Source organism: Zootoca vivipara, chromosome 2 (assembly GCF_965207765.1).
Source record: "Zootoca vivipara chromosome 2, rZooViv2.hap1.1, whole genome shotgun sequence".
Classification (NCBI taxonomy): domain Eukaryota; kingdom Metazoa; phylum Chordata; class Lepidosauria; order Squamata; family Lacertidae; genus Zootoca; species Zootoca vivipara.
In genome coordinates, this window is record NC_142584.1 from 37,195,145 (window position 1) to 37,332,480 (window position 137,336).

Sequence of the window (137,336 nt, forward strand, 5' to 3'; positions counted from 1 at the left end):
CCAGAAATCCCCCGGATTTCTTACCTGCCAGGGAGCCTCCATTTTGGGTGCCGCACTTCCCATGTGTGGGCACCAGAAATCGGGCAGAGCGGCACCAGAAGTCGCTTCTATGCGTGCCCGGTGGCCATCTTGGCCACCATGCGGCCACCACCAAGATGGCCGCCGGGCATGAGTAGAAGCGACTTCTGGTGTCGCTCTGCCCTATTTCTGGTGCCCGCACATGGTCAGAGCGGCCCCGGAAGTTGCTTCTACACAACTTCCGGTTCCGCACCGCTGCTGTTCCCGCATTTTTTAGCGGGAGACTTGGCAGGTATGGTGATAGCAGGGTACACAATGTAAGGAGTGAGCTGCAGCCCAAGACAGGAAAAGAGGTAGTAAGGGAACACCTAGCTACTTTAAATGAATTCAAATATTCAGGGCCTGACGAGCTGCACCCAAGGATACCAAAGGAGCTTGCGGGTGTTATTTCCATGACATCTGAAGGGAGGGCGTTCCACAGGGCAGGCGCCACTACCGAGAAGGCCCTCTGCCTGGTTCTCTGTAACCTTGCAATAAGGGAACTGCCAGAAGGCCCTCAGCACTGGACCTCAGTGTCCGGGATGAACGATGGGGGTTGAGACGCTCCTTCAGGTATACTGGGCTGAAGCCATTTAGAGCTTTAAAGGTCAGCACCAACACTTGAATTGTGCTCAGAAATATACTGGGAGCCAATGAAGATCTTTCAGGACCGGTGTTATATGGTCTCGCCGGCCACTCCGTCACTAGTCTGGCTGCCACATTCTGGATTAGTTGTAGTTTCTGGGTCACCTTCAAAGGTAGCCCCACATAGAGCGCATTGCAGTAGTCCAAGCGGGAGATAACCAGAGCATGCAACACTCGGCAAGACAGTCCGCTCTGGCAAAAGTCAAGTAGGGCCTCAGCCTGCATACCAGATGGAGCTGGTAGACAGCTGCCCTGGACACAGAATTCACCTGCACCTCCATGGACAGCTGTGAGTCCATAATGACTCCCTGGCTGAGCACCTGGTCCTTCAGGGGCACAGTTACCCTATTCAGGACCAGGGAGTCCTCCACACTCGCCTGCCCCCTGTCCCCCCAAAGCAGTACTTCTGTCTTGTCAGGATTCAACCTCAATCTATTAGCTGCCATCCATCCTCCAACCACCTCCAGGCACTCACACAGAACCTTCACATGGTATGCATGATCATAATTCAAGGACAGATTCCAGCCAGGCCAAAGTATACAAGGAGGGTGCAGAGAAGGGCTACTGAGGGGTATAGCCTGGGGAGGGTACTGAACATCACATACCGTAGAGAGTCCTGGTTGGGTGGGGTCTCATTCGGCTTCTGGACCTGAGATTCCCTAAGATCTGTCCAAGAACTAGAAGGAAAATGTCAGATCTTGAAACAATAATAGCTACAAATCCTACAATAAACCTTCAGTCCTTGGTTAGAGGCTAGCACCTCACTTTGAGTATATTTCCTATAAACTGCATCTCCGTGTCTTACTGTTCTTCCTGTACTTAAGGGAATATGTTATCTCTTTGGCTCAAACAATGCAAAAAACACATTTGTTCTTTAGTGCTGACTATAGTGCAGAGCAAACAGTTTTTTTAAAAAAAAGTCCAGGCGAAGTAAACATTAAAAGGCCAACAGCCAGTAAGGCTCATTAAGGATTCAGGAACCAAGTTCTTATTTATTTTAAATGAAAAACAAACAAAAACTTTTTGTAGTCTCTGCACCATAATAATAATAATAACAATGACCTCAACGTAGCAATGCCTCTGAGTGCACATCAAAATAGAGAATGGAGAGTGGCGTTAACATCATTTTGGACTTTCGAGCTGCCATTTTCTATAAAGCTAGAGGGATTGTGTGTGAGTGGTAAGAGTCTCACCGATATATTTTTTGGGTCAGTTCTTTGAAATATATAAGATTAGCTTATATAATTGAGTTCTCGAACAACAGAATTGTGCTGCAGCAGAGATGTGCCACCCTGTTGAGGCCCATGCCCCTATGTAAGGGTTTTGGAAACAGTGGAGGCAACCACTCAGAGTGGAGACATCCATGCAGCTATGCCATTTGGCATGGGCACCAACTCCTAGGGGCTGAGGTGACTTCAGCAGCCTCCCTCAAATGTATTTGATGGGGCTAAGCACCTCACAAAGTTGATAGGCAGCAGCTGCTGCTACTGCTATTGCTGCTGCAAGGTGTGGCAGTCCATGAGGCTTGCCAGGCTGCTGGTAGGTCTGCTAGGCCGCCATTGCTGTAGTTCTGGAAGCTGGCGCCGGAAGTGTGCTTCCGGAAGTATGTCAGCAGCTTCCAGAAGTGCGGCCACAGCACCTCGTGGCAGTCACATGAGCCAGGCACACGGTGGCTCCTCCTCCTTCTGTCACAGAGGGGATGTAGCCTATGGTCCAGGCATCCCCAAACTGCAGCCCTCCAGATGCTTTGGCCTACAACTCCCATGATCCCTAGCTAACAGGACCAGTGGTCGGGGAAGATGGGAATTGTGGTCCAAAACATCTGAAGGGCCGAAGTTTGGGGATGCCTGCTATGGTCCATGGTGGCAGCAGCAGCAGGAGGAGCCAACCATGGAAGTCGAGCTGCCGCACGATGCCCAGACATCGCGTGTGTGGCATCATGGCCGATGGTCGGGCACTGCACATGATGCTGTGATGTCACACACAACACCCAGACACCACATCGTGACATTGTGCACAATGTCAGCCCCTCAATCTTTTCCCCAGGTCGGCACACCTGCCATTAGGCAAACTGATGCAGAAGTGGCACTGGTATCAGCTGAAACCGTGTCACAAGTTGCATAAGATGTTGCAAGCGTACAAGGTCTCTTGTGTTTTCAGCAGGATCTTGCCCAAATCAAATTGACCCCAATGTTAGCACCAGGGGCGTAGCGAGGCGCCGCGACACCCGGGGCGGCAAATTGCCATGCACCCGGGTGGGCGTGGCGTCGCTACGTAACAACGCATGCAAGTTACGTAATGACGCATGCACCCGCCACACTGAGCAGGCTTTTTCCTGGAGTTTGTAGCTTGAGCGAGGCGTGCAGCTTTAGAGGCACTGATCGCAGGGCGGGGCCCCGAGTGACACCCCCTCCAGGGCACCATTTCTTCACCAGTGTACAGGCAGCAGGATGGGTGGAGAAGCAGCACCCGTGGCAACAGGTATGGCGGTGGCAGCAGAAGAAGTGGCAGGGCAGGTCACATGCACACCAGCCATCTAAACCACTCATACCACTTAAAAAGTTAGGGCTCCCCCCCCCCCCCGCCCTGGATTTTGGGAACTGTAGTTTGTTGAGGTTGCTAAGAATGTTGGGCAACTCCTCAGAGAGCTACAGTTCCCAGCACTGTTAACAAACTATATGCTGTGGATGTGACCAACCAAGTGACCAACCTCTTCCTTGGCCCGAATGAGGAACGTACGGTATCTTCTCAAGCATATGTATCACTGGCAGTGAATTTGTGTTCTGCTAGGGAATATGTTTTCTGATTCCAGATGTATAGTGTACCTCTAGCTTTGGTTCCACAAGCCCAGACTGGGACAAATTAATTTCATACATCCATAGATGGCAGTTTCATGGATGGCTGAACAAGGACACGAAGCATAGCTTGCAAAAAAGCTCCTCTTCATTGGGCTCTTGTATGTTAAAAATGACACTGGTCTTATTTTATTTTTATGAAAAATATGGAAATCTCCCTCCTCTATCAAGCAATGGACAAACCTCCTGAGCATTTTCTGGAAAAATGGGCTGAAATTTGTAATCCTTCAGTTTAAAAAATGCATTTTGCCAGTGGGAAAAATAAAATTTCATGCTGAATCAAAGCCCACGCAGCCCATTTGATTTTGGGAATTAAATTCCCCTGAAGCATAGAATAGTGGTTTCACATCGCCCAGCTCCCCTTGACAGTTTGCAATAATTTAGGATATGTTCCATTTACTTGTTAGCAGGCAAAATGCCATGGAACATTTGTGGTTTTAAATGCATTTTGAAAATCCCTGCTCGGTATGTTTATTCTCCTTTATTAATGATATTTTCTCCAGACTTCTGCTTCTCCATTCTACAGTTTATGTTCTTCTCCCCCCTTCCACCCCACCATCATTATTATGATTTCTGCACAGAAAGAAGAAAAAAGCTTTTCTGGTGTTAATGGATGCTGGAATTGCATTAGAAGGAGACGGCGTAACCTCAGTTTCCGCTCGCTCATGTCAGCTCGTGTATGAGAACCAGGTGCTCAAAGTGAAAAAATAATATCTAAATAAATAAATCAGAGGACTAGAGGGACCTTTGAAAACCACATGAAGGGAAACATAGTTCAAATTCTTGAGGAGGAGAAAGGTGTGTTAGGGCTTCCAGTCATCCTGAATTTGGAGTTTACAGAATCACCTGTGCTGCTTAAAGGCCCTTCTCTGCAGCTAGCAGGTTTGTAAGGACAGGGTCATTTTGCCACCTGAGGCAAAGGACAAGTTATCCCCATCCCCAACCCCAAACGCATGCAAAACTGACTCTTACTTGGACATGGCCAGTGTCCTCCAGCACAACAAAGGTTAGCAAGTTGATCTAAGGAGCACCATTCCCTACCCACCAGCACCTGCTGCCTTAAATAGGCACCTCACTGTCCTGAATTGTAAGAGTGGTGTGAGCAAGAATGGTGCTGAAAGAAAACTGAACGGGGTGGCATTCATGCAGTTAGCAACTTCAAATGCATGGCATTCAAAAAGTAAATACAAAATTCAGGAGCCATAAGTAGGGCATAGCTGCCAAGTTATCCCTTTTTTAAAGGGATTTTCCCTTATGCTAAATAGGCTTCCTCGCGAGAAAAGGGAAAACTTGGCAGCTATGAAGTAGGGTTGCCAGACTCAATAGAGGACAGGACTTCTGTGCCTTTAATTGCCCTGCTCTCTTTTGAGTTTGGAAACCTTAAAGAGAAACCAGCAGACCCTTTGTTTAATTTCCAAGCAAAGGGTCTGCTGGTTTCTCTTTAAGGTTTCCAGACTCAAAAGAGAGCAGGGCAATTAAAGGCACAGAAGTCCTGTCCTCTGTTGAGTCTGGCAACCCTAGCCATATGGCATGAGACCTGGAAGGAGACAGTGGTTTTTTGTCTGCTGCTGAGAACCTAATCCATGCCCACTGTTTGCATTGGCGATAAAGCTCTTGTTTGTACCAATGGACGCTTTTCTTCCAATACAAGCTGCAAGTGTAAGAGCCTGAACTGGATTAGGACCACAGTGAGGGGCAAAGTATTAAAGCCGTGTCAGGTCTAAATTAATTCCCCACACTCACTATTCCCCCTTTAAAAACTGACAATTATGAGAATGATGATGCCAAGGCTTCAAGAGAATCCTATCCCTCCCAGGTGGGATGCCAAGAAGCAGAATAAACAAGAAGAGTTCTTACCAAGGAGTTTATTAAATATTCACAGAGAGAGAGAGAGAGAGAGAGAGAGAGAGAGAGAGAGAGAGAGAGAGAGAGAGAGAGAGATATGCAGGCTTGCGGTCTTAGATAATGGCGTTGCTCCAAGTATAGTTCGACCCCCTCAGTCTCTCCTAATCTACATCACCCCAGCGCCGGCTGGTCAGTGCTTTCTGCCTCTGAGATTTCTGCTCTACTACTCTCATGGCACACCTGGTTCCGGGAGAGGGGGGATCAGGAATGCTTTCAAGAGACACTGAGTCTGTTAATTGTCTCTCCCCTGATGCTTCTCCTTCCTGCTGCTCCCCCCAATATTTCCTAGCTTTTTCCCTCGGCAGTCTTCTGCAAACCACTGTTCTACATCTATACTGTCCTCCTCTTCTTGGGAAGGTGCAGAGAGGCGAGGGGGCTCCCACCATTCCTCCTCAGTCACTGTAAAAGCACCTTCAGGGCCCACAATTAGTTTAAAAACAAGTCCACACAGTTCAAGAGATGCATGCTACACATTGCAGAGTCAACAACAGGGCTTTCTCTGCCATGGTGTAGTTAGATAATTTTGGCCTCCAGACTTGATGACCTTAGATGCTCATCAGTTCAAAATGTGCGAAGCCTGCCCTGCTGCTCATTCAGATGGACATCTGCCCCAAAATCTAGCCCTGGTGTCACCGTGGTTTTTCATAATATTCCTCAAAATAAATAAACCAATTAAACCCAAAGGCAGGAGCATCACTAGGCTGGTGCAAGCCGTCCTCTTGCCCTGGGGCACAGCTGAAAGTGAAGAGCAGTCTCATGCAGATGTCCTATTTTCCTCTGGTTGTATTGGAGAAATGGGAGCAGAGGATGAGGTTTAGTGATATCCTCAAGCCCTTAATGTGTTGCACTGCAGAGCTTGGAATGGGTGCTGTGGAGGCTATTGCAGACAGGCATCACACATGCTCCTCTTAGTTCAGACCCAGAATCCATCAGAAGTGGATGGACCCCAGGCCTGCCAACCAGAACTGATGTGGAATTTACTTTTGTGTGTGTGTTCCGGAATATTGCAAAGAGATTCTTCCTTTGACTTCAGCGGGATTAAAGAGTTGCCAAGAAAACTCACCACACTGAATGACAGTGGAAGTCACTTCCTCGCGTATTTCGATACACTTGTCCTCGGGAGAAGCTCATCTAATACAGCGGCAGCTCTTTAGAAAAGAGTTGGGGTTAAGAAAAAGAGATTTCTTTGCATAAATCAAGGTACATAGCTCAAAGCCTCCCTCTAGTGGGGAAAAGGGGGGACATGATGCCTACAGACTCCCCCACGCCACTGCCTTGCTTGGTTTACACCTTATGCTAGCTACTAGACCAAAGAGTACCACTGCAAGAATAAATCTGGTCAGATTTCAACCCTGTTCATTTATATGCTTGAAACTACAAAGTGCTTAAGTAGTGCATCTGCATAAAATACAAGGCTCCTCCACATGACCTGTTCATTGAGCATTCATCCTGTTTGAAGCTAGATTATACCCTTTCTTATTTGTTTGCGGGGCAGCTATACAAGCAAGGCACTTTCCCTGATTTGGTCGTGGGGTATTTACATATCTTCCCATTCATACGCCCCATGCTGTTCAATGCATTTCCCCGCCACTTTCCAAACCGCAAAAAAGTCCAATACAGTCGTACCTTGGAAGTCAAACAGAATCCGTTCCAGAAGTCCGTTCGACTTCCAAGGCTCCTGCAGCCAATCGGAAGCCTCGGAAGCCCCGTCTGACATTTGGTTCTGAAAAAACGTTAGGAAACCGGAACACGCACTTCCGGTTTTTGATCGTTCAGGAGCCAGAACATTCAACTCCAAGGCGTTCGGCAGCCGAAGTACGACTGTACTTTTTCAAAGTGGATTTGTTCCACTAGGACGGCAGAACCCTTTGATCTGCATTAATTAAGTTCCAGAATATTCTGGAATCCCTCCTGTGCAGTACTGACAGTCTGGAGGTGCCCAGAAGAGGACTGAAATGCAAGGGAAAGGGAAAGGGAAAGAGCTTTGCCTCCACCTCAGCAGTCTTCCTGAATGGAGCCTTATAAAGTTTTTTCCCTAGCGAGGTACATGGGAATAGGGAGCAGTGCCTGGGGCACATCTGAATTGTTCTCTGTGCCAGAACTGACCCTATAATCAGAAGAGGGAATAATAAGTTCACCACCACCACCTCAGAAGTCTTCCCAGTTGCAACAGAGGAACATAGGAAGCTGCCTTATATGTGTCCATTTAGCTCAGTATTGCCTAAACTGTCCTGGCAGTGGCTGTCCTGGATTTCTGGCAGGGGTCTCTCGCCGCCCACCCTGGAGATGTCAAGGATTGAACCTCTCTGCATGCCACCCCATTGCTCTACCACTGAGCTACAGCTCCTTCCTAAACCTCATTCACAGAAGTCAACAGCCCAGTTAGTTGGCAAAGCAATAGCATGCTCTAATAATTCTTTATAATAGCAAGATTTTATTTCCTACTGAAGTTAAGCAGCCTAGGTCTGGCTGGGGTGTGCATGGATATATCTCCTGGAGCTCTCTGCAGAAGAGGCAAGCTAACATTATAATAAAATCAATGAAGCATACTATTAAAATCTCAAAAATAAAAAAATAAAAATGATTTACTCAGTTTTCCACACACACAAATATGCAAGAGTGTGTACCAAGGGTAGCAGAGCTGTGGCCTTCCAAATGTTGTCGGACTACAACTCCCAAGATCCCTTGCCATTGGCCACACTAGCTGGTGCTGATGGGAGTTGGAGTCCAACAACATCGAGAGGACCACAGGTTCCCCATGACTGACAAAGACCTTCAGGCTTCAGCTTCATCTGTCATTTAGCAACTTTCCCAAAAATTCAGCATTTTTCTGGGTTGTTTTGACTATTTCTCTCCATAACACGCCCTCAGTTAGAAAATCCACAATGGTGAGCTTAGATCATATATTACTAATTAACTTCTCCATTTCAACAAACAGGTCATCATTTTAAAAGTGATTGCTGATGCTCACTTTTTAAATGACCCCCCCCGCTGAATCCGGCCCTATATCAATCAATTAACACATTAATAATTAAAATAACATTTCAGCATAAAATGTTCTGTCCATACACGGCCCCAGATATGTGAATTATGGGGTATTAATTCATAACTGGTTTTCTTAATGGGCCTTGGCCTTTGGCCTCACTCTTAGCAACAGTGAGGCATGAATTGATTCCCCACCCCCGTCCATTTCACGCACGGTCACTCCTTCTCATTTAAATATTGTGCAGCTTTGGAAAGGTCATAAAGAGATGCAAGGGGGGGGATGAAGGGGACAGTCTGGGTGCAAAGATAGCAGCTTATTCCATTACTCCATTCCTTGCCTCTTCCTCCAAAACATCTGGTCCTGGCCAGTGTCACAGATCGGTCACGAAGGATTTGCTGGCTTTCGTTTCATTGCGGCAGGCGCCCGCTAGACTCGGCGACTACAATTGCTCCCTTGCCAAACCTTCACTGCAAAGTCCTGCCGCGGACATCTCAGCTGTGCACACCATGGACAAATGCAGCATCGCTCTCAGTGAGAGCCTGTGGAAGAGACGATCAGTGGCAGAGACGAGATGCGCACCAACAGTTTGCCATGCCAGGGCTGCCTCGACCACTAAACAGAAGGGGGTGACTGCCCCCTCCCAGCAAGAGGATGATGGGGGGGGCTACCCTCAGCCATTCCCATCCACTGGTGCCCCAGTGGTGGGGATGCTTGCTTGGGCGGGCTGAGTTGTCTTATCGCCTTCTCTCGTTGCATCATAAGGGATGTCACTGGGGAAACTCCCTGACTGAGTGAGGAAGCAGAGAGGCAGGCAACGCAGGCCACACACTCCAGCAGGCATCATGTGTTGACATGTGTTGATCTGCCCAGATTGCACTGTTTGTCAGAGAGGGGAGCGAGCTGGTGCTTGGCTGAACCACGAGTGAGCAGCAGCTAAAGACTAAGGAGCAAGGCTCCCTAAACCAGCCTGCTGTCCTCAAGTGTCCTGTTTTAAGCGGGAAATCCCAGATCACAGAAGCCAGTTCTGGCTTCTGTTTGGATTCCAGAATGTTCCTATTTTTTTTACTCCAGTGCTCTGGCATGAGTCCTCATGCCAGAGTCTTGGGCCAGAAGGCATTCTGGGGCAACCCTGTGGACGATCGCCGGACCGTCAGACCAGCAGGCACACCCCTCCTGATACCCCAATTTGGGGGTTGAAAATGTTGGAGGGTATGCTAGTGTTGAAGTAAACTTCAACTGCCCGTCCAGTCGGCTTCCGTGTGTAGAAGGGGAAGCATCTTGTTTTTCACAAAATGTGTTGACCTGTTCCAGAGCCATTGTCTTTTAACAAACGATAGCAAAGCTTCATTCACAAGCTAAAGATGGATGGTGCAAGAATCCCCCATTTCCCTGACAAAAACAATAATCAGGCAAAAAGATGCCAAAGAGACGCCTTCCTGTTTTGCATTAGCCCAGTCGTATATCAGGGAGTGCCCTTCTGATGTCTATTATATTTCCTCTGGCCTGTTTCCCCAGTCTTTCAAAGGTTAACCTTCCTTGATTCTTGATTATAAGCTAGCACCCACATGCACATGCAGATTTGGAAATCTAAGTACCCATTTCATAGAAGAGAAACTGATGATGCTCAAAACCTGCCACTGTAGAGCCAGTGTGGTGTAATGGTTAAGAGCGGTAGACTCGTAATCTGGGGAACCGGGTTCGTGTCTCCACTCCTCCACATGCAGTTGCTGGGTGACCTTGGGCTAGCCACACTTCTCTGAAGTCTCTCAGCCCCACCCACCTCACAGGGTGTCTGTTGTGGGGGAGGAGGGGAAAGGAGATTGTTAGCCGCTTTGAGACTTCTTTGGGTAGTGATAAAGCGGGATATCAAATCCAAACTCTTCTTCTTCTCTTCTTCTTACATACATACAAGCAAACAGACAAATCACCTACACACACCCCAAAACAGAAGACAGGCCAAAAAAGCAGGCAACCCCCACCAAACAAACAAACAAAGACCAAACCTCTCAATTAAAGCTACAAATCGAGATGGACAGGGAGCCTTGGGGAGTGCCACAGTCACCGCATCCAAGATCTCAGGTATAAGCAATGAGCTCACTGCATTGCCATTGGTGCACATGCTCTGAGGGCTCACAGATGAAAGGAGAAGAGGGGCAGTGCCTGCAATACTTGAACTCACATCAAGCTCCCCTACCACAATCTTCTTTATAATTAGATTCATTCATAATAACCTGTTCTGCACAGGTGTGAAGGGACCCCAGGAGTTTCCCCTTCAAAGCAATTTATGGATGTTTTGGTGAATGTTCTTTCTTTATTCTTATTGGTTGGAATCTCATAAGTTAATCTCATAAGTCTTCCCTAAGTTAAAGAATAGCTGTAGCTTTATTCTTATTGGTTGGAATCTCATAAGTTAATCTCATAAGTCTTCCCTAAGTTAAAGAATAGCTGTAGCTCAAAGACATCCAGCCACGTTTGCTTTCTGCACAAGGCAAGGGGAGGGATGATGGGGAAGCAACACAGTCACGTTTTGTTTAAGAAGATAAGAACATAAGAAGAGCTTGCTGGATCAGGCCAATGGCCCATTTAGTCCAGCATCCTGCTCTCATAGTGGCCAAGCAGGTGCCTGAGTGGGAATCCAAGGAGCAGAATGTGACGCACAAGAGTACTCTCCCTTTCCTTGGTTTCCAGCCATTGGTATTTGGAAACATTACTGCCTCCAACAGTGGAGGGAGAGCCCAGCTATCATTCCAGGTGAGATTCAATTGCATACCAGAAAATTCAAGGGGAACACATTTTAGAGAGTGGGGTACAACCTTGGCTTGATGCAACATCATCTACCCACCCTGCAAACAAAGAAGAGAAAATGTTTGATAAATAGCTGGGTTTCCTAATCTCCCTGCAAAGTATTCAGGATGACTACTCAATAAACAGGTCATCTGGAAGCAACCGGGGTCCCCTTCCAAGAGAGGCTGGGGGACCTGGAAGTGGTCCACTCATTGCCCTCAGTAATGTTACCTAATGGAGTCCAGTGTTTGTTATTCAAGCATCAAGGATGGTCTCATTTAAATCCAGCCTGGGCAAGGCCCACTAGCCTGTGTTCACTCTATGCTGCAAACCAAGCTTTAATTAAGAGGTAAAATTATTAAAGCCACAAATTATTATAGCCTCGGGATGCTCCAGGCCTGGTGATACCAAGCAGATGGTCCGGGGCAAGCAGGAGCCCTTTATAAAGAAGTCTTTGCAATTCATGAGCATTAATTATGTCCACTCCTCTCATTTTCAAGTGTTATGGTTGTCAGGCCTGGCATTGTGTGGCAAGGAAGCATGATGAATGAGGCAAACCCCTTCTGGTTCAGGACATAGCCTTTGTGTAGCAAAAATTAAAAGTATTATCTCCCAGAAGAAATAGAGACTGGAATGCTTAGGCCTTTGGCTTTTCCTTCTTCTCTCCCTTATTTTTTTTTAAATCCGATTCTCTACCTGGCTTATGGTAGTTTCTTTTAGCCTGTGTATTTTCATTTTACTTTCATTTATTTTTCCTGCATCCAAATAGTTATTACAATCTCTACTTCTTTATACTGCAGGGTTTCTTTGGGTTTGTGAAATAGCAACACTTAAAAAAATTTAAATGAAGTACCAGACAAAAACATCACATCCCCAGTTGACCCCACATAGTCCTCACTCATTGATTCGGGATGGTGATGGCTGGTCGGCCATGGGAACAGCAGAAGAACCCGGCTGGGTCAGGCCAGAGCCCAGCACCCACAATGCTCAACCAGATGCATATGGGGAGCTCATAGGCAGGAGCATTCTCCCCATTTAAGATTTCTGGCTACTGGTATTAATGTGGGATGGAACACTGGGGCAGACAAGTCACAACAGTTCCTAGAGTGTCCACTAACAGGAACTCACCTGGAGGGACACCTGACTACAGGTCAGTTCCTGTTCCTCCAGATATGCTGAAGAGATTAGGTGGGACAAAAGCCCTAGCCTGCAATCACTCGCTCTCTTAGCTACTTCCTCCTTCGATGAGGACACATCTCCAGAGAATCTCTAGTTAGCATGGTTCTCACTCTAGGCCTGCAGCCAAGAGTGAGACCAAATGGAGTCTTACTTTACTAAGTAGTCTCTAGATATATATATATACTTGTAACTTTTCTAAGCAAGCCTGCCTTTCTGAGATTATGCTGTAACTCAGGATGAAACTGTAAGTAAACTCTATCTTATTTTATAAACACTGTGTTGTGTATTTCTTTTAAGAGGGACAAAGGGGACCTTTGCCAGGAAGTGTAATATTGAACTATAAAGTGTAATATTGTTATAGAGATTCTAGCGAATCTAACGCACATGCTTTGCTGCGCACAAAAGGGGAATGTCACTCTGCTGATATTGGAAGCTTGCTAACACAAGCTTGGATAGGATCTATCTAATAATATATCCTAATCCACATCCCTAACATTCCCATAATTAAGAGGTATGCTGCTTCCAGCAGTGGAGGTAGCACATAGTCTAGTTAGGAGAGGATTTCATGCTTTTAGAATGTAAGGGTTTTCTATCCAACTGAATGCTACACAGCATACTCATTCCAATTCCTGACCCTAAATAAGGCAAGGCCATTAATTGCACTGGATCCAGGCATGTGCATCCCCCCTGCCGTTCCCTTGCAAATAGATGGCACCAATGGCAGTGGCATATTTTGGGACATTCCACTTTGGAGGGGGGGAAATCAAGTTCCTTAAGGGTATGGTCCTAAATTCCCTTACACCTCTTGGGTGTTGTTCCTGTGAGATCTGCAGCTGGCTCAGAGCACCGTAGCCAGAAGTCTTATGAAAGGGTTAACAAACAACCAAACACAACAAGCAAACCCTCCTCTCCCCGATTGTAAATATGAGTTAAGCTGCTTGCTAACCCCCTAAAAGAAACGGGGTTTGCCAACCTGTTCCCCTACAGCCGTATTAGGAAACATGCTGCCCCAGACCCCCAAATTGACTTTTATTTCCTATTCACGCTCCCTCCCTTAAGCTCCCAGGTGGCTTTGTTGCACACAAAAGCCCATCGAGTAGCCTGCCCATTGGGGAAATGTAACCTACGGAGCATTAATGATCATCTGCTGATCTGATCTGTATGAAATCCCCACCTGCTTCTGTGTGGCTGAAGGGTCAGGTGCTGCTCCAGGCCTGCCCTGTGCAGTCTGAGGCACCAGCGCTTGAGGCGTGGGTCATGGCAGGACTCAGGGGGTCTCTCATTAAAGGAGGGGAAAGGCAAGCGCACACATGCAAAAAAAGAAAAAAAAGATTAGACACAGCTTAGCAAACGGAAAGTAATTCATTATCCCGGCTCATTCTCTGGCCCATTAAATGCTCCCCTCTCCTTGGCAGGGGAATAGGTGTTATGCCAGGGCAGATGGGATCACCTCCAAATCACCCCCCAGGTGCTTCGCGGTGCATTAGTAGCAATGGCGAAAGGGAGCAAGGTTGTGGATTCCTCAAAGGGCCTGGCTAGGCCACAGCAGGAGGCCCTGAAGTTCATCTGTATCACAGGCACTAATTTAGTTTAATTTACTTCAAAGGCCTCCCTGAATGCTGAGGGGGAACGGATCGCCTCTTTTCTCTTTGGATGAAGGGGGCCAGAGGGGCAGCGGGGAGAGAAAGAAGACCTGTCTCCGAAACTGGAGAAGGATACCATTCTCTGAACAAAAACCACTAGGAAAATAACCAGGATTGTAAGGATAATTCCAATGTCGTGAGGTTAGCGGTTTCCACAGTATGTGTTTCGAGAAAAGACAGTGTGAGATCAGGACAGAGATTCCAAGAGGTCTTGAACAGGACAACAGAGAATTATTTTTTTTCCCTTCACCTGATAGTGAATGGCAAATGTTGTCTACCTATAACCAGAGCTTTTCAACTTTTTTGAGACCACATCTCCCTTGACCAACTGCATTCTTTCTGCAGCACCCCTGTGGGGTTCAGGAGCCCAGTTACGCCACCCCTTTCCCCACAGAGCTGGCACCCTCTCACCCCTTTTCAGACACCCTCCCTTGTAAAGTGTTCCCACAGCCTTCTCTCCCATCTCCTTCTAATCCCTCCGGGCAGCTGCCGCCGGCACCCCTGGTTTCTGAGCCACCCCCACCCCACCCCATCCTCACACTGCCCCCCCAGGGGCCTGGGAAGAGGATACCCCCCGACAGAGCACAAGAAAATTCTGCTGAAAATTTTAGGTTTCTTTGAACTGTCCAGCACTTTATCCAAAAACTTAGTAATTAAACTTTTCTCACGCCCTGAAACTTTTCCCAAGCCACTGTGTAAGGGTTTATACATGCAGGGGAAAGGATAAGAAAGGGTTAGTTTCAGTGTGCTGCTTAATTTGGGTGTGTTTTGTCCTGCACCTGTAGCTACCGTGTTTCCCACATTATAAGACACCGTCTTATGTTTATTTCACTCAAGAAAATAAGCCTATGGCTTATTTTCGGGGGGTGTCTTTTTTATTGTTACTATAAGTACGGTACCTCCTTACTGGGTCCTGCTGGCTCAGGGCTCGGGACGCGCAGCAAGCCGCCTCCTGCTGCTGCCAGATCCCGGAGGCGGCCTACTGGGTCTGGTTGGCCTGCATGGCCTGAAGCTGAGCGGCGGCAGGAGGTCCGCGGGTCCTTCCCTGCCACCAGGGCGCCGGCGGAAGCGCTGCTGGTCCCTTCCGTGCCGCCGGAACGTCGTGGGCTGCATGGCCCGAAGCTGAGTGGCGGCGGGAGGTCCGCGGGTCCTTCCGCACCGCCGGGATGACGGATGGCAGTGGGAGCACTGCTGGCCCCTTCAGCCGGATGAAGGAAGCGGCCTGCCGGGTCGGTGCCCAGCAGCGCTGCGCGGAGCACCAGATCGAGTCAGTGCCCAGCAGCCCCGAGCTGGATTGAGGAGGCGGTGCTCCGTGCAGCGCTGCTGGGCGCTGACTCTGCAGGCCGCTTACTCGATCTGCTGCTCCGCGCGGCGCTGCTGGGCACCGACCCGGCAGGCCGCTTCCTTGATCCGGCGGAAGGGGCCAGCAGTGCTCTCGCCGCCCGTCACCCCGGTGGCGCGAAAGGACCTGCGGACCTCCCACCACTGCTCAGCTTTGGGCCATGCAGCCCACGACACTCCATCGGCACGGAAGGAGCCAGCAGCGCTCTCGCCGGCGTCCGGCGCCCCTGCGGCGCGGAAGGACCTGCGGGCCTCCCGCCGCCGCTCAGCTTTGGGCCATGCAGCCCACGACACTCCGTCGGCACGGAAGGAGCCAGCAGCGCTCTCGCCGGCGTCCGTCGCCCCTGCGGCGCGGAAGGACCTGCGGGCCTCCCGCCGCCGCTCAGCTTTGGGCCATGCAGCCCACGACACTCCGTCGGCGCAGAAGGAGCCAGCAGCGCTCTCGCCGGCGTCCGTCGCCCCGGCGGCGCGGAAGGACCCGCGGGCCTCCCGCCGCCGCTCAGCCTCAGGACATGGAAACTGGCAGGGATGGGGGATGGGGGAGCGCTTTCCCTCCTCCGCATCCCTCCGTGTAACTCTACCCTGCCAGGCGAGCGCTTGCGCTCTAAAGGAACGCAACAAGGTATGGCTTATTTTCAGGGGGTGTCTTAGATTTCACAACTGCTTAAAAATCCTGCCCTGGCTTACTTTATGACTACGTATTAAAAAGGGGGAAACACGGTAGTTAGGCATGTGAGAATGAGTCAGCAAGTATGTGAGAATGACTCAGCACAAACCTGCTGTGTTTAAGGCAAGTTTGTCCCTGGCTCCTGCCCTTGCCCAGAGTGTGGTCTGTATTCTGTAAGGAGACTGTGCTGCTGGAAAGAATGTATCTACAACTGTATGTAACTGAAACAGCATGATACTGTCAGTAAAGCGACTGACTCCCCCTAGAACTGTTTGGTGTTTCTGTGTTAGAATCATAGAATCATAGAGTTGGAAGAGACCACAAGGGCCATCCATCCAACCCCCTGCCAAGCAGGAAACACCATCAAAGCATTCTTGGCATATGCCTGTCAAGCCTCTGCTTAAAGACCTCCAAAGAAGGAGACTCCACCACACTCCTTGGTAGCAAATTCCACTGCCGAACAGCTCTTACTGTCAGGAAGTCCTTCCTAATGTTTAGGTGGAATCTTCTTTCTTGTAGTTTGAATCCATTGCTCTGTGTCCGCTTCTCTGGAGCAGAAGAAAACAACCTTTCTCCCTCTTCTATATGACATCCTTTTATATATTTGAACATGGCTATCATATCACCCCTTAACCTCCTCTTCTCCAGGCTAAACATACCCAGCTCCCTAAGCCGTTCCTCATAAGGCATTGTTTCCAGGCCTTTGACCATTTTGGTTGCCCTCTTCTGGACATGTTCCAGCTTGACAGTATCCTTCTTGAACTGTGGTGCCCAGAACTGGACAGAGTACTCCAGGTGAGGTCTGACCAGAGCAGAATACAGTGGTACTATTACTTCCCTTGATCTAGATGCTATACTCCTATTGATGCAGCCCAGAATGGCATTGGCTTTTTTAGCTGCTGCATCACACTGCTGACTCATGTCAAGTTTGTGGTCTACCAAGACTCCTAGATCCTTTTCACATGTACTGCTCTCAAGCCAGGTGTCTCCCATCCTGTATTTGTAGCTTTCAATTTTTTTTGCCCAAGTGTAGTACTTTACATTTCTCCTTATTAAAATACATCTTGTTTGCTTTGGCCCAGTTGTCTAATCTGTTAAGGTCATTTTGAAGTGTGATCCTGTCCTCTGGGGTATTAGCCACCACCCCTCCCAATTTGGTGTCATCTGCAAACTTGCTCAGGATGTCCTCAAGTGTGTTCTTTTGGCACACTCTGCTGGCATGAGGAATGGGCACTCTGCACAAGCCCCAAGTGTTTTGTGTGGCTGGAAGATGCCCTTGAACTCTGGTCATGCCTCTTGTTTGTCTGGATGGAGGCTAGAGATGAGTATGTGTGTCGAAAACAGCCTGCAATACAAAAGGCGAAACCTGCATTTATTGCTTCACCCACTTTTGACTCTTAGCATGTGGTGCTTGGAGGGTTGCCCAGAAGAGAATGTGGCCCTTGAGTTGGAAAGGGATCCCCACTGCTGTCTTAGGAGCTGTTGTATCGTGATCCATGTAGCTCATGTAACTGTCAACACTGACTCGCCAGCTCCAAGCAGGTGTCTTTCCCAGCGCTTTTGGCTTGGAATATCCATCAAAACTGATACCCTTGCAGGGTGTTGTTTCCAATAAAGAACAAAAGAGGTTCACCCCCCCCCCGAAATGCCTCTTTTGAGATTTCTGATGAAAAATGGGAACATGCATGCAAACAGAGAGCGATAAACTTAATTAGCGTGAACCTCCAAGGAGACGTTTATAAAATAATATATAGCAGGTATTACCGTATACTCCAGATAAATTAAAGTGTATGGAACAGTATCAGATATTTGCTGCAGATGTAGGAAGGTTAGTTAAAGGTACTTTCCTCCCCCCCCCATATATGATGGGACGGTTGCTTAATTAAATTTTTGGCGGGGGTGGATTAAAGAAACAACTGGCTGCCGACTGCAGCTGAATCCGGTGACGATGTTTTGGGATATCAAAAACTTCAAGGACAGCGTAACGTCTTTTGATTAGTCACATAACAGTGGTGCATATTGATTACATGGGAAATGGATAGGACACCTTCAATAAAGCAACGGGAGAAGAAAATCTGGAAACAAAAAACTACAGATGGATGCTGTGTTACTGTCCTGGTCCTTCCTCGTAGGAGACAGTCTGCTAATTTGTAAGAAGCAGGCTGAAGACCTTTTATCCATTTTCTCCAAACATTATGCATTTCTCTATGACATTGCAAAACATTCTGGGGTGGACCTTCTAAATCAGGCATCCCCAAACTTCAGCCCTCCAGATGTTTTAGACTACAATTCCCATCATCCCTGCCCACTGGTCCTCTTAGCTAGGGATCATGGGAGTTGTAGGCCAAAACATCTGGAGGGCCACAGTTTGGGGATGCCTGTTCTAAATCATGTGCTTCTTCATTGGTACCATGGGCATAGCCAGGATTTTTGTCAAGGGGGGCAGGCTTTTGTTGGGGGGGGCAGAACACCAGATTTGTATTGATTTTGATTGATTGGGGGGGCAGCTGCCCTCCCTTGGCTCCTCCCATGATTGGCACCCCTAAGCAACATTGTTGCTCTTCGCCACCACCCACCACCCCAAAAGACTGCTTTAGTTTTTTGTTCACCTGGGCCAGACTTGGGTAACTTTCCCTGGATTCTCTGCAGTGCAAATATTTTAAAAACAATGTCAATGGACATCCCTTTGCAATTTTGAGAATCAAGACAGAGGCCTGGATTAAGGTGATCCATTAAAAAGGTAAAGGGGCCCCTGACCATCAGGTCCAATTGTGTCCGACTCTGGGGTTGCGGCGCTCATCTCGCTCTATAGGCCGAGGGAGCCAGCGTTTGTCCGCAGACAGCTTCTGGGTCATGTGGCCAGCATGACAAAGCTGCTTCTGGCGAACCAGAGCAGCGCACGGAAACACCGCTTACCTTCCCGCCGGAGCGGTCCCTATTTATCTACTTGCATTTTGACGTGCTTTCAAACTGCTAGGTGGGCAGGAGCTGGGACCGAGCAACGGGAGCTCACCCCGTTGCAGGGATTCGAACCGCCGACCTTCTGATCAGCAAGCCCTAGACTCTGTGGTTTAACCCACAGCGCCACCTGGGTCCCATTACACTCCTAGAAAAGCAACCCCAATTCAGCTCCTAGAATAGATTCTGCCAGAAGCAGCTGAGCTATTTCTGATTATTATTATTTTTAAAAAAGGTTTCCTAAACACAGCAGTTTTTGATGGGAGCGTTAAAGAAGCAAACAGCACACCGGCAGCAGCAACTGGGGGAGGGGTTGTGTTTTGGGGTGGTCCGAAATCCTATTAAGCTCCCTGAGTCTCTCTCTTTCTCTCTCTTTCTCTCTCTCTCTCTCTCTCTCTCTCTCTCTCTCTCTCTCTCTCTCTCTCTCTCTCTCTCTCTCTCCCTCTCCACTGTTTCCAAAGATGAAAAGTGTTCTTTGATGGATGAAGCTGTGAAAATGAGTGAATTTCAAAGAGAGGCCATTGGAGGGATGGGAGGGGGAGTGGCAGGCAGGGCCTATATGCAACCGTGTTTTCTTCAGATATTATATACCCATGGGATGCTGTAATTAAGCCATCTTTAGGGGCAGGGGTTGTCTCCTTTCTTCCACCTGGCCTCCACTCAGCCACTTCTCTGAAATACTGGAATCAGGTCTCTATAGATAAGGTGGGGGGAATGGGAAAGGGAAAGGGCAAAGGCAGTTATAGATAGCAAGTGACATTGATGGATGCAAAATGGGAAGCAGAGATCAAAGCCAAGAGGGCTGTATGACCTCCTGCTGGTGGGATGCAACAGCTAAAGCAGTGTGGCCTGAGCTCCCTCCCTCCCTCCCTCCCTCCCTCCATCCCTCCCTCCCTAAGAAATGGCATCCAATCAAATCTCTCTTCATCAACACTGCAAGCAGTGCTTGTATGGGTTCTCTGAGCTCCAGCACTTTGAGCAAGACTCAGGGTAGGACACACAACCCCTTTCTTTTCCCCACAGTGCATATAGGATAATGTCAGGCACCCCCAAACTTGGCCCTCCAGATGTTTTGGGACTACAAATCCCATCATCCCTAGCTAACAGGACCGGTGGTCAGGGATGACGGGAATTGTAGTCCCAAAACATCTGGAGGGCCAAGTTTGGGGGTGCCTAGGATATGTGCTCCTCAAAATTTGTTTCCCCCATGATTACAGCAAGAATGGCTTATCCCAAGTCCCCTGCTATAATAATTAATATTAGTGCAGGTCACACAGCACCATGGCCAACCATCTACTAACTAACCTTGCTGTCTGCATGTATTGGGCGTCTGGGCTGGGATTGATGGGTTTCATCTTGCCATCAGCTTTGAAGTGCTGCAATTCCCATGCAGATCAGTGACCAAGAAAATTGTAGAAAAGCAAAGGAGGATGAGCACTGAAGGCAGAAGAGTTAAGGAAATCAGGGTGGGAAATTTCTGACTTGCTGATAACTGCATTTTTCTGGCAGCAAGCCACATGATACATGGCTTTTATATCCCAACATTACTACTACCTTAGTTCTCAAACAGCTTGGCTCCCGAACAACTCGGCTCCTGAACACCGCAAACCCGAAAGTATGTGTTCCGGTTTGCAAACATTTTTTGGAAGCTGAACATCTGGCGTGGCTTCCGCATAAGTGCAGGAAGCTCCTGCAGCCAATCAGAGGCTGTGCCTTGGTTTTTAAACGGTTTCGGGAGTCGAATGGACTCCTGGAATGGATTAAGTTCAAGAACCAAGGTTCCACTGTATTGTCTTTTTCACCTGCTGTCATTGCTCTCAGTTTCAGAACTACAGTTCCCATGATTATCTAATGAGAGGGAATGATGGTGAAGTCTTAAGGCTGCTGTGATTTTACTTTAGGCATCCTAGGCTTGCCGATCAGAAGGTCGGTTGTTCGAATCCCCATGACGGGGTGACCTCCCATTGCTCGGTCCCTGTTCCTGCCCTAGCAGTTCAAAAGCACGTCATCAAAGTGCAAGTACCTTCCAGCAGGAAGGTAAACGGTGTTTCCGTGCGCTGCTCTGGTTCACCAGAACTGGCCTAGTCCTGCTGGCCACAAAGCTCTGTTGCTTTGGAGAGCACTTTAACAGGCACCTACCTCTGGTGCCCTGGGGTGTGATATTGCAAAACAAGGCTGCTTGGGGAACTTTTTGTGAAAACTGAAAGCATCCAGCCACTCCATTCCCCAATTTCCCTTTAATTGTCTTTCCTTTATTGATCCTTCATGTAGCTGTTTATATTTATTATTTATTATTTATTATTTTATTATTTTGAGAAGCCACTTAGATCAAGCCATTGGCCAGAGAAGCAAAATGTTTTCTTAACGAAGGAACTATGCTTCCTGCATCGTGGTTGATTTTCAGTTGCAATAAACCCTATTGGTGAAAGTGCCGCCATAAAATTTTATGCCACATGAAACAACAAGGGTGAGAAAAACATCCTGCTAAAAGATAGCGATAAAAGCGTGTGTTGTTGTTGTAAGCTCATTTTATTTGCCTAATAAAAACTTGAGTAAGCTTTAACCAACGGAGTCAAGAAAATGCACTGAGTGGAATGCAAGGTGCCAGGGGGGGAGGTTGGGGCACTTTGTCTCTCCTGATTTTGTTTGGCTGATTAATTACGTGTGGCTAACAAACTTTGTTGCTTTGCTAATTGAATGCAATAAATCTTGCGCAGTGACTCATTGGCAGCATAAGCTGTGGCAAGGTGTATGCAGAGGACTTTGGATGGTGTACAGAGCAGCCATTGCTGGGTGTGTTTGTCAGGAGTAATGGGGAAACGGCAGCAAGGGCTCCGGAGTGGGCAAGTCAAGCTGAATATGATCAAGGGTCTGGAAACCAAGCCTTATGAGAAATGGTTGGATGGAGTGGGGTATGTTTAGCCTGGGGAAGATAAGACCGAGAGGTCATATGGTCGCCATCTTTAAATATCCCAAAGGATGTCATGATCACATGGAAGATGGAGCAAGCTTGTTTTCTGCTGCTCCAGAGGATAGGACTCGAACCAATGGCTTCCAGGTACAAGAAAGGAGATTCTGGCTAAACATTAGCATGAATTTTCTGGTGGTAAAAGCTGTTTGTCAGTGGAATGGACTACCTCGAATGGTGGTGGACTCTGCTCTGAAAACAGAGACAATGTACCATATATACTCGACTATAAGCCTACTTTTTCAGCACCAAAAGTGCAGCCAGTGATTACTAGAACTGAATGATATGTTAAATAAGCCACATATTAGTATCTTACAACCGTGGATCAGTGATCATTTCTGAGATGATTGTATTAATACAGGCATAGGCAAACTCCGGCCCTCCAGATGTTTGGGACTACAATTCCCATCATCCCTAGCTAACAGGACCAGTGGTCAGGGATGATGGGAACTGTAGTCCCAAACATCTGGAGAGCCAGAGTTTGCCTATGCCTGTATTAATACCTGGGAGCATCCAGCATGGTGCGATGGAGTAGGAGCAGACTTTGGTCATCTTTGGTAATATGGTGCCCTGAGCGAGGCCAACATTTGGCACCCCCAAATGGATCATCTCAATTTTGTGCCCCTTCTGCTGGGTGACCTGTGCAGGGGAACCTCCTGCGGCACCAACCTTAAACCTGGCACTGCATGGAACTGCCCTCCTACTATTGGTGTCACTGCCACCTACCAGAGGGACAGACTGATAATTAAGATAGGATTGTGTGGGTTCCACTGGCAGAGCCAATACAGGTTTCCTGTCAGGGTGCCTGCGTAACCCCAGCCTCATTACTACCCTGCTCCACTCTCGCACCATCCTCGTAAGCAATGTTATTGTCGGCATGGCAGTTCCACAGCAGGACCCCACTGCTCCTGTTTACACCTGTAGTGGAGCAGGGAATTAGTCAAAAGAAACAGAGTTGGACTCATGGAGTTGGAAGGGACCTCAAGTATCCATGGCAGATAGCCATCCAACCTCTGCTTGAAAACATCCAATGAAGGAGAGTCCACAACCTCCTGAAGGAGTCTCTTCCACTGTCAAACGGCTCCTACTGTCAGAAAGTTCTCCCTGATATTTAGTCAGAATCTCCTTTCTTGTAACCTGAAGCTGTTGGTTCGGGTCCTACACTCCAGGGCAGGGGAAAACAAGCTCTTCCATGTGACAGCCCTTGAGATATTTGAAGATGGCTATCATTTCTCTTGAGAGTCCCATGGACTGCAAGAAGATCAAACCTATCCATCCTGAAGGAAATCAGCCCTGAGAGCTCATTGGAAGGACAGATCCTGAAGCTGAGGCTCCAATACTTTGGCCACCTCCTGAGAAGAGAAGACTCCCTGGAAAAGACCCTGATGTTGGGAAAGATGGAGGGCACAAGGAGAAGGGGACGGCAGAGGGTGAGATGGATGGACAGTTTTCTCGAAGCTACGAACATGAGTTTGACCAAACTGCGGGAGGCAGTGGAAGACAGGAGTGCCTGGCGTGCTCTGGTCCATGGGGTCACGAAGAGTCGGACACGACTGAACGACTAAACAACAACATCATATCTCCTTTCAGTCTCCTCTTTTTCAGGCTAAACATACCCACTGAGTTAGATTGGCCAATGGTTCTACTCTATATAAGGCTTTTCCCATGTTAAGAACATACGAAGAACAAAGCCTGATAGTGGGGAACATCTTATAATCCGAGAACTATTCCTAAACACATTCGCTTCTGGATACACTGCTGACAGAAACAGGCCTTCTGTTGCCCCATTCAGGCTTTTGCTCACCTTATTTCTTTGTGACAGCAAAACAAGAACAACAACAACACACACACACACACACACACACACACACACACACACACGGCAGGCTGGCAGGCAGGCAGGCTACAGAGCATTTGCTGCTGCCACTCCTTTCACATCCACTGGGAAGTCTTCAGAGTCAAACAAGTAATTCAATTACAGTGCCTTCGATATGTGTCTACACCCAGCTAAATCTTGCCACCATGTGGCCAAGCAAGGAAGTACTGTTTTGGGGGGTACACATGCAACCAAAATGAAATTAGACAAACACAGAGAGAGCATTACAATTATATGTTGGCATTCACAAGGCGGTAAGTGCAAGGCAAAGGTATTTGCTCAACACGTTTTGCAAAAGGGTTTATTGTTGAGTGCAGGAAGGAGTTGTTAAACTAATCACTTTTAGGACGCAGCATGCATTAAATATTTTCTCTCAATAGGTGCTCTTTCTTCCTCTGTGGATTGTTTCTCAGCATATTGATGCTGTTTTCCTATCCAGCTGCTTTCCTAGGCAGTTTTGCTATAATTTAGCCATCATGGAAGTGCACTGAGATTCTAGAGCAGGCATCCCCAAACTTCGGGCCTCCAGATGTTTTGGACTACAATTCCCATCATCCCTGACCACTGGTCCTCTTAGCTAGGGATCATGGGAGTTGTAGGCCAAAACATCTGGAGGGCCGCAGTTTGGGGGTGCCTGTTCTAGAGGTTCCTTGGGTTCCAAATGTAGTTGCGTCAGATCTGCCTACGCGTGGCAAGATCTATTCAAGTGTCTGGTGGCCTCACCAGGAAATTAGGGGAATAAAATGCAGGGAAAGTGCAATGTATGTGAAGGTATGTGTGCATATATACATATAATTACCCTTACTTTCAGTCCAGCTCTGTAGTCAAAACGAAGAGTTCAGTTCATCTGCACCTGGTATACATAGAGCAACTGTTAATATCTGCACAATCAACTCAATATTCAAAAACCTGGCCACCCTACTTCTTGCTTTCCCAATATTGTTCCATATTCAGATTTCCTTATTCAGATTAATTCTAGGTTAGTACCAATCAATAGCACCAAATACAATCAAGTACATTAAAATGATAGCATAAATATAATAAAGTGTAATGTAGGCCAAGTTTCTAAATGCAATTATTAATCATCATCATAACTCAACACCATTCCAAGTTAGTTGGAATGTATTATCGCTGTTGATATCTAATCCATATCTATTTCCCATAAGGTTTATAAACAATGCCCAATTATCATAAAAATTGAGGGTTTTTCCTGCAACTAATGTACTCTGCAACCTTTCTACATTATTCCACATTTTAACCAACCACATTTTCACTGTTGGTGTTTCATAGACACTCCACTTCGTAGCAATCTTTTTTCCCCCAGTCAAAAATAGGAGCGGCACACTTTTTTAAAGTGGTGAGGTGAATACGGGATGTGTGTGGAAATGTGGCCACAAAGACTGAGTACAGTTAAGTGGACAGGTATGTCCCAGCCCTAATGGGGCTTTTCAGTTTGGAGAAAAGGTGATTAAAGAGGGGAGCAGGATATCATAGATGTGCATGCATGATGTGGATAAAGCAGACAGTATCCCGTGAACCCCAATCTCCAAGGCGTGAGAGATTTAATGGGTGTGAGCACATACCTTGGATTTGGCTTCTTCAGAATGAAGCCCATTGGAGACTGTGGTGTCTTTTGGATATATAGCTTTATCTACACAGGCTGAGCATAAGACGGAAGTGTCTGCAGCACAAAAAGCGAGTTGGGCCTCTCTGTGTCTTCCCAGCTCCAGAGGAGATCAGAGTTTGAATCCTGCTCTCAGTTTGACGGTGCATCCCTGTTCCTTGCTGGGAACAGGTGCACACACAGCCAACACAGGGTTTAACCCCAATCTGCTTCCCAGCAGATGATGACATGAGAGATACATATCAATGTATATGTGAAGTTAAGGTTGTTACATCTGACATCATGAAGACAGGTGCAAAAATAGTTCATAAAACTTCTCTACAATCTCATCCTTCTATAGCATGCCTTTAACTTTCTTGTCCAATCACCTCCCCAGCTGGTTTCCTTTCTCATATGTTTAAATATATATTTTTATGGTTGATCTAAATGTTTACAGAGTTACACTGCTCGTATTATTTTCACGTTCCTCGGCATCCACTTGCTTCTCTTGTGCCAACATTGTGTTCCTTGTTGTTCCCATTTGGGCAAGAGCTCCATTTTCTGAATGAAGCTTACTTGCCTCTAATAGCTTCCTTGACTCTACTCATTAATCATGCTGCTGTTTTCTTGGACTTCCTAGTAGTGCTCTTGCTCTGCTTCTCTTATTTGAATAGCTTGTGAGCTTCCCATGGGCATCTGTTGGCAGAAGCAGATTTAGGGCAGTGCAACTGGTTGTGCCACACTGGGTGCCAAGCCTAGGGAACACTGCAGGGCATCGCAACTATGACACATAGTGAAGTGAGCAGAACAGAAGGCAAGAGGCAGGGGCCCTGAATATTGGTGTTGTGCAGGGCACTGCTGAAATTTGAAAGACCGAAGTCTGTAAAGGAGTGGATTCATATTTCCAGAAAGCTTAGGCCATTTCCCTGTGGTCTTACAGCTCCCCCCCCCAAAAAAAAATGCATTAAAAACATAACTATTGTAACCTTTAAAAGCTCAAAAGCAGTACCATAACTTTTCTTCCCATTTCAAATTACATCTGGAAGAGCAATTGCTGGTAGTGCCTTACACCACGAGATGGCAGAGTTTCACCATCTTTCCCATTGATAAAGACTTAAAGAGCTGCTAAACTGCTACAGCCAAGCATAAAGGGGTTTGTTTGTTTTTTGCTCAAGCATAAACATGCTTTCTCTATGAGACACCAAACACAATTTTCTTCAGTATAGCAGCAATGTCTGTAATCCAGTCTAGTGCCTGCAAAAAGTGTATTGAATATCAGCCAAGCTTTTCCTCTGTGGAGATTCACAGACCAACCATTTCTGAATGAAAAGGGAGCATTTGAAAAGCTTCCCTCAAAAGCATGAGGCTCTATGATTTCCAGGACTGTGCATGTAGGGCAGAGATTATGCGGAAGAAAGATAGAGTTTCAGGAATTCCAAGTTCAGCCAAGATTTAAAGAGCAATTTGAGTGCATTGTGGGAAAATCATTCTTTGCCGAATCCATTATCAGATGTTTCAAAACCCGATGACATATTGAATCTCCAGTATTTGATTCCTCAATACAATGGTATGGTGCTGGCCAAACCTGCCAGGGGCTGACAGGAGTTATAGTCCAGTAATATCTGGAAGGCCAAATGTTCCTCAAACACCCTGTAGGACCTTATTTCTGCCCATGTGATGTTGAGTACACACTTGCTTTTTCTGACTGCCAGTGTGGTGTAATGGTTAAGAGCAGTAGACTCGTAATCTGGGGAACCGGGTTCGTGTCTCCGCTCCTCCACATGCAGCTGCTGGGTGACCTTGGGCTAGTCACACTTCTCTGAAGTCTCTCAGCCCCACCCACCTCACAGGGTGTCTGTTGTGGGGGAGGAGAGGAAAGGAGATTGTTAGCCGCTTTGCTACTCCTTTGGGTAGTGATAAAGCGGGATATCAAATCCAAACTCTTCTTCTTCCTCTTCTTGTAATATTGTAATGCCAACCAGCCACTTGGAACGTCAAAGTTGAAATCCAGCTTTTCCCAACCAATTATCTCCAGATATGTTGAGCTCCCATCAGCCCTAGCCAGGAATGCCAATGTTAAAGGCTGATGGGTGCTGTAGTCCAACATATCGGGAGGGAATTCGGTTTCAGCAAGGCTTATCAAATCCATTAGTGTTAACCACTGTAAGGGCAACAGAAAGGCCAAATGGAGGAGACGCAGCCAGATCTAGGATGCATAAAAAAAATCCATCTTAAAGTGTTCCATGCCACCTGTACCACAGCAGATTGTAGGAGAGCCTGAGTGGGGAAAATGCTGGCGTTCTGGTGGGGCAATGTTCTTTCTATTTTGGCCTCTTAAATCAGCTGTCCCAAATTAAGCACCAAAACAGTGAGTGGAGGATCACCAGTTTTATTGACCAAGCTCCACCCAGGCAGCCTGGTCACAAAGATGTAGGAGGAGCCCAACCAACCCCATGTGGGATTTAAGTCATGACCTCTTGGCCCCCAACACCCCCCAGGGAGGCAGCCTGCTTCAGCGGCCATATCAATTTCCCATTAAGATCCAGCACCACAAAGCAAAAAGACTTACAGCCTCTGATGAAGGCTATGACTCAGAATACAAAGAGTTGGAGGTTTTCCTACAGAATGATTCATTGCAAGCAGCTAGTAGATATGCTAGCCCCAAATGGGTACAACCAACAGGTACCCTTCAGATTTTGCTGGGTGCCCATTTTCATCATTCCTGATGACTGACCAAGGGATTTCTAGGCCATCAATTTGGAGGGTGCCATATTGCTTACCCCTGCCTTAAATAAATACATACAGCATCTTATTGTTCTAACCACATCTACATGCGCCCTCCCCAAAGATATACAACCAAAGGCCAAAGCACGTGAGTTATTCTGACTTTTATTTCGTTGCTTCTTAGTCCACACAAGTTGGTATAAAATCAGAAAAGCAAAGCAAAATAATCATATACCGGTAATAATGTCTGGAGTCTTAGCATCAAAAGGCACCGCTTACACATCTACACACGGCTGCCAATACAGTTCATTGCCAGACACACTTTTGGGGACGGGGACACAGAAAAGGGTTACAGAGGAGTTGGAAGGAGAGGGGGATCCTCAAGGTGGCTAGAAGGTTCACTTACGTCCCTCCCGACCACGAAGAAAAAGGAGTGGGGGAGAGAAATACCTTGGTTATAAATGATTTATTAAAAAAAATAGTAATAATAATGATGATAGCAACTTTCCTAAGTACAAAAGCAGTTACAGGCTGTATATATTACACAAGAATTATTTATCATTCCTATTCCTTGGTTTATCTCAAAATCGTTATCTGACTTTCCAGTGAGTAAGGTTAAATGGCTTAGCGATATAAGGAATGGAAAATAGATAGCACCATTTCACAGATTTGGTATTCAATTTTGTAAAAGGGGTTATGGAGAGGGGTGGGGGTCTGGAACTTAGAAGGGTTCCTTGCTTTCCCATACCTTAGCTTATTCTTTCTGCCTATTGTCCCACAACGGGCAAGGTTGTGGGGGGCGACCCACCCTTGACTATGGTAGTTACAAACAAACATGACGGACTTCTTTTTCGTCCCGTGTCTCCCTCAAATGTTTCTTCTTCTTAGCATCAGTGCTCATCTTGGCCATCTCAAAGTACGGAGAAATGGACCTGATTTAACACATGGAAAGGAGCTCTAGCTCTAGGTACCTCCTTTTTCAATAGGGCTGACAACATATCTGTGCTCCCAAGAGCTCCAGTTGTCATACGAAGAGGGGGGTGGGGAGGAGGTGATATTATGCAGCTTCCGGCTGCATCGGTGGGACTATACTTCACATACAACACCTCATCTTGACTACCATCCCAGGGGGTTCTAAAGGTGGGCTCGCCCAGCCATGCCTTCCGCATCATTGACATTCCCCTCCCCTCCCTGCCCTCTTCGTGGCCATTGCAACCCATCTTTTAGTTGACGTGAGCATATGAGGGGCATAAGCAAACATCAGTGCACTGGGTGGCATATCGCACCTATCTGAGGGCCCAGTTTATGGCTCTCGACTTGGCATGTGGCTTGGGGATTGGAAGTGGAGAGCTATGGAGGAGGGATCCATTTGCTTCCACAGCAGGGGAGGGGGGCGGAACGGCACTCTGAATATGCTGTTAGGAGTTAAAGAGTCCTTAGGCACTTTCTTTAGGCTTTAAACATGGCGGCAGGTCAACAAACAAAAGCAAACAGTACTATGTACATATATGTAAAAAGTGTTATAAATAGGTTTTTTTTAAACCATAGATACTATATACATCTTCAATGAACACAGTAACCCTTCTTTCAGTTTGGTTTTTTTTTCCTTTGTTGATATTGTTTTGGTTAACTTCCTTTTTATTTGTTTGTTTCCATTTCCTAACTCGTCAAGGCCCCCTTGTCCTGAGTGCTGTAGTCTCAGCGGCCACCCTCGCTCGACACATCATTCGCGCTTCCTCAGGATGACGTAGATCACCCCACTGATGACAGCCAACGGGAAGGCCACCCAGGCCAGGATGTACGTGAAGCCAAAGGAGAGGTTGTCTGTGTGGAGATGCCAATCTGTATGTCTCGCTGTGAAGATGGTGGCCCCAGACATCACGCATAGACCTGCAAAAGAGAAGCCAACAAAGAATGTAAGCAAGCCCATCCAGGTCCACTATGGAAGATCAAGCTGGGATGTGTCCGTTATAATGAACACCTCTCCTTCTCCACCTAACTCCTTCTGGACTTCCCTACCACAATATTTAACAAGAGCCATCAGCTTGGGGGCCTTTAAACAAACTCATGGAGGACAAGGCTCACCACAGACCTTGACAAGATACGCCTCCAAATGCCAGCGGCTGGGGAGAGAGAGCTGTTGTGCTCATATCCTGCTTAGGAGCACCTCAAGACACCTGGTTTGCTACTGTGACAATAGGATACCAGACAAGGCAGGCCTTTGGCCCAATCCAGCAAGGTTCCTCTTATGTCAAGAAATTTCAGGCTGCAAGCAGGTGTGAGCAGCCTTTTTGCCCCCAAGGGCCAACTGGGCGAGTGCTTGAGCATGTGCGCCTGTGCACACATGCTCTTCTGGCTTTCAACGTATCTCCCTGTTGAGGAAAAGAAACCCAATAGGGAAAGAGACTTTGAAAGCAGGATCACGCAGGTGCCTGCCAAGAAGAGCCTCACTTCAAAAGTTCTGCAAACTCCAAGGCATCACTATCTTTTGCAATTTTATATTCCTCAGTATAAGGACTTTAGTTTTTTTTAATCAGCTTTGAGAAGAGAATTAAATTCATGCAGGATCAGCCTATCCGCCCATCTCCAGAAACACCACATCTTGGATTTATTGTGGTATACAGAACCTAAGTTTTCCTATTACACACACTGAGCTACTGTAGTAACTGCCACCTTAAAAGTTCCTCTTAACTGGAACAAAAAAATGGCCACCAATCCTCTTGTTTGAGCTGGGAGGAGTCTGCAATGCCCAATCAGATCCCAACTGGATCAGCCCTCTCTTCCTACGAAGGACTGCTCCATTGCATTTCAACAGGTACTCTGGTCTGGCTGAGGCCCTACTCTATAATGTACTAGGGAATGACTAATCCTGCCATGCTGCTAATAATTAAAGCAGAGGTTTGTCGTCTTCTTTTCCACTCTGCTGCCTCCAGTACCCTAAGCCCCTGTGATCAAAGCGTGAGCAGGTCAAACCAGGCCCCCTTCCGGCACTAATGCCACTAAGTCCAACATCTTTGTATTGCCACCTCAGCAATACCAGCTCTAGAACTATTTCCTCCCTCCTCCTGAAAAGCTCAGCACCAGCGACTGCCAGGATTACACAATGGCTCTTCTATTCAGTGCCCAGAACAAGGCCTTTCCATTGATCCCAGCAATTCCGCAACCTGCTCAATGTGCCACCAGAGTAGTCTCTGTTCCAAAGCCCTGTGACCTCAGGACCACCTACACCTAACCACAGTGATATTTGAGCTGTTCTCTCCCTCCACACTGCCCCCTTTGTTTGCAGAAAAGTGCAGGAGTGGGAATGTGTTGGATTCAGAAGCTGCTGATGCAGCTCCCATTCTCTGGGCCATCGAGAGGACACCCACAGCCACAGCATCCAGCCCATGGACTGGGAGCATAAGCAATTGTCTCTCACTTTGGGTGGGGTGGGGGTGGGGAGAGCAGGGCAGTCATGCCACAAATCACCTACTGGCACTAGACAAGGGAGTGTGGATTGTTTTATGGGAAGAGCTGGGGAGGAGGGGGAGGAGATAGATGGTGGTGATTTTGTTTCTGCTTGAAGTAACCATTTTTTTTCACTGGACCCCCAAGAAGTGTGGAGGTTGGAGAGAGAAGGCACTTGAAGGGGTAGGGAATTAATACAAACGTCTTCTGTTCCCATCTTGCAAAAGAAAATGGAAAGCTAGTTCCTAGAGACAGTATCTGATGCAATCTCCATGGGAGAACACCCACCGGTGGAGCCAAGGCCACCGGGTTCATCTCTGAACCCGGAATAGAGTTGAAATTCCAGTGCTCAATTGCATCTCTAGCAAAAGGAGGGCACAAACAGAAGAAGTTGGAAGGACTATCCTATATGACAGATGGCACCAGTCAATTGATTTGGGCCCAACATAAAATTTAGCCATCCCATTTCATCCCCCCGCCCTCCAACTTTGAGCATTGGAAGAAACTTCAAAGCAACATATTTGAGCCACTGGAAACACCAGGATAAATTTTGTGTGACTGAAACCTGGTGCTATGGAACATTTGCATTCAAAGTCTAGAACTGGGAACCAAAACACTAGTGTTATTTTAAAAGTCAGTATCTGCCATGCACACAAATTGATCTTGTAATCTGATCCACTTCTGCACACCTCTGCAGGGGGAAAAAACCCTTCAGATTTGATACAGATTCGTAACATGCTGTATTCAGATGCTGATGGCATCAATCAGTTATTGTAAAAAAAAAAAATCTGCATGAAAGTTATTGAATTTGGCATGATAAATCTATTATGAAAGCATATGCTCAAAATTCAGATTTTGTTTTCTAGTTGTTGTTTTTACAAAAAAAAAATGAAACATTTATATAATATCCCTATCCAGGCACACACTAGACATACGTAAGCTACAACACTGTGTAACCATCATGTACTCTCAGACTATTAGACTGAGTTCAGTTTTAATTGCATTTCCTGGATAGTTCACTTGGTTAGAGCATGGTGTTTATAATGCCAATGTTGCAAGTTTGATCCCCTTATGGGACAGCTGCATATTCCTGCATTGCAGGCGGTTAGACTAGATGAACCTCAGGGTCCCTCTCGCTGAAAGACCCACACAAAAAGCAGAAGCACACCTCATATTACCCAGATCCCTGTGACCAGCACCCTGCTCCTTCCAAAGATGCTGGAAAGTTACACATTAAAACCAGCCATATTTAAACTGCAGTTTACAAGCAGCACAGGGCTGAGTCACAGGAAGGAAGGTTGCCTTGGGGGCAAGATCATCTGCAAAGAAAGTGATTGACGGCTTGGAAAATGCTTTCTCATGGACTGGAGAGCAGGGCTGGCTTCCAAATGCTCCACCCAACAGAAACAGAGGTTCCAATTGCTCACACTGCTTTGGCAGGAGAGAATCGGGAAAAACACGAACAGGAGCTATCTTTATGCTGGCTGCTGAGGCTCCTAAACCTTCACAGCTACCAGCAACGGTATATACAAGGTATGGATTAATGTCCATAAAGCCCCAGGAATGTTATGAGGAAATGCAACCCTGACTTTGAAAAAGCAAACCTTTTTGGAGGAATGCAAATTTATCTGAGCACAAGCCAAAACAGCTCCCACTTGGGAGGCTCTTAAACAGACTCTTTCTCTCTCTCTCTAGGAGCCAGGGTGTGGAATGCTCACCCAATGCTAGGCTAAAGTGCAGTGAGATGAGGGACAGGAGAAGAAGCTGCTTGACACAAGAACTATTCAGAAGCACACAGCAGCTCCCTTTCAAGCCTGGTGCTACAGCAGTCAGAACTGTGGACTGAGTGGGTGAATGGCGGTTGATGGTACTTCAGCCCTGGGATAGTGGTTGGCAAGCATGCCACAAGACAAGTCCAAGAGATGGTGCCATTGCAGAAGGCATGGCAGTACAGGTACGCAAGGCAGTCCTGATTAGGACAGTGATGGCCAAACGTGGCCCTCCAGCTGTTTGGGGACTACAATTCCCACCCTCCATGACCACTGGTCCTGTTAGCTAGGGATGATGGGAGTTGTAGTCCCCAAACAGCTGGCAGGTCAAGTTTGGCCATCACTGTCTTAGGAGAGGTCTACTGATCTGGGGGTGGGGGGGACCTGGAAAGTGAAAGTGAAACAGCAGTATGGTGCAGGAGGAACAGGCAAGAGCAGCACAACCCATGCTGGCATGCTCAGTATGTTGCTGGACTCCAGCCGTCCACCATCAACTAGAACAAGCACAAGGGATAATGGATGTTCAAAACCTCTGGAGAGCACCAGGCTGGGGCAAGATTGTAGGCCTTACTGTCAAACCCAGAAATGCTGCCACAGATGAAAGAAGTATGATTCACCCAATATTTATTCCCAAGCCTAGGCTTTTGGCTCACTACACAACAACCTGGTTTACCTCGCAGACATGGAAACCTCTGGGCCCCAAAGCAGCATATAAATAAATGATACCATACCTAACTATACCAGATTGACACCTGCCATTTGTTCATTATGGATGCAAGAAGCCAAGGCTAATGGCAAAAAAAGCACTTGCCAGCCAAGCAGCCTCAAAGGCAGTGCCAATGTAATGTCTTCATGGATCACCGGGACATTTTGCAAAGCTGCTTTCTTCTGAGACCAATGCTTAATTCAAGGTCTACAGCAGGACTGGCCGAATGTTGACCCCCCCCCAGATGTCATTGGCTTCCAACTCCCACCAGCACCCGTCAGCATGGCCAGTGGTCATGGAATATGGGCCACAGGTTCCCTACCCCTGCATTTAAAAAAGCCTCTGGTGTGCTCCATCAGCTGTGGGGGGTGTCCTGTCCATCTAATCTGGAGCGCAGTTCTTATCCCCCATAGAGCTGTGGTGTTGGTTGATTCCCAATTAGGGATGGGGGAACTTCTGGACTTTCAGATGCTGTTGGACTACAACTCCCATCCTCCATGACTACTGGCTGTGCTGGATGAGGCTGATGGAAATTGGAGTCCCGCTACATCTGGAGATGTGCATGTCCAATCTCCAAATAAAAATGGTAAACTCACTAACTTCCCTTTGGGGGAAGGAAATGCCGCTTCAGGGGAGTTCTGCTATTGTTGATGCCCAACCTCCTTTTTAAACTATCTCACTTCTGTGACTTTTAACAGGAGCTTGGAACACAAAACTTTAGTCAACTATGCTTTTCCTGGAAAGTAGACAAGTGTTGAAAAAACCCCTTTGTCTGCTTGAACTGCTGCAGATCAAAAGCAGCAATTTGGCAGATCAAGGTGAACTGAACACAGGAGCACAGCCAGTTGTTGTTCTTTTAAAACGGCAATCTTAAATCAAGCATGCACAATGTTGTTCAATACAACCAGAGAATTCTCGTTGCTTACAATAGTAACATGCCTTTTTCAATAGGAAACATAATTATTAAATTATTAACAATTTAAATTATTAAAATTCACTTGCTAAATGTGCTGTGCTGTCACCTATTTTTTAAAATATATATTTTTAAATATTGAATATCCTATATTCTTTTAAGATGTCTTGCCCCCCCCCTTTTTAGAATGTTGTGTAAGAAATTTAAGAATAAACCTACATTGGTGCCTCGCTAGACGAATTTAATTCGTTCCACGGGTCTTTTCTTATAACAAAAATTCGTCTAGCGAATCCCATAGGAATGCATTGAATTTTTTTGATTTTTTTTTTTTTGCCCATAGGAACGCATTAATTGAATTTCAATGCATTCCTATGGGAAACCGCGATTCGCTAGATGAATTTTTCATAAAACGAATTCGTCTAGCGAGGCAACCTCCGCTTGAAAAATCCTTTCGTTAAGCGGAAATTTTGTTAAGCAAGGCATTCGTTAAGCGAGGCACCACTGTACATACATGGCAGAGCACGTTCTGAATCTTAACCTACAGTAGACTCTTGGCTATTCTGGAGTCTCCTTGCTTTCCATCATTAACCAATGCTCCATCTTGGACAATTTCCCTCGGCAATGTTGCAGGATATGCAGTTCCACTCCCCTTTACTTACCAGCAAGGATCTGGAAAATGCCAGTAAGGTAGAACCGTCCACCCTTAGTGAGAGTGAAGAGCTGGCAGAAGAACAGGAACAAAGACAATACGCTGAAGATGATGGAAAGGCTCATCAGAGCTTGGACAGCCTGCAGCCATTCTGTAAAAAAGAAAAAATGAAGAAGAAAAAACCATTAGGGCAATGCAGACCCAAAGTAGCAGTTCTACAAATTCATCTGCGCAAGGGCAGAAAATTCCCTTCTCTGACTGCTGAACATGAGATAGCAAAGCAGTAAAAAAAAAAAAAAAAGATCCAGTGATTCTCTTTGTATGAAAGCTACAGTACAAATATATTGACTATCATAAACATCTATATCAATTGCAGCCAACATGGTGCCTCCAGAGACTATTGGACTACAGCTCCTCAAATCTCTTACCATTGGCAATGTTGGATAGGAATAATAGGAGTCCAACGAACATTTGGAGGGCATCAGGATAGCTACCCCTGCTATGTGTTAATAGAAGTCAAGTTAATAGAACCTAGCAGTTCGAAAGCACAGAGTGCAAGTAGACGTTTCCGTGCGCTGCTCTGGTTCACCAGAAGTGGCTTAGTCATACTGGCCACATGACCCTCAGCCAGTAAAGCGAGATGAGCGCCACAACCCCAGAGTCGCCCGCGACTGGACCTAACGGGCAGGGATCCCTTTACCTTTACCTTACTTTCAGACTCAGCTGTTGGAGCACATGTTTCTTCCTAGGAAGGTAACCAAGCAGTTTCAGAATTAAGGCACCAAGAGGATCTCTTGCAAATATCATCTCAAGCATACAAGGAGGAAATTCAAGGATGTTTTATAAGTGCTGCTTCTGGGGTGAGCAGGACATGAGCAATTTTCTCTGGCCATTTGTGCCATCTCCAACCAAATCTTCAGTGCTTTTGATCCAATTTTCAGAGGATAAACACGGAAAGTACAACAAGGAGACCACAACTTACTCACTGGCTCACAACTCTCCCAGAACCTAATATAATGAAGCAGCTGTGCATAGCCCCCTTTCTATCATTTCCAGAGCTTGCCTGCAGCTCTTGATATTTTACCTATTTGGCGAGGTTGGAAGTTCCTGGCTGAGTCAAACAAAACTAATTGGCACGATTGCCCTTTTGGGATGCAAAGCAGGGCCAGCTAGAGAGACCTAGAGGATTCAGCCAGCAGTCTGGAGGTTCCCACACCCCAATTTTGTCATGTTCCACAGTCATTTGCTAGACATTATGCCCATGACCCAGATCACTAACCACAGCACTTCATCTGAATGACCTGCAGTTGCTGGGAGAAGAATTGCAGTTTCCAAACCACTGATCTTATCAGTGGCTTGGGGAACTGAACACTTGCAATTTCTCCATAGTAGCAGTGCTTGCAGCAATAGCTAGCAAGAGGGTTTAGAGAAGCAGTTGTGAAATCTCCAGCGGGGGTAGAACAGCAGCTATTTAGAAAGGCCCCAACATTCGACTGGGGTGCTAAGAAAGCTGCAAAAGTCTGAAATAACCAAGCATCGTTAAGTGACAGTCCCGTCCCCATTTGGAACCTTAGGCGAGGCACTTGCAGCACAGCTGTCAAAAGTCAGGCGACTTATAACATGAGCTCAGTCAAAAGGCCATCCTTGATGTGTGAGTCAGAGCTGAACTATTTGCATGCCTTGTGGGCGGGTAAGTGTCCTTGCAAAACAAACACTACAATGAGCACTCCAAATACCACAACAGCTCACTGCTTCACCCCAGGAACCTTTAAATTTCTAATATATAATACAGTTTATTCCAGCAAGCATAAAAGGGAGACGGCAGGGTTGGCTTAAACCAGTGGAACAGCTCCACCTATTTATAGCTCCCCGAAAGTTACCAGACCAAGCAAAGGGATTACTCGACTTGCACATTCAACAGACGGCCTTTCAATGACTAGGCCTCTTACTACTGCTGCTATGTCTAGGAGGCAGAAATCTGCAAACTGGTGGTCTGGCTATTCTAAGGTAGGCTCTGAGAATTTCATCAGAGTCCTCGCAGCTGTTCCACTGGAAGCAAGAGGGGCCTTGCCTCAATAGAGCATCCTTTGGATGAGAGGCTTGTGTGTTGTCAAGTCTGTACCATCTGCTGTCTCTGTCTATGGTGCCCAGGTTCTCTCTGCCTTAGAAGAGTTCCATCCTGACCCACAATGTATCCCATCTTCCTTAGCAAAATATTAAAGATTTGGGCATTGGGAATCTGGGTACGTATTTTATCTAATATTGCCCTAGTTCTTTTGAAGTCACAGTTTTCAAAAGAGATTTTGGCCGTAGCACTTGGTTTCTTAAGCAGAAAATTAAGAAATCCTGATTATTCCCATGTGAACATCTTATTATCTTTAGTTTTAATTTACTGTTACCATCTCTCTCTCCCGGCCCCATTTCAGCTACAACATAAGCTTCTGCAAACAGAAGCCCCGGATATCCCCAAAGCTGAGGTTTTTTAAAAAAATCTTTTCAATAAATGCATTTTTTTATTAAGAAGAAACATAGTAATATTTACTCAGTATATTTAGGCCATAATCCCAAGAGCATTTACTTGGAGGCAAATTTCAGTGTTTCACCATTGAAACTTTTGGATGTTTTCAAGAAGGGCTGTAATTTTTTCTTGATTTTACTGGTTTATGATTTGTGAACTGCTTTGAGGATTTTTGTTTTTGTTTTACAATCAAGCAGTGCATAAATTTTATGAAATAAATCCATAAATATTTCCATTTCACCACTAGAGATACTGCTGTGGAAAGAAGTTAGCCAGCAGCTCAGAAGACAGACTTCAATTATGGCAAGCAGTGGGAAAAGTAGGGCTTGCACTACTAGATAAATCCATTAATAGGGTCGGATAAAAATGGTGAATATTGGACATTCACTGTTCTTGGTGAGTCACAACATTCCCATCCTATGCACACTTATTTGATTTCAGTGAGTCTTATTTCCAACCTAAGTGTGCTTAGGATTTTGCCCCAATCATGTTTGATATTTTACAAAAGCTTGGCAGAGGGTTGGACTGGATGGCCCTTGTGGTCTCTTCCAACTCTATGATTCTATGATTCTAAGGGCTAGCTGTCATTCCAGTATCCCAAATAAATCTCAACTGCCACACGTACATCCTGCTCCCTTAGAACTTCATCTGCAGTCATTCATCCAAGCAGACTGTCTATCACGGGAGAATGGCCCACACCAAAATTAATGGAAGCCAATTCAAACACCACCGAGGACAAATATAATTCACTCTTCCAACAATACCCACTTTTCCAAAAATGTGTAAAAACCACAGGGATATTCCTATGAAATTTCACATATGATAGTATACCTGAGGCTTCTGAAACTCTTGAAGCTATTTCACCATACAATAGAGGATAGAAATATATGAAGTAGTTTCATGCTGAGCAAGCACATTGATCCATTAAGCTCAGCTTTGTCTAGACTTAGTGTCAGTGGCTTCCAAGGACTGAACCAGGGACCTTCAGCATGCAAGGCATGTGATCTACCACTGAGCTACATCCCTTCTCCCAAAAGCTTTTCCCAGATGGAATCCCAAGTCTTCCCACGGGTTCCCTTTTTATTGAACAGGAGCAGTCACTCTGCTGTAGCTATTGCACAGCCAAATGCTGGCGGGTGGGTGCCTCTAAGAAGTTTTGGAAGGATTGCAAAGTGTTGAAATGCAGTGTTTCCAGAAGGGATTGTGACTCGCTTCATGCACACCTGCCTAGAAGCCACTTTTCCATGATGTGATGGGGCAGGGGGAGTGTGAGAGAATGACACAACAGTGTGGGTGGAGAGGATTGCGTGGGGCTTTCCTTCGCCGATGCCTGAAGGCGGGATGCCCATTTTGTGAAAAAGTCCTACATGATCTGCCCCACCCGCAAGTTGCAACTGAACCCCACAATAGTCAGTGGAAGAGGTTTCACTCTTCACACACAGACACACACACCCTTTGAATAAAACTATCCGAGTGGAAGATAACGTTTTTGAGAACATTTAGGTGGTCTAATGAGAAACCCACACGAAGGGTTTCGAATGCTTATTATTTCTTTTAGACTAAAAAAAGAAAAAGGATGAGGAATAAGAACGATATGCACTGTGCAGGTTCTTTCAAGCCCTTTATCACTGTAGGAGCTTTCAAGAATGTAGCCCCAGGCAGAGAAGAGCTATTACAAGTGTCACTAGTGTAAGCAACTAATAAATAAAAGCAACCTGTCTCCAGAATGCAGGCACTCAGAGGAAGAGAGCTGCAGTTAGAAGACTTTACAAGTGCCCCAGTTCTTTAATGACATGGTGTGCTTATTCCCCCCCCACACACACCATGCACCAAGGGTCAAGCACAGAGCAGGGCAGCAGCAATAGGCTAGTGGGAGCCAGTGGGGTGTAGTGGTTACAGTGTGACCTTGGTACAGTCACTGCCTCTCAGCCTAACTTCCTTTGCAGGGGTATTGTGAGGAATAACTGCAGGGGGGGGGAAATGTGTATGCCACCTTGAGCTCCTTGAAGAAAAAGGTAGGATGTAAATGCAAGAACCGAACTAAATGGTTTGAAAGCATGAATGCACATAAAATCATAGAGTTGGAAGAGACCACAAGGGCCATCCAGTCCAACCCCCTGCCAAGCAGGAAACGCCACCAAAGTATTCTTGACATATGCCTGTCAAGCCTCTGCTTAAAGACCTCCAAAGAAGGAGACTCCACCACACTCCATGGCAACAAATTCCACTGCTGAACAGCTCTTACTGTCAGGAAGTTCTTCCTAATGTTTAGGTGGAATCTTCTTTCTTGCAGTTTGAATCCATTGCTCTGTGTCCGCTTCTCTGGAGCAGCAGAAAACAACCTTTCTCCCTCCTCTATATGACATACTTTTATATATTTGAACATGGCTATCATATCACCCCTTAACCTTCTCTTCTCCAGGCTAAACATACCGCTATACTCCTATTGATGCAGCCCAGAATTGCATTGGCTTTTTTAGCTGCTGCATCACACTGTTGACTCATGTCTAGTTTGTGGTCTACCAAGACTCCTAGATCCTTTTCACATGTACTGCTCTCAAGCCAGGTGTCTCCCATCCTGTATTTGTGCCTTTCTTTCTTTCTTTTTTGCCCAAGTGTAGTACTTTACATTTCTCCTTGTTAAAATTCATCTTGTTTGCTTTGGCCCAGTTGTCTAATCTGTTAAGGTCATTTTGAAGTGTGATCCTGTCCTCTGGGGTATTAGCCACCCCTCCCAATTTGGTGTCATCTGCAAACTTGCTCAGGATGCCCTCAAGCCCATCATCCAAGTCATAAAAGACAAACTCGTCCCTTATATGCCCAATTGACTACTGAACTCTGCAAGTGATGGTGGGGTGCTCCTGCAGGCATCATCTTATCAGGAGGCCCATTCCTGATTCCTCAGTGTAGGAATCTGGCCTTTAGCATGGCCACACCTACCCTATGTAATCCCCCCCCCTTTGAACAGTAGACAGTTGCTAACTGTGTTGCTTTTTCACAGCCCCTGCTGAAGACCTTCCTCTTCCAACAAGCCTCTTAAATCAAGATATTCCTCAGTCTGGATCTGTATGGAATTGTTTTTTCTAAAAGATGTTTTTTCTTTCTTTCTGCTTTTATCGCTTGCTGCTTGCTACCCTGAGCTCCCTTTTAGAGGAAGGGCAGAATGCAAGTCAAATAAATGAAGTATAATGGTCTTGATTTCATTCCCTAGCAAATGTGATCAAAGCAGGACCTGAAGTGGGAGTAGGTCTGGGGGGAAACCTCGGCCGGAGATCTCAGAAAGCCTCAACTAACTAAAGCCAACAATACTAAAATGGTAAAGGGCAGCTAATTCAGAGCATGACCTGCAGAGCGAGCAGCTTCAGTTGATGTACACCAGTGGTGCCAGCTGACTTCAGCACATGACAGTGGAAGAAAAACTCCTCTAAATCTTGAGAGGCAGAATAATAAGACTGTCAGAGCAAAAGAACTGGCCTCGGAAGATATAAGAGGCACGTTGATAAGATAAACACAGTACAGCAGTGAGGCAACAGTAGGTGGAAAGAATGTGGCATGCTTGGTCCACTAACAATGGATAGAATGTTGCATATGAATGGAAAATACATAGTAAAAATGGGTATAAACTATATCTGGTAGCCTAAACAGGCTTGGGGGGAGATAACATTAAAACAAATGCAGAAAAGAAGTAAACACCATTCCGCAGCTAAGCTATTCAGAGTAAGTAAGGACGCAGTGAATTCTCTCTAGGGATGGATGCTGTGAGAGGGTTTGGGACATTGTCCTCTCTGAGCATCTAAGCCAGGCATCCCCAAACTTCGGCCCTCCAGGTGTTTTGGACTACAATTCCCATCATCCCTGACCACTGGTCCTCTTAGCTAGGGATCATGGGATCTGGAGGGCCGTAGTTTGGGGATGCCTGATCTAAGCCATCACAAGAGGGCTTCAAGAGGAGTTATGAAAGGAGACCATTTTGATGTTGTATGGTCTCCATTTACAGGCTTTATAAATAAAAATTGTGCACTGCACAAGCCCCCAACAACACGCGCCTCTGTGCGGTGTGGTTACCTTCTTGATTTGTAGCTCTGACTTCCAAAATGTCACTTTGTGGAATCCATTTTATTATTATGCCTGCAAAACTACAGTATACAGCAGGCATCCCCAAACTGCGGCCCTCCAGATGTTATGGCCTACAACTCCCATGATCCCTAGCTAACAGGACCAGTGGTCGGGGAAGGTGGGAATTGTAGTCCAAAACATCTGGAGGGCCGAAGTTTGGGGGTGCCTGGTATACAGTATACATTCGGTTTGTCTTATTTTAACTGCAATATCCACACCATCGTTGGGTCTTTGTTTCTTTAGTGTTTGTATGTCGTTTTTGAAAACACAATGAATATATTTAAAAAGAAAAAACAGAGAAAGTTTGCACTGAATATTTTTCTCACCAAACCTAGCCTTTGCATTAAGAGGACTGCTTTTTCACCGCTGTTTTAACCACACACTGTTAGGGTTGCTAGGTCTGTACACCTTTCCCCCATTCGTGGAACATTGAGACAAGAGCCGCACCTCAACAGCATGTTTTGCATGCAAAGTACCAGGTTCAATCCCCAGCATCTCCAATTAAGACTAGCCAGAAAACCTCGGAGAGCTACTACCAGGCAGTGTCAACCATACTGGGATAGAGGGAGCATTGGTTTGGCAGCCTTGCAGGTTCTTGACTGAACTTGCCGCCTTGCGGAAGCAAATGAAAATACACTGTATAATGAGTGGGCTCATACATGTGATTTGCCCCCCAGCTATCCAACTTTTGAGATTAGCACTTTCAAGATTGTCAAGCAAAAAGATCACACACACAAATCCTTTATACAGCCCATATTTCACAATGTAACATGCACTGTAATGACACTAATTACATGTGCTCACTGAAATAATTATTTTCCTGTTTTCTAGGGGTGTGTGGCAGCTTCAAATGAATTCCAAGCCACACCCAAAGTCTTGGGTGGAGTTCTGGGCTTGACAAACATAAAGATAAGGTGCCCCAAGTTGAAGTGGGAACCCCTAAAGCACCTTGTGGATGAGCCAGTAACTTGGGCGCCACCACCACCCAAAAAATAGAGCAAGCCACATTAAGGAAATGGCAGGGGGGGGGAGGGAGGTCTGTTGTCAATCATGTAATCCAAGGAAATGATTTTACCCAGACCCTCCAATCCCAGTATTTTGGGGGAAGAAAACACAATCTATTTTAGTTTTCCTCAAATCAATTTTAAAGATGGAGCACAAAAACAAGTGGGCCAATTTGGCAGCTTTCTTATTTAAAGGCACCCTCTCTCCTGTCTGCTCTTTTCAGACCAACTGTCCACAAAACACTAGAGAAGCAATTTAGACCAAGGCAGGTTGTTTTTCCAAAGCAGCACATTAGTGCTCCAGTTCCCTCGCTTGTCTCCCCCTGCATTATAAGCCCTCTAGACAAAACCTGGCTCTCTTGCACTTGCAAAACAAAAGAAAATGGCAAGTTGCAGGAATCAGTCATAACTAACTGGTGTGTGGCCTAACCTCGTGGATTTGTGTAACCCAATCTTACAATGGTGCTACTGAGCTAATCTTGTACAGGGCAGCATCTGACTCTAGTTGGGCGGCTGGATGGAGGTAAGATGCAATGTGTGGAGGCTGCAACAATAACAGCTGGGAGGTCTTTTGCCATGGAGGGACCAAGTCACTGACAGGGGTCCCATTTTTCTGGGACTGTGCCATTTTGACAGCAGGTAGGACATCACATATTTGAGGGATGAGGAAGCTTTGGCCCTCCAGATGTTGCTGAACGACAATTCCCATCAGTGCCAGCAAGCATGGCCAATGGCCAGAAATGATGGGATTTGCATCCTGTGTTCTTTTATATTCTGTTGGAAGCTGCCCAGAGTGACTGGGGCAACCCAGTCAGATGGGCAGGGTACAAGTAATAAATTGTTATTGTCGTTCAGCAACATCTGGGGAACCAAAACTTTCCCACACCTGAATATTTGAATGCCTCCACCTGCATAAATCCCACCCAAAGAGTTTCGGCATGCTGAGGAAGAGGACCCACGGTGGGAGCTTTAACTTAAAGCACTACATTACCAGGATCATATCATGCCCCCACAATGCATCACTGTGTCCGCTGCAGTCTCCCAGCGATGCCGTCATGCCCCTAAATACCATCAGCAAGAGGCTGGCCTCTAGCTCAGACTCCCATCTAGGTATATTCCAAGAATGATGTAAGACTTTCGCTATCTAAGCAGGCGGAGAGAATTAGATGTGGGAGGCCTTTCAGTTGCCTGTTTTGACCTGTAATTTTAGCAGCGTTTTCTTTTTCCTAGATGTATTTATATATTACGGTCATGAGGTCCAAGCCAAAAGGGCAACCGTGCCATTTAAGAAAGAAAGAAAAATAAGGGCGATATCTTTTTGTTCTGTTTGCTATCTTGCAGTACCAGGCTCTCAGGCAGATTTCACAGAGACCTGAAATTAACAGACTTGAATTCTTTACTAGTGAGGAGGGGGCAGAGAAGCCATAAATTGAGATTCTTCTAACGAAAGAATGACAAGAATGCACTTGGGCCCTCTCAGGCTCTTTATGCAGAGGCTGCTTGCATTTGCAAATACACAAGATTTCTAGTCGATTGCAAAGCTTTTTGCTTTTTTTTTTTTAGGGCAGGGGGGAGAGGTGTCTTCGCCTGCATGTCCTAATAATAATAATAATAATAATAATAATAATAATAATAATAATTTATTATTTATACCCTGCCCATCTGCCCGGGTTCCCCCAGCCACTCTGGGCGGCTTCCAACAAAATATTAAAATACAGAAACCCATCAAACATTAAAAGCTTCCCTAAACAGGGCTGCCTTAAGATACCTTCTAATGGTTTGGAAATTGTTATTCTCTTTGACCTCTGGTGGGAGGGCATTCCACAGGGTGGGTGCCACTACCAAGAAGGCCCTCTGCCTGGTTCCCTATAACTTGGCTTCTCGTAGCGAGGGAACAGCCAGAAGTTCCTCGGCGCTGGACCTCAATGTCCGGGCAGAACGATGGAGGTGGAGACGCTCCTTCAGGGATACTGGACCGAGGCCGTTTAGGGCTTTAAAGGTCAGCACCAACACTTTGAATTGTGCTCGGAAACGTACTGGGAGCCAATGTAGGTCTTTCAGGACCTGTGTTATGTGGTCTCGGCGGCCGCTCCCAGTCAGCAGTCTAGCTGCCGCATTCACTTACGTGCTCCCTGCCTGGTGGCTTCTCCAACAAGCAAGGTAAGCATTTCCAAAGAGGAGAACATCCCAAGGAGATGTTTGGCATGCCTTGCATTTTTCTCCTGCCTAATTCTAATGCCTCTTAGGCTCCGTTGCAATGCTTCAGGGCATTTGCAGAATACTTCATGGTACTCCTAGGAGACATAATAATCCTTGGCTGAGAAAGCATCCCACCCGGAAAATCACACACACACACACACCAATTTATAGTGCTGCCCCTGACTTTTCCTTATCGGGCTGGACATGCAGCCAGCGCTTTGCCTGGAACAGGGATATTGTGATGGGAGAATCTGCAAACAAAGCAGGGCTGCTAAAACCCCATTTCTTGAGGTCACGGGTGTGATATTCCTAAACCACAACTCGCATCAGTCCTAGAAAGCATAGCCAATGGCCAGGAATTGTGCGAGCCGTAGTTCAGCAACACCTGGTGGGCCAAAGGTTCCTCAACTCTGGTTCAAGAGCTCCAGGGAACTAGGAAGCATAAGAGGAACCCATCAAAGGGCACTGATAGGTCAAGCAGAAGAATCCTGCTTCCCACAGCGGCCAACCAATGCTTCTGGAGAAACCGCAAACAGGACATGAAGGCAATAACCAGCACTGAGATGTTGAATACATCCCTCATGCAACTAAAAGTCATTGACAAGGCTTTTCCTCCATGCATTTGCCTGGTCTTCCTTGAAGGTGACCTAAGCTAGTGACTGGCACCCAATCTTGGGGCATCAAAGTCCATGAATTCATCATGCAAAGAGGTGTCTCCACCTGCCTGTTTGTATTAAGCACTGAAGCAGTCAGCTGTTTCCTTATATTCCACTCTCAATTCCGTGATGTGTGGGAATCCAGTTCTGCACAGAAGCAGAGCGACCTGATTACCAGGGCAGTATGCTCGCCAAATTTGTGGCAGTGCTCCTCTGCCTTTAAAAAGCTGCAGGACAAACAGAGATTCAACAGATGCTGTTTCACCATCTCCGCATTGGGGGGACGGGACAAGAACCCTGTCAGGAAAAATATGGTCATCCTATGCACTGGCAGAAGCTAGCCTAATCCTGTCCTGAGTACAAACTAAAGCAGATTCAGGGGCAGAGATATTTCTATTTAGGGCTATGCATCATCATCAAAACAAATTCCAATCTAAACAGGTTCTGTATTCGCGGCAGCAGCCTGCCATGAAGAAATTCAAATAGATGCAATGACCTGCAATGAAATTGCACCTGATGGATTTCCGCTTGTTATGCAAACTAATAAAGGCATAGCATGTTTATCAGGGGGGAAATATGGCAAACAAGCATCATTCAGTCCTGTGCTCACAGTGCAGAAACAGGGTTGATGAGAAGAGGTAGCACACCTAGCTCCTACCGGTAGGTCTTGTCAAGGCTTTCAGCAATCCCAAGACTCTGGATTCTGCAGCCATGTTGAGAATGCAAGAACACTAAGAAGAGAAGAGGTGTGTGTGTGTGTGTGTGTGTGTGTGTGTGTGTGTGTGTGTCCCTAGAAATGTAATTTGAAAAATGCTATATGGGCTTGATCAAGAGGCTGCAGTGGCATCACTTCAACAGAGAATCTGACAGATATTGATTTTGGTACGAGTGGGATTCAGTCCTGAATTCCTTAGATAAGTCTGCACGAGGAATGTCTGGCAGGACAAACTAAACTATGACCAGAACATTTGAACATGCAATGACCACATTGATCAGGTAATTGAGGAGTTGTCCTTACTGGGGAAAATGTGCTCAGATCAAACAAGCTGGTCCCAGACATGAAAGGCTAGGGGAGGAGGGCATCCTGCTATCATGGTGCCATGTTCTGATGCCACTCTCCAGCTATCATCACCAGATGTTCTCAGCCTTAGCAAGCAGGGGTGTTGCCACTCAAAGGACCTTCCAGTGGACAGAATTTAACCTCCACTAAGAACATAGGGAGCTGCCCTATATCAAGTCAGACCATTGGTCCATCTAGTTTAGTACTGTCTGCACAGACTGGCAGCAGCTTTCCACAGTTTTGGTCAGGGGACATTCCCAGCCCTAGCTGGAGATGCTGGGGTCTGAAACTGTGACCTTCTGCACGCAAGACAGATAGATGCTCAACCACTCAACCAAAGAGCTACATTCCTTCTCCTGTGAACTAGTCCTGTATTGAAGAGATAAGTCAGGAAAGGTGTGTAGGAAAGGTGTGTTCAATCCACAATATCTGAAATGTGCACTCAATCCGACCACATTGCTTAATTCTGTAACTCCCCCTCTCCCAGTGTAGAATTCAGTCTTCTGAAAATGTTCTGCTAGAAGCAAGGATACCAATTGTGTTAGGTGAGGAAAGGCAGGTGTAGACTTTTGAAAGACCACAGTCAGCAACTCTTTCTTGACCTGGGACTTTTGCATTGCTGCGGCAGCCCTGCTGGGTGTTGGCAACTGCCTCAGTTTCCCCCTTGTATAGAATAAGTACAGTGCTGCCACTGATGATGTTTTGTGGGGAAGGGTGGTTTTTTTAAAAAAAAAAGGTATGTGAATGAAAAGCACACCTGGTAAAATCCATTACCCATAGTGCTCAATAGCAAAAATAAAATAAAAAAACCTACAGGCCACAGATCCGGAGACAAGAAGGTGATACTATTATTAATGCACACTCACAAACTTCTCATGGCACATTTGTGGTTGACAAGGGAAACCAAGGCGGCTTCCCCATAGCACATCTGCAGATAAATCACTTGAAACAGTTCCAGATTCACAGCAGCTTCTTGAAAAGGGGTGCTCTGGATTACCAGAATGTATATGGATACCACAATTGCCCCTGGGAATTCTGCCAGCTTTGCATTGGGGAATGGGCTGTGGTGTCGTCAGTACCAGATCTATATCAGCTTACACCACGTATGAGCTGGCAAAGGGTATAGGTACTCCTCACAGAATGAACTACAATTCTGTCCGCTTTGTGTTGGCCATGAACTGAGGATAGTAAAACACACCTAGCCATTCCTCGCGGCCTTTCTGCACCTCACCTATAAGCATCTAGTGGCTTGTTCTTCTCCAAGCCTCCAAATGAGAGGCTATGCTTAGTAAGCATGGAACCACATCCCAGGACGTGAGGACTGACTGGTCACTTATACCCATTAAGTGAAGTAGGGGTGATCACCTCCCTCTGTGGTCCATGCAATATGTACACACACACACACACACACACACACACACACACACACACACTGGGTGGATGCACTGCCATGTGCCTTGCATGCATCGGGAAGGAGATGCAATATGTCTCGGCAGCAACCAGCTCTCAGGGTGCTGGAGGAGTTTGGGTTTATTACAGGGTGGAACAGAAAACACTCAGTGTTCCGAGAGACTTGTGGTATTCTAGCCTCCAATACAATGGCAGCCTTAGGCACCAGTGCAAGATTGTGAGCCTCATTGTTGCAGCTGAGAGCATAACAGTGTCAAAGTGAAGATGATGACAAAGTAACAGAAATAAGGAGGCAGAGAAAAGTAATCCAAGTTTTGTTATGGGCCACCCTCCTGTTTTCACGATTTACTTATCCAAAACAAAAGCCAAGAGATAGCTCAATCAGTAGGGCATGGGACTCTTAATCTCAGAGTTGTGGGTTTGAACCCTGGGTTGGGCAAAAGATTCCTGCATTGCAGTTGGCCCCTTCCAACTCTACAATTCTTTATTTAATTGTGGTTATCCTTTGGGATAAGAAATGTACTTCTTTTCCATAAGTTGGTGAAATCTGGAACATCCACCACTATAAATTTACACGGCTAATAATAGTTTAGCCTTCCCCTGCTGCGCTAACAGGCACCCCCGATTTGCAGGACATAATTAAGAAGGACATCTTTTATTGGAAACACAAACACAGCCAAATTCCGCCATGCATGAGCGACTCTGAAACGGCTTGCCTACCCTGCACATATAGCTGTGCCGAAACTAATGCCTCTGAATGCTGATTAAGGATATCGCTGCAGCCGTGTAAATCTGCCACATTGTTACACAGATGTACCCAGGCACTTGCATATGGAGGCTGGCACCACTAGGGGCCAGCAGAGAGGCACAAAACAGCACCATCCACACACACCCATTTTGCAGAGTTTGCTCTTCTGGGGAAAAGAGCAGCCGTGGGCCTTGAAGCTTTCAGCATAGTTTAACATTCCAGCAGAAGCTTCCACGCTGAGCTCCCACAACAGCTACTGGATACCTAGGGGGTCTTTTAAACCCAGGGTATCACAGAGCTCCAGCGTAAAATATACTGCAGCGATTTAGAAGGTCACACCAGTTCCTTCATAAACTTCCCACAGAGCAAAAGCAGCTCATTGTTTGCAACACACATGCTCCCGTTCACTGGAGTCAAAGATTCTAGAGAGACATGCTACAGCTGAGAAAATGCTGCCAGACGTATGTTCGTATGGACATGCCACACGAGTGAGAGAAGAATAGAGGTCCATATTTAAAAACAAAAGCAAGCAAGCAGTCACTGTCCCAAACTATGCAAGTAGGCAACCATGTCTCACCCTTCCCAAGCCTCAGGTCTCCAACTCATCTTGTACGGGTATGGGAAACTCTGGTGCCCTCCAGACATTGGCAGACCACAGCCCCCATCAGCCCCAGCCAACATGTCAAATGGTCTGGGATGATTGGCAGGGCCGTCTCAAGCACGTCGGGTGCCCTGGCGCCGTGGTGCAGTGATCGCTCCGGTGCCCCCGCCCCGCTCCTTGTCATGGCTGGTGGGTGGATGCGGCTCTGCCGCACGGCGCCCCCCTACCGGGCCGGCGCACGGCGCCACCCAGACTACCCCTAGAGTTGGCCCTGATGATAGGAGTCAGGGTTCAACTACACCTGGAGGTCCATAGGTTGTATGGAAATGCCAACCAGTTTTAAAATTCTGCTTCTATCCTTTCTTCCTTATTTTTCATATTTTATATACCAGTTAATACTGTCATTTCCAAGCAGTATATAAGAGGGATACATGAAGGATACAACACAAAAGCAATTTAAAATGGGGGGGGGAATCTCACTTAAAATGCCCACCGATTTGTTTTTAGAAGTCTTCACTAAGTGCCAGAAGTTGACATCAAACAGGCACCTTCCCTGTTCAACTGGCAGGGAGTTCCACAGAATTGAACCCACAATACTGAACACTCCTGGTGGAAGTGAGCTATGCATCTGAGCCATGGAGAATCACTAACTGTGACTCCCCGGAAGACCTCAGTGATCACACTGGATATAAGGGACTGAGCAGTCTTCAGGGTATCCTGGGCCAAGTTGTTAAGGACCTTATAAATGAATACAAGAAGCTTGAACTTCCACAATACTAAAAAGGTAAAGGGTAAAGGGACCCCTGACCATTAGGTCCAGTCGTGACCAACTCTGGGGTTGCGCGCTCATCTCGCATTATTGGCCGAGGGAGTCGGCATATAGCTTCCAGGTCATGTGGCCAGCATGACAAAGCCGCTTCTGGCAATCCAGAGCAGCACATGGAAACACCGTTTACCTTCCCGCTGTAGCGGTTCCTATTTATCTACTTGCATTTTGATGTGCTTTCGAACTGCTAGGTTGGCAGGAGCTGGGACCAAGCAATGGGAGCTCACCCCGTCACAGGGATTCGAACCGCCGACCTTCTGATCAGCAAGCCCTAGGCTCAGTGGTTTAACCACAGCGCCACCTGCACAATTATCATTTTTAATTCCCTGAACGCCTACCTGGGTGATGTGTGGAGGGAATGCACTCCAGTTGCTATCAGGCACTGGTTCCTAGATTTACTCCACCAGTGGCCAGTCCCACTGATTGTCACAACTCATGGGATTTTCAGCTCCCGTGAAAACACCAAGTATCATACTACCAGAGTAAGCTGTTCTAAACTAAGAACAAAAAATGATGGCCCACTGAACAACCACAATTTTAATATTAACTCTTAATTATTACATAAATAAACACTCAATTTCAAGGCACTGATTTGAGAACATTTCAACTTTGGAAAAAAATGTGCCTGGAGGGGATACAGAAGTGGAGCAACTCACATTGCATGACTATGCCTAAAGAAATGCTTTGGGACTGGACTCCTAGTGACTCATTGAGAAGATACTCAAAGTGGCCAAGTTATGACTGGAGGAAATCTGCTCTTCAGTAGCTATGATGGAATAAGGAACATCTGTAATCACTAAGTGCCCTCAAAGCCTCATGACCTTAGGAGACTATGTGATGTAGGAGGCGACAACAACTATGATATGGATTTGGCACTTGGTGCCATTTCCTTAGGGCATCCTCAGAACAGAAGCAAGCCACAAGTAGAATGGTGGGAATCTTTGCCACACCCTAAGAAAAAACTGGAGAGGTCACTGCAATTTTGAAACACTCTATCAGCAACTAAGGACCAGCGTCAAACAGCCCAAACCTATGTATGTTTATTCAGATTAGTTCTCTCTGGTAAGGGGGTATAGGATTGCAGCCTACAGCAGCTCCAAATCTGCTAAGAAATTCCAGGACTTGAGCTGGGTAGAAGAACAATCTTAGGAGAGTAATTATTTACAAACCGAAATGGAAAAGGGCTCAGTTTGGGTCATAACTCCAAAACGGTTTCTCCCTCTCCACCTTCTTCCATGGACAAAATTCAACTTCTGCTTACATCATCTAGGTTGAAGATTTTAACTCTGGAGAATGGGAGATGCTTTGCTCCAACACAGTGCAGCTGCAAATCTACAAGTACGTAGGGATAGTCTTGCTGTATCATACCAAACATTCACCTACTCCAATGCTGCAAAAGAATCATGATTGCCTTTACGATAAGCCTTTCTCCATAGCATTAACATCTAATTAGTTAATAATAATGTCAGTGGTTTAAATTGTCTTGAGTGCAGAAGATTTATTCACCAACTTCTGAATGACCCAACTCCTGAGTTGTGGAAACAGGATACCTCTAGCCATTAAGCTATGGAAGTATTTTGCTACAAGCCAACGTGAGATGTGTGAACAAGCTGTAGCAGTGATAGTAACAAATACAAATCAACTGCAAGCAAAAAAGTAAGCAGAAATGTTTGGATACTTAGAGATTGGGGGGGCGGGGAACCAGCAGCAACTTTGTGCCAAGTTAGGAAAGTTCCCAACTTACATTTCCACTGGGACTTCCTTTAACATGGATCCTCAGTTTACCTATTAACAGCTTCTACAGCTTAATCCAATGCATGTCCACTGACCAGTTAAGACCCCTACTGTGCAAAATAGGGCTTCCTCAAAGGTTAGTGTGCACAGGACTGCAGCCTTAATGTGCCAAATAGGTTACAGTTCTTACTAGCTTATCTTCAAAACACAACTGTGATCCAGCCTGTAGAACATTCCTACCCACAGAGCTGTCCATTATGCTACTAAGAGTGTGCCACCCATACAGGTTTTATTCACAGCCAAGACTCAAAACGCAGCAAGGGAGTCTAGGTTTCAAATTTTAACATAAGCTTATGTCAAGTAGTGAGCAGGTGAGTAGGCAGAAGCGGGTGGGTAGGCAGCCAGAGTACATCATACACAAGATTATGTTTCAAGCAGCCACCTCTGGATTAACCATTCATGGATAATAATAGGCAACAGAAGGGGAAGAATCATAGCTCAGTGGTTGACCACATGATTTGCATATTAAATGTCATGGGTTCAATCCCTGGCATCTCCAGGTAGAGCAGAATCCATGAAGCCTTGAAGATGTGCTCCAAGGGTAGACAATACCAAGCCAGATGGACCAATGGACTGACTCAGTATAAGGCAGTTTCACACATTCCTGTAAGTTCACGTGATTTTAGAGAATGGTGGGCCAATTCTTTCTTTCTCTTGTTACATATTGGACTCTAGGTTTTCTGAAAGGCTTGGCAAGAAGTCAGAAGATGTAGGTCCTTAGAATCATAGAGTTGGAAGAGACCCCAAGGGTCATCAATGCAGGAATCTCAGCTAAAGCATCCATGGCAGATGACCATCCCTTGAGCAACATGTGCTAAACAATGAGGAGAACATTGCAAGACACACAGACACTCACTGATGGGACTAGGGTTTCGCCCAAACTGCACTCAGAGCAAGCCCTAAGGACTAGCTCATTGTCAAATCTATTTCCAAAAAATGTATCATAGGAGGCAAAGTGAAGAAAAGGTGACAGAATCCTCACCATTTGTGGACGATGTAGAGCAATGAAACGAACTCAGGGATCCCTGGAGGGTGCAGTTCTGCCAAAGGTCTGATGTGTGCCCATTCCCAATGAGCCATTGCTGAAAGAGAAGGACAGAACACAGTGAGGGGGGGGAGTCTAAGAGGAGCAGGGCCACATAAACTAAGCACTCAGAGAAACCATGGACCACTAAAACTGATCCATTGCCTGATGCAAGTTCATCCGCATGTCTGTTCTTGCTTTGTTCTTAAGAACTGAAATGAATCCCTGGGCAGTAAAGAGGCGAGGCACTTTAAGCTTTCTAAACACACACACACACACACACACACACACACACACACACACACACACCACCTTTGTGCATAACTAAAAGCTTATTTCTGGGGAAGGCACACAAAAACACACACAATCCTATTTAAATTGACAAAGAAATAAAGAAAAAGTGCTTCGTACTTTCATTCTTTGCATCCATTGCAAAAGGGGAGAGGGAGAGAGAGAGAGTTCAAAGAAAAAACAAACACCTCTCTCTTTAAGCCTTTGCCAAATCCACAGGGAAAGGGAAATCCAGTTCCCCAAGACTCACCTCCCAGTGGCAGACTACAAAAACAGGTCTTCATGCACTCCCAAAACATCCCTTTACTGTTTTTTCTTTTTTTTTTTAATAAGACCTTCTTGAAAAGCATGCAAATGAAACAAGCCTACAGTAAACAACTGCTCACACAACTGATTACAATCAGGCATTCATTGACACACCTCTGCCTAAGGTAACAGATTAGTTAACAGATAGATATGGAAATGTGAATGCATCCAGCAGCATGCCGGTAGTAATTCTTCTCCTGGATGCTGAATATGTAGTGGCTGACTGTATAGGCAAGTCACTTAATGGAGAGGGAAATGTGCTCTGTAGATTTTCAGGCTCTTTCTCTTCCCTAGAACTTAAAACCAGTTCTGGGACAGAGTCCTGGCTCAGATTTAACAAAGCTTTGTGACTCTCCTAGTTTGGCTTTTCTTTTTAACTAGCAAAGACCAACAATGTTTATAAAGGTTTCATATGCTTCAAGATGCTCACATGCTCCAGAAACCTGATCTCCAAAAAACAAACTGTTCTTCAGTTATTCTTGAGATGCAAAGCAATGAAGTCATTTGGGAGCCATTTTGGCTGCAACAGCTTCCTTTTTCATGAGAAGCCATTGGATCTCCACTGTGATCAGTTCATAAAGAAGCATTGGAGTTGCAAACAAAAAAAGCATAACCCTAACATGTTTGCTCAGACCTGACTTCGATGGAGAAAGTGCACTTTTAAATGCAAAGTAAACTTCTACAGATTCCAATGGAATCGCATCTAGGCAGAGAGCATTAGGACCAGAGTTCAAAAGCTCTGGTTCACTCTTCTGCCCTTTAGCAACTTGGAAGGAAACTGGAAAACAAATGAGGAGTGTTTGTACTTACACTGACAATTGTTGAGACGAAGAGAAGGACAAGCACTGAAACATGGAGCACAATGATTCCCAACAACAAAAGGAGCATTTTGGCAAAAGTGTTGGATAGATCTGGAAGGGAAAAATAAAACACACACACACACATTTAAGCAAAGGGAGAAAGGTTACCAGTGAACAGCCTTCTGCATGATATTGGGATGATGAGGCAAGTCTAATTTTGAGAGACGAACAGCAGAGGGTGCCTCTGAGACCGAAAATATACACCATATGGTTTGAGGAAGCTAAATAAATGCATGAAAAAACAATATACATCATGTGTGTGGAGGGGGGGGGGCATTTAATGTGCACTGAAGGTGGAGGCAGACGGAAAGTTTTCAAACTTCTTAACTAAGAGATCTAAAAAGATGAAAAGCACTAGCCAATAAGGGCAGGGCAGGGAGTAATTAATCTTGCATGTCTGAAGAAAGTCAACCAATTTGGCAGGTTTGGAAAGTAAAGGGTGAGATCTGAAATAAACCAGACCCAGAGCCTGGTGCAGTGAACATACCCATCAGAAGGCAAACAGAGCTGAAGGGGTCAGAATAAATGTTCTGAAACTCCCCTCCAACCTCTCCCTAAAATATCACATCTTTCTCTTTTCAGGACTGGATTCCTTCCCCTCCCTGCCCCCAGCCCCAGCCCCAAGATTTGGAAAACTTATGGTGACTATTGGTGTATGGAAAAACTCAAACGGCATCACATTCCTCAAAGTTTCCATTTTATGGGGGAGGGGGTGCACTCTGCTCCCAAACAGCCAGCAGATGATGAGGTGATATATACATATATCAAGTATCTGTTTTCTAAATGGGTGCTTAAGAGCGAGCTCCAAAGCAGAAAAGAAAAGAGTCTAAAATAAAGCAGGAAAACAGCCACCCCGCTTGGACCAGACCTCCACTGGCTCAGGAGGCGGGGAATGGAAACCGTTATGCCACAAAGCAACCATTCTCCCTTGAATAATCAACATTTGGAGCCTATTAAACCACCAGCCCCACAAACGCAGCCGGCCAGCTACCTCCCCACAGCTTCTAAATAGAATGTGGAAACTGTAAAAAAAAAATCTAGAGATTGCATTAAATTCTCTCTCTCACACACACAAACATGTGTTTTCCCCTTTTGGGGGTGTATGGGGGGGCGAGAGTCCTAGGAGGCCAAATGTGGGAGAGATGGAATTTGGGGAGCAGGAACAGCAATCAAGTTCTGCGGATTCGGAGGGACCAGAGGATCAGTTATTTGAAATACTGTTTTTAAAAGTGTGTGTGTGTGTGTGTGTGTGTGTGTTTGGGGGGGGGTGTCTTTATAATCAGGTGGGAGAAATCTCTCTAGAAAAGTTTTCTTTCACAGAAGAGCGCCATGCACTCTCTCTCGCTCCCCTTTACGCACACTTCCAAATCTGCCAAGCGACTGTTATGAGGAGTGGAATTCTTCCAGGGCCGGCGGGGGGGGGAAGAGGAGGGGGAAAGACCTACGTGCTAAAATGTTTCAACCCGTTTCTAATTATATCAGCCCCAGCCTCGAGTAGCGGACTTTCTCAGCTGCGCGAAGCCTTGGGGAGAGCTCTCCACCCCACTCCCACCGCTAGACACAATAGTCCTACAAAGTGGGGTTCAATGCAACAGGCATCAACACGCAGCGATCCCCCGATAAACTTTCTGGGGAGTTGGGTCGAGTAGGGTCCCGCATCCAGGGGTAGAAGCTGGGTGGGGCTGCTGCTGACGTTATATCCAAATCTAGAGTGTGCGCACGGAGCGGAGAGGGGCCATGGGGCCGGTTGCGAAGAGTGGTCCCAGGGGGCGCTTCAGTGGAAAAAACTCTTGCTCCCCTCCACCCCAAATATATATATGTAAAAGAATGCGCTGGGAAGACAGGCGGGTTACTTACTGGTCTGCAAAAAATAAAATAAAAGCTCGCGCTCCCTCTGGCAGGCGACCTGGCCACACGCTCTCTCCGACTAAGACTGCGCGCCGAGTGCGGGCGCCCGCGTGCCTCCCTGTCCGAAGATCGAGTGAGCCCGCGAATGGGCGGGACCCCAAGAGCTTCGCCTTCCCGCCGGAACAACGCCCAATGGTGGCCGGGCGCCAAGCAGGGCGGGTCCAGGGCGCCGGCGCAAACCGACGGGCAGGGAAAACGGGCGGGCGTCTATAAATACTTTCCCGGACGGGAAAGGAAAAGGGAGAGCGTGCGTACGATCGCTTTGCCAGCGGAGCGGCCGCCTTAGATCGTGGGCCCCAGAAATCCAAGCCCGGATAGCTATAGTACCCCTGGGCTTTTCTTTTCTTTTCTTTCTTTCTCATCCCCAGTGGAAAAGCGGAATGCAGGGGTGCCAACTTGAATAAAATATTGGGGGTCCAGGTAAGCCCCGCCCCAGATAATCTATTACAAAATGAGGGGCACCCACATCATAGGAATGGCAATGCCCACCAACTCAAATATTTTATTGCTGGGTGGGCAACCTACGAGTTGGTTCCTATGGCGGAAGGCATGGGAAAGATCGTGGCCCCGTGGTACAACCACTCTCCCCTTCTCCGGTCCTGGGAAAGCGATGTTCCTTGCTGAAACGCAAGGCGGGTCAAGGGGCGGCGGCGGTGAAGATCTTCGCGTCCGGTCGTCCTCGGATGGCTGCGGATGCAGATCCGTCGATAAGTGGGGCGCAGGACGGGGGCACGTTTGGAGCCGCACGTTTGGAGGCGCAGCTACGATGGAGCCGCTGGTGGGCTCCGGGGATCCAGAGGAAGAAGAGGCCGGCGGCCTGACGCGCCTAGGCAGCTCAGCTAGGCACAACGGATTCAGCACAGTCCGTCCACGCATTAAGCGCCTCCTTTTCCACACGCCCCGTCCCAGTGCTTTTTTCACTGGAATGGGATGCGGTGCGTGGCACACAACACACGCGCAAGGCGTTCCGTCGGTAACCCGGAGAAGAGACCGCTAGCCTGCCCTCTCCTTATAGCTGCTCTTGATTCGATTTCTGGCGTGTTCCCAGTGGGTTTTTTAACCGCTCTGTGCCCCCCAAGCTGATGCGTGCAAGAGCAAGCTGCATTGCTCCTGGGCCAGATGGCTCCGGTTTGTCCACCCCAAAACCTGTTGTTGCCTATGTTGCACGCCCTCTCTCAAGCCGCTCACATCCGTTCCTCTCTCGATTTCATTTATCTGCATTTGTGTCCCGCTCACCTGACACCCAGAGAGGAATCCGACGGTGGGGGTAGCATACCTCACCCTTTAAATTTATTGTATTGCTAGGATTTCACACCTAACAGACCTCTTTCACCTTTCTTCCTACTACCACCACCTCCCGCCCATAGTAACCGAAGCAGTGGAAATCTAGCATCAGTTCTAGAGTGTTGTATCGGTGGCAATCCGAATTAAGAGAACAGCCACCGCGTTTCTCGAAGTTGTGCTCCTCGTGAATCTTTGGCACCCCCGAGCTTCTAAGAGGAAAGGCAGGTTGTCCCAATCCTGATCTCTGCTAGATTTGAGCGTTTATTAATTAATTAGTAATAAAAATAATAAACAACTTACCAAGGCCAAAGAGCTTGCTCTTTTTTTTCCAAGCAGTATTCCCTAGAAAGCGAGAGCCAGGTGGTATTAAACTCCAGTTGTTGGATCCAGGACAGAAGCAGATCTGCCTCTAAACTCCTGTGCGCGCCGAGTGAGCCCTCGCTGGTTGCAAACCCTTTACTGCATCCGCAGGTCTCGTGCTCGCCCCGTTTATTCAACCCCCGTTCCAACGCCCAGATATGTCATGGTGGCCTGAGAGAGAACACCCTTTACTATTTAAAGGGGCAGCGCCTCTCTATCTTTATCCTCCGGCAGGGAACATCGCCAGCACGCAGGGCCTATTTAGGGTGAGCAAAGGATTACTCCGCCGCGAGGGAGTGGCCGGACTGACATCTCCTTGGTCGAAAGGCAGGGTGAAAAGTCCGGAACGATGAAGTACACCCCTGTCAATCACCCCGTTGGCAGCTGTCGTTCAAAGACCGAAGCAAAAGGAGAGCTTTCAAGGTGTCCTGGGGCTCAGTGCTAAAGGTGATGGAACCAGGGGCTCTGATTTTTTCCCGTGCCATACAATAAGTGGCTTCACTGAATAGATTTGCAACATCAGTTTAGCTCACCTGGTTGTAAGAATGGGAGATGCGCAGCCTTTAGGGCCTTTCCCCGCTTTGCATTTCGGTCGCACAAGGGTTTTTCCTCCAAGCCACAATGCCATCATCCCTGAAGACCGGGTGATTATGTCCTTGGTGGAGGTGGGGCAGCGCAGGTGTGTGTTCCACTCATCCTTAACACCTGTAAGTTTATATTTTAGTATGAGCTTTGTGTGCATGCACACTTCGTCAGATACACTGTTTCAGTGTATCTGTTTCAGTGTATCTGATGTAGTGTGCATGCACACGAAAGCTCATACCAAAATAAAAACTTAGTTGGTCTTTAAGGTGCTACTGAAGGAATTGTTTTATTTTGTTTCGACTCAGACCAACACGGCTACCTACCTGTATCTGTAAGTTTAGTTACAGGAGATGCCTGCAGTCAAACAGAGGAGGAAGGGGGGGGGAGTCACATTTGCAGGGATCCTCATTCTCCCCTCCTCCAAAGAACCATCAAAATGCAGGCCATGCCTGCTGCCATGTGAAAAATCACAGATCTATCCCTGCCATGGAACATCATGTATCCTCTGGATTTGATAATGGAACTTGCAGGTTCTGTTTAAAAGCCATCAAGTTTGGAGGGTGTTCATTTGGAATTTGTTAATTCCACTCTACTGACTGCATCGCGCTTGTTTATCCTAGAAACAACTTCGCTGCTGAGGAAGATGGATAGAAGCTGGAGGACGATTGGAGGACGATAGAAGCTAATGCTTCCAAAGGAGTCCAAGCTAGGATCTGAACCCAGGTCCCAGCCCACTGTTCAAGTCCATTCGTGACCAATTAAGGTCTGATACTGAAAATTCCTTTTAGATAGCTAGCTTGTTCACTTAACTTCAGAAGATGCACTAGACATATCAAGAGATCCAACGCACCCTGGTCACCATTTCTTTCAGCTCCTGCCATCGGGACGGAGATATAGAACTATGCAGGCAAGAACGAGCCGTCTCAGGAACAGTTTCTTCTCTAGAGCGATTTTGGCCTTAAATGGAAAGCCTGGACTTTGAAGTCATCTTATTTTACTTGTTATTTGTATTATATTTACTGTTTTTAATTATGTTTTTGTAATTTTGGATTATGCGGAATGCTTTATCTGAGTGGATGTAGCAACCGAGTAATTTCGTTGTTCCTGCAAGGGGACAATGACAATAAAGATATATTATATCTTATATCTTATGAAATCTGGTTTGGTTCATCCGTCACTACCTGCATCTTTTACACGCATCTTTTACAAGGGAGGTTTGTTTTGCTAAATGTGTTTTCTGTCCAGTTTGTAGGTTGTACCTGCAAGGGAAACTTTTTATTTTTAATACTGCTCTTTTAGGCAAATGCATTTCTGTGCAGATGCATTTCTGTGCTAAAGAGCTGTTTTAATTGTAAAAATAGAAATACCATAAATTGTCACTTCAGCACCTGGTTGTGGGAAAAGGCAGACTGTAAATATTATTTAAAAGGGGGGCATGCTCACATGCTTAGAATAAAAAGATATGAAGGGATATAAAGGATAAAGAGTGGGGGATATAAGACAAGAGGGATAGAGGAATATAGGAAAGACAGAATGCATGCAGAGAATATATATAAGTATGGATTATACTTACAAAATTGGAATCGAAGTGAAAACAGAAGTCGAGTAAACAACGGAGGGAAGTTTGTGGGGGAGGGGGGAAGGTGGTGAGGGGGGATTGGTATTTGGTGCTTTTTTGTTATTATTATTATTATTATTATTATTTTATTATTATTATTATTATTATTCTTACTGTTACTATTTTTTGTTATTATTATCTTGGATTATTATTTACCTATTTCCTTATGTTCATTGATTTATAGATTATTTGTTTATTGGTTATGTTGAATTGTATAAAGCTTGATATTCAATAAAAAAGAAAAGAAAAGGCAGACTGTAGCCTTTACTTTGGGCGGATGGAAACAAAATGGAAGTAGAGGGCATGGAGGGAGACAGCATCCAGCAAAACACCATGGGCAAGGCTTTTTTTTCAGCCGTAACTCACAGAACCACAGTTCTGACACCTCTCAGGTGGGCACCAATGCCATTCTAAGAGAACAAGGGAGGTGTTTGTGTTGATTTTCGGCACATCTTTTTCTAGAAAAATAGCACTGACCACAGGTATATATATTAAAAAAAAACCCCATCACCAACCAACAGGCAGTATCCCAATCAACCCCACCCCCAAACACCACATTTACCAACATAGGAGCACTGTGAGTAGGGGCTGGGCACACCATATTGGAGATCCCATGTGTAGTAATAGGGGCAATGTCATCCTTTCTTTCCACACTGTGGCTCCAGTCCAAATCGCCGGGCAGGACGGCTTTCCTTTTATACCTTCTGGGCTTGATGACACATGTGACCCTCACCTGTCCTGAGCCTACTCCAGCTGAGGAATCACACCGCTTCTCCCCGAACTAGCCTAGCGAGCCCCACTTGGGCTGACAGCTGTAAAATCTGGAATCCTGAGGTCAAGGGGTGGTACGTCCCATTTTGAGGCAAAACAGAAAGTGCCACCCAGCTCTGCCACACCACCATCTCCACCCGTGGGATGCCCACCACCACTGCGCCACCTGTTGGTGGCCCTGCAGCTGTACCACTAGCTGTGTCAGCTCCGTCACTTGTTGAGAAGCAGTGCTCGCACGGGTGCCGATTCCGTGAAAATATCACGGATTTCAATATCTCACCCAAATCTCATGAGATCTTTTGCTCTCCTTGACATCTTGCAAGACTTTGATGAGATCTTGCAAGGTCTTGCAGGAAATCAGCACCTATACTAGCACCGCTTCTCTGGCAGAGGGGGGGGGCTTGGCAGGAGGTGCCCATGAGGGTCCTGCCTCGGGGTGGGGGTGGGGGTGGGCTTCTAATTCACACCACTTCATGGGTGGGCTGGCCTTCCCTGAGGTCATTATGGGCATGCACACTGGTATCTGTTTACCTGTAAGCACAAACATTTTGAATATATACTGTATACAACTTTCTTAATCTATCAGATTTGCACAAAACAGCAACTGTGTGGGGGGGTGAGGGTGTGTTGCTCCAAGTCAGGAAACCTGAGATCTATTGGTATTTGTTTACAAGTCCACATACACCTTTTGTGATCTACCATGCTTGCAGTCAAAAAATAAAAATAAGTCATGCCTCACTCCAAACTAGATAAGGATTTGGAGTTGTTCACATGAAAGGCTTCCTGTCACTTCATTTCCTCCCCCTTTCCTCCCCATCTCCTGTACCCATGGGCGTATCCAGGCGGGGCAGGGAGATCCACAAATATTATTCAAAAGCATTGAAAGTACTCAATTATCTGAGGTTCTGCTCCCCTCTGCAGAAGCCTGCCCCATGCAATGTCTTATTTACGGGGTATTTTTATCCGTGTTTTCCTAAGAAAACCTCAACAACCTTGATTTCCAAAAAAAAAAAAAAAGCTCAACTATGCTCAAAAACTGGATTTAAAAACAAAACAAAACAAAACCCTAACAAAAATCCTGGCTACGCCCATGCTTTTTGTTGCTTTCCACAACATGATGGATAGTACAGTACCAGCAAATCATGTAGGAGAAGCCAGAAATGGAGACTCATGCTGAACAAATGGTATGGTGGCCTTCACATTTGTTCCAGCTCAGCAATTTTATGATGTTGTACAATAGTCTGTGAGACTGCAGTGCTATGCATGCTTATGTGGGTGGGAGTAGGTTTCACTGAACTTACTTATAAGTAAGCATCAGCAGAGTTGATTGACATATACTCAGGGATATATACTCATTGGGTATTCCCCAATGCAATGAGTGAAACTAGGTAAGCAGGTGTTTTTGGATTTTGCCCCCCCCCCACCTTGGAAACCTAACCATTTTTAATTTTTTTTGGTTGATGGGAGTCCTCTGTAATATTTTCTTATGTCCTCTCTGATCATACATTTCTAACAATTTGTTAGGATCTTTGGTTTAAGTAAAGTGCTAGGGAGACGAATGAGGAGACAAACAAGCGCAACCTCAGTGTTGCTTTTAGTGAATTATTATACAAATCAGAGTTTTCTTAGGGTGTGCATTTGAATCACGTGTTCATCAGGGTAGAAGCAGGTTCTGCTCTAAATTTTTACTACTGCTACTATACTACTATTTATTAAATTTGTACACTGCCCTTCATCTGTAGATCTCAGAGCAGTTCACAACATAAAATGCAAGATTAATGAATCCAAAAACTCCCCCAAAAGTTTATCAGCACTGCTATCTGAGATCCATTTGAATAAGAAGCTGCCTCTCTCCTCCTCCTTTCCTTTAACACACACACACACACACACACACACACACCCCTTCCACTTCAAGTATTCCATCCATAAGGCATTCCAAACATGGGCATGTGCTCTCCAGGGGGAAGAACTCAAGCACTCGTAGTTTCTAATGATGTGCAGATAAAGTGCAGTTTGTTTCGAAGACTGAGTAGGCACTTTGTTCCTTATGCACAATGCCCACTTTCTTGGCGTTTGTGTTGTGCAGAGTAATTGGCTTCTAACGAAGAGTCCCAAGCAGCTGCTTGAAAGGGAGGGAAGAGGGACTGCTGTAGGGCAGCCTCCCCCAACCTGGTGCCCTCCAACTGTTGCTGGACTACAACTGCCAACAACCCTGTGTCCCCCTTGGCTGCGCTGACCGGGACTTCCAGTAAGATACCAGGCTGCTGCTGCTGCTGCAGGAGGAAATCAGCTGAGATTGTTTCGTAGCAGCACGGTAGAAATATCAGAATAATGGAAACATAAACAAACCGTGAAAATACTAAATGTATATGCAACCAGAAGACTTCACATATACAATGTATCTGAAAAGGCTAGTAAGATTCAGAAAGTGCAATGTTTTGACATTTTGAACATTGCACTTTCTGAATCTCAATTGCCTTTTCAGATACATTGTATATGTGAAGTCTTCTGGTTGCATATACATTTAGTATTTTCACGGTTTGCTTGTGTTTCCATTATTCTGAGATTGTTTCGTATGCAGCATTAAGACATGTGAGGATGGCATTGCGCAGGCTTACTAGAATTTAATTCCTGGTTGGGTATCAATACTAAATGTTTAAAATAAGCGTGCACACAACCACATGCATATACGGTAGCTATTTAGGACACAATCCAATCCCCAGGCAGTGTCTGATGGGACTTAGTAAAATGCCAGGTTAGGGCTGTATTGACAGCCCTGCCACTCACACTGTCCAGGACAGATGGTAGAGAGGCAAGTCAATGTCCTAGCTTGGAGCTTGTGCAGCAATCACACCCAAACCAGGCCCGTAATTCAGCCCTCCCCATCCTGATATGATACTTCTGCAGTGTGGTTTGTCATTTATTTATTTATTTGTTGCTTTTGTATAGGGTGCTTAACAACATGCATTTTCTAGAACAGGGGTGTCCAACAGGTCGATTGCAATCTACTTGTTGAACTTGGGGTGTCCCTGGTCGATCCTGGGACTCCAATTGTCCCCCCATTAAAAAAACTCAACAACTTCGTCTCTTCCTCCCCCCAAAAAGCTCAACAACTTTGATGAATATATCACAACCAGTTTTCTTTTTTAAATAGTGGGAGTAGATCACAGTCTCATGGAAATTGAATGTGCCTGTTCTAGTGTGTGTGTGTGTGTGTGTGTGTGTGAGAGAGAGAGAGAGAGAGAGAGAGAGAGAGAGAGAGAGAGAATTTTAAAACTAGCAAATGAAAAAGAGGGCATAGATATACAGCATAACATAGATCAGGCATTGATAGACTAGATAACTAGGTCGCAAGTTATTTATTGGGTCAGTGTGGCTGGCTGTTAACCAGAAGGTTGGTGGTTCAAGCCTGCCTAGGGACAGCTGTGGGCAGGATTCCTGCATTGCAGGGGGTTGGACTAGATGACCCTGTGGGGTCCCTTCCAACTCTACAAAACTATGATTCTTTGAAAAAGGTGAATAAAAAGGTCTTTAACAGGCAACAAAAAGACCACAAAGAAGACGCCAGCTAAGCCTGTCTGAGAGACTGTTCCATGGTCTGGGTGTGTCCTCCTGCCTCTGAAAAGGCCTCAGGCTACTTGGTGGAGACACTTGGAGCAGCATCTTAATCCTGGTCTCTAGGATCACTTCAAGGCTGCGTGACTCAGTGACCAGGAAGAACAGTATCCCACCAATGGCAGATGTCTACATCTCCAAGTCACCGGTCCACCTGGTTCCTGGTATAGCCAGTCTTGTTTGGATTCAGTCTCAGTCAGTTCACAGAACTCCTCCTTACACCAGGGGTAGCCAACATGGTGCCATAGCGATATTGTTGGACTCCCGTTCTCACCATCCCTGGCCAGCATGATCACTGGTTCAGGAGATGCAAGTTGTAGACCAGGGTCTCCATCCGTGGCTTGCATCAGAGCGAAATGACTCCCCTTCTACCCCCGATGTTAAGGATAAATAGATGGTGGTGTCAGTGGTATACTGTCTTGTCAGAATCCATATCACTGTATGATTTCAACTTGGAACTTGAAAAAACACTTGGAACAGGAGACAAGGCTAGATGAGCTCCCTGAAGGACTGAAAAGGGGCAGTTTGGGGGAAACAATGGACAATATTGACTCATTGAATGTATGCCTAGCAAAGAACCAGGCGTAGTTAGGAAGATGGGGAAGAGCCAAAACTCAGTGGTTCCAGGTTCAATCTGTGGCATCGCTGCATAGGAGTAAGAATGCCTCTGTCTGAAACCCTGGAGAGCCACTACCACTCAGCACCAACAATATTGATCTAGATCAGGGTTTCCCAAACTTGGGTCTCCAGCTGTTTTTGGACTGCAGTTCCTATCATCCCTGACCATTGGCCCTGCTAGCTAGGGATGATGGGAATTGTAGTCCAAAAAGAGCTGGAGACCCAGGTTGAGGAAACCCTGAATTAGATGAACTAATGGTTTAACTTGGCATAAGACAATTTCCTTATGTTCCTACGAGGGTAGAAAAACCTTTTAAAAAACAACAACTGCTTCCAGTCTTTAAAAATGATGTGTGTTGCACCAATGTGCTTTGACACATGCTGAGGATTGCCAGCATTTGGTTTCCTTCACCTCCCACTTCATGCACTTCAGGCCTTCCATGAGGGAGCTGATTCAGCAAGTCACAGTGGGAAAGCACCCCAGTTACCACATTTCAATAGCCTTCGATCCCATTTTGCATGTTACCTTTGACCATTTCCCCCCTCTTCCCTCCATTCACAAGAAAAAGTCTATGTACACGAGCTACGTATTTAATCTGTGAGCTGACATCTCACAGCTGCAGCAACTTCTATGGCCAAGCCAATGCTGGCTTCCTCGCGAGGCAGTCTGAAATCTTCACCTCATCAGGCAGCTAATTTGGGGCACAGTTTAAAGACAGCCAAATTCTGGGCCAAAATATGTTGTTCTTGGCCTAATGCCCCAAACCCTGAGTTCAGCACTGATCCAGGGTTATTCCTGGGTTAAGGAAGCTCCAAAATGTAATGCAGATTATTTTTTAGCTGAATAAACTGAGTTGCTAGTTTATATATTACCAGTGTAGGAAATACCCTCTCATCGAAGAGCTTTCACTTCAGCCTGAAATCGCATAATGCCCTCAGCAGTTCTTCAAGGGAAGTACAAACGGATCCCAATGTGCGGGAGATGCTGCCCGTGTGGATCTGGGGAAGTGGAAACTATTGGCCACATACTCCTGCGATGCAGCTACTACAAGGAAGTGCGAGGCGAGCTCATCCACACGACACTGGTCGAGCTTCTTGGACGCTCGGACAATTTCTATATAGAGTGGCTTCTTTCAGATGCTAACTCTAATGTGACAGCAAAAGTAGCCAAGTTCTGTGCTAGAGCCATAAAAAGCCGATCTAGTAAGTAGTGCTCAAAAATTTCAGGAACAGAGCCAAAGATGATCCATTGCTACCATTTGTTGTACCCTCCCAAGTAGTGATACCTTCTTTTATCTAATAATTTTTATAATGGTTGAAATGGTTTATATTTATTGCTTATAGTTTAGATTGTATTTTGGATTGTTTTATGTATATATGTGTATGCTGGTCGAGAACCGTAACACTAAACTAAACTAAACTAAACTAAACTAAACTAAACTAAACTAAACTAAACTAAACTAAACTAAACTAAACTAAACTAAACTATTACCAGTGTACTTCTGGGCATACTTATGCAGAGGTGGGCCTCATGGTATTCAGTGGGTAAGTGTGTTTTGTGCCTAAGTTTTGTTCTGATGAAGCATCACATTTTGAACTCTGAATACTTGATCCTCAAACAAAAACACCAACAAATGTCCCAAATTGTGAAACGTTTAGATCCTGACGGAGGAACTACACATACGGCATGTGTGCTGCAAAGAGAGGCTACATCTTGTCCTTTTATCCAGAAGAAACTGGCCAGGGTGAGCTTCCTTTCTTCCCCTTATGCCAAACACAGCTATTAAAGTAAGAAAGATGCAATACCTAAGCACAAGTTCAGCATAGCCTGGGGCTAAGGAAGGCTCTTCTGGCACAATCTTATAGATTAGGAAATGAGAAGGAAATGCATACATGGGATCCCATCCCACCCGCTAGCCTGGCCTGTCTCAGACAAAAGGTTTCTCTTTCTTTTTCCGTCTTGAAAAGTGATCCAAGCAGACTGGGGGCCCCTGGACATATTTATGACGCATGTGGTTTCCATTATAGCCCCAGGGATTTTAATACTGTGCTGCCTCCAAATATTTTTAATCATGTGAACAAGCCACAAGGAAAGCTATTCTGCCTGCCTTCAGCAGTGAGAATGCATTAGGGGGCATGGCTGTTGGGATTTTACACTGGCAACAGAGACATGCTTACATGGAAGAGCCAATTTCTCGTATAGAATATGCATGCACTTTTCTAGGGGTTTCCCTTTTCTTTTGCTTTTCATTGTGGCCGCAAAAAGGAACAGGCATCAAAATCCCAGCCCATATTTGTCGCAGATGGGAGTTTGCTGGGGAAGCAGTCCCATTCATGCACACAGGCTTTTTCACAAGTCGTTGGCATCACAATGTCAGTCTGTACTTTCTCTGTACATTTCATCCACGTTTCCCCTCAGTGCAGAAAAACAACCTGTTACACAACAGTGTGATGCAGCAGCTAAAAAAGCCAATGCCATTCTGGGCTGCATCAATAGGAGTATAGCATCTAGATCAAGGGAAGTAATAGTACCACTGTATTCTGCTCAGGTCAGACCTCACCTGGAATACTGTGTCCAGTTCTGGGCACCACAGTTCAAGGAGGATACTGACAAGCTGGAACGTGTCCAGAAGAGGGCAACCAAAATGGTCAAAGGCCTGGAAACGATGCCTTATGAGGAATGGCTTAGGAAGCTGGGTATGTTTAGCCTGGAGAAGAGAAGGTTAAGGGGTGATATGATAGCCATGTTCAAATATATGAAAGGATGTCATATGGAGGAGGGAGAAAGATTGTTTTCTGCTGCTCCAGAGAAGCGGACATGGAGCAATGGATTCAAACTACAAGATAGAAGATTCCACCTAAACATTAGGAAGAACTTCCTGATAGTAAGAGCTGTTCAACAGTGGAATTTGCTACCAAGGAGTGTGGTGGAGTCTCCTTCTTTGGAGGTCTTTAAGCAGAGGCTTGACAGGCATATGTCAAGAATGCTTTGATGGTGTTTCCTGCTTGGCAGGGGGTTGGACTGGATGGCCCTTGTGGTCTCTTCCAAGTCTATGATTCTATGATTCTACACATTCACAGTTGTCAGCAGTGAAGAACTTGGTGAAAGGTTGCGTGTGTGTTTTTGGTGGGCAGTATGCCATGTGTATGGTGACATTTTTGGTTGGTGGCAGATGCACCCAACAACAACTAGGCATAGAGGAACTTTCTCCACACAGTCCACCTGATGGATTATCTCAGAGACTGCAATTGCGGTAATAATAATAATAATAATATCTTATTTATACCCTGCCCATCTGACTGGGTTTCCCCAGCCACTCTGGGCGGCTTACAACCCAATATTAAAAACAATACAGCATCAAACATTAAAAGCTTCCCTTCAGTTGTCTTTTAAAAGTAAAATAGTTGCTTATTGCCTTGACATCTGCTGGAAGGGCGTTCCACAGTGCAGGCACCACTACCGAGAAGGCCCTCTGCCTGGTTCCCTGTAACCTCGCTTCTCGCAGTGAGGGAACTGCCAGAAGGCCCTTGGCGCTGGACCTCAGTGTCCAGGCTGGACAATGGGGGTGGAGACTCTCCTTCAGGTATACAGGACCGAGGCCATTTAGGGCTTTAAAGGTCAGCACCAACATTTTGAATTGTGCTCGGAAATGTACTGGGAGCCAATGAAGATCTTTCAGGACCAGTGTTATATGCAGAGGCCTAGTACAAAACTGCTTTATCACTCTTGCAAAGGGACATGGGTGGCACTGTGGTTTAAACCACTGAGCCTCTTGGGCTTGCCAATTGGAAGGTTGACAGATTGAATCCCCGCGTCAGGGTGAGCTCCCATTGCTCTGTCCCAGCTCACTGCCAACCTAGCAGTTTGAAAGCATGCCAGCGCAAGTAGCTAAATAGGTACCACTGTGGCGGGAAGGTAAACAGCATGTCTGTGTGGTCTGGTTTCTGTCACGGTGTCCTGTTGCACCAGAAGCGGTTTAGTCATGCTGGCCACATGATCTGGAAAGCTGTCTGTGGATGAACGCCGGCTCCCTCGGCCTGAAAGCAAGATGAGCATAACAACCTCATAGTTGCCTTTGACTGGACTTAACCACCCAGGGGTCCTTTACCTTTTTACATCACTCTTGTACAAACATTATACAAGTCAGATAAACATCTCCCTTGCACAATACTGCAGTATTATATTTTTTGGGGGGAAACCAAATGGAAATAAATATTTCCTCTCTCTCACACACACACAAAATTAGAAGCCTCAATTTTTCCCATTGAGAATATGATAACTATCCAATAAAATTGCCATATAATGGTGAGTGCAAGGGCTTCCATCTGTGCAACAGGACTTTTGCTCTGTTGCTTCTGCCTGGGTCCCCACTTCCATCTGCTCCAGAAGGTTGGGGAAACCCCCAAAGCAGATGTGGGGGACACAGAGAAAAAGGAGACAGAGATGAAGTCTCATTGTACAAGTGGAAGTTTTTGCACTAACGGGACAATTTTGTTGAACACAACCCAAGGTTTGTTCTTGTGCTCTTGCACATTTCCTGTGTGCCCCTGTGATCTATTCATAGACCCAGTTTCAGGACACCTGAATGACCTGAGCTTGTGCAGATCCTTCAAGGATCTATCTCTACAAACATAATGCAATGGCGGAAGAAGACTTAGCATAGGCCAGGGGCTGCCCAGATAATCTAAAACAGGGGTCAGCAACCTTTTTCAGCTGTGGGCCGGTCCACTGTTCCTCAGACCATGTGGTGGGCCGGAATATATATATGTATATATTTTTTTGGGGGGGGAAATGAACGAATTCCTATGCCCCACAAATAACCCAGAGATGCATTTTAAATAAAAGGACACATTCTACTCATGCAAAAACACGCTGATTCCAGGAGCGTCCGCGGGCCGGATTGAGAAGGCGGTTGGGCCGCATCCGGCCCACGGGCCTTAGGTTGCCTATCCCTGATCTAAAAACAGGGTCCTTCCCATCCTACACCCCACCCTCATAAAGAAATATAAAAGGCGCAGGTTGGTTTATCCCATAGGGTTTTCTTTCTGCTTACATGAGGAGTCCTGGCCATCCTTCAGCATATGCCAAGAAGGAAGAATGCAATGTGGGAAGTGATCATCGATTGCTGCCTCTGTTATTCTAGTTGCTGCTATCCAGGGAATTGCCATAGGCTCTGTAATCTTACCCAGCTCACATGCCATTCTTCTCTGAATGACAGAGCTTGTGCACCAAGAAGGTTGGGGCTTGTATACACTATATAAAGACGGAAACATTATCACATGAAAACCCCTATAGCTTGGATGCAAGGAAGGTGCTGACCAAGGGCTATGGGAACATCCCACACAGAAGCACTTGCACACAGCTTCAGGGTGTGCAGAATGAGTGCAGCTGACCCCTAAATGTAGCCCAGAGGATTGGGTTTCATCCGATCTGTGGAAAAATAAGTTTTAATGTAACAGCCTTGTTCTGCCACCAGAAACTTTAGAATGGTTTTCTCATTTCCTCTGCTGAGGATTAAAACCATACAAAGCAGGGGGGAGGGGGAGGGGGAATGGAATGTGCTTGAGGAAAGGGGGAGGGAGGAGGCAGAAGTCTAGCTTGAGGTCAGAAAACATGGAATTCATAAAGGGCTTGGAAAATGGGTGGATGTGAATGGAGATGGAGAGGCTGCGGAAGTAGCTTTTGTTTAGATAGCTGGACAGGCAGAAATGTATATTGCTGTACTGTGCTTTCGGATGCGAAATCCAAATGTTGATTAGCCTGCACTCTGGATTGTTGCAAAGTCTGTTTGGGAACTGGCTCAATATCACTGCGAGAGCTCCCATCTGAGATGGGATGTCTCACTCAGTCTCACCAGAGCAGAGGTGAGCTATTTGCTCAGCACTGAAGTTTGATATTGGTATGGAGATTTAGAAACTGTTAACACAAATCACATTTTTTTGGTTATTGGGCACCATAGAAATGCAGTCTATCAATCAATATGACAAGGAAAGCATTCATGTCTGACTGAGAAATTGTATACTTCCTCCCCCAAAAGAAAAATAGAATCCTACGTTCGGATAATTCACTTCTTATGCAAGCCTCATAAATTAGTACATGTGTTGTTGATTTTGCATTGCATCTTTGAAATGTAAAGACAACTAAGAAATACTGCAAAGCCATGGGCATCATTGTCTGCTATCTAGTTGCTGAAAGAAAACTGGAGCTTAAGAAGATGGAAATGAGAACCTATGAATATTTAAACAAGGATTCCAAAAAGATTCATAAAGTGGGACAATATGAAATTCATTTGAAATGGTTTTGATATCAAAAGGTTTTGGAAAAGCAGTTTCCTCAGGAGCTAAGTAACAGAATTGCTGGAGAGGAAATTCAATGCAGTCATTGACCTAATCTTAACTAGGTGCCCACAGAGTAAGGACAGCTCCAAATGATGCTATCTAGAGTTTGACTGAAGGGTGAAACCTCTGGTTGGAATCCTAGCAGTCCTCCTCCTCCTCCTTGACAAGCCCCTGCAGGCGAGTTGCCAGGCCAACACAGGGATGTGGGTCCCTTGTCAGGTTTTTTTCTGGTGGTGCAGGCTCTGAGGGCATGAATTTGTGAGGCCCCTGATTCCCAGGTCTTTCGTTCAAGAACCCCCAAACTGATGGGCTTGGGCTCAAAGTTTGATTATGATTCTGCGGCCTGGTTAGGTTACCAGTTACTTTGCCACTGGTACTGTTCTGATTGGCTCCTCTCAGACAGAGACAGAGCCCAAGCTGCTGCTCAGTTTGGGGTGCCTGAAAACCACTTTTCATGTTATATCTCATGCTTGACCAGCACTGCTGAAACACCAGTGAGGGAAACTGGAAAGCTCAGTCAGTACATACCCTGCAACATTTTTCTTATGAAAGTAGGGATGTCGTATTCTATTATTATTATTATTATTATTATTATTATTATTATTATTATTATTATTACCTTCTCCATCTGACTGGCATAGCTGCCAACCCTCCCTTTTTTTTGCGGGAAACTCCCTTAATCTAAGCCACAGCTGTCAACTTTCCCTTTTTTTGCTGGAACTTCCCTTATTCCAGCGCCGTTTCCCGCTGCTATCTTGGATTGTTAGATATACCGTAGACTGTCCCCAGGACAGGTGAGGCTGCTGATTCCTTATTTTCAAATCCAAAAGTGGACAGCTATGCTGACTGGGTTGCCCCAGCCACTCTGTGTGGCTTCCAACTTATATGAAAACACAATAAAACATTAAACATTAAAAACCTTCCCTATACAGGCCTGCCTTCAGATGTCTTCTAAAGGTTGTATAGTTACTTATCTTCTTATCTCAGGGGTCGCAGAACTCCATACCCTCCAACATTTCTCCGATGAAAATAGGGATCTCCTACGGGAAAGCATCTTAAAAAGCAGAGACATCACCTTGCCTACAAAGGTCCGTATAGTTAAAGCTATGGTTTTCCCAGTAGTGATGTATGGAAGTGAGAGCTGGACCATAAAGAAGGCTGATCGCCGAAGAATTAATGCTTTTGAATTATGGTGCTGGAGGAGACTCTTGAGAGTCCCATGGACTGCAAGAAGATCAAACCTATCCATTCTTAAGGAAACCAGCCCTGAGTGCTCACTGGAAGGACAGATCGTGAAGCTGAGGCTCCAATACTTTGGCCACCTCATGAGAAGAGAAGAATCCTTGGAAAAGACCTTGATGTTGGGAAAGATGGAGGGCACAAGGAGAAGGGGACGACAGAGGACGAGATGGTTGGACAGTGTTCTCGAAGCTACGAACATGAGTTTGACCAAACTGCGGGAGGCAGTGGAAGCCAGGAGTGCCTGGCGTGCTATGGTCCATGGGGTCACGAAGAGTCGGACACGACTAAACGACTAAACAACAACAATGGGAAAGCAGGACATTCCAGGACGAAATCAGAAAGTGGGATGGCTTCTGCAAATCTGGGACTGTCCCTGGAAAATAGGGACACCTGGAGGTCTGTCAGTAGAGCATGAGAATCTTAATATCATAGTTGCGGCTTTGAACCCACGTTGGGCAAAAGACCCTCACGATCCCTTCCAATTCTACAATTCTATGGTTCTATGGGAGATCACTGGCTCATTCTCTCCCTCCTCTGACATCTTGGATGCACTGTTTGAGTTTTACAAGTGGTTTGGAATTGTTTGAGTCAAACAGGAAATTCTGTGCAATTTGGGAGGCCATGGAAATATACTGTGGCAAGATTATCTATTGTTGGTATGAAAGTGGGCTGGGTATTTTGGTTGCAGCTAGGATAATGAGGGTGATAATGACTCAGAATAATTTCTAATGTGGGTAGTCTTGCTATATATAGATATGACAGGCTGCTGTACTAAGTGGGATTGCAGCAGCAGGAGTGGATATCCTTCAGTCTTGCGTGGTTTTTTTTAAATACCAGATTCAAGGGATGGAGATGGAATTCATTCAGTCTGCTTTCTGCAGTGGACTGTCCCAATCTGACACTCCCAAACTCGCATGGGGATGTAAACACAACCAGGTCACCTGCTGTGATTTAGAACTTTGAGATTAAAATCATAGAATTTAGAACTTTGAGATTAAAATCATAGAATCATACAATTGTAGAGAGGAAAGGGAACAGGAGAGTCATCTAGTCCAGCCCCTTGTAATGCAGGAATCTTTTACCCAACATGGGGCTTGAACCCACAACCCTGAGGTTAAGAGTCTCTTACTCTACTGACTGAGCTATCTTTTGACTTTGGCGTGCAGAAAGTGTGCACAAAAGTGCACATTTTATAAATGAAAACAAAATGTATATTTTGTTGAAAATAGTGTACTTCATAGAAAAAATGCCTACAAAAATGTGCACAAAAAACCCCTGCACAAAACAAGGTAGAATGGACCTATGACACATTGCCATCAAAATTGAAACATGACAGAATCAGGCTGCTCAGTTCATCCCCACCAGAATCCCCCATGGTCCTCTGTTGTGTTTTAAAGTTATAAAACACACTGTGATCAACTCCCACCTGGGAACCAATGTCCTCACTGTGGAAGGACATGTGGGTCCAGAATTGGCCTCCACAGTCACTTATGGTCTCATTGTTAAAATCCATGTTTATGGAAGACAATCTTACTCGGCTACGAGAGAAGAAGAAGAAGAAGAAGAAGAAGAAGAAGAAGAAGAAGAAGAAGAAGAAGAAGAAGAAGAAGAAAGTTATAAAGCAATGTTATAAATCAGGATGATGATGGTGATGGTGATGATTTTTAAAACCTTCAATTTACAATGGTTTTGTGGCTTTGGGATTCTAGCCAGATTATGCTTATGCACAAGCCTGACAACTTTCAGATAGTTACATTATCACAGGAATTTTCTTTACTCAGGTTACTATAATAACAAAAAAGAAAACAGCACAAGAATATACCCAAATGACAGACAAAATAAGCCAGCAGGAAGGGTGGGGATATGGTTCTGGGATAAAAGGGAATTTCCACAAACTAATTATATCAGAGCCTGGCTGGCTGTTGAGAAAGTCTGCTCTCCTGGTGGCAATAAAAACATCATGGGAATTCCAGGAATTGCGACAAGAAGCAGAACAGGAAAGCTTAAAGAAAGGAATTCTGAATGGAGAGGGAATGCAGAAGATTAGGAAAACTGAGCTAGATGTGCACAAGGATTTTTTTAAAGAGTTATTTGGGGACTAATCACAATAAGGAAATGGTGGCCAAAGAAACCTGGCAGTAACTACGGTACTGAGAGGCTGGCACAGCACATCTACTGCTAGGCCCCTTGGGTGATAGGCTATAAGATCCCCATCGTTTCCCATTTTCCACTCTTTCTTTATTCATTTATTTCACTTATAGTCCATATTTTCCCTCCAAGGAGCTGAAGGCAGCATACACGATTCTCCCCCTCTTCATTTTATCCCCACAACACCCTTGAGAGTTAGGCTGGTGTAAGGTAGCTACCACACCTAGACAACTCTTATATATATATATATATATATATATATATATATATATATATATTGAATGAATCACATGTAATAAACATAATTTAAATTACAATAAACACCAACAATATCAGCCAGTCTGTCATTTCTTGGGAAAAGACTTTGCAACAGCCTAACAACTCTTAATAGTCTCCTAGTAGTTGCTGCAACTGTTTCAAAGGGTCTAGACCTGTGGACAGCAGCCTAGAGGTTATAAGTGTGCATGTGTGTATCTGGAGCACCATGGAAGCTGCTGTGTTTCTCTTGACTATAGTTAACTATCAGACGTGTGCGTTCCTTATCTGGGATGTGACTGCTGGTGTCAAAAAATGCTAGTGGCTTGGGTTCAAAATTCCCATTAGTGGAAAATCCCCACTGGAAACTCAGTTTCCTCCTTCCCCCAGAAGCCTGTTGTGCCCATAAAAAACCTGCTCAAGAGTGTTGTAGAGGAGCCTTCAAAACAATGTGGAAGATATCCTTGGGGGGTTGTGGTGGGAGAGTCCTTAGAAGGCGGCGGAGGACTTTCCATTGGATCTGAATCACTTCCGCGAATGGAAGGAGCACTCTTGTTCACAGGTCAACTCAGGAGCCAAGCCTGGAAATCAACTGAGCATTCACAATGTGAACTGTAGTCGGTCGCTCCTGCAATCATGCCACTGTTTGATCACACAACCCACGTGAAACTTTGCAGTAATTCAGTACATGGGCATGACATGTTGAAGCAAGGCTGACACCAGCTCACAGCAAGGTCAGCATGAAGTTTCACTGAAAGTATGAATGCAAGGAAAAAGGAAAGGCTAGATGGTTGTGATTTATTCTTTAAGGGAATGGCTAGTGCTAGAGGAAGAGATTCTGGTTGGAAAGAATGTGGAATTCCCCAAGGAATAGGTGGATTCTTATAATGGATGAAGCATCTGCTGGAGATAGGAGGCAGGGCATACTTTGCTGAAGCATCGGAGAGGTTGCAAAAAGAAAGCAGAAGTGAATTTGAAAGCAGTGCAATGCAGAATGTTTAAACAAGCATGGTGGACAAATGCTGCCATTTTGAAAATGCCAAACAGGCTGACATCCCAAGCTGAGAAACAGGGTCAGGGCATTCTGGTAGTAGGACCATCAAATTTTTATCTACCTCTCCATCCCATCCCCATCTACACGGCACTGGAACCTCTTTTTCTTGTTGTTAAAAAGCTTTGGCACTTACTGTAACAACTTCATGGTGAGTTCCAGAACCTATTTTTCTAGAAAAAAAGCACTGGCTACAATGAATGCCTAGCAGCTCTCCTGCATATTAAACAAGAGCCATACCAAGCCGTACCCAGAGAGTTCAGGGAACGAACCTGGGATCTGCCGCCTTCAGAGCATACGTCTTACTACTGAGCTATGGCTCTCCCCTGAACATGTTTTCTAGGGAAAGAGATCTTGCTTTTGTTGTACACCCCCTTTCCAGAGTGCTGGTGAGATTTGTAGGGTCAGTTTGTCAGGAGTATGGGCAGGAGTCAGGCTCTGGGGCCTGTAGTGCTTTGCAGGACTGGGGCCTGCCTCAGCTTCTGCTGGAGAAGCAAGGAGTGGCCACTCAGGTGAAGCCTCAGCTTGTGCTGCAGAGGCAAGGACCACTTGATATCTCACTGCACCTGGTGGCAGGAGCTCGGAGGGATAAAAGCTCAGCATTTCCCTTCAGCTCTTTGCCACAGCAACGCTATCCCTGCCTGGTTGCATCTGGCCTCTTGCTCCTTGGATCCTTGCCTTGCCGACGCCTTGCTCCTTGGACCCTTGCCTTTGCAGACGCCTTGATCCTCGACCCTTGGACCCTCGCCTTTGCCAACGCCTTGATCCTCGACCCTTGGACCTCTGCCTTGCCGACGCCTTGATCCTCGACCCTTGGACCTTCGCCTTGCTCCTTGACCCTTGGACCTTTGCCTTGCTGACGCCTTGCTCCCTGACTCCCAGACCTTCGCCTCTGCCTTGCTCCTTGACCCTGCGACTGCCTGCTGCTGGACCCTCAACCCTGCACCTGTTCCTGCTTCTACACCATCATCTTGCCTCTGGTCCTGACGTCCTCAGCCAGGGCTTCAACCGCCCGCCGACCGGACCGTCACACAGTTTCCTTTGAAGATGTAGGGCTTTGCGAAACAAGATGGTTCTCCACAGATTTACAATTGATACAGATAAATTAAGATATGAGAGATTAGGAACCGCATAGGGTTAGAAGGAAGTCATCAAATAAATCAAGGCAACAAACCAGAAATCAGTTACAGAAAAGGAAGTGAGAGTACTGAGGATAAAAAGATAAGAAGAGAAAATGAGTTCTTACTGGAAATATGTGTTTATAAAATTATCGATGACGACTTGCATTCCTTAAAAAACTGTATGGACTGGACAAAATTGTTCATGTATTTTTCTTTTCTTTTTTCTTTTTGTTATGGCTTTTCTTTTTTGGGTGGTCTTTTTGGTCTTTTTTCTTGTATTAAGAACAATGTGGTTTTTAATGTGTATTTGCAAACAAACAAACAAACAAATAAAAACTAGCCCCAGAGAAATTCAGTGAAGGTCTTCAAATAAAAATGGTGACCTTTGCCATCTGTTCGTGTTGACAGCTGCTCAGTCAGATTGAGCAGCAGTTCTCAACCCTGACATCCTCCTCTCACCTTGAGAGGGACTGCTTGCTTCTTAAACCGCAATTTTCCCTAGAAATTAGAACAAGCCGGGGAACCTTTAGCTTCATTTCCTTATGGGTAGGTAATGGAGTGGGAGGCATGCTGGATGAAGGCAGGGCCAGAACCATCTCTCTCTCTCTCTCTCTCTCCTGATTCCTTCCTTCCCTGATTCCTTCCTTCCCTGATTCCTTCTTTCCTTCTTTCCTTCTTTCCTTCTTTCCTTCTTTCCTTCTTTCCTTCTTTCCTTCTTTCCTTCCTTCCTTCCTTCTCCCCTCTCTCTTTCACACATTTCCTTTATTTTTCTCTCACTCCTCCCCCAAGTCTTTAAGATAGCCAGAAGCAAAAGAGGACAAGTTTCCTGTGCCATTTATAGCTAAATATCACATTGCTTCCAGACTGTCACTGTTCTCAGGCGGGATTCAAACACACACCTTCAAGTTGCACAACTGCAGTTGACTGAGAGGCCTTGGGCAACAAACCTGGATCCCCAAAAGATTGGGCTGTTCTGATAAGTGAAGCAACAGAAAGAATGCAGTAGAAAAGTGTGGGACAACACTTGCTTTGACATAAGTTCTGTCTAGCCTCCCTGCCAACTAATCAGAGTGAATGCTCATTAAATAGCCAACATCACCCAGACCCTCTGGAATCAAATAGGATGAATGCTCAATAAACAAGTCATCTGGAAGTGCCTAAGAGGGAATTTCATCCAATTATACCTGCTGATATACTCTTCTAAATAATTACAGTAGCCCTGTCTTTCTTTTCAGATGGCTTCCTTACATATCTTTCTGCTGCCCACAAGGATGGAAACATTTAGCGCCTTGGTCCATGCTAAATTTGGGAGCCCCAGTCCCCAAAGCAGTAGCAATGCCTGAAATTCCTGAGCTTAGGAAATGTCAATAATAATAATAAAAACACAGATCCCTGTCCAAAACAAACAAACAAAAAGGAACACTGCCACATATTGCTCCCGTAATATCAGTTACCAGGAAAGTGAAAGGTCTAAATGGATTAGTGTGGTCTTAGATTTATTTCTGTGTAGGCCAGAGATTCTGAAAGGACAAGCAAAGGCTGAATATACACACCATACATTTAATATACACACCATACATTTAAAGCACATCCCCTCAAAAAAAACAAAAAATAAAAATCCTGGGTACTGTCATGGGGCCACCATTCCTAGCGCCCTTAAACACCACAGTTTCCCAGGATTCATTGTGGGTGAGGGGAGAGAGGTGCACTTTAAATGTGTTTTAAATGTATGGTATGTATGTATGTAGACAAAGAGATAGTAGGAAGATCTTAATCCAAGGGAGGACATGGAATATTGAGCCAGACATCCTTAAAGAGAAAAATCTGCCTTCAATATGAACAAGCCCTGAAGTTATGTATAAAACAGAGGGAGGCTATTTTTAGTCGACAGGAGATCCAACTGCTGGTGCAAAAGGTCACCAAGAATAATTACTTCCTGTTTGGACCTGCTGTCCCGATACGACACTCTGCCAAGATGCAAAAATTGTGGGACAAGATCTGGCCAAGGGCAGAGCTTTGGCATGGCGCCAGAGGGACAACAAGAAGCAATAAACAACAGAGGCGCCCTCAGACTAGACAACTAAATAAACATTTGCGGCTGTTCTAGGGTTTGAGCTTGGTAATCCCATTGAAAAGAAAAACCACCTGAGATTTCAGCCAAGAAGTGGAAAAGCAGAAATGTGTACGTACAGGGAAATGTGTTTACTCAATGCAGTGGGCAATGGGAACCCAACTACTCCATCCTTGGCCCCAAGTCACTTACTGTATAGATAGATAAGACAGATACAGGACTTTTTATTCCAGTCAGAACTCATTGGAACTCAGTTCCAGCACCTCTCAGTTGAGCACCATGGTCATTATAAGAGAACATGGGAGGCATTCATAGTAAGTTGGCACCCCTTTTTCTAGAATAGCACTAGGTAGACATGTTGTTGGACATATTGTGGCAAGTGGTGCCCACAGAAAAGAGCCCAGTATATGCAGGTGTAACAACATGTGAGCTGTTTGAATTTTCTCAGCAAGGAAGAACTGACTTACTGATAACCCAACAGAACCTAGCTACTTTGCAATGACAGCAGTCTTCAGAATGCTATAGGTAAAGGTAAAGGTACCCCTGACCATTCGGTCCAGTCATGACCGACTCTGGGGTTGCGCGCTCATCTCACATTATTGGCCGAGGGAGCCAGCGTATAGTTTCCAGGTCATGTGGCCAGCATGACAAAGCCACTTCTGGCAAACCAGAACAGCACACGGAAACGCCGTTTACCTTCCTGCTGTAGCGGTTCCTACGGTATTTATCTACTTGCATTTTGACGTGCTTTCGAACTGCTAGGTTGGCAGGAGCTGGGACTGAGCAACGGGAGCTCACCCCGTCACAGGGACTCGAACCGCCGACCTTCTGATCAGCAAGCCCTAGGCTCAGTGGTTTAACCCACAGCGCCACCTGGGTCCCTTTCAGAATGCTATACTGTACTCATTAAAGGCCCATTTGGGAATCAATGGATTTGTTGGTGATTTCTAATTACAGAGGGTGGATTTATAAGCGGAAACCTTGAAGTTTAAAATGTATCTATCCAAATCCACCAAAATAACTCTGGCTGCACTCTCCAAACGAGCTGGGCTTGCAAGCTCATATGGAAAGGGCTTACTGTGTTTAAAATAGGACGGGTCAGTCTGTTATATCTTCAGCTCCCTTCCGAGATGCCTCATTGTTTATGCCAACCATAGTAAGTGCAAAATGTTTCCATGAGGAACCAAGTTGATGTTTGGCTAAATTTACCTTGGTGCCCGTGCTGATGAGCTGCTGGGTATCATCAGTCACTGAAGCACATGCTTCTGCTGTGTGGTGGTGGCACACAGACAGTGTTATAACAGTACTATACCAGACATGCAGAAATTTCTTTAGAATGAGGAAAATGATGAAGATAAACATAGACATAAAAGTCTGATAGCTTAGGATGGTATATATTGGGAAGTTTCTTTATTTGGTGCCACATCATTCATGCTTATCTTTCCATGTACCTAAAAATACAAAATGAGTATCAGCACCTAATGACACTAACTGCTAAATATTGTCATACAGCTTTGTGCCATCCACCGCATTCAAATAAAACAAAGGAATGTTGCAATTTGAGATGCCTAAAATTTTAGGCTGAGATGACAAGAATAAGATCTGGCTCTAACTGTCTGGTCCAGGAGCTTGGGCAGCATCACACACATGCAAAATAATCAGATAATCAGTGTTCAGGATCCATCATTTGCTTGGGTGGAGAAAAGCAGGGGACATAAGGCTGGATTCAGTCTCCCTTCCTCAGTCCACTCCATGAACAGACAATTGGCAGTCCTGAATACTAGCAGACTAGTTTCAGGATCAAGCTCTCAACTCAAGGAAAGAGGCACACAGTTGCCCTTATGCACACGCTTTTCTTTGTATTTGATCAGGGCATAAGGCACAATCCTATGCTCACTTACTCGGGAGTAAGCTTCATTGAACTCATTGGGACTTACTTCAAAGTAAAAGCATGCATTGGATTGGGCTGCATGACATAGGCCGCCCACAATAAACGTTGTGTGCATGCAGATCCCATAAAGGAGAGAACATCAGTATAGAAAACAGGGAAGACACATCAAATAGAAGATGTAGCTAGATTCATGTGCAGAGCATGCTTTAATAAATGAAAATATAGTCATAACTTCAAAAATAAACAACTCAAAATTTCATAAAAGTGCAACAGAGCAAACCTCCCCTAGACATACCTCTTTAGTAATTTCCCCCCCAAAAAACTCACACAATGTCTTGAAGGTTATGAATATCCCACCAGCCTCAGTGTGTTGGGGAAGGTCTTCCTCATCCCCATGCATTTCTCCTGGTCAATGAAGAGTGTATTTGCTTTGACAGCTAGGTCATGTTCTAGATTGGCTTTGGTGTGAACCAGTGCCTGGAGCGTATCTTCTGCATCTCTTAGCCTCTGCTGAAGGTCCTGGATGGTGTCGTCAATTTCATACACTTCGTTCACAAGGCTGCATGGAACATGAGACAGAATGTTAGCAAGTTCTCCACTTTCCATTTTTCTAGGGAGTCCTCCTTCCATGTTTCTAGCCACACTGGTACCCTCCAGATGTTGGACTCCAAATCCCCAATCAGCATGGCCAGTGGTCAGGGATGATAGCTGTAATTCAACAACACCTGGAGGGGTTGGCTCAGGCATCCCCAAACTGCGGCCCTCCAGATGTTTTGGCCTACAACTCCCATGATCCCTAGCTAACAGGACCAGTGGTCAGGGAAGATGGGAATTGTAGCCCAAAACATCTGGCGGGCCAAAGTTTGGGGATGCCTGGGTTGGCTAGTGAATCTTCCGCCTGCTTCTTGGTGGCATTCAATACACAATAAAATAGTTGTGATTTCCTTGCTCAGGATAGTGCTCAGCAGGCTCTCTTTCCATTAGGGAGCGAGCACAGTACTTTTTAGCAAAGTAGTAAATAGTCCTTTCCCCCATGAAATGAGCAAGACAAAACTTTAGAGTGAATTATGGAATAAGTCCATGCGACAGGCTGTACCACTTAGCGGGGAAAGAAAAAAAAGAAAGAATGGAAAACTGTGGTTTCCTGTTCTCATTTTGGCATTCTGGTTTGTCAGTGTGTTTTTTTATGGGGTTCACATTCTTCTGACAACTAATGTAAGTAGGCAAAACCCAGCAGAATTCACAAATTAAAGAGTGGTGAATAAATGAAAGGTAAATAAAAGCACTTGGTGTGCCAAGGGGGCACTCTAAGGTGAGGCCCATTTGTTTCCAGTTAGTGAAACTTAGAATACCAATGTTGGTTTAGACGAACAATCCATTTAGCCCTGTTTCCTGTCTCCAGCTGTGGCCGGTCCAAGGAGGTCAGAGGAAATGTGCAAGAAGAAACAGTCGTTCTTTGTTACTGCTATATAAGATAGAACCAGCTGATCTAGAATTCATTCACAATACCTAACCAGTCAGAAAGCCAGGATAACCTGAATATGCGCTTGCATCTTCTGGCTCTGGGTTAGATCCACAATAAGTTAGATGCCCACAGGCCTCACTTGAATCAACTAAGGAAGTTAAAATAACAACAACAACAACAACAACAACAACAACAACAACAACAACAACAACAACTTATTATTTATACCCCGCCCATCTGACTGAGTTTCCCCAGCCACTCTGGGTGGTTTCCAACAGAACAGAACATTAAAATGCTATAATTTATTAAACATTAAAAGCTTCCCTAAACAGGGCTGCCTTCAGATGTCATCTAAAAGTCTGGTAGTTGTTTTTTCTCTTTGACATCTGGTGGGAGGGAGTTCCACAGGGCGGGTGCCACTACCGAGAAGGCCCTCTGCCTGGTTCCCTGTAACTTGGCTTCTCATAGTGAGAGAACCACCAGAAGGCCCTCAACACTGGACCTCAGTGTCCGGGCAGAATGATGGGGTGGAGACGCTTCTTCAGGTATACTGGCCGTTTAGGGCTTTAAAGGTCAGCACCAACACTTTGAATTGTGCTCGGAAACGTACTGGGAGCCTCTGTAGGTCTTTCGAGACCGGTGTTATGTGGTCTTGGTGGCTGCTCCCAGTCTTTGCAACTAGAAGAGCAACTCTAGGAAGGGTTAGGGAAGTGCAGAGGTGTTAAGGTAGGGGATTCCCCCCCCCCTTTTGCTGCATCAGCTCCAGCAGTGTTGTTCCATTTGGAGCTGTGCAGAGGGGTAACTGCACAGCATCTTAACCACTTAGCCATCAAAATAGAGGGAAGAAGGTGGAATTGCAGCCTTAGACAGGATCTAACCCTACGTGTCTCCCTACATGTATAACTGTATACTTTATACCTGAAGGTAAACTGTATACCCAGACACTGAGATCCAGCACCGAGGGCCTTCTGGTGGTTCCCTCATTGCGAGAAGTGAGGTTACAGGGAACCAGACAGAGGGCCTTCTCTGTAGTGGTACCCGCCCTGTGGAACGCCCTCCCAGCAGATGTCAAGGCAATAAGCAACTATTTTACTTTTAGAAGACAACTGAAGGCGGCCCTGTTTAGGGAAGTTTTTAATGTTTGATGCTGTACTGTTTTTAATATTCGTTTGGAAGCCACCCAGAGTGGCTGGGGAAACCCAGCCAGATGGGCGGGATATAAATAAGAAATTATTACTATTACTATTATTATTTACATCAATTCCAGAGTTTGGGTCTGATTAATATCTTCCTGGCCTGTGCACACACACACACACACAAAAGCATGTGGTGAAATAGACCAGGCATAGGCAAACTCGGCCCTCCATAAGTTTTGGGACTACAACTCCCATCATCCCTGACCACTGGTCCTGTTAGCTAGGGATGATGGGAGTTGTAGTCCCAAAACATCTGAAGGGCTGAGTTTGCCTATGCCTGAAATAGACAATTAAGTTCAGAGGACTAGTTGTATTTGCTGGCTGAATTAATGGCAAGTGAAGATATAAGGGATAATTTAGGTGACATACAAGTGCATATAACAAAAAGAAAAGCTACAAAATCACGGGTGTGGAAAAGCCTAAGCACCGCTCTCAGTCTCTACCATTGATCCAGTTCCAGTCATGTATCTCCCCAGAAGCAGAATTTACTGCTTAAAGCAAGGGTTATTGGTGCAACACTGCATGAAATTACATGCATTACATCCTGTTTGGCCCTGGACCAAACTGGACTTCTGCAGGAAAATATGCTGGCTCTCACAGATGATGTGAGTAAATATACTCCTCCATCATCTGTCCAAGAGGATTCATAGTTTCTAGAAAACAAACACAAAACAATCTAGAATTTTAATTCTTAGCAATAGGACCCATCTTGTGTGAAGAGATGTGTGATTGAAGTTCCTGTTGATATTGGTGAGCACTGACAACACCTTGAACATTGCACGGCAGGGAACAGTCATAACGGCCCAAGACCACACCGGAGCAGATGGAGAATTTGTTTCAGTGCTCTGTTTCCAGCAGAGGAAGAAGGAAACCATTCCAACAAGTTTCCTGAGAAGGTACAAAGGCCTTGTGGAAGGTCATTGCACTGTTTCCATAAGCCCAGGGAGCTAATTCATCTGCAGATGATTTATGAATGCGCTTCATCCACATGTGTGGCTGGGCCCTTTATGCCTCTAGGCGTAAAAGACTGTAGACATCAAAGGAGAGGTGATAGGGCTGGTTACTCAAGAGAGGGACTGCAGCCCACTGGCAGAGCACATGCTCTGCATGCAGGATACCACAAGTTTAGTCCCTGGGGCTTGCAGATAAAAGGATGAAGTGATGGGAAAGATCTCTTGGAGCACCACTGTCTGTCAGAAGATACGATACTGGGTAAGATGAACAATTTGCCTGTACTGCAGTATGTGGCCGATTCCTATGTTCCTATTTTCAAAGGGCATGGAAGGCTGTAGCAATTTATGAGACTCATCAAACAGCACCACATTCCCGCCTTCCCCACAATGAAGCAAGATGGCTGCCTTTGCTTACCGTAATTGGGCAGAGTCCCGGCAGAGTTCTATGTTGGGTCTACGTAAGCGCTCATCCAGACGTGTTTGGGCAACCATCAAGGAACACCCTTTGTCCTTGATGGCCTTACGAAGTGCTTCTATAGTCATCTCTGTCTCAAAGATTTCTTGTAGAGTCTGCAGGTTGGAGGAATAAGGGGGTTGAAAACCCAACAACAAATGTCTTCCTGTCTTAAATACAGAATGTACATTAGTAGAGATTTCCCCACACTGCATTTATTATTATTATTATTATTATTATTATTATTATTATTATTATTATTATTATTGCACTTCTGTAATAAAACCAGAATCCATCCAGAAGCTGGTGTGTTGACTCAATAGAGTTCCCCAGATTTAGTGTAGTGACTCATTGACTCAATGGTCTTCCATCTGAAAGCCCCTTGAATAACTCTCTAAAAGCAGTGGATCCCCAAGAATAATGATACTCATCTCAAGAAAGATACAACATAGAACAGTCTGCCCCAATCTGTTGTCCTCAATACAAATCTGAGGTTCTGCACCCCCCAAACAAAAATCCTGGCTATGACTATAGCTTGGAGATGAGTTCTTTTGAGGACAGAGTGAAAGAATATGGCATGTTTAGCTGACCAGAAAGAAGACTGGGGAACAAGAAAAAACAAATATTGCGCTTCTCAGGAAAGGATGAAAGAGAAGATTTATGTTGAACATCCAAGAATAAATTTTTAATTGCAATAACAGATTTACTATGGAAAAAGTTGCCTGGAGAGACTATGGATTCTTCAACACTGGAGGTTTAAAAACAAATTTTCCCCTCCTTCTACTCTCCCACAACCCCCATGTTGTGGGGCAGGAGTTCCTCTTCAAGGCATGAGTTTAGCTGAACTCTCTATGGACTCTTTCCAGCTCTATGTTTCTGAGATTAAACAATCTAATTACTGTAGAAAAGTCACATCAATTCATTATCTCACTTTGCCCACTCAAGGGAAAAAGGGAGGACCTTCACCAAGTGTTGCTGTCTCCCTTTAAATATATTTTCAGCATGCAGCTGTCAGAGTCCATCTGGATCAGGCCAATGGCCCATCTAGTCCAGCATCCTGTTCTCACAGTAGCCAAAAACATGCATGTTGGAAGCCCACAAGCAAGACACAAGCATAAGAGTCCTCTCCTGCTGTTGTCAATCAGCAACTGGGATACTGCGTCCAACAGTGGAGATAAACCATAGACACAATGACTATCAACCATTGATAGCCTTATCATCCCTCAAATTGTCCGAGTCCCTTTCAAAGCCATCTAAGTTGGTGGTCGTCGTCCCTATTTATTGTGGGAGCAAGATCCACAATTTAACTACAGTATAAGAATGTACCATTTGGTTGCCCCTGCCAATACAGAGAGCCAGAAGATTACAGAACTCCTCAACAGACTGGATAATACTCCTTTCTGTTCCAGAAAACGTTGTTTTTTATAGTGAAATTCAAGTAATAAAAATGCAATCCTCTGCATGTCTAAGCCCCATTGAGTTTAATGGGACTTGCTCCCAGGTAAGTGTACATTTAACCCAGCACCATACATCCCACCCCCCTCCAGACAACAATTTTATTCCCAGAACAACCCTGTGAGTCTGACAACTAGTGAATGACTAAACACCACCCATTGAGCTTCATGGCTGAGTTGGGATTTTAACCCAGATCTTCCCAATTCTACACTCACAACACCACACTCAAATGCTGCCTTAATCCATTAGCGGTAAATAGGACACAAAACATAAATCCATTTGAAACATGCCTTATAAAGTAAGCAGGAATCATGTTGATGTTTTGGAGGGGTAGTGGTGGAAAGGTTGGATTTAGTCTTCTTACTCCCCACCCAAAATTGTTCGGTACAATTTTAGCTTATTGTTCAGGGCTACGCATCTGCAGCCCTAGCTACCGTGTGCATACCATTGCACAGGTGTGTGGGGTGCCTTGTGAAGGCATCATGCAATTGCTAAGCAATTTTTTGTGCTTTCACTGCTGGGCACATAGAATCAAGGATTTGTAGCAGATCTGCAGGAGGTTGGAGAAGGCTGTGGTGTGTGCCACAAGCTGATAGGAGGCACAAGGAAGAGCAACAATAGCCAATCACATGCAGTCTTGGTGTCGGATTTGGACTCCCCACCAACTCTAGCCAACATAGCCAACAGTTTTGGATGGCTTGAGCTGTAGTCCAGCAACATCTGGGGGGCACAACATTGTCTGGGCTCCAGGCAACTCCTTCAAGGAGGCAACAGAAGGCAGTTAACCCCAAACCGAAAGCTTAGAAATTAATCCCACCTTAGCCAGATGGGCCTGGATCTTGTTTTTGGCATCAGCCGTTTCAGAGATGCGGTTGGTAAAGGCGACATTAGCTCTGTTAAATGCGTTCCACATCTCATTGGCAGTCGTCACAAGCAGCGTTTCAATATCATCCCTGAGTTTGCTGGAGGCAGCCCGCTCGCTCTGGGAGCGCATAATGTTATCATCAGTAAACTTGGCCCAGGATTCTGGCACAGAAATCCTGGGAAAGCACAAAAAGAGACAAACAAAAGAGTTTGTACACATCGTTTGCATGGGGCTTCCTGAAATAATAAAGCCTGGAGGATACAGAAGGAATACCAGCTACATTTGCAATATATTGCCTGTTTTAACATTTCCACGAGTACTATTTGGACTTTCGTTTTTTTAAAAAAAACAAGTGTAATTGCTTTTAAGTCGATTTTTCTGGATGCTAATTCTGGAGCATCTTTCTAGATTACTTGTGGAATTCAGGGTGGGAAATAGGGAGGGAAAGGGGTTCAAATTAAGAAAAAACAGAAGCCAGAAACACTAACATTGCATTTGTGTCTCCATTCCATTTCCCCTCCCACCCACTTTTTGCCTCCACACCCACAACAGCCAGCCAGCATTCTGTGGCTACTGAGAAGGCTCAGTTTTTATTGGGCTGCTTGAGGTTTTCTTCACCTCCCACCTTAGCTTCCACCCCACCCTTCTGCAAACCTGGGGCTATCCCAAACCTACTGATACCTCCCGTCTTCTGCATGGATTGTGCCATACGCAACAGCACTTACAGCCTGATCTTTGGAAATAAGAGTGAATAACAGATGATTGCTTAGGGCAGCTCAGTTGGTTAGAGCATGGTGCTGATAACACCAAGGTTGCAGGTTCAATCCCTGTAAGGGACAGCTGCATATAATAATAATAATAATAATAATAATAATAATAATAATAATAATAATAATAATTTATTATTTATACCCCGCCCATCTGGCCGGGTTCCCCCAGCCACTCTGGGCGGCTTCCAACAAAACAGAAATTCTAAAATACAGAGATCCATCAAACATTAAAATACAGAAATCCATCAAACATTAAAAGCTTCCCTAAACAGGGCTGCCTTGAGATGCCTTCTAAAGGTCTGGTAATTGTTGTTCTCTTTGACCTCTTCCTGGGTTAAACCAGATGATCCTCAGGGTCCCTTCCAACTCGACAGTTCTATGCTCCCAGACCAGTTTGGGGCTCAAACACACATGTGCTATCATCTGTATCAGGTGATGATCTTCATGGATGAGGCAGCAGAGGAAACCTGACATCACCCAATGTCAGCTGTAGCACAATATTTGTTTCTGCTGGCGTACCTTCTGCCATACCCGTCAACTCCCAGACTGAAAAATCCGGGATCAGCAGTGGCGCGGCACCAGAAGTCGCTTCTACGCATGTCTGGACATGCGTAGAAGTGACTTCCGGTGCCGCTCTGCCCAATTTTTGAAAATCTGGGGGAATTATGGGACATTTTGCCATTCGGGACAACAGCGGGAAACAACTTTAAAAATGGGGGTTTCTCGCAAAAAACGGGAGACTTGGCAGGTATGCCTTCTGCAGCTAGATCTGGTGCTTGTACACCAATCTCCAGGCAATGGCAGTGGAAGGGGGTGCAGGAGTGCGGCCCACCCCACCCTGGGTATCAACCTTGAGGGGGGGTGACATTGCCATGCTGCCCCCCCTGGGATGCTTGCTGCGGGCGCCCCCGCCGTGCTCGCCAAGCCACCCCCGTGGGACGCTCGCCCCACCCCATGGGTGACTTGCCCCACCCCCAGGCACACAGCATGTGCGCCGCTCCAGGTTCCGGAGCAGCTAGCTCCGCCTCTGGCTCCAGGTGATACTTACGTGGCGTCAACTCGCTCGACGCCTCGATAAAAGGAAATGCCATCAGATGTGTTCCTGAGATGGTGGCACTTGTCATCAATTCGTTGAGCTGCTTGCTTGTCACTCAGGTCTTTCTCCAGTTCATGCTGGGCTGCCCTATTGGCTCTGCAATAAAATGGGTCAAAAGATGCTCAAGGATTACGCCTCGAGGGAAAAGAACCTGAGTAGTTACAACATAAATACCCCCCCCCCCCCGAGACCACCTTCTCAACCTTCTATTTCCCCTTCTTGACAATGGTAAGATGTTCAGTTTTAAATCCTTACTTCATATTTATGGCATTCCTATGATAAATAACTCCAGTATTGTATTGGCAGATCTGACTGCATATATCATCATCATCATGTGTACTAGGGCACAAGCCAGAGGTTATCATCCTGGCCTCACACCATGCATTCATCTTCTGTAGAGATGGCACATTTTGCACTTGGAACATAGATATGGTTTTTGCTATAGACAATAAATCTTCTGCAAAGAAGTTAACATCCCATGCAGTATCTGAATGGTCAGAGACTGACCATCCAGGCAGAAGAACTTAAGACGATTCCATACTTTATTACTAGGGCTGAGCCAAAGAAGCATATTGCTCGCTTTGAAGTGGCTTTATGGCAAGGGTGTGGAACTTTCTTGAGACTGAGGACCACTTTCCCTTCTGGGGGCCACATGCCCGTGGGTGGGTGTGGCCGAAGGTTGACAGAGCAATGAATGTAAATGTTACCTTTGTGCAGTAGGCTGCTATCTTTATACTCGGCCTTATCTGTCCTCCATCCAGGGAAGCAAGAAGCATTATCAGAGATCAAGGATACATACAAGCCAGGAAGAAGTGCTCCAGGTGGGTGCAAAAGTCGGTCAGTAGGGGTGGGTGGCTGAGGAGGGGTGGGGGGACTAGGTGGGGGGACTCCAGAAGGCAAGATAGAGAGGCTTGGAGGTCTGCATTCACCCTCACAGACCCGAGGCTTCCCTCTCCCCCTGTTTTACATCATCATACAGCCAAACATTTCAATTCCTCCGAAGTGCCAGTTTCATACCAAAGTTGCATGTGGGTGGATATTTGGCACAGAGGAAATTGCAAATGCTGCAACAAGGACAAGCACACATGTGATGTGCATACACACATGTACCCACTGTGTACACACATCTAGCAACCCTGGCCTAATCAGCTTTTCAGCATAAGTGTGTGGGGTGTCTGCATAATATGTGTTTGCCATGAAAACCACTAATCCAACACTCCAGATGACGTGAATTTTTGAATTAGAAAATGTTGTACTTTGTAGGCTAAATAGATAGTTAAAACTTGTTGTCTAATTTTATGGTATCTATACCATTTTTTAAAATGTGGGCCTGATGAAGGAGAACATCAGCTGCTTTATATTGAACTAAAACAAGCTTCAATAATCTGGATGGGAGACAACTGGGACTCCCACCTAGGAGCAGGATATGAATATTTTTAAAAAATCAGTATTTTTGCGCTTCACTTTTTTCAACAGTAACCATAATTGGGAATGTTGAAAAGCAGTTCACTTTAGCAACGAGAGGCAGATGTCTCTTGTAAAACATAACAAGTTCAGTATATGTGGGGAGACATCTGGATCAAATCTGTGCACTGCTATCAGGATAGCTCTTTGGGCTGTTGGAGATTATTTATTGTCCTGATGTCCCTTGCCTTTCTCTCTGCTATATCTATCCCTTCTGACTGGCTGGATTCAGACATCATGCAAAACTAAGCTTAGTGTGATGATTACAAGCCTGTGAGCCCTGGGTTTGTGCATCCCCCCCTTCCCCTCTGGCACAGCTACATGGAAGAGATGAAAAGCTTCTACTTCCATTAAACAGTTAAGTGTTATGTCTGAACCCTAAAACTGTGGTTAATATTCACTATGGTTAATGGAACCAAGCCAGCTTTGTAAACCATAGTTTGATGTTCTTTTAGTTCCCTGTTCCTATAAGGTGGTATGCACACTGGATTTGGCAAGCTGTTCTCCCACAGGGAATTTCCATTATCCCCTTAGGTAAAAGGCCAACTTCCAGGGTCCTCTTTAATCTTGCACATCTGCCTTTTAGTATGTATGTTTAGAAGGCAATTTTGTAACTCTCCTAGACATTTGGTTTCTTTCTGGTCTTGTTGAATGAAAAGGCCAAGAAGCATATCGGAGACATTTCTCCCCCTCAAGTTGCACTACAGGGAAAACAGATGAGGTGCTTGCATCAAAATTTGTTTTTAAAGATCTTTTGAGGAAGGTGGAGATTAAAAATTTCCTTACGCAAGTTGGGCCGCTGTCTTGCCCAGGTAGCTTCTCAGTCTCTCTTGGCATGATAGGATGACGTCAACCTCCTGATCAAGTTACAATAGGAAAAAATCCTGTCAACATTTCCCTTGATTAATGAAGGATAATGTGAATTATAGTTTTAAAAACCACTCCTTTATGGCCTCCTCAAGCATTGGAAGAAAAATGCAATTCAAGATGGTGAGTAGTTTGCCATTCTATTAGTATGGGAGTAGTCAATGTTGCGCCCTCCAGTTGTTGCTGGAATACAAAACTGTATCATCACTGGCCATTGGGCATACTAGCTGAGCAACTGGGAGCTGGAGTCCAGCAACATCTGCAGGGCATCACATTGGCTATCCCTGTTCCAGTAAAACAGTAAGTGTCCTCTCTTTTAATATTGTTTGGAAAGGACCAATGAAAATTCCCTTCTATTTGTTGGGTCAGATTGGTAGGTGGGCACTGCAGGGATTCATGTTTTGGAATTCCCTTCTGCAAGAGCCTCAATTTGCAGACTGGTAATACGAGGCCTTCTTAAGACCATTGCATGCTCAGAATAACTTGAGTCATCAGAAGTATTCTTTCAGACTGGACAGCCGTTCCCCTCTTGATATTTGCAATAACTGACTAGGTAACGGTAAAGGGACCCCTGGAAGTTAAGTCCAGTCGCGAATGACTCTGGGGCTGCGGTGCTCATCTCGCTTTACAGACCGAGGGAGCCAGCATTTGTCCACTCTGCAGACAGTTTTTCTGGATCATGTAGCCAGCATGACTAAGCCGCTTCTGGTGCCACGGAACACTGACACCAGAGCAGCGCACGGAAATGCCATTTACCTTCCCGCCAGAGGTACCTATTAATCTACTTGCACTTTTGGGCATGCTTCCGAATTGCTACGTTGGCAGCAGCTGGGACAGTGCAGCAGGAACTCACTCCATTGCGGGGATTCGAACCGCCGACCTTCTGATCAGCAAGCCCAAGGCTCCGTGGTTTAGACCACAGCGCCACCCGTGTCCCTTATAATAACTGACTAGAGCTTTATAATCTTAACTCTTGCCATCTTTAATTTCTTTTCACCCTTTACATTGTATAACAATTGCATTTCATTATATACCGGTATTATATCTCTGAGCATACATGTTGTAAGTTGCTTTGAGAAGCTTGGCAGAAATTCAACATATAAATTAAGGCTAGTAATTTTAATGCTAATGTGGCAAGACAGATGGGCCATTTGCTATCTGTTCATACAGAAGGCTTCGTCCCCAAACAGGAGTGATGAAAGTGATTCTGCTTCTCATTTTTAATTCATTGGGCATAGCCAATTTCTTGACTGTGCAAAGAAATCCAAACTTTAACCAATCCAGGGTTTGTTACAAAAGGTGAATGAGGAAAGTAGCCTATAGATCCTTCCTGAGCAGTGGTGGTTAGTACAGGGTAGAGAACCTTGCACACATGCTTCTTCCTTTACTATCCACTTAAGAACATATGAGGGACCCAGGTGGCGCTGTGGTTAAACCACTGAGCCTAGGGCTTGCTGATCAGAAGGTCGGCGGTTCGAATCCCTGTGACGGAGTGAGCTCCCGTTGCTTGGTCCCAGCTCCTGCCAACCTAGCAGTTCGGAAGCACATTAAAATGCAAGTAGATAAATAGGAACCGCTACAGCGGGAAGGTAAACGGTGTTTCCATGTGCTGCTCTGGTTTGCCAGCAGCGGCTTTGTCATGCTGGCCACATGACCTGGAAGCTATACGCCGGCTCCCTTGGCCAATAATGCGAGATGAGCGCGCAACCCCAGAGTCGGTCACGACTGGACCTAATGGTCATAAGAACATATGAACAGTCCTTATGTAGGATCAGGCCATTGGCCCATCTAGTCCAGCATCCTATTTTTACAGCAGCTAACCAGATGCTCCCAGGAAACCTGCAAGCAAGACCTGAGTGCAGCAGTACTCTCCCTTTCTGTGGTTTCTAGCACCTGGTAAGGTAAAGGGACCCCTGATCGTTAGGTCCAGTTGTGGACAATTCTGGGGTTGCGGCGCTCATCTTGCTTTACTGGCCGAGGAAGCCAGCGTACAGCTTCTGGGTCATGTGGCCAGCATGACTAAGCCACTTCTAGCGAACCAGAGCAGCGCACGGAAACGCCGTTTACCTTCCCGGCGGAGCGGTACCCATTTATCTACTTGCACTTTGACGTGCTTTCGAACTGCTAGGTTGGCACCTGGTAGTTAGAAGCATACTGCTTGCAACATTGGGAGTAGAACCATCATCATGGTTAGTAGCCTTTGGTAGCCTTATTGTCTATGAATTTGTCGAACCCTCTTTTGTCTGTGACAGATTCTCAGCAAACCAGAATCAATTTTGCTTAGCTTTGGTTTCCAGAAACACATCTAATGCCTGAAGCTCTCCTGATACCCGCATGCCTTGGCTCTGGCAAATGAAGAAACAGGCAGCTCCCAAGGACTGGATTTTTCCATGTGGCGCTCCCTATTGGAAACTCCTTATTTCCTTTGGATGACAGCATCCTCCAGATAGCTTATGGCATCCAGCTGTGCTGTAGGTTACTTGCTTTCATGAGCTAATAAGCACCTTGGAAGAAATGACAGTAGGGCTTGGCCGGTGCTTTTTCTAAGGGAACACAATTTGTGCTCTGGACAGAGTGGCAGGAACATTGATGGCTTGGAAATGGACATTGGAATGGGCTGGTGCTGCTGTTATTGACGTAAGTGTGAAATCTTCCATTGATGATCATGGGAGTTGACGCAGGATTTTAAAATAACATTGTGAGAAAGGACTCTGCATTGCCCAATTACCTTTCTTGCCGGGAAATGTTGTGATGAAGCAAGCACCATGCAGAAGACCTGAAGCACCTCAATAGTCAGCAGGGGTGGGCCAGAACTGAGCTACAGTACATTGAAAAGTTCCTGATCCAGAATCTGAGCTCAATGCTCTTCAGCAGGGCTAGCACTGTATGCATGTGTGTTCGAGGGGAATCAGTAATTTGAGGACAAATCTTTATCAGAGACCACAGGGGAAAGATGTCACATTCTTCACATATGAGGAAGAAAACACAAGATAAGCAGACAGTTCATGTGGCAAGGAACACTAGTTGTAGTGGATGAAGAAGTAAACACTGGAGAGAAGGCAGGGCAAATACAGGAAGACTAAGAGGCAGGATGTACCATGGAAAGCAAGGCTGGGAGGCACATCCAGGTTAGCACTGATAAATACAAAATTGTTCTTGGGAAACTTCCTGCCTGATATGGCTCCAGCCAGGTTCCTAAATACTGTCCAGGAACTACTGGAAGAACAAAAATAAATCACAGACAGGCCGCTGCTGAACTGATTCAGATGGTGGACTTTGCTGTCGTCCATTTCCAGACTAGTTGCCCCTCTACTAGAAATATATTTCAACACGCAGCACTATAGCAATATACTCGCTGTGCATTTATCCCTTGTAATAGGATGGACACTTATTTCCATGCTTATTTCTCATATGACGCCGCTCCTCAAGTTTCAATGGCTGAGGTCAATGTGTATCAGTTTGAAAGCTTGATGTAGATATTCCTGGATTTTTTTTATTCTGTACCTGCTCCTGACTCTGAAGACAAGCATTTATGTGAAGTACAGTGGTACCTCTACTTACGAATAACTCTACTTACGAATGTTTCTACTTACGAATGGAGCTCTTGGATGCGGTTTAGATAGGATTTTTTCTACTTACGAATTTTTAGATAGGGTTGCTTCTACTTACGAATTTTTTCTCCCAATACATTCCTATGGGATTCGATTTACAAATTTTTTCGACTTATGAATGTGTGTTTGGAACACATTAAATTTGTAAGTAGGGGTACCACTGTATACTGAAATGCTCCTCCTCTCGGCCACAGTATGGTTTACAACTGGAGAAAGAGATGACAAGGACAGCACCGTGCAGACCCAGTGCCGGATTTACATAGAAGCTAAACAAGCTATAGTTTAGGACCCCCAAAAAAATTAAAGAAAAAAAAACTGGATGTACATTTCCAAAATGTAGGATAAAAACAAATAAAATGGCTTTAGATACCCATTAGGTCCATAAATTACCATACAGCATATATTCAACACAAAAAAACCAGTGACAATTTGTTGTTGACAAAGGACAGCTGGACATATAAAGGGCCCCATTACCTTCAGTAGCTTAGGGCCTCATCAAACCTAAATCTGGCACTGTGCAGACCACATCTAAGACTCTGAGAACTCCCCTGTGTTAAAGGTCAGGGTGCAAACCAGGTGTGGGGAACCTGTAGTTCTCTGGAGATGCTGCTGGACCACAACTCCCATCATATGTGATCACTAGCCATGGTGGCCAGAGCTGATGGGAACTGGAGGTCCAATGACATCTCATGGAACAAAGTCTTCCTAACCCTGCTATAAACAAACACCTGCATATATGTTCAAAGCTACTTACTATACAACATACCACTAGCCCAAAGTTAAAAACTACAAATTTCATGTTACGTACTGAACGGGCAACTCACTGTCATTAGTTGTTTTTCCACATCATCATGAACGAGGTCAATGCCCATCCTCTTCTCTCGGTGAAGCAGACATTCCTGGGCTACCTGTTTGACATTACAGGGGGGGGGGAATGGTGAAAGTTATCTTTCTTCATTTTTAACATGTAAAGTGGTATAAAGTAGTATGTTATGGAATAAAACAAGAACAGGGTCTGGTGACTTCTGTTTCAGTGTATCTGAAGAAGTGTGCATGCACACAAAAGCTCATACCTATGACAAACTTAGTTGGTCTCTAAGGTGCTACTGGAAGGATTTTTGTATTTTGTTTTGACTGCGTCAGACCAACACGGCTACCTACCTATAACTAGTAACTTATTTATTACACCTTGCCCATCTGACTAGGTTGACCCAGCCACTCTGGACAGCTTCCAACAAAATATAAAGGAGCACAAAAAATACATTAAACATTAAAAAGCTTCCAGAAACAGGGCTGCCTTCAGATGTCTATGAAATGCAGGGCTTGAACTTCAGCCCCAAAGCCCAACCATAGATGCAGTAGGACAGGCATCCCCAAACTGCGGCCTTCCAGATGTTTTGGCCTACAACTCCCATGATCCCTAGCTAACAAGACCAGCGGTCAGGGAGGATGGGAATTGTAGTCCAAAACATCTGGAGGGCCAAAGTTTGGGGGTGCCTGCAGTAGGAGTTTGAAAAGACAGGCTTCTTAAGCCTAACACAGCTCTGGTGTGCTCATTTGCTAGAAGAGATAGCATATATCAGGCATCCCCAAACTGCGGCCCTCCAGATGTTTTGGCCTACAACTCCCATGAACCCTAGCTAACAGGACCAGTGGTCGGGGAAGATGGGAATTGTAGTCCAAAACATCTGGAGGGCCAAAGTTTGGGGATGCCTAGCATATATTGATGATTTGGATTGTTGCCTAATAACATCAAATGGGTTCAGGTGAACCCTAAGCAGAGTTTTGCATGGTTGTGTTTGTATGGCCCCTAGTAGGCTGAAAGGGAGCAGGTATTACTGTTACCCCGATGGACGGGGTATAAATATAATAATCCCCATCTGCCTGTTTACCTGGAGTTGCCCTTCTGTTTCTAATATGGCTCTGTCAAGTCGTTTCTTCATATCTGAAAGAGCATTTGTCTCCCCAATCATTCCATCGATCTCGTGGTTGAGCTCTGATTTCCAAAATATGATGTCATTGACTCGTTCTCCCAGATTTCTTGTTGATTCTGTTTGGGTTTTCCTTATTTGCTGGTCCTTGTCTTGAATCATCCGGGAAGTGTCCACCCTCAGCCTCTCAGCATTGTGCCGTGATGCCTCTGACTCCTTGAAATTTGTCAGGTTGGCTCTATACCAGTCTTCAGGACTGTACCTAGTGAAGAGTGCTGTTCTGTTGGAAACATAGGGGAGCATGTTGCTTGGCGTGAGCCCTTGAGAACTCTTGGAGAAGGGGGCCAAAGTTGGACTGATAGCAGCGACTTTGTAATAGGCACTAGGTCTCCAAGGAAGGCTCAAGCTGTGGGTCAGGGCATAGTGAGGGAATCTGTTCTTATAGCTCGATGCCATGGTGCTGATGGCCGGCAGAAAATTCGAGGGCGTTGGTCTTGGATGGGCATATGTTGCCGTCAAGGTAGAGCCTACAAGCTCCATGATTGAAAGTGTCTATCCAGTCAAGTTTCCTATATCAAAGAAGAGCTAGAAAAACAAAACACATTTAATGAACACTTGTGCAGGTGGTCTAGAGAGGGTTCATGCCTATGAGTGTCTCAGCAACCATGACCCCCATATATTGCTTTTCTTACCACTATGCACCCAACTATAGCAGCATTTTGCTTGGTATAACAGAAAGTGGTACATTTCATGCAAACAACTTCTCCAAAGGGGACAAACACACCTCTGGTCCAGTCCCATTGCAGCTCTCATGGCAACAAAGTGGTCAGTCCTATGATGAACCCAATTTTAATGCAAATTCATAGAAAAATAATGGGTTAATCTGGAGAAAGAGAGCACCTCTTTTGCTTTTGGACACTGAATTAACAAGCCCACACTACTACTCTCATTAGTTGGTTTTACACCTGCCATCTTACAGACCCCACTGTAGCATGTTGTTAGACTTGTTTGTGGGAAACCCAGGTTCAAATCCCCGTTCAGCTATGAAGCTCACAAGGTGTCCTTGAACAAGTCACTTTCTTACATAGTTATCTCACTGCATCAATGGCAATGACAATAGATGCAGCAATGACAAAGGGTAAGTATTGTAGATGAGAGAATTGTGGGCAACAGGGTGGGATAAGAGAGTGCAGTTGTCAGGGACTGGGCAGAGGTGGAATGGTGGGGACTGTCTTCCAGGGAGGAGGAAGAGGAACACAGTATAGATTTACAACAGGGGGTTGAGGGAGGTCACAGCTCAAAGGCAGCTGAGGGTGAAAGTTGGAAAATCATGGGAGAGCCAGAGCAACACCTGACTGACATGCTGTCATTAGAAAGCATTCCAGACCCTCCATTTCCCAGAACCCGGCAAGCCTTAAAAGTAGGAGAGCAAAGAGCTCAAAGACAGAGGGCACTTAGCAGCACCCATAGAGGAGATGAGGAGGATGACAAATGAGGAAGTGGGAGAGATGGTGGGTGGGAATTCACTCAGGCCAACGCCATTATCCAAGAGGCTGGGTTCCAAAGTCTCTCTCTGTAAAGATTGAAATAAAAAAGGACTGTAAGAAACTTTTCCTTGTCTTTACTTTCCTGGGCAACCAGCTGGGAGCCGCTGACAGCATCCTGACTGCAGTATATGTAAGGGGAGATGGGGAGGTTTCAGGCATGTGGGATTTTATTTATTTCCCACCCTGGAATGCTGAGGTGCAGCAACCGGAGCTGCTTCTCAATTCAGAATGCTGAAGGAGATGGACCTTGTTCTTAAGGATGTCCACACATAGTTAGCTGTATTATGGGCTAATTCCTATGGTCTAATTGGTACAAAATGGATTCTCTCTCCTACAACATCTACTTTGCACAATCCATGTTCTAGAATCAAGAGAAGAGTTGGAAGGGACCCTGAGGGTCATCTGATCCCACCACCTGCAATGTAGGAATCCAGCCCACAGCCATCCCTAGGTGAGCTCAAACCACCAACCTTCCAGTTGACAGCCAGTTGCACTGGCCCATTGTGTCAAAGTGCATGTGCGGTTGTTTTCACAATCCAAGAAGTTAGACGTTTGCAAGCAAATCCCAATACAGGGACTCTTTCTGAGTAGTCTGCCTATATACCTAGCAGGGGAAACCCACTATTTATGTACATATAAATCATATGTACACCACAAATATAAATCAAGCTCTGCAATGTTGGCCCTGACTGATGGTGATGACATAGAAAAGGAAAGTCAACATAGCATAGCATAGCCAACTGTAATCTTGACCAGGTGGAGAGAGAGAGAGAGAGAGAGAATATTGTGAATAGAAATGATATGGATGTCACTGGTTTGCAACAAATATACTTAGCAAAAGAGATCACCCAAGGAGAGCTCTTTGACAGTGTCTTTTGGAAAAAACGTAATAACATTTTTGAAGTTATCTTAAAAGCTCACCTTGGAGAATATAACCACACAGAGAGATTATTGGCTCAGGTGACCGCAAGCTGACTTGAATCTATTGTCCTTTGCACTTACCTAATTGTATGCTAGTGGAAATCTAATATGCATTGCTATCTAATGTAAACACTTAGGTGTACATAATACATAATCCAGTAACAAACACAGAATAATCCATTCAGCGGAGGTAACCTTCACTTTGGTTACAAGAGTGGATTGTGGATATAGCAATGCCTCTCTAAGTTTGTCAGGCAAGGTGATGGTAATTTAAAAATATCTTCATTTTCAACCTAAATATTTCCTTCGTCATCTTTTTCTGGGTTGTCTTCCAAGCCCATAGAGGACAAATGGTTTTAACATACTCATACTGGATGAGTTCTTTATGAGAACTCGTATCACATTCCATTCTGTGCTGGCTCCTTACTGCTTCACATAAGTTAATGTGCCGTCGTGCCCTCTTTGCATTTTTCTCACATTTACTTGAGGGCTTTCCAGCAGCACACAGTTCCTTCTCTCTACAACAGCCCTCCCATACCACCTGCTAACTCCATCCTTTAAACTGGGAATGTGGAACCTGTGGCCCTCCAGTTGTTGCTCATCAGCCTCAGCCAGCATGACCAATGGTCAGAAATGATGAAAACTGGAGACTGAGGGGCTGGTCATAGGTTCCCCAGCCCTGCTTTAAATACTCCCCCAATACATTTCATCCACTGTAATTTTCCTGTTGTACCTGCTCTGTGTCATCTGCTGCCCTTTAACCTTTATCTAGTCCATTACTATTACTTCTCTTTCTCCAATATGCATTGTTTGTCCACTGGGCATGGACTGAGGAGGCTTTATGCAGAGGCTTGACAGGCATATGTCAAGAACGCTTTGATGGTGTTTCCAGCTTGGCAGGGGGTTGGACTGGATGGCCCTTGTGGTCTCTTCCAACTCTATGATTCTATGAGGATGTGTTGTTACACTGATAAAGAGTTCACCTTTTATTTTTTTACATTATTATTTTGTTACAGTATTTGGGAACAGAATGGGCTTAAGACATCTAAATAACAATAACTATATTGCTACAACTACAACTATTATTACTAAGCATGAGAGCACAACCCTACCCACTGTGCAATGGATTAATGTTTGCACTTATATTGTGCTTTGGCTGAGGCGTGATTTTTTTTTTATTTTTTTAAAGAACTCTGCTACTCTATCCCAGGCAAACTACGAAGATCTATTCATTGTCACATCCAGCAGAAGAAACAGAAGAACGTGGAGAAAGTGGCGAAGATGTTCACATGGCAGCAAGTCCTCCTCCCACCTAAGCAAATCATATTCCTTCTGTTACTTAAATCCCACACCTCTACATTTATGACACAAGCTTGACAATAAAGGTAATGAAAAGCTGTTTTCCAGCACTCCCTGCTCCCAATTAATATTACATATGTCTAGTATATCCTATTTTCCCTCCCATTGCTTTCCACACCTCTGCCCTCCCCTTTTTCACAGCATCCTTATGTAAGTGGCTCTTCTGTGGTCTGTGCAGTGGATTATTATTAATTGGTGGCTCAAGAATACCTTCTTTTGACTGCTTCTCCTGATCAGCTTCTCCATCCCTTTGCCTCACTTCCCACAGGCAGATGCATCCCCCTATCTCCAAGGAAGTCATCCTTCCTTGGAGGAAAACTGGCTCTGCACCTAAAGTGAGGCAAGCATCTTCTTTGCTCAGTGTGCAACAGCCAGGGAGCAGTGGGGCAAAGTGTCCTGCCCAGGCAGTTTGTGTGTTCTGTGAAGCTGGTGACTTCTTAGTAGACTTCTTCTTTTTCTTCTTTGCCCTACTGCTGCCAGACCTGCTACTCACCTGTCTGCAGGTTAGCTCTGAGGAAGAGAGGAGGACGGGCTGGAGGGGAGGGAGCCTCCAGTATACCCAGGCTGCTGCTCCCCAATGCCCAGGAGAAACATCTTCCTGCTCTTCCCTCCCACACAAGGCTTCTATCCCGCCCTCGCCCTTTGTGACACGCATCCTTCCAACACTTCCCATTGGTCCAAAGGAGGGTGGAAGGGAAAGGAGGGGGAGAAGCGGGGACGGGCGTCGGTCGCTAAGGACTCAATAGCTGCCTAGTAACTCTATTCCCTCTCCGGGCGGGGCGGGGCAGGGGGGCAAGGTGGGAAGGGAAGAGAGAAAGGATAGAGGGAGGGAGGGTATTTCTTGAACCTGCAGCTCTTGTCACCCGCTCATGGGGGCGCGTCTCGTTCCGCAGCAACCAGGCTCTGTGAACAACTGTCGTGCCCCGTTGGCCATCCCTACTGCCCATTTTAAATGGGGAAAGAAAAGATCGTGTGTCACCTATGTCAACAGTGTCGTCCTCCAGATATGATAGAGATCTGAGCGTATAAAGCGGGGGCGGGGCAGAGGTTAGAACATCGGCAAGTTAAAAGCGCCTGTTGTATCTTGCTATGTTCTGCAACGGTGTATACCGGGGAAGCTCGACAAAGTACTAAAAGTGTGCAGAAGGACGCCCCCGCAAGCGTGTATTGTGGGTGTCTGTTGTTGTTGTTGTTGTTGTTGTTGTTGTTGTTGTTGTTGTTGTTGTTGTTGTTTTATGCACTGTCTTTATGCTAACAGCGACACAAAGCAGTTTACAGTTAAAATAACAGCTAAAAACATGTGCGCGGGGGGAGGAGGGAACCAATCATTAAAAAATCAATTGAACATTAGAATTAAAACTACATCTATATAAGATCTATTGAAAATGTGCAGACAATCACACCAAAAACACTTCAAAGCACTTCAGCACTTCAGCAAAGGTTGGAACCTGCCAGCAGAAGAACAATAAGAAGGGAGCCAGTCTCACTTCTCTAGGGAGGGAGTTCCAAAATGTGGGAGCAGCAGCCACCGACGAGTTTGAGCTGGCCCATCAGTTTAACATTAAAAAAAATCATAATAGTTGTTTCCTATGACTACTCTGATTTTATTGTGTTTTGATTCTGTTAGTAAGCTTTAAGCCTTTACAAAAGCAGGGCTATTGATTCCTGCCCAAAGTTCCAATACCTTGGAGAAGGAGCGTAATTTCATATCCAGGGTTGGGGAGAAACTCCTTCCTCCTTTAAAGGCGCAACCAATAATCCGTCCATTTTAATGTCCTGGTCCTACGCATGTTTAGGGGAAGGGGAAAATATACATTGCAATCCCAGAGAGGCTAGTCCATTATGGCAAATGGGGCACTGCCCGACCAAACTCAGCCTGCGCTCAGCCAGCAGCCCCCACTTGCTTGCCTTCTTACTTATAACCATATAGCAGGGGCTGTTGCTGCTGGCCAGTTTCCTCCTCTAGTCTTGCTGTTGCCCATTGGGAAACTCAGCAGGGAAGGGGCATAACATAGAATTAGCCAGCTCTGCCTGCCATTGGCATTGGCTCCACTTGCTGTTGGTTTCTCTGCCTTTCACCCTACCAGCCCAAACGGTCACCAGTTGCCACTGAAATAATTGAAGTGACCACCCATACACTACTTTGGGCCCCATGATGGCGGGATCTAAATAGAAGAAAATAAATATTTATCGGTCTCCCTCGGGAGGTGGTGGACTCTCCTTCCTTGGAGGTGTTTAAGCAGAGGTCGGATGGCCATCTGTCATGGATGCTTTAGTTGAAATTCCTGCATTGCAGGGGGTTGGACTAGAGGACCCTTGGGGTCACCTCCAACTCTACAATTCTATGAAGGCTTACTCAAAAGCCCGATTGTATTCAATAGGACTTACTCCCTAGCAAGCAAGTTTAGGATTACATCCTAAATGTATCCATGTGGTACCCCAGGATTATAAGAGAGCCAGTGTGGTGTACTGGTCAGAGTGTCCAACCTAGGAGACCAGGGTTCAAATCCCCACTTGGCCATGAAGCACACTGGGTGAGCTTAGGCTAGTAACTGCCTAACCTACCTCAAAGGGCTCTTGTGGGGATTAAATGAGGAGGGGGAGAACCAGGTACATCACCTTGAGAAAAATGGTGGGGAATAATATTGTGTTTTTAATATTTGATTGGGAGCCGCCCAGAGTGGCTGGGGAAACCCAGTTAGATGGGCAGGGTATAATTATTACTATTATTATTATTATTATTGAATGAATAATGCAATACAGATTTGGGGCTTTGCTCATAAGAGCTGAATGTATGGGGTATACATTTAAAACATATCAAGGTTATTTCATCCCCAAAGTGCAAACAGAAACTAAACTAAACAAAAAATGTCACCAAAATTTGAGGCCAAACTTCAAAACGTTGCCAGGCAGCATTCCTTCTCGCTAGAGGCCTACCTCTGTGGTCTTGGCACACAAACAGACGGGAGCAACAGCATTTTGAACTCTTGCTGCTGCTGTGCAAGAACCTTGAGAGAGCGGAGATGTGCAGCTCCCTGTTTCAGGACTGCTCTATTATTAATAATGAGCTTCAGGGTTTTTATTTATTTATGTTATTCAGGGATGAAATCAAAGCTAACGTTCAGGGACGAGCCAGACGTGCAGCCCCAGCACACAGAGAGTGTCCTAGACAAGGCTTTGGCTGGCAAATCTACAAGACTTTCCCAAAGATTTACTTTGCTTGAGTGAGATTTTATTGAGAGATTATAAAACTTCTATGGCTCAGCCTCTTAAACATGTCTGGTTGGGGAGACACTTGCTCTGATATGAGACCTCCGGGTATAGGGAGGTATATAAATTCAATAAATAATAATAAGGGTTGACTTGAGAGCTGATTTGCCCACTGCTACCCATTTGAATCCCCTTGCAAATTTTGTGCACACCATTGTAATGGTGTGTTAATAGGGCTTCAGATTCAGCAGAGAGCTGCTCTGCCACATGGTAGGATCCGTTATCTTCACTGGACCACCACTTCACTAAAGCAATGGATACAGCTGTAGATAACTCATCAGGATAACTTTTTGGTATATAGATCAACCTATATATAGGGAAGTTTTTAATCTGTGATATTTGATGTATTTTAATGTTTGTGGGAAGCCACCCAGAGTGGCAGGGGAAGCCCAGCCAGATGGGTGGGGTATAAATAAATTATTATTATTATTATTATTATTATTATTATTATTATTATTATTACCAGTGACTAAGGGATGTGGGTGGTGCTGTGGTCTAAACCACAGAGCCTAGGGCTTGCCGATCAGAAGGTCGGCGGTTTGAATCCTTGCGACAGGGTGAGCTCCCGTTGCTTGGTCCCTGCTCCTGCCCACCTAGCAGTTCGAAAGCACATCAAAGTGCAAGTAGATAAATAGGTACCGCTACAGCGGGAAGGTAAACAGCGTTTCCGTGCACTGCTCTGGTTTGCCAGAAGTGGCTTAGTCATGCTGGCCACATGACCCGGAAGCTGTACGCCAGGCTCCCTCGGCCAATAAAGCGAGATGAGCGCTGCAACCCCAGAGTCGCCTGCGTCTGGACCTAACGGTCAGGGGTCCCTTTACCTTTATTTACCAGTGACTAAGCATCTTATCTGAAGTCTGGTCCTGGTGCCAAAGGGTCAAAGGACTATTCTGTAGTCTCTGACTGACTAAAGTGCACACCTGAGTGCATTGAGGGAGATGGGAGTAAAGTAACTTGCACATCCTTTGCTAGTTTTATTCGTTTACATTTATATCCCACCTTTCCTCCAAAGAGCTCAAGGTGGCATAGAGGGTTTTCTGCTCCTCCCTGTTTTTATCCTCACAATAACCATGTGAAGTAGGTTGGCTAAAAGTTAGTAGGTTGGCTGTGAACTTTATGGCTGAGTGGAAATTCAAACCCTGGTCTCCCAGGTCTTAGTCCAGCACTCTAACCACACAGCCACATTGACTCCGTTCAGCTTGTGGAATCAGTTTGGACACAGGTGTAGTTCAGTCTCAGACACAGCTCCCTGTTATTGGCAACTTTCCAGGGAACCAGATAGCAGCCTGCTTTCTACATCACCCTGCAGAGCCTCTCCTGTCTCCAGCGTAACAGCAGCACAGCAGCAAATCTCACTACGCTGCATCTGACCATTAAAAACCATCATTTCCTCACATTAATTCACCACTGGAGAAAAACCAGCAAGCTGCTCAGTTTCATCTGCAGAACAGAAACCACCCAGGCAGCTGCTGCAGGAGACAAAGCAAATACCTTTGCCTCATTATTGCACGCAGTGTAACTCTGCTATAGGTTTTGCCACATGATCCATCAAAGTTGATCCCACTCCAGCCAGGGCTGTAGAGGGGGTGGGAGGGCAGCTGTCTCTTTTCAGTAACCCGCATGCACTGTAGATTTACAGCTCAATCCTTTGGCAGTAAATCCCATTGAGTTTGATGAGGCTTACTCCCCTAGTATGCTTGCATAGGATCGTAGGTGCTAGCTCCCTGGGTGCCCGAGCACCCACAAAATTCCCCATGAAGAGGCCAGGCACACACAAATTTCAGCACTAGGGCCAAGCTGGCACTCCTACATAGGATTGAGGCTTAGTTTGGACAAAGTAGCTCAAATCCCCTCCCCCCATCACTATTGTTGGTATATTCTTGCAGGTGACAGTCTTTGATAGGAGGCTTCCTGGTTCATGCAATTAACTCCGCCCATGATGCCACACCCCTTACTGGACCCACCCATCACAATCAGGATTCTAAATCACACAGTGAGCTTTCCTGCATAGATCGGGTTCCCTCCTTCAGAACTCCCCCTGAATGTGCAGACAGTGTGTGGGGTGACTTGAGCAGGGCTGGGCAATATCTGCTTTTCAACATGTTGGTATATCACCAGCTAAAGATCGCAATATGCAGATATATCACAATGTCTGAAATAAGGATGAGCTAGGTAGAGGCATTGGCTGGCTTTGCAGTTTTCCCCACATCGTGATTTTAGCCGGCACCTGCTCTTGCCCCAGCCAGCATGGCTCACAGTGGTGGATAGTCCAGCATTCTGCAGCAGTAGCATAGAGGGGCTGGATTTGTTTGTGCCAAAAGCATTGAAGAAAAGGTATGCTAAGATGCACAGGCCTTGATTGTCTGGTAGGCTTGAGTCCTGGCATGTTTTGTGTTAGAAAAGTAAGCAGAGCAGAGCTCAAGGAGCAGGACAGGAAGCAAGTGGAACAAAATAAATCCAGATGGCCCCTGTCAGTAGCAGTGTTAAGGTGGTGATGGGGGCTTAGGGTTACACTTGGGGGCACTGTGGGTCAGTGCAAAACAACAAAAACCTACATCAGATCTGTTAAAAGTTATATGATTTAATTGTTTTATTGAAATAAAACTATAACAACATAAAAAATAAGTGCCAGATGCTTAAGTGCTTATCAGTTGTCCAGAAGTGTTGCACTCTTTGGCCAGAATACAGGAAAGCAGGAGCTAATTTATTTCTTGCTGAGCTACTGAACTATCTGAATATATTCCCCTTAGCATAACCGAATGACATTGGCTTGGAATTGCCTCCTTTCCAGAAAACACAATACACGGGCCTTCATTTCAACTAGCCTTGCATTGTAATCTCCATTGCAACTAATAATTCAGAGCCAATCAATCATCAATCAAACAATTTAGTATTGTTTTTGTAGATTGGATAAGAGACTATTAATGTATGTATTCATTCATTATTATAAAATGCATTCGTGCCCCACCCTTCCACAACTATCATGGTGCTCAGGGCAAGCATGAATCAAACCTTTTTTGGTGAACCGACTTTGATAGCAGCACACAAGCTTTTCAATCACACAAAGCTGTTCAGCAGATTGAATGAAATGGTAGCAATAACATGTTACCTATCCTATAAACAGAGCAGATACAAACATACAACCAGATGTATAGTAAATAAAGCAAAAAGTAAGAGCTGGAACCTCAAAATGCAGGCTTGTTGATGGCCAAATTTTGTATGTATAAATGTATTTATTTATTTTTAGAAACCTGAAATGCACACACACACATACATACACACACATATCAAAAGCAAGCAAAAACTGTTTGACAAAAATGATTACACTGTATTCAATTTCATTTTTGTCTATGACATCTTCACTGGGAAATGGTTGAAACCTTAAAATCCACATATCCTTGTGCTGCTGGTGAGCCCTAAAGAGCAGGAAGGAGGGCAGTGATGAAGGGAGAAGGGGAGGAGGTTTTTAGCATACAAATGCCTCTTTTTAAAAAAATCACAAAATAAACAGATTTTTTGAAACATTTATTTACTTCTAATAGATGAATGAAAGATATCTCTCCATTAACAGTCACCTCGATGAGCACAAGTCAGCCCCCACCATCCTTCTGCACTGGGCTGTAACTTTTTTCAGGAACTAAGCACATTAGCTAGTCAAAGGTGCAGCCTCAAGTTCTCCCCAGCAGTGTAGAATTTTACAGTGGATTTTATAAAAGACACTTTGCTTTGCATAAACATTTCCATTTTCCAGCATCAGCCCCTTTTGCTCCTTGCATATGTTTCCACTAAAAACACTTCTACAGCTCAAACCCTCAACTGGATTTCTCCAGCATAACATCTGCATGTTCCAACCAGCCCTCCTGTGGGATGCTGGGTGGATTCAAAGGTTACTTTCTGCCTTGGGGCCTCTTCCTTTCACCTCTCCTCTCCTCCAACAAGCTCAGGGAAGTGTTAGTGTGGGCAGGCCAGGCTAGCCTCCCACAAAACCCCAGGCCAATGTCTCTCGCTCTCTTTCCTGCCACCTTGAATAAGAAAGAGTCAACAGACACAGGGCCCTAATTAGAAAAAAAGCACAGCTGTGTTGCATTTTCAAACATGTACATTAATAACACACTCGGAAAGAGCTCTTGAACTGAGGCACTGTTAAAAAGTTCTGGTTTCCACAGAGCTGGATGCTATATGCTTGGTTTTTTTGTTTAAATCTTAATGAACCAAAGAAACCCTACTTTCCAGGAAAGCCAGACGGTTGAAAGTAAATTAGCTGGGGACCTACAGCTGCCCGCTGTACCAAATTGTTTGACATTCTGACTGGCGTGGCAGGAAGTAGGAAACTGTCTGCAGAAATTACCACAGGATTCCAATGCCCCTCAAAGGGTGTCACGCAATCTCTCCGAGGAAGCCAGTGCTGAGGTGGATATGCCCCAGGTCTGCGATGGCCAGTAAGCCATGGCAAGTCCAAAATATGAGACAGTGCAAGCTACTGTATATATGGAGCTAAAAGGGCTGGCCTGCCCATGAGGCTAGGTGAGGCAGGTTCTGGTATCTTCTGCAGTATCTTCTGTATTGCCTTTAGTGGCAAAAACATCCTGGACTGGCCCTGGGAGCCAAAATATGGAAGTTCTATTTCTTTCACAAGGTGCTGTGTCTGTTCTACCCAGTGGTGGCTGGTTTGTCTTGCCCACTCAGCCCCTCCTGCTCTAAGTGTCATGGTTTACCTAGCGAAAATGATCTCTCATTTCTCTCACAGAACCTGTGCCGTTTGTCAGCATTCTGCTATGTGCAGCCTCCCTCATAGCGTCTCATGACAACACAAAACCTCAGCCAACAGCTGGCGGGTGGGAAGGTGGGTTTGACTTAAATGCCTTTAATACATTGTCTTACTGAAGTGTGCATGCCTATCTATGATATTCACAGAGAGAGTTTGATTCTGTTAAGACCAGTGTCCTCAATGCAGTGTTATGGTCATGATGGCAACATCAGACACTTCATTTGATACCCCTGACCCACCCATTTCCTCCCAGGGATGCCTATTCGGGGGAGGGAGGGGGCGTCCCTGCCTTTTTTCTGTTTTACTGTATTTGTTTGGAGGTGTTGTTTATATAAGTGTTGCTTTCTGGAATTGGTGCAGGTTCTCAGCATCTCCAGTATTTTGTAGTGTCCACAACCCAGGGCCGGCTCTATGGGTAGGCTGGGTGGTGTGGGGCGGCAGGGGGGCACTGCGCGGCGAAGCCTCGCAGAAACCACCAGTGCAGGAAGAAACAGGGTGGGGCGGGGTGCCGGAGCAATCTGCGCACCATGGCGCCAGGGCGCCTGACCTGCTTAAGACGGCCCTGCCACAACCATTCCTTAGATTTCCCCAAATAACCCCCTGCTTGAAGGAATTGTGGAGTGACTTGCCATTGTTTCTCAATGAGAAGCAGACAGTGCCAAGATGTGATTGTACATTTCACTTATTTATTTTATATATGTTGCAAATGTATATCTTTCCTTTCAAACAAATACTCAAGGCACCTTATGTTCAAGTAATGAAGACAAAGTCCTAAAAATAAAACAAACAGCACAGAACTCCAAAGGAGTCATAACTGCATTAAAACAATTAGCAACAAAGGGCAAAAGCAAGATCTCTGTATACAAACACTAGAGCATCAGTCAGCACCAAGAGCCATATTATGACCATATGCCTCGCAAAATAAATATGCTCTTCAGCATTCTCCCAAACCCAGAAAGTGGTGGCCTCCGGCAGATTTCTCTTGGTAAAGCAATTCATAATTTAGCGAGACAACGACAGATCATAACACAGATGGGTCTGTGCTGCACATACGGACAAACTCCCTATTCAGTGAATAATACAGCTAGGGATTGTGGAGAAGAATATCTGCCATCGCAATCCCCAGAGAAGGATTTGAGTGGCGGGACAAACTTGTTTGGATCTCCACTGTGATAGTGTAGGGTGAGAACTCCTTGCAGTGAGGATCTGACGATTCCACATTCACATGGCGGAATTCATCATAGCAGTGGGAATGAAATGCCATTTTTGTTGCAGTGAGAGTATGTGCAATTGACCGTGGGAGAGAGAGAAAAGATGCTTAAAGTCTCCTGTGGGTGCTGTGGAGGAGGGCCACTGGCAAAATGTGGAAATGACTCTGCATTTGGTTTATGGTGCTGCTCCATAACTTCCAAAGCCATCCGGAATCCCAAGCTTTGGAGACCCCCCCCCCCTCTCTCTCTCTCTCTCTCTCTGGCTTATCCTCACTTCCTCTTGTCCCGCTGCCTTCCCCTGGGGAAAATCGTTCTTTAGCAAGCAATTGGAGCAAATGAGAATTCAAGTTTTCTCTGGAATGTCATTTGCTCTGATTTAGAGTGAAAAAGCAGACTTCCCCTGGGAAAGGAGTTGGGCAAGTGCAAGTAGAAACTGCAGAAAACTGCTCTGGCACCTGCTTTCTAGGCATGGGGCAAGCAGATATGTGGACGAACCCTCAGTGAGAAATGCCAAGTATGATGCTTACCAGAGCCAGGGGGTCAAGGAGTCCTCAGTGCACCTCTTTCTTATGAAGGGAAAAGGCCTACCCATGGCACGAACTTGTAAGGAGTGCTGCCACCAACCTGCTTATAGATGCTTCAAAGTTAGTGGGCTGCAGAGACACCCACATCACTCAGATACTTATCTTGGAAATGGGGAAACTGCCAGAAGACTCTCACCAGTCACTGCTGGAAGTCAGCCCATCCTTTCCCAGCTTCCTTGTTATCCCAAACTTTGGAGCATGATGCTGGAGGCTTGTGGAAGATAAACCTTCATGATCTAAAGCACCCAGGACTCCAAAATGATGAAGAGATTCTTTTAATAAGTAGGGGGGGGAGAGAGAGAGATAAGTAGAGTACTAGAATAAAATAAAACATAAACTTGGCATCAAGCTAGCTTGGTGTGTAGAGCAAGTTATGAGGTTCAGTTTACATGCCTGGAGGATGGACGGTTCTCAAAGATGTTCCAGTGAAGTGAAAGACTAAATAAAACAAACCACGTCACCTACATCAACAAAACTGAAGAACTTGGGCCAGTGATACCAGATGTAGAAAGTCATTTACACCTCCAGCAACCTTCTGCCAACCCTTTGCCTCTTAGCATCCCTCTAGGTACCCACCACCCATTTTGGGAACCACTGTCTTAAGATATCTGGAGCCTGATCATCCCCCTGTGTAGTTATTTCTTTGATTCTGAGGGGTGGATAAGTTCTCACCTTTATATGGCAGTTCTTTCCACTTCTATCTCTCTTTGTGCTGAGGTTTCATGATCAGGGGCATTAGAGAAATGGGTGAAGCATGGGGAGTGGACCAGTCAAGGAATTATCCCATAATTAAATATCCCATCTCCTTCACAATTCAGTAGGGATGCTCCATTTCTGCCCTCCATATGAACCTGTTTTAAGTCAAAGGTGCCATGCAAATTCAGCACAGAAGAGGAGACTGGAAGAAGAGTGCAAGTGGTTGTCGCGAATCAGTATTCCTTGTCTACAAGCCAATGCATGAACACAGTGCCACATCACACTTCAAGTGCAAGAAGGAGAGGAGAAGCATGTGTACACTCATCTAACAGGCCAAAACGTATTACCTCCTAGGGAAGTGCCTGATGGTGCCAGACTACTACTGTGTGACAGGACCTGCCCTTACCAATTGCAGCCATTGACAGGAACAATTTGTGAGGATCCCAACATCTCTTTTCTGAAGCAAGCATCTTTCTACAGGGCTGGCCCAAGACATTTTGTTGCCTGAGGTGACAGCCACCTACTGCATTCCACGTAACAGAAACCAACTGAACTGGCAATTGCAGGGCTCAGTCTTGGGCTGGCATATTTGAGCAACTGCTAAGGGTCCACATCCTAAGAGGGGACCCATTGGAACGACTCATCCTCATCCCTACTGCAACCTTCTTGTTTGGGCATAGGGCAGGCACCCCCAAACTTCAGCCCTCCAGATGTTTTGGATTACAATTCCCATCTTCCCCGACTACTGGTCCTGTTAGCTAGGGATCGTGGGAGTTGTAGGCCAAAACATCTGGAGGGCCGCAGTTTGGGGATGCCTGGCATAGGGGGTTGAACAAGGAAAGAACTACAGTGGTGGTGCTGCAAATGAGGAAGAGCTTCCTCTGCCTGCTTGCTCATTGGCTTTGGCAAGAAAGAAGGTGGTAGCAATGATAATGAGGCAGAGGAGTGGGAACAGTTGCCAACAATAGAAGTGAGGTGGCAGGCTCATTGAGTGAAGGGAACCAATTGAAGGTGTCTTGCCCAAGTTCTCCTGCCTCCCCCAGCCCTGCCAAATCCCTGGAGCCTCCATAGGGCAGTTTCAACACTGGTAATGATGGGGAAGCATCTTCTACCCCATCAAAGAGCAGAAAGGTGTTTCAGGGGTGCAGGCCAGGCCACATGACACACACAGTTCTGACTTCCAAGACCTTGCCTCCAAGCATCTGCCGCCTGAGGCAGTTTCCTCCCTCTGCCTGATGGTAGGACCAGCCATGTCAGTTTGTTAAGAAAATCACTGACTCTACTGCTTGCTTAGGCTAGCAGGAGCCTGAGTGATTACACACATGTGCTTGGATAACAGCCAGCGCCAAAGTTGTCCCCTCTTCAGAGCTGATGTTTTCCCTGATAAAGGGAGAAGCTTTTCAAAGGCTAGAGAAAGCTCTCGGAGACAGGGCAACTCTTACTACTCCCGCTGGGACTATGAACTCTCAATAAATTACCCTCTGAATGTTTTTTGATGTCAGCTTTACCTCAAGGCCCTACCACAGCTGTGGCTAGCTTATAATAAAGTAACTTTGTAAGGAGCCGGATCTCCTGAGATACTGCCAGGGGTGGGGGTGGGGGTGGGGGGATCTACTGAAACCATGCAGTACAATGGACAGGAAGCAGGGCCTATTTTTCTGACCGTGCAAGTCCCTGGTTCTTAGGGAATTATGGTTGAAACAAACATGTTTATTATTATTGTTATTATTATTATTATTAAATTAAATTTCTATACCGCCCTTCATCTGAAGTTCACAGGTCAGTTTACATTGTGTGGCAATACCCGAGGCCTCCCTGGAAGAAATAAAGACACAAGACACATAGCTTAAGGTTAATGGGTCTAAAAGGCCACAACTTTATTGATTACGGAAGTAGGGAGGTATTGGCATAGGCATTGGATCTAACCGACTATATCTGACTCCATCCCGCTCTGCTGGCAGTCTGTGAAGGGTTAACCACCGTTGGATGGGTCCTGCGATGCACATCAACTAGGTACCCATCCTGGGGCCACCACTAGGGGGCGTGCCCTCTGGCCCTCACCTACCATGGTTTCGGACTTGGCAACGCCCCTGGACTCCTTAAGGGAGTACCCTTCCGCATTTTGGGGGAGGTGATGGCAGCAACCTCCCCCCCCACACCTGGACCTTCTAGAGATAATCCAATGCCTACCGCCAAAACCAAAGTTGTGACGATTTGCCACGAGGTAGGCGAAAACCACCTGGCCTGAGCCAATTTGCCAGGTGGGAAAATTCCTACCAGGCCCCTCAGCAGCGACCGACTTGAGTCCGTAGGCAACGTCAAGAAGGAAATCCTGCCTGAACGGGGGAGGTGGGTGGGAGAAACGTGTGAGCTGGGTCCGAGGAAAGAGGCCGATCTCCTGCCGTGGACTCACCTATATCGGTAAGCCACGCCCTCCCGGTGCGCCCCGATTGGACGCACCGCAGGCGTGCCGCAGCAGGGAACCGACCAATGGGGCTGGGGGGGAATGCTAACCATTCCCCCACCCCCACGTGAAGGCCTCATGAGCCCACAATATCTCCTCCCCCTGAGTTGGGAAGAGATCATATGGAAACACAAAAATACATACAGGCAACTCCCCATTTGCACGGGGGTGATGTTCTGAGGTACCACGCATTTAAGTGAAATCATGTACGTTGGGAACACCATTGAAAAAGCCAGTGAACACCCTCTAAACATCTGGAAAGCCTTGAGAAACCCTTTAAAAAATCCATCAAACTCCACCACAATCACTCCCTCCAAACCTCCATGCTCAAACTCCAACTCTCCACAAGCCTCAAAGGTCAGTGCAAAGGCTCCTAGGTTTGCACTTGCAAAGGCTCACGGGACAGCTAGATGCTAATTTTGCATCATTTTTGCCATTTTCATGCTCTTTTGGGGCCATTTTTGCCCTTTTTTGTGCCACTTCCAGGTTTGTTGCAATACGTGCGCCGTTGTGTGTGCCTTGAACGTGCATAAATGGGGAATTTCCTGTACCATCATAACAAATATAAACAATAACCCCATCCACAGTTTAAAAGGACACAGATTGTTTCATTTGTCAAAGGCCTGGGAGAAGAGGAATGTTTTTGTCTAGTTACTAAAGATATGTAATGAGGGCATCAGGCGAGTATCTGTGGGGACTCTACAATCATCTTTTACTTGTGCTATTTTATAATTATACAAAAAGTTCATTATAATTTCTGGCTAGTCTCTATAAACAGAATGAGCAATAATACCCTCTCTTCGATGATTTTTTTTTTAAAAAAAATCACACACAATTGGTGTGAGCATGTGTGTGCGCATGTGTACACCTATGCCTGTTTAAGAAGCTGGCTATGAAAATAATGGAGCAAGCCTTTCATTACCTAACTGAAATTTCAGACATTTGTTAAAAGCCAGACATACCCTAGACTTTCCTGGAGCGTGCCACAGTCACCAAGTGTAGCTGAGGTGTTCATGAAATAAAGTCTCCCCAGTGCCCTGCCCTTGGTTTTGTGTATCCCCAAATGTGATGAAACAATACTGACACCTTACCAATTTATTTAGGGTTTGTAGATCCAATTGTTTTATTGCTTTTTTCCTTATCTCTCTGGAAGCTCTGTATCAACACCAGAACAAGCTAACAAATGGCTCAGTGCTTCCAGCTGTGATGATCATATTCTCTGCTCAATCAGTTGGAAAGAGCCAAGGACCAACCCCAGTTCTTTTTAAAACCACCAAATGTGCTTTAAAACTTGATGGATCTTAGAGACACCTGCGTTATTAGCCCCTTGTTAGTACACACAGAGTGGTGGGAAACCCAGGACTCAGTTTTTTTGCCAAGGGTCATATGAACTTTTGTTTCACTTTTGGTTCATGTAACTTTGCTCTGCATGCCCACCTCGAATTTTGCTAGAGTGGATCCCAACATGCAACATAAAATGAGCAATCTAAACTCAGCCTGGCTTTGGGCCAGACATCTTATAAACTGCAACGTTGTAAGAAAGGAGGAGAGAATTGAAACATATTTTTAAGGAAGGAGACTGCATAGATTTGTAGATTCTCACCCACTGGAGTCCAGAAGACAGTCTGATGTGATGCCTAATTCTGGCATAAACTCAGAACTCTTTATCTAAGGGTCAGGTCTAGACAAATGTCTTTTTCCAGAGCTATTAGAATGAGCACATTTGCAATGTACCAAACCAAAATCATAGTTGCAGTGCTTTTAAAATTTGCAACTACTTTGTGAAGTTATACAAACCTATAGGAACAACCTGGGACCTGGGAGACTACTGAATAAAGAACTAAAAGTAACAGTTCTGTGAATTCACTTATCATTTCGCTACCCCATGGCCCTGTGGAAAACTATCGCCAGCTCTCAGCTGTACTTTGTGATGCAAAGGGTTAACTTCAGCAAAAAGACCAAAGGGGCATTGCTTATTGCCACCACACAATCCCTTGACTAAAATTAGGCAGGCATCATCCTGCAAGGTGTCGGCCTCATGGTGGGAGGCACAGCAATCCATCATCTACCACACACAGAGAGAACTTGGCAGGGAAAGGGAAGAGTTAAAGTCTCCCTTTCTCCAACAGGTGAGTAAGGCAACCAGCAAAAGATATCTTTAAAGAAAAATAAAGGCCATCAATGCTATTAATAAAGTATGACACCAATATCAAATATTAAAACAAAGCATGAAATTGAAAGAGATGAGATGAGTTGGCTCTCAGATGTTGTAATGTCCAAAGCTGGATTTCTACAAGCCCAGACTCCAAGGCTAGTCCCCATCAGGAATGCAGAGTGGCTGTTGCCTCCTTCAGGATGCCGAATTTATTGGAAGAGGATGTGTGTTCTGTCTCAAAGGTGGACGTGCCTTGTTCAGGCCACAGGAGAGAGAAGAGCTCCCTGTTTCATTTGTGGAGCCAGGCACCTGGTTAGGTTTACATAGGGCTCATTAAACATTCAAAATGTGTGTCCAGCTCATGGCCACCCCGATTGTTGTTGACAGGTGTTTCCCTGGAGACAGTTTCATTCTTCGTGGACACAAGCTCGGTGTGTGTAGCTAGAAGAGATCAGTGAACAAGAAGAACAAGTCAAATGCTTATCAGGCTTCTCATTTCTCAACGCTTTTCATTGTTGCATTGCTTTACTAAATCTTCATTCCCTGTGCACATGGAAATGGAAATGTTCCCCTTTCCTCCAGTGGGAACTGGAGGAGCTCAGAAAATGCTGGGAATTTGCAATAAGCGAGGATAAGATAAGAATTCCTCACAGAGGTTGCATAGAGACTGAGGAATGTGATGTACGGCATAAGTGTTTATGTTAAGTCAACTGTATAAACCAACCTTTATAGAGGCATCTGCCCAGGAGAGGAAAGATTATATAATGGAGTAAGTTTAGTATAATATTTAAACCTTCTCCTCCCAAGTAGCCTGGTGGTCACTTTCATGGTGGTTCTGCATCTCCTGACTGGCTTGCCGTTGCCTCTGCTCCTGTAGTTGTGGGGAAGATGAGAAGGGCTCTGAAGGCCAACCAGGAACTTAGGTAGCATCCAGTCCCAGGGTAGAGACATCTATATATATGGTAGTTGAGTCTTCAGAGTCATTGTCACTGTGAAGTTCTACTGGATGGTCCTGTTCCCTTTGCTCTACCTCTTCCAGGTTCAAGATCTGGGCAGGGCTAAATGCTGACATAGGCTAAGTAGGCTGAAGTCTGGGGCCTCTAATTCTAGGGGGCCTTGTCAGCCTGCCCGCTCCCCAGCAGGCAAACTCCCCTCTTCCAAAATTGCAAACCCAAGACTTCATGTAAGGGCAGGGCATCTCAGGCCCAGCAACTATGAGACTCAGAGCTAGCCAGTGGGGCCCAATTTGAAGCAGTGGGGCCAAACTTGAGGGTTGTTTTTTTTTTCTAGGGCCCCAGTTCACAGCCAAAGTCTGAAAAATCTTATAGATATAAATAAAATCCATCTAGATTGCCCTGGTGCGGGGCCCCCCTTAGGAGCGGCCCGCGGGGGCCCAATTGCTCCAATTGCCTTAAGGTCAGCCCTGATGAGACTGTGGCAGGGGTTGGACTGACAAGCCCTGCACCTTCTAGGTCCCTGGTGTCACCATTTAGAGTACAGTGGTGCCTCGCTAGACGAATTTAATTCATTCCACGGGTCTATTCTTATAACGAAAAATTTGTCTAGCGAATCCCATAGGAATGCATTGAATTTTTTTGAATTTTTTTTCTGCCCATAGGAACGCATTAATTGAATTTCAATGCATTCCTATGGGAAACCGTGATTCGCTAGACAAATTTTTCGTAAAACGAATTCATCTAGCGAGGCAACCTCCACTAGAAAAATCCTTTCTTTAAGCGAAAATTTTGTCTTACGGGGCGTTTGTTAAACGAGGCACCACTGTACAGACTCAAGGACTTGTTATAGAAATAAAGGGGGGGCACTTATTTTGTCACCTCCTCCCCCCACCAAACCCCGAGGCAATGAGCTCAGCCACCTTTTATTCACAGTCGCATAACGCTACACTACAACATGGCCATAAACCTGTATGTATACACCCCTCACCCTTGCTTTTTCCTGTAAGACCAATTGCAGTCATTAACAGTCATCAACAGGTTTACCACACCTATCAGCTGATCATCCATTCCCACCACCCTTCTGAGTAATACCCCTCCCCACCCTCTGACTATACATAAGGGTCTGGTGACTTCTGTTTCAAGTGTATCTGAAGAAGTGTGTATCTGAAGAAGTGAAGAAGTGTGCATGTACACGAAAGCTCACACCAATGACAAACTTAGTAGGTCTCTAAGGTGCTTCTGGAAGGAATTTTTTAATTTTGTTTTGTATACACCCAATACGTACCAATGGAGATTTACGTTACTGCTTTATGAAGGAACACTGTGTTTTATGAATGGACTCTGTATTTTTGGAATTACCTAAGAGCCACCAATTGGGAGCTCTAGAATCTGACAGCTAACCAATTGGGTATTACCAAACAGCGACCCCTATTGCTGAAAGCAGGTAACAGCAGGGAATGCTTCAGCTCAGCCTTTGCACTGTTGACTGAACACCCCCTGCTGTGCAGATAATGGAGAAAGCTTGTAAATTGTATCCCTTCTGGCATCCCGGCCAACTCTATTATGCTGGTGTAAACCCTGGTGCACCAGAAGCCCAGAAGAGCAGCAAATAAAACCTGCTCATACATCAGCAACTGATAAGACTTGTCAACCAGTGCTTCCAAAGTCTTCCTAAATTATAAAGCTCCAAAATACAGGCCAAAAGAGAGCAGGTCTGCGAAGAGCGACCCAATTTGAATAATAGAATGCCTGGTATCTGGTGGGCAATGTCCTCCTTTATTTTCACACTGTGGCTGCAGACCAAATCACCAGTCAAGAGATCTATGAGATTCAGGTGAGGGTCATATGCCTTTTCAATCCCAGCAGGTATATAACAGGAAGACCTGGCCTGTGGCCTGCCCAGGCATTTAACAATAACATCTTATGTCCTTTAGAGAAGAAATTGTGAATTGCAGAATTTTAAATACCTGTCATCATCTTTGGCTTCACTCAGTTGTGTTTATAATACTCTTCCATTTTCTTCCAGTTGTGAGGGTTGGGGATGGGGAGGGGCCTCACAAGTGGAGTAGCCTAGGGCCTCTCTTCATCTAAATGTGACTTTGCTTGTGATGTTACTGTAGCACAAATTAAGCTAATGCGGATGGTGGGGCAACACTTTGCTATGAGGATGGTTCACTGATTTGCCATTGCAAACAATGACTTTTGAGAAATTAGAATTACCACAAATATGGTGCCCTTCCCTCCTCCATACCCATATAACCTAGTGAAAGCATACCCTGTGATAGTACTGTCTTTTACCCACACACATATGTAGGCCTCATCAGCCAATATATTTAAAGCAGTATCATACCACTTTAAACAACCATGGCTTTCCCAAGCAATCCTGAGAAATGTAGCTTGTTAAGGATGTTGAGAGTCATTGGGAAGCACCTATTCAGAGCTACAGTTCCCAGAGTGGTTTAACCACCAATCTATCTCCCTCGGCGGCATAGCTAGCCGCCTGGCCACCCGGGGCGGCAAACCCGAAGGCACGATGCATGTGTCGCGACGCACTGCACATGCGTGCACAGGAGGAATACGGCACAGCAAACCCCTTCTCCTCGATGGCGGTGATGCAAGCGAGATTGCCTCACTCCGCAGCTTGCTCGCGGGGTTTGCCGCGTCACTGCGTCGTATGCCTCCTGTCCAGCCTGCTGCCCCCCTCCCAGCCTGCCGCCCGAGGCGGCACGCCCCCTGCCCCCCCATTACTACGCCACTGATCTCCGTAAGGCACTATGGGAACAATAGCTCTGAGAATGTTTTAAGGCATGTTTGAACATGTCATGGAGTTCTGCACTATACATTTAAAGCAGTATATTACCACTTTCAACAGTCATGACTTTTCCTCAAGAATACTGGGCATTATAGTTTGTTAAAGGTGCTGAGAGCTCTTAGGAGACTCTCTTTTTCTGTAACTCTTTTTCTGACTGAGAAACTGAGAAAGGAGTTTGGTTACTTATAGGCTTGACTGGTTCTCTGCTCTCCAGTGTGCAAGCCATCAACTCACACACCATATAGATAGGCTCCCTTACACTGTATGTTGGCACTTGGAGACCCTTTGTTGGAGAATTAGGGTTAAAACCATCTATAAATTAGCCACTGGCTAATGGAGCTCATACTTGTGGCTTTCCTGAACTCTTTTTTTTCTCCAGGCAACATCCTGAACCAGGTTATAACCTATATTTAGAGCTGATTTTGGTCAGGAGATTGGAATTAATAACTTTCCTTCCTGTAAAGAAAACAATCATGGGGATATTTAGAAATTTCCCCCTTCCGTGGCCTCCGCTAGAAAGGCATTTATTCTGACCATGAAATAATACAAATTAACTTGTTAGCACAGTATTTACCAAATAGGCCCTACACTCTGTGAGGTCTGACAAGAGGTTCAAACAAGTTCCCCTAAAATTTATGAAACTCAAGGGACCTTTATTTTAATGCTTTGAGTAAGTGCCTGCAATTGGCGTGTGCGCCTGCCTTCCATAATGTCAGCGTCTCCTGGCTCCATTCACCCATTTTCAAAAACTAAGAGCAGCTCTCGAGTATTGCTCATTTTCTTTCCTTCTCCACAGAAGACGTGGAGCCATCATCTCGAAGATACAGTGAAGCTAACAGGCTACATGACTTGATGTGCAAGAGCAAAATAATTTCTTTCCTGCTGTCAGCTGTTGGATACATTCATTTTCCCCCCACCCAACCCCAAATATGCTTGTTTAAATGTGGAACCACAAACATCAGTCCTCCCCACCCACCTACCAGTCTCTTAAAGCAATATGCAGCCTGAGAGATAAGGGGCTTAATATATATAGGCTGCCCTTTCTTACTTGTCCGTGGTCCATCAACAAACAACCACTTCCTCCTTGGGTTACCGCTTCCTGCCATTATAGGGCAGGGTGTGCCCTTCCTTCGTTCCATCTACCTGCCTGACTCCTGCTCCCAGACCAAACACAAACATCTGACTAGAGACTGGACAATGGAAGGCAATTTCAAGGAATGACATGCATTTAATGTCCTTCATCCTCCCCTTTTGAGGGTTGCGCTGCACCGTTCTCTCCAGAAACTTTTGCTCATCTGACATTCTGCCGTTGATCTACAGTGATTCTGCCAAGACTCCATGACCTGGTTCAGTGTGCATATGTGGACATCTTGTAACACATGCAAGTACAGTATTAGAAACTGAATGTATTTGCCCCAGAAGTTCTTTGGCTCACAATGTTAAAGGAGATTGTGAATGTGCATGATCAGCCTTCATTAGACCAGATATTCCAACATTCTTATTGATAACTTTGGAGCTACAGGTCACAGTCCCTTGGTAGGGACTTGCACAAAAGTTATTTTAATGATAACCCATTATTTTAACTGGAAACACATATTGATTGCTGTAACCTGCATGATTAGACCTTTTGTTTTCTGCTTGGGTCAATGATTCCTTGAAAGAGTTTACATTGCTGTAACTTCCCCATCCATATTTAAAACCCACTCTGGTTTCCAGGTGTGTGTTTTTGTTCATTTAGTTGACAGGGAGGACACTGAAATTCAAAGTATGGTAGTTCTCCACCCTGGGTGGTGGTGGTGGTTGGGTACAGGTCAAGTGAAACCAAAGGACATGTCCCAGGGTGCAATAGGATGCACACACAAAGCCCATCAAGACACACACAATTAGATCTGACTGGATAGGGCTGCAGAAGTCTATAAAGAAAGGTTGACAGCAGTGTATCTGTGAGTGTTAGCATTCAGGGAGGCCCACTGTAAACAAGCAAGATGGAACTGCACTGTAGCTGTTAAGAATCCCCTAATTTTCTGCAGATGTACATTAACAGTACCCATTATGTTCATCTTCTGTCTACACAGCATTCCCTGAATGAACAGCTCGAGAGATGAGACAGATGTTACTGTAAGCGGGGAGGGAAGAGAATATATTGGGTGTGATTATGTCAGGCCTTGGGCAGGGGGGGAACATGTTGAATGTTCTTTGAACTATGGGGTCCTTCTGCTACTGACCTTAGATCTGTCCAAAAGAGGCACTCCAAGTCCATATTAATTCTAAGAGGGTTTCATTTTTTACAGCCCACAAGCCCTAGAGACTGATGCCTTCTCTCAGTCTTAGATCAGGATCAAAGAAAGTTCAGGTTAAGTCAAATGTCCACCACTGTCAAGCTGTCCCGTTCCCCCACCCACCTGGTTGCTGTTAAGATGCTTAATGTTTTTTCAGTCAGTTCAGATTTTGCCTTTTCCACACAAGTCCCTACTGTGTCAGCACCCTGACCGGAAGTATCTAGTTAGGGGTTGACAAACAGGAGCTCGGGTTCTCATAGGCTGCATCCCTCTGGCAGTGAAAATGAGGCTCCTTGGTAGGTAAAAGCACTGGCGGAGGAACGAGGGGGCGGGGGGAGTGTACTACCCCCGGCATCATCGGGGAGGAGGGTACCATCACGGCTGCCCCCCCCGGACATGTGCCGGGCACCCCCCTATTTCAGACACCATGCCCCCGCAGGTGGCGTCCCACACCCCTGGGATGCACGCCATGCCTCCAGGGCACGCGGCAGCCACGCCCCCGCCTGCTCTCCGCACCCGGTGCAGGAGCATGCAGCTTTGCCACTGGGTGAAATGTAAAGGTAAAGGACCTCTGGATGGTTAAGTCCAGTCAAAGGCGACAATGGGGTTGCAGCGCTCATCTCGCTTTCAGACCGAGAGAGCCAGTGTTTGTCTGCAAACAGCTTTCCGGGTCATGTGGCCAGGATGTCTAAATCACTTCTGGCACAACAGAACACTGTGACAGAAGCCAGTGTGCCCAGAAATGCTGTTTACCTTCCCGCCACAGTGGTACCTATTGATCTACTCGCACTGGCGTGCTTTTGAACTGCTAGGTTAGCAGATGCTGGGACAGAACAACAGGAGCCCACCCCATCACAGGGATTCAAACTGCTGATCTTCCAACTGGCAAGCCCAAGAGGCTCAGTATTTTAGACCACAGAGCCACACTCGTCTCCTTGGTATTCACCGCCCCCGTGGTATTTGTGGACCCCTGTCTTCCTAGGTTTACAGGATTTGGCCACAGATGGCTCTTGTGGTAAAGGTCGATAGACAACTCTGGTTTTGTCAAAAGAAAGCCTGAATTAATTGGCCAGAGCAGTACCCAGCACAAACCTCTCCCAATGGGCTAGTGAATAAGAAACACTGGCAACTCTTCTTGTTGGGTGGGGTCTCTTGCCCATATCCCAAGGATATGTGAAGCCCATTTCCCATAATCCAGTTTTCTACCAGATCCTTAATATCATCCAAAGAAACCCCGCTTCCTCATAATTTTTCACAGGACTAACCTTCTACAGGAATTCCACGGAGAAGGACTAGTCCAGACACAAAGTCTTCAGCCACATAAATATGAACCTACAAGAGAAGTCAATATTAATGCAGGCAATAAATATGTTGCCACATGCCCATTGGCAGAGTCTGGTAGGTGAGAAACAACTTCTTTATACCCCAAAGCAAAAAAGGCTTGATTGGACAAAAAGGGGGAACCAAGCAATTTCTCTGATCAATGTTATTTAAAGGCACAAACGAGTGAAAATGCCTAGTGTTTTCCACGCAGTGGCATGGGGCCATGTGGCTCCAGAGGAGCACAAGTAGCCTGTTTTGTTCCAGGAACAATTAGTGCATTCCATCTGAGCCACCGGGCAGGGTGCAGAAGGAGAGAGGCTTCCTCATAATAGCTTTGGTCAGAAAGCTCCAAGTTGGTGGGAGTTCCTCCAGACACAGTCCAGAAAGCAGGCTGCTAAGCTGAGAAGTCCTGGATTTCCCTCCCCCCCCCACCCATGCCAGCAAAACTATGCTGAGAATGCATAGGCTTCAGATGAAGCTGAAACAGATACTTGACAACCAAGGGGGAGTAATGTTCCCAGCGGAGGACAAGGAACACTCAAGAAGGGAGGGCTGTCTGGAGCTCAGAGAACAATCCCTATGTGTGAAGCTGAGAGATATTTGGAATGGATTAGATTGAAAGGGGGAGGGGGATGCTCCACACTAGAAAGGAGGGGAAGGGGTGGCTGTATGTGCAGCAAATTTATTTACTCACTAATAAGAGAGTATGGCATAGCAACTGGAGTGTTGTTTGGAGGTGGAGAAGCCAGCTTCAAATCTTGCTCCCTGGGTGGTTTGAGCAAGAGACTGTCTCCATGGTTAACTTATCTCACTTGTTGTGACCTGAGTTCTCCCCTTAGGAAGGGCACAGAATACCAATAAAATAATAAGGGTACTTAGGATTGCAATTCTTCAAGACATTTATTAGCGAGTAAGGAGACATTTTGTACGGTACACAAAGCTCTCTCCCAAAATATACAGTTAAAAAATGCAGCAAAGCTTCAAAATTCACACCTCTAGGAATTTTGCAATACAGTGCAACCATAAAATGTGCGCAAAACTTGTATATTAAAGGAATATGTGCATGGAAAAGGTACATGTTAATATAAACAACCAAGATGTATTATCATATTATAGAAAGTTGTTTACAAAGTGTGTATAATAGGCAGAACTACATAAAAATGTGTACATAAGGAGAAAAGCACACTTGGCAAACTTGCATGAGAACTTTTTTCTTAACTCACAAACAGATGCAGAAATGTGGTAGGTTGGTAAAATGAGAAAGAGAGAGAAACTAAAATGGATAGATTTGTCTATGACTACTAGGGAGTATGCCGCATTGAATCTCCCTGAGCTTGCTTCTGAGTAAAGCTGTGTAAATCATAGAATCATAGAGTTGGAAGAGACCACAAGGGCCATCCAGTCCAACCCCCTGCCAAGCAGGAAACGCCATCAATGCATTCTTGACATATGCCTGTCAAGCCTCTGCTTAAAGACCTCCAAAGAAGGAGACTCCACCACACTCCTTGGTAGCAAATTCCACTGCCGAACAGCTCTTACTGTCAGGAAGTTCTTCCTTTTAAAAAAAAAAATATTTTTATTAATTTTCCAATTAAAACCAATTATATCACATTCAATATTTCAAATTATACACATATATATATCAATCAAACCGAATGTTATGCCAAATCATCTAAAGAATTTTTTATTTGGGTTCCCATGCTTCAAGAAATTGGGAATTCCTCGCAACTGTCCACTGCCGTCTTTTTTCTAAAGTTCAAATCGTCCTCCAAGTTCATAATAATCCAGATCTTCCCCTTACAGTCACATAGATGTTTTCCACTTTCATCCGATTGTTTCCCAGCTGCTGAGATAAATATCAAACAAAGTTTCACAGATGTTCTTTCTCCTGTGTGAGTTAATCAGTCCAGCCTCCCCATAAATCTTCTTAATGGAGCTCCCTGTTGCGTCGAAGCAGCTCGAAGCAGCGCCATCTTAAAAAGCTCAAATCACTTTCGTTTTCTCTCATAGCCATGAAGATTTACGATCATTATAGAATTTACAGCTTTTCCAGGCAGGAGACCCAAACATCAAACCATAAACTCTTGGTAAATTAATGGATCTCCTTGCCCTATAGCTGAACTTAGCTTCAGGTCGCTGCTCCAATTTAAAGTGCGTCACAGCTCATAAATCCTCCGAACGCGCCCAGAACTCCTTCCGTCCGACTAGGGGGGGGCTTTTCTCATCGGCAACTCCACATCTTTAAAAAATATGCTCAGTAACAACAGTTATAAAGTTCAACTCACACAGTCTTTTGCTTCTCTTTCACTCCAAACAAGCCAGGACATCGCGTCCGGGAAGGTACGAGGCAACAATATGAAGAAAAAAAATAAAAACTCACTTCCCTTATCGCTCCGTCCCCATCAATCCTTCTTCCAGATGCAATACAGTCTTTGACTCCTCTCCCTCAGCAGCATAAATTTCTCAGCAGTAAACAGCGCTTCTTCCCCTCCTTCTGAAGTATGTCCATAGATTTAAGCCTAATTATCTTCTTTAACCATGGAAATCCCCGCCATGCAGATTAGCGTCCGGGAGTCCTGGCCCTCGTAAGTGCTCAGCCCAAGCTCCCCCCACTCCAAAAACAGTCGGAGTGGGTCTGGGGGCATCGCGGGCCAGCGGCCCCTCTCCGTAACCCCCGGAGAGGGTAGGGGGTTGCCATTTACTCCCCTAGCAACCGCCAAATTCCTTACGAAGGTCAGAGAGATGGAAAACAGGTCCGCCATTCCTGCAGGCGGAAACCGGAACCCCCAGTTCTTCCTAATGTTTAGGTGGAATCTTCTTTCTTGTAGTTTGAATCCATTGCTCCGTGTCCGCTTCTCTGGAGCAGCAGAAAACAACCTTTCTCCCTCTTCTATATGACATCCTTTTATATATTTGAACATGGCTATCGTATCACCCCTTAACCTTCTCTTCTCCATCCATTGTTCCATCTCTTGTTCCATCCATTGGATTCTTTGGCAACATGGCCATGATTTACTTGGCTGGAATCTATTCAAATGTATTTGGATATGGAAAAGCTTCATCATTCTAGGCAACAAGTATACATCTTAGTTTTAATAGCTTTTTCCAGTTGTCCAACAGCAGTGCAAATCAGAGGTTAATTGGCAGATTTTATTGTAGTGTTTTGCTGGCTGCTACCCAGTCAAGCATTAGCTGCTTTCACGGGACAAATGCCTAGGCACCGAACGAGTGGACAGAAGAGCAGGAATATATCCACTTTCTCTACCCTCTGCATCTAGTGTAATGTGAACAGAGCTTGCAGGAATATACAAGTATGAACATAACCAGGGTTCCCAATTCCACAGAGAACAAGCAGTGATCCCACTTCTCCATGCATGTGTGAAAAGAACAATTGATACTTTGCTAGCAGAAATGCACACACTATGCTGTGTTTGTGCATTAGTCGGAGGTTGGATTAGCTGTTCTTTGAGATCCCTTCCAACTCTCTGTCTTTAAATAGGTTAATTTTGTGAAGCTGAAATACATACTGCATTACCATGGCATCTATGCCATCTGTGCTGCTCAATATTAATTCTCTTACATCTCAACTTTCAAATACAGTGGTACCTTGGTTTATGAACACAATTGGTTCCGGAAGTCTGTTCATAAACTGAAGCGTTCATAAACTGAAGCGAACTTTCCCATTGAAAGTAATGGAAAGTGGATTAATCCGTTCCAGACGGGTCCGCGGAGTACTCAACCTGAAGCGTACTTAACCCGAAGCATGGGTGTAATTGGTTCCGGAAGTCTGTTCATAAACTGAAGCGTTCATAAACTGAAGCGAACTTTCCTATTGAAAGTAATGGAAAGTTAATTAATCCGTTCCAGATGGGTCCGCGGGGTTCGTAAACCGAAAATTCGTAACCCGAGGTGTTCATAAACTGAGGTTCCACTGTACTATTTAACATTGACTACTACTGCATGAGGGATGTGGGTGGTGCTGTGGCTTAAACCACAGAGCCTAGGGCTTGCCGATCAGAAGGTTGGTGGTTCGAATCCCCGCGACGGGGTGAGCTCCCATTGCTTGGTCCCAGCTCCTGCCAACCTAGCAGTTCAAAAGCACGTCAAAGTGCAAGTAGATACATAGGTATCTACAGCGGGAAGGTAAACGGCGTTTCCGTGTGCTGCTCTGGTTTGCCAGAAGTGGCTTTGTCATGCTGGCCACATGACCTGGAAGCTGTACACCAGCTCCCTCGGCCAATAACGCGAGATGAGCGCTGCAACCCCAGAATCAGTCATGACTGGACCTAATGGTCAGGGGTCCCTTTACCTTTTTACTACTGCATTATCACCATGAAATACAGCTAAGCAGGATACAACCTATGGTATATTGTCTGGGGATTTTTGGGTTGTTTGGAAGCTTAGCAGGTTCCATAGGGAGAACAACTGAGAGACTGTTATTCGTCCACCAGTTCCCATTTTCCTTTGCTAAGTGATGTACACTAGCTGTTAGTACTGCATTGCATGCCAACAGTCAAAATAAGCCAAAATATTAACTGTCAGATATCAGATTCTGAAACTGCATATCTGTGGGTGTCAAATGCAAACATCCGGAGAATATCCAGAAAGAATATCCAACTCCAAATATCTTTGGCTCGAAAGTGAACTGGCTTCACATCCTGATACTGGACACTTACAGGCTGGAGCAATAAAATAAAAACAGTGGCAATTGTGTTATTTGGTGGTTGTGAAACTTTACCTGTTGATTACTCCCCAGAACTCAGTTCATGAGAGCAAAGTTAATTTATGAATGACAAAGAGAATGGACACTGTACTTTCTTCCCTTAAGTGTGGCCCAGTCTCTTCCCTTAGACGAGGGCCAAGCCTGCTGTAGCACTGTATTTAGATTTCCTACTTGGGAGCGTACATAGATCCTGAGTCGCATGTCAACTTACCGCAGGCTCTCAGTTGCACACTTCATCATGGGCGTGTGGCCTGGACTGGAGTCATTAGACATCAGTATCCTTGAGGCCTGGGGGGACTTGCTTGACTTCTTCCCTTGAGTCTACTGGGGCTCATCCACTGGCACTCAGACTGGAAGCCAATCCAAAGGCCCCTCTAGAAGATGGTTCAAAAGCAGCTCTGAAGAGGCTGCTCCTGAGATTTAGGAATCCCCAAGGTGGGCAAAGGGAATCCTTACCTCCGCTCAGTCATCAGTCAATGGAAGGTCAGTTCTTCGTTCAAGAGGTCAGCGTCTGGCTCTGAGTCACAGCATGGCAGTTACCAACACCTGTATGAAGCCCAAATTCAGTAGACATGGTTCAATAGAGCAGTGTTTCTCAACCAGTGTGCCTCCAGATGTTTTGGGACTACAACTCCCATCATCCCTAGCTAGCAAGACCAGTGGTCAGGAATGATGGGAGTTGTAGTCCCAAAACATCTGGAGGCACACTGGTCGAGAAACACTGCAATAGAGAACACAGCTATTCCCCACTTACTCTCTCCCCAATTCCCCAACTAAATCAAATAGTTGATTTCTGGGACCTTAAAAATATATATGAAAAATTCCAAAGTCCCACCCCTTATAGTGCACCTCTGTGTTTCTCCCGCTGAGAGCAGGGCTTCTTGCTCTCCAGCCCCCAGAACTCAATTTTGTTTCGTAATTTGTGGAGCAAGGCCATTTCAAACCCATAATGAGGAGCTGCTGCTTGTAGTCCTCCTCCTCAGAACTGCAGGTCTGAATCCAAAGTCTTAAATGTAATGGGAATCTAATTGTGCCTTCCATTTGATTAGATTATGCTGTTGCATTTCCTAACTCATTTATGTTCAGTTTGCAATCCATCATGAACCCAGTGCCTCCACTGATATACTGCCAGTTGCTAACATGAGGGCCATTAATGTCTGAAATGATGTTTTTGAGAGGCCGGTTGTGGGCAAATGCATCAGGGTTTGTTTGCCAATTAGCAGGTTTTCAGGAACCAAGCTCTAAACTGAGTGATGAAACACTAGCTTGTGCTAGGATGGATTTAGGAGCTGGGACATGGACCTGTTTAAAGCGCTCCTGTAACTACCATCATTCTAAGAACAGAATATCACTAGCTTTAAGGCCATAGTTTAAAGATACGGGACAAGGCTCTCATCTATATATATATAAATGTAAAATGTCCATGTTTGTGTGTGTCCACTTTTCTCCGAAACCACTTAACCGATTGCATTGAAATTTGGACACAATGTCACATGCGAATAAGCGAGTGTTTTCATACACTTTGTGTAGACAGATGTCTCACCTATGGCAGGTAAAACTCTGTTTTTTGAAAACACAACTCCACACAGCGCCATCTATTGGTTGTCGACGTAACAGACGCTATACTACATGCATCACACAGTGGAGGCTGCTGGGAGCGACTACCCAGCAACTCCTGGCAACTCCTTCTCTGAGGGCGGGGGCCAGATCCTGACACCAGCAAACACAGCATGCTGGAACCGCCACCACGGCGACTCATGCTCCAAGGCCGACGGCCAGATTCTGCCCCTTGGCCCACCAGGACCCGCCAGGAACATGAGCTATATGAGGGGGGGAGGGAATGCTGGCGGATAGTGGGCGGCTCCTGTTCTGAGCCCAATGGTCGGATCCTGTCCCTTCACCTGCCTGCCCCTCCAAGAGCATGAGTTATGCAAGGGAGGGGGAGAGAGAATGCTGACAGAGAGTGCAGGAGACCCACAGCTTTCGGGGACCCTCAATGGGTCGGGACGGGTTGGGGGGATTTACCAGAACGCCCTTGGGGGACTATGAAACAGGGTCAGGGGTACCTTCTCTACTTTCACTACAACCCTCCTATCTGTGTCTTATCTACAGACGAAACGCACATCCATTCTTAGCCTCAGCCACAGCAACGCATGGCCGGGTACAGCTAGTTCCCAATAAAGAGAATGATGGATTGCTACAATTCTAGTGATTTAATCTTATGGAAAAGACTGCTGCTGGGAGAAATGCTTCATCCTAAACAGAATAGTTGTGTTCAGAGAGGGAACTCATACTTTTTCAAAGATAGGACACTCTGGCTCTATTAATACCTGGCCAAGATCCAGAACTCTAACCTCACCTAGCCAGCCTTTCATAGAGCTAGCCTTGAGAAGCAGATGCCAATATGATTTCTGTTTACTCTCTGCTATACCAACAGGTCTACTCCACAGATTTCAGTAGAAGATTGTGCATGCAGGGCAGCCTCCTCCCATCTATATTAATATGGAAAAGTTTGTGTCTGGGGGAACTTCATCTGCACACCCAAACCTCTACATGTATCACTTGCAATGCCCAATGAATCTAAACATGATGAGTTTGAGCTAAAATAAGCAAGCTTGGGGCTCAAAATTTGCTTGCTAATGTGCTTTTGATTTCATTCGGATCTGAAATATGTGAGCTAGTGAGAATCTCATCAATGTTATTATTTCTAAATTTTGAACCAATTAGAAATAAGTCTTGAAAGAAAAAGTTAATTTGTTGAGGAAGCTTGGAGTCCTTATATCCAGCCATTTATGTATGTGTTAAAACAATACTAGCTTGCAATGAGAAAGAAATTGTTTCTTCTAGCACTGTTGAAACTTCTTGCCATTATCTTTCTAAGCTACACCAGTGTTGGATAAAGTTCTGTTATCTCTGTAGCCGGGTAACTGACTCTGGCCTGTACATTGGCCATGTAAAATCTTCTTGTATTTTTCCGGATTAAAGTGAGCATTCATGCCAGGTTGACTAAAGGGGTTAGCAAGCATGAAACGGCCAAAAGTGCAGAGACCTAAGATTTGGGTGTAGACTGTTTAATCATGGCCCATTACACGTTTAACCTCCATCTGAGTCACTGTAGTGGGATCACCAAAGTTTGGACTCTCTGGCAAATTAACCCTGACTCTTCAAGCCCACACGTCTCAGATATACTTTCCGTAGATACTGGACTTTCAAGTGCTTGCATCAAAACTTCCATGCTTACGATGGAGCTGTTTGTGCCACTGATTTATGATTAGCTGGGTGACTCTCAGAAGAAGTCTACCTTGGTGAGATGCATTTATGTTGCAAAATGTGGAGAGAATGCAATTCTGCTCACAGGCCTGGCTTCCCCAGAGAAAGACTTGTTTGCATTAGACGGAGATTGCTCTAATCCACTATGTGGAAAGAAAATGCTGTAAACATGAGGCTGGGATATATTGTGCTGAAGCAGAAGGCTCAATGGCAGTGCTTGAGCACTATGCTCTTTGCGACTGGGTGGATCTTGAACCAATGGATTTGTGCTGTGATCAGAAATTAAAGCATTAAAACTACTCCCCACCCACCGCCCAAGGGAGGGGCCCATCATTATCTAAAAAAGAAACTGGATATACTTGCAGAATATAAATATTCACCCTGCAGGGGGCTTGTGATGTCATTGCAGGGATGCCTGAAATCCGTGTTCGTGATTTTGTTTTACCTGTGAAAATATTCTTTGTAACTCCCTGTACTGCAGCTTGACGGTCGAAGAGCAGACTAAATGTAAAGAGGCATTTAAAGTAAACAAGAACATCTTTTCTTCTACGGCATGAGGCTGACACATAGCCAAAACAGAAAGAAGTAAAGTGGAGGGGATCTAATGGATGCATAATGACATCTTGGTGCAGAGAAGGAAGATACCACATCAAATAATTATACGTTCTGCCCTTAAAGTATTTGAGTGACTGCAGTAAATGCTACAGGACGGAGCACTTAGCGTAAATGCATCATATGGGCACCAAATTTCTCAGGGTAACACAGCCTGGAATGCTTGCAAATTCCATTTTGAAAAAGCAATTATCAGCTGTGGAGTTGTGAATAGTCACAGGTGCCATTACCATTAATAGCACAGCTCCCCCTAGCAAAAAGCCAGAGAACTTGCTTTGCTAATGACTCAAAGGCAGACAACCATGTGCCACAAGGGCTTCCCAACGTGTGAAATGGGGCTTCTAGGGTGGCTTGTTCTCCTTTTCTGAATTCTTCCAGACCTTTTTCACAGGCAGCTTAATTGGGCCTGGCGTCGTTGTAGAATTCTCCCCTCCCTGTTTTAACCACTTGTGTTAGTAGGGGTTTCTTTTTGGGGACGGGGACGGGCGGGTTGCAAATGGCTGAACGACTCCTAGTTTGTATGCGCCTGTCCTGGAAACATAATGCGTCCAACCTGCTCTCTCTGTTTTTTTAATCTGCCTGACTCGAAGATGAGAACATTGCACCCCTGACTGAGTCTGGCTTCTGTCAGGTTAATTGTCTGTAAGAAAGGCAGAACAGCTACTCATTGACACTCATCTCAGGACAAAGATCAAGCATTCTGAGCACTGGGAAGGGCCTGTTGATTTCTGAAGTATGTTGAGATATCTTTGGGGGAAATCCCACATGTGCGTCTGTACGCAAAGCTCAGCATCGCTCATGGCAGCAGCTAATATTTCAAGAGAAGACATCAGCACTTTCCCTTCACTTCCCCTGGAAACATTTAAAAAAGGGTGGGGGTGAAAGGGACCAGCTCAATTTCAACAGCATGGTAGCAGGAAATCACGCCCCCCCCTGTTAGTTCACCAAGGAAATGGGCGGCAAGGTTGCTCTCGAGTCTTAACGGCTTTTGCGGTTCCCTTCTCAGTTTCCCGGCCCTTCTTTTTCATAACCTGAAAAGCATTAAAAAAGGGGCTGTTTTCATTGGTCCTGGCCCCAGAAGAGTATAAAATGTGTCTGAGGCCCAAGTGGGGGAGAAATGTAAATGCAGGAAGCATGAAGCTGCAGAGATATATTCCTTCAGGACCAGCGACGTTTTTATCTGCTGATTCATTGCTTCCCTTTTTTGCATTTGGCTTCCTCTCCAGCCCTATACCTTAATTTGTTGACTAATTAATTTGCTATTTGCAGCTCTGTGTGCTTGTGAAAACTGCCAGCCCCCCCCCCCCCCGTTTGCTCTATGTCTCAGAATTGCACTCGGTCGCCATTGATAGTACGCTGTGTCCTTTTCCCATTCTTATTTCTGCGTCAGATCTGGAACAGCCCACTCCCTGAGACTATTGGTGTTGCAAGTAATGTGTATAACATGCTCTGCATTTTACAGTTTTTTGGGTGTTTTTTTTTACCTGTCCAAGGGTGGGGAAGGTATGTCTGACTGCATGACTGGCCTCTGCAGAAGAAAGAAGGTCTCCCTTCAGATGGATTTTTACCTGATCTTGGTGCAGAGTTAAACTCAGAACTGCTGTTCATGTGGTATTCTCCTCCTGTCCCATATAGCCTCAAATGTGTACTACCAAGCCCAGTGCTTTTTTAATGGGGGGAAGCAGGGGTATGCACACCCTTAAACATTTTGTGAATTTATCGGGAGAAGAAACTAAAAGTTGTAAAAATAAAATAAAATAGTTTCTTCTCTAGCACGGTGAATCGTCAGTTCCGTTGTTACCCCCGATGGCGGCCTCATTTCTTGTCATGGTGTTTCCTGATTCTCAAACGGAAGTGAGCATTTAATGTGTCAAGTAGGAGTTGGAATTTAGCACGGTGATTGGTCAGTTTCGTTGTTACCACCTCCAATGGCAGCTTCCTTTCCTTTCCACATGTAATGCATGCTCTTTGTACTTTTATCCATTTACTGTATTCATTTTTCCCAATTTGAACTATATAAAATTAATATTTTTCTTGAGTCAAAATGAGAGGACCCCTAAACGTTTTTTTGGAAATAAAAGCTCTGACCAAGCCCATTTCAAAGTTTTAGTGCTGTTATACAAAGCCCTGAGCACAAGACTCGTCATTGTTTTTAGGGCAGGGGAAGACTTGTCTGCATGACACAGGAAGCATGAAAGCGTGCAAAGTCCACCCAAAATGAAAAACCTCCAAAATACTAAGCAGAACGTCAAGATCTGGAGATGTTGTATTGGTGGGTGGAGGAAAGGATGCTCAGCAGTAGCTCCGAAAGGCACTTTCGAGGGTGTGCTTTCTGCTGCTGTGCTATGCAGCAAGGCAATCCACAGGAAATCTGCCAAGGGAAGGGCCATAGCTGAACACATGCATTGCAGGCCAAAGGTTCTGGGTTCAAAATCTGGCACGTCTGACATGGTTGGGAAAGATGGCATGAAACTATAGAGAGCCACAGCCAGTCAATGCAAATACTGAGCTACAAGGGTCAGTGATCTGCCTCTGCTGCAGCTTCTATGGAATCTCTTCCTCCAGACTCTGCTCAATATGGAGCCAATATCATTTCTGCAGGGACTTGTGTGGTCTTTCCATTTAATGTATTGAATCAGTTGTCTGAGTGAGTGGGGGGGTGGGCTGGCTTTAGGCTCCGATGATGGGTGGGGGAAGACTCCTCAGATCTGGCATTGATCAGTCAGTGGGATGTTTGTTTAATTGTTAGGCTGTGTAAATAAAGACAGGATAACATTCCCCGTAGGGCGGAGGCCCACAAGAAGGCCAGACAACACTTATACTATCCCCAATGGGATAAGGGTGGAGTAGAAGTTGAGATGAAATAAACTAAACAGAGGTTTCCAGATGGCCAGGGCTGTCCTGGACAGTGGAACCAAGAGGCTTACAATTGCATTAGATTTAATGCTTGAGCAAGTTTGTCACAGTTGTCTGACTGTTATAATGTGCTCCTGTTGCGGAATTTATGGTTTTTAGTTTAGGATTCCAGAGCCTGCAGTCCTGATCCATTGGGCTGAGATGCCAATGTGCAGCATAGTCTCATTGGCACTCAAACCAGTTCCATAGGGTTCAAATGAGAACCACAGGACAGGTGTGGATGTGCCTTGGAATGAAGATCTGTACCCGCAACATTCACAGAAGTGGCCCAGAATTCTCTCCTGCTGGATCAGGGTCATTGACATAAAGAATATAATGGCAATATTAGGTGAAAGTCCAGCGCCTCTCTCCTTCCTAGAGGAAGCAGGCACCCAAGGAAGCTGTGCCCATACAAGCAAATGATGTCTGCGCCCATGCAAGCTGCTAGATATCCCTAAATTGGGGCTGGGTTCAAAAAGGGTGAATCTAGTGCTTCCACTTCCTTGCTTGGCCTCCCTTTAGTGCTGACAGGGAACAAGTGTGACCCTGAACCTCAGCAACAATCACATTGCCCAGCCCTTGGAAATTAAAAGCCCTGCTTCAGGCTAGCAATCCGGTGTGAAAATGAAGGCGGAGCGCTGAAATACATTCAAGTGTTCAAGCCAAAGTGGGGCCACACCTGACAACCATTTTGCGACATTTATTTCTGAGTCACCCACATGTGGCTTCAAGAAGCAGTTGTGCTGACTCACACTTTGTCGAGAGATGCTGGCAATCTGTTGCCAAGGGACTGTGGGGTAATTCATATCCCATGATGTCTCGTGATATTTCTGTCCCCTACACATGTCTCCTCAGAGACGTCAACAAAATGGGCAAACCTTAGGATGCTCTCTGGTCTCCCCACCCAAAACTCTGAAGCAGGATATAGTCTTCTCCTTTTCTTTCAGACTCTGACCACCAACTGCTATCAACAGGGTCAATGTAGGCATTGGAGCTTCACCTCACCTTATCTTTCCCCTGGAGTACATAAATGGCTAGTTCCCATGCTCGAACCTTTTCTCAAGTCTTCTCGCTCTCTTTGTTAAATGCAGACATAGCATCTCCAAAGTGAAACTGCCCGTGCACTTCCTCTAGCAACAACAGCAGCCCTGGGACCCACAGCAGCAAATTCCTTAAACAGGAGCTACGGTATGTCTCGTGAGAGAAAGGGACACCCCAACCCTTGAAGATGACTGCTCTCTGCAGCCGATGGCATTTTTTGAGCATTTCTATCCCTTAATCATAGAAAATGGTAGGAAGCAATAACCCCGCAGGCCTGTCTATTCCTTCTTCAATATAAAGTGCTGCAGGAGAGCAGCAATAGAATATTGTGGTTATATTCTAGTCTTCTTGCAACCAC

At 45.6% G+C, this 137,336-nt stretch overlaps 2 protein-coding genes and 1 long non-coding RNA gene across 5 annotated transcripts; 1 reads left to right on the plus strand and 2 right to left on the minus strand.

Moving 5' to 3' along the window:
• Positions 1 to 28,340: 28,340 nt before the first annotated feature.
• Positions 28,341 to 58,728, minus strand: PMP22 (peripheral myelin protein 22). Of its 2 annotated transcripts, none has more exons than XM_035104666.3 (5): positions 58,581 to 58,728; positions 55,039 to 55,139; positions 53,590 to 53,689; positions 35,686 to 35,826; positions 28,341 to 30,081 (listed from the first exon to the last, which is right to left on the minus strand). In XM_035104666.3, exons 2-5 carry the CDS (start codon positions 55,114 to 55,116, stop codon positions 29,915 to 29,917), a joined length of 486 nt encoding a protein of 161 aa, XP_034960557.1. In that variant the 5' UTR covers positions 55,117 to 55,139; positions 58,581 to 58,728; the 3' UTR covers positions 28,341 to 29,914. The 2 variants fall into 2 exon arrangements, with proteins under 2 accessions (XP_034960557.1, XP_034960558.1); XM_035104667.3 differs by lacking the exon at positions 58,581 to 58,728 and adding an exon at positions 56,946 to 57,055.
• A 221-nt stretch (positions 58,729 to 58,949) lies between these two features.
• Positions 58,950 to 60,371, plus strand: LOC148686815 (uncharacterized). The gene is made up of 2 exons (XR_015948064.1): positions 58,950 to 59,087; positions 59,846 to 60,371. It is a non-coding gene; the product is annotated as an uncharacterized LOC148686815 (long non-coding RNA).
• Positions 60,372 to 81,462: 21,091 nt separating this feature from the next.
• Positions 81,463 to 102,570, minus strand: TEKT3 (tektin 3). Of its 2 annotated transcripts, none has more exons than XM_035107964.3 (8): positions 102,413 to 102,570; positions 98,054 to 98,677; positions 96,986 to 97,069; positions 92,470 to 92,540; positions 90,172 to 90,315; positions 88,306 to 88,528; positions 85,995 to 86,149; positions 81,463 to 82,524 (listed from the first exon to the last, which is right to left on the minus strand). In XM_035107964.3, the coding sequence occupies exons 2-8, from the start codon at positions 98,630 to 98,632 to the stop codon at positions 82,308 to 82,310; spliced, it is 1,473 nt and encodes a 490-aa protein (XP_034963855.1). In that variant the 5' UTR covers positions 98,633 to 98,677; positions 102,413 to 102,570; the 3' UTR covers positions 81,463 to 82,307. The 2 variants fall into 2 exon arrangements, with proteins under 2 accessions (XP_034963855.1, XP_034963857.1); XM_035107966.3 differs by having other exon boundaries at positions 102,130 to 102,560.
• Between the last annotated feature and the right edge of the window lie 34,766 nt (positions 102,571 to 137,336).

Coding starts and splice junctions, on each gene's coding strand:
- TEKT3 (XM_035107964.3), bottom strand. CDS start 98,632: ATGGAGCTTGTAGGCTCTACCTTGACGGCAACATATGCCCATCCAAGA. Junction 88,529..90,171: donor GTCGAGCGAGTTGACGCCAC/GTAAGTATCACC, acceptor GTGCTTTCCCAG/GATTTCTGTGCCAGAATCCT. Junction 86,150..88,305: donor TCCAGGCCCATCTGGCTAAG/GTGGGATTAATT, acceptor TCCAACCTGCAG/ACTCTACAAGAAATCTTTGA.
- PMP22 (XM_035104666.3), bottom strand. CDS start 55,116: ATGCTCCTTTTGTTGTTGGGAATCATTGTGCTCCATGTTTCAGTGCTT. Junction 53,690..55,038: donor TCGTCTCAACAATTGTCAGT/GTAAGTACAAAC, acceptor CTTCTCTTTCAG/CAATGGCTCATTGGGAATGG. Junction 30,082..35,685: donor CATTTTCCAGATCCTTGCTG/GTAAGTAAAGGG, acceptor TCTCTTTTGCAG/GTCTATGCGTGATGTCTGGG.